The 144,179-nt window shown below is 41.5% G+C and overlaps 1 protein-coding gene across 1 annotated transcript; it reads left to right on the forward strand.

Annotated features, from left to right (window-relative positions):
- Nucleotides 1-11,217: 11,217 nt before the first annotated feature.
- On the forward strand, nt 11,218-109,042 carry LOC126145760 (aurora kinase C-like). Its single transcript, XM_049915579.1, has 7 exons — nt 11,218-11,374; nt 11,496-11,569; nt 16,602-16,793; nt 46,814-46,948; nt 48,163-48,321; nt 56,832-57,063; nt 108,787-109,042. Exons 1-7 carry the CDS (start codon nt 11,348-11,350, stop codon nt 108,871-108,873), a joined length of 906 nt encoding a protein of 301 aa, XP_049771536.1. The 5' UTR covers nt 11,218-11,347; the 3' UTR covers nt 108,874-109,042.
- Nucleotides 109,043-144,179: the final 35,137 nt, after the last annotated feature.

The following is a 144,179-nucleotide window of genomic DNA, read 5'->3' on the forward strand; positions in this document are numbered from 1 at the left end:
TTTCCTTTCTATCCACATGGCACTCAGACCAGAGTACAAAAATTAAGCGTGATATTCCCCAGAGGGTAGCGCACTTACTCTCAGAGGGTAGCGCACTTCCTCTTAACTTCAGGGGCTTATTCAACTCTTCTCTGTTGAGTACCCTAGGTAACTTGGGTGCTTCATTATTTTTTTTCCTAAACATACCCGTCTGGCTCTGGGCAAGAACATGACACATAATAGGATTCCTGAATCACTAACTCATAAAGTCGTGTATCACGACTGTAGGAGGACCTTATGTAATGGGAGCGTTACTGTAGTGCAACATATCTAAAAACCAGGGCTGTGGCGGGCCTTTACATACTAGAGTCATAAATATAAAATACAAGTGCATATTATAGTTGTCTTAAAAATTATTTTTTAGTGGAACTGGTATGCTATTTTTTCACATCAGATATCTTTTTATTCAATTCACACCTCCCCCACAACTCCCCCCGCCCCCCGTATCCCAGTGCAATTGTACTCCTTTGTGCCATCTATACTTCTTCACATAGTCAAAGACTTAAACTGGACGTGATGTAAGATCAAGAAGAAGCAAGATTCCTTCAAAACGTAGTAAGTATCTTTCGCACATAGAAAGTAAAAGTATGTTCTACTACAATTACAAAATAATAACTACAGATGTTTATCGAAAATTGGGGAAAAATGTAATACAAAATAAAAATATCAGCACTCGATATTGCCATTTCGATAGCGATATATCGACATATTGCTGAAAAAATGTAGCCCGTATACAACGATATGTTCTGGAAAAATATAGAAATATCGATATTTGACGGCTGCAGTGGCCGTGCAGATCTAGGCGTTTCAGTCCGGAACCACGGGACTGCTACGGTTGCAGGTTCGAGTCCTGCCTCGGGCATGGATGTGTGTGTGATGTCCTTAGGCTAGTTAGGTTTAAGTAGTTCTGAGTTCTAGGGTACTGATGACCTAAGATGTTAAGTGCCATAGTGCTCAGAGCCATTTGAATCATTTATCGATATTTTATCAACAGCACTAGCCTACAGCACAGAGTAACCTGACCAGTCATAAGAGGAACAGATGTCAGAAGCAGGAATAAACGTTACAGTCTCACAGTCCAGGATGCCGATTCCATCAGTGACTCATTGGCACTATAGTCATAGGACACTAAGTTTTTTGTTTCATTTTGTCAGGTGCACAGTTTTACATTTTTGAAAATTTAAATCAAGTTGCCAATCTTTGCACACTTTCAAATCTTATCGAGATCTGACTGAACAGTTATGCTTTCAGAGAGAACTTTGTCATAGATGATGGCCTTGTTTGCAACAAGTTTGAGGTTACTATTAATATTGTCCCCAAGGTCATCAGTATACAACATGAAAAAAAGGGTCCCAACACACTTTCCTGGGGTACACCCAAAGTTACTTCTACATCTGACGACGAATCTCCATCTAAGATAACATGCTACGTCCTCCCTACAAAAAAGTTCTCAACACAATCAGAAATTTCACTTGATACCCCATATTATCGTACCTTTGACAAAAAGTGTGTGTGTGTGTGTGTGTGTGTGTGTGTGTGTGTGTGTGTGTGTGTGTGTGATACTGAGTCAAATTCTTTTAGGAAATTTAGAAATACTTCATCTGCCTGACTGTCTTGATCCAAAACTTTCAGTATGTCATGGGAGAAAAGAGCGAGCTGAGTTTCACAAGATCGATGTTTTTAGCATCCATTCTGGTTGGCATTGAGGAGGACATTCTGCTCGAGATATCTCTTTATGTTTGAGCTCAGAATATTTTCTAAGATTTTGCAACAATCGATCTCAAAGATACTAGATGGTAGTTGTGTGGACCATTTCTCCTACCCTTCTTGTCGAAGAATGTGACCTGTGCTTTTCTCCACATTGTACTGAGAAGAGCCACAAATTCGGTATAGAATGTGATGGGGATTCCATCAGGCTCTGGAGCTTTGTTAATTTTTAACCATTTTAGCTGTTTCTCAACATCACTGTCATTAATACTTATTTCTCTCATCTTTTCAATGGTATGAAGATTACGTTGGAGGAGTTTGGAGTTTTCTTTGTAAAGGAACTTTTTGAAAACAGAGTAACTTTTCTACCCTCAACTCCATTTTCTGTCTCATTTTCTAAGAATTGGACACAAACTTTGGTGTCACTAACAGCCTTTATGTTTTACCTGAATTTCTCTGAGTTTTACATAAGATTGACAATATTCTGCTACAGCAGTCACTTAAGGCTTCACACATTACTTTCTAGACAGCTAATTGTGTTTTATTCAGTATTTGCCCATCTATAGCCCTATGCTTTGTTTTACACCTTATAGTGCTTCGAAATTTTCCGCGTAAATTCTAGAACCACTTGTCCTTCTACTGTCTTGAACACACGACATTTTAAATATAAGTGGGAGAGGGGAAGCGTATCTACTGCGCCATCTGTTTCTGTGTCAGGTTGGAAGTTTGTTATGAGAAGACTGTAAAGAGTGGTGGTCCACTGACGATGACAAGTGTTTGCCGCTAGCACCACAGATGCTGTGAGAAAGAACACGGAATAATTGTAGTCTATTCTTTGGTGTGTTAGTGAATGTGATTATTGTAAAAAGACAAACAAACAATTGATTATAGACTTTTAACTTACTTCCTGTCTTAGTCCTGTATGAGGCAAGACATATGTGATGTCCATAAATCATTTGGTTGTTAGTGCATACTATTATAAATATGTTTAATAGAGTCTAATGTTTGATGAATAAGTTGACTTGCAAAAAAAGATGTTGCCTGTGAAAGTTGAAAATATACAGAGTGTTACAAAAAGGTACGGCCAAACTTTCAGGAAACATTCCTCACACACAAAGAAAGAAAATATGTTATGTGGACATGTGTCCGGAAACACTTACTTTCCATGTTAGAGCTCATTTTATTACTTCTCTTCAAATCACATTAATCATGGAATGGAAACACACAGCAACAGAACGTACCAGCGTGACTTCAAACATTTTGTTACAGGAAATGTTCAAAATGTCCTCTGTTTAGCGAGGATACATGCATCCACCCTCCGTCGCATGGAATCCCTGATGCGCTGATGCAGCCCTGGAGAATGGCGTATTGTATCACAGCAGTCCACAATACGAGCACGAAGAGTCTCTACATTTGGTACCGGGGTTGCGTAGACAAGAGCTTTCAAATGCCCTCATAAATGAAAGTCAAGAGGGTTGAGGTCAGGAGAGCGTGGAGGCCATGGAATTGGTCCGCCTCTACCAATCCATCGGTCACCGAATCTGTTATTGAGAAGCGTACGAACACTTCTACTGAAATGTGCAGGAGCTCCATCGTGCATGAACCACATGTTGTGTCGTACTTGTAAAGTCACATGTTCTAGCAGCACAGGTAGAGTATCCCGTATGAAATCATGATAACGTGCTCCATTGAGCGTAGGTGGAAGAACATGGGGCCCAATCAAGACATCACCAACAATGCCTGCCCAAACGTTCACAGAAAATCTGTGTTGATGACGTGATTGCATAATTGCGTGCGGATTCTCGTCAGCCCACACATGTTGATTGTGAAAATTTACAATTTGATCACGTTGGAATGAAGCCTCATCCGTAAAGAGAACATTTTCCCTGAAATGAGGATTGACACATTGTTGGATGAACCATTCGCAGAAGTGTAACTGTGGAGGCCAATCAGCTGCTGATAGTGCCTACACACGCTGTACATGGTACGGAAACAACTGATTCTCCCGTAGCACTCTCCATACAGTGACGTGGTCAACGTTTCCTTGTACAGCAGCAACTTCTCTGACGCTGACATTAGGGTTATCGACAACTGCATGAAGAATTGCCTCGTCCATTGCAGGTGTCCTCTTCATTCTAGGTCTCCCCCAGTCGCGAGTCATAGGCTGGAATGTTCCGTGCTCCCTAAGACGCTGATCAATTGCTTCGAACGTCTTCCTGTTGGGACACCTTCGTTCTGGAAATCTGTCTCGATACAAACGTATCATGCCACGGCTATTGCCCCGTGCTAATCCATAGATCAAATGGGCATCTGCCAACTCAGCATTTGTAAACATTGCACTGCCTGCAAAACCACGTTCGTGATGAACACTAACCTGTTGATGCTACGTACTGATGCGCTTGATGCTAGTACTATAGAGCAATGAGTCGCATGTCAACACAAGCACCGAAGTCAACATTACCTTCCTTCGATTGGCCCAACTGGTGGTGAATCGAGGAAGTACAGTACATACTGACGAAACTAAAAAGAGCTCTAACATGTAAATTAAACGTTTCCGGACACATGTCCACATAACATCTTTTCTTTATTTGTGTGTGAGGAATGTTTTCTGAAAGTTTGGTCATACCTTTTTGTAACACCCTGTATAATGATTGAACTGAGAGTGTTCTACGAGAAACCAAATTATTTCAAGAATAGAGAAAGAATCTAATTAACTCCTATAACCAGCGAAAATCTTCAGAGAAGAAGCTTTTGGAAGATCGACATAGCCGTATATCCAGAGAAGAAGGTCGGCTAGTCACATCACGTAAGTAACTGATGAGAGTGAGGTGTGAATTGTGAATGCAATCCAGTTTCGCAACACTTCTAGTGTCGTCAAAACTATTAGAACCTATTATGCAGTAATCTCTGTTTCTTTAGAAGTTTCTTTGCGGTAACTGTATACCTTGGAGGGTCTCTCACATTATGAACTGTTCCACTGGGTATATATGAAATGCTTATTTCAATAGTGGTACAAATCCATTTTGTTCATTTTGAGATACAGAGTCCTAAAGTTAAATGAGCACTGAAAAATCTGCAGTTGAGATATCAGAAATATTCAAGTATATGGCTTGTTGCTAGAGATGAACCTATCTTTCTATTTGTTTGGATCATTAATTTCAGCAGCATTATAGACAGAAAAGTGGAGGTAATGGAGCTGTACCACTATAGAAATGTCCACCCCTGGTAGCTGAGTGGTCAGCACAACAGAATGTTATATCTAATGGCCCGAGTTAGATTCCCAGCTGGGTCGGAGATTTTCTCCACTCAGGGACTGGGTGTTGTGTTGTCCTTATCATCATCATTTCATCCCCATCGTCACGCAAGTCGCCAATGTGGCGTCAACTCGAAAGACTTGCAGTAGGCAAATGGTCTACCCGACGGGAGACCCTAGCCACACGGCATTTCCATTTTTACTATTGAAATGAAATAAATTGAACATTGTATATAAACCAGTTAATTCTTGTATTTCAAATAATTTTTATTACAGTTTAAATGTACACGTTTTTACTAAATTCACATGTATAAACTACACAGTCAGATATGTTTCAGGTCAATTGGTTTCTGTAAAACTAAGGATTACATTATTCTTCTTCTTAATGTTCCTGACGTCTGTCTTCCGTTTGTAGAGCAAAGAAATAACTATGTTTGATAGCTGGAATATAAGGAAGCAAATCAAGCATATCCTGCTTTTTCAGCACTTTTCTCATGTGTGTGAAACTGCAATAATACCATATACATGTGATCTCCCTGTACCACGTTTGGGAGCAAAGTTTGTAAGGCTTCTGCCACTCAAAACGCATCCATTTTATTTTCAGCCAATTACATTGAATATACTTCTCATTTTGCTTCCTTCTTACCACTACATTTTGTAACTGTTTCAGTGTTAAAAAGTCATAATAATTCATTTCTGTGCATACAAATTTATTTTTTCTGTCAGTTTTCCTTATTGTTTCAAAAATATTGTCAGGGGGAAAACAGAAACTCTTTCTTATTTGTTTTTCTATCTGGGCAAAATCTCTATCATTTGGTAGTTATGAGTGACCTGGGAGCAGGAATTTAAATCAATAATTTTGACATGAAATTGAGGCGACTGTGTCACTTTCATTAGTGTTAGGGCAATGTTTATGTTCCTGTTTTGCCCACCACACGTGTCACTGTACACAACTACCTGTTTTTGAGAAGTGACACACTTTTCAATATCTTTCAATAAATAGTTACCGATTTCCTGTCAACCCCTTGATCCAGATTTTTCATCCCAAAAATACATATGGATTTTTCTGTCAGTTAAATTGTGGCTCCCAGAAATATACACGTACATATTTCTTTTGTAGTACAATATCGATGTTGCCAGTTTAGTAAATGCAAGTGCTTTTTTCATGTGAAAGGTAAGCACGCACATCTGGGAATCTCCTTCTTTACTACATGCTGTGTCTGTAGCCATTGCTGTTCTTGCAGCTTCAGCCCTCCTAAGGTGAAGCTCCTTTTCAGTTTAAAGCTTTCTTTTTTCTTCTGCATTTGTAGCAGCGTCCATTTCAAAGCTCAATTTGTTACAAAAAGAGTAAGTGTCTTTACGTGGTGGTCAAAATGACAGGTTGAAGGCTTTGTTAAAGATTTTGCGATAGATTATATGCGTTTATCTTTGTACAAATCGTACATTTTGGCCACATGCAGCTCAATACTGGAAAACTTTTGATGTGTTTCTTTACATCATTGATCAGACCTTCTGGTACAGAGAATTTGTTTTGATGTTTGCCCCTTTCATCAAGGTGAGGTGTAACTTCTTCCTTGCTTTTTGTTAAGAGCCTGGAGAGTCGTCCATTAAAATGTCAAAAGTATCGAAGAAAAAGTTCTTGCATTCTATTTCACATTTTTCGTTCACATGTAATCGATATTCATAAATACAGCTTTTCTGAGAACCAGAGCCATCTCTTGGTCGTTGGCAGTTAACTGAATGATACGTTCATAAACCATTCAGATGACTATTTTGGCAATTAATATCACCCATATCCCAGAAACATGTTCCTCTCATTCTGTGAAATTTAATTGAAACATTTACGTGCACACCTGCTGTCCACATTGTAAAATTTTTTGGGAGGAATTATTTTACCAGTTTCTGTGACATATAACCCCCCCCCCCCCCCAGTTCTCCTTTATTTCTTTCGAATATGATTTTCATATATGTCCGTTTTCCTTGTTCCCTTCTTGCTTCAGGTACGCTTCCTTTTTGCGTCCATATTTGCGGCTGCACCATTCGCACAGGCATCAGTAACAGTGTCTCCTGTTTCGTCATTTTTTGCACTTTCATTGGAAGTTTCATCGTCATCGGTACTGGTATCTAGATATAGAAAGTAGCACAAGTTATGATTTATACAGCACTAGATGATTGAAAACATTAAGATGTACACCCTCATTTTCCATTGCTATTGTCAACATGACCTTCATTCTCGCATACTCCTTTTTTAGAACAAAATGTCTATAATGCTGAGAGAAAAGTAAGTAAATTCTTTTTACCTGCAATCGTTTAAAAATTTGGATCATCAATTGTGTCACAGTCACTTGATAATGCTCCTGAATCCATCATCTTCGCAAGAAATAGCAACATGCTGCAATGCACTACTGGAAAAAATTCCTGCTTGCTTTCTCTAATGCATCGGCATTGAGGTGCACTCCGTTGTGCAGCAGGACAGAGCTGGAGATGTCCCACTATGCAAATAAATTAAAAACGACTTGTGTGAGTACATACGTGAGGATAACTCAATTTTTTTGAAAATTGGACTTATACCACAATTGAAATAAACCCTTCATATGTATCCAGTCCATAGTCAACTATTCTTTTAAACTTGAGCCAGAGTTCCTCTACATGCTTCTGCCCTGTGCTGAAAGTTTGAAGTTGCTCATTGAGAAATGACACTATCGATTTTTTCTCTAGTTTACTGAACTTATTTATCTTTCTGCTTGTTTTAATTGTCCTTTGTACTTTGGTAATCATTGTTGCCACAAGTGTGTCTTGGTCACTGATACCATTTTCGATGTTGATGTTCTCAAAGAAGTCGGGTCTATTTGTTGCCATTAGATCCAATATATTTCCATCATGGGCGGATTTCCATACTACCTGCTCTACATAGTTTTTAAAAGAAAGGATTCAGTTATGTTTGATAGGACGTCTTATCAAGCCCACCTCTAAACGAAACTGCAATTTTTCCCATTTGACTTTTGGATGATTGAAGTCTCCACCAATCATTACGTATGACTGGGAAACTTGCATACAGGTGAAGTCTCTAAAATTTTCAGTTACATGAGGAGATGGGTCTGGTGGTTGGTAGAAGGATCCAGTTACCATTTTAAGCCCACCCCTGATACTGAGTCTTGCCCACACAATCTCACATGCAGCTTTAATTTCTATCTCGGTGGATGTGAATTTCAAATACACCATCTCCACTTCCCATTTGCCTATCCTTTCAATATACACTCAAAGTTTCCCCAAAAATCTCACTGCTATCAATTTCAGGTATGAACCAGCTTATTGTGCTTAGTATTATGAGAGTTTCAGTTTACTTCAATAGCAGTTCAAACTCTCGTATTTTGTTGCGAATGCTTCAGCAGTTACCATTACGATTTTAATTCTCTCACCTGTGGGAGGAATTTCTTTTGATCTGACACTAATACTTCTGGATTTCCTACAGCTGCTGTTATCTGGATTGGGTGGAGAGTAGGCTAATCTAAAAAATCCTTGTGTGCACCCTACTCATAGTCAGCTACCTTGTAGCAGCCTCCGATGTGTAGTGGACACCTGACCTATTAAGGGACCCTACAGTCCACATCCGTATGCCGCACATACAGGAGGTTGCAGCCCAGCTTATCACAAAAGTTCGAAGTCTCTGGTTCAGTACTTCAACTGAATTCAGAAGCAAAGGGGCCACGACCAATTCTGGAGACAATGCTGCAAATTATGAGCTTCATTGAAAATACATGCACAAGGCTGGTCTTCTCAACCATCTCTACCAGTCGCTTGAATGGCCCAAGAATTACATCAGAGGCTAGATGATAGAAATAAATTGGACCGACATGCACCACAACGTGTGTAGGTTGCACTCTGTTCCCTCGATATCTGCCTGAATAGTCTCTTCAACATGTTGAATGAGACTCCCAGAGATACATGCCGTGTGCACCTGGTGTTCTTTCCTGTCTGTTGCTGCCATTTCCCTAAGGGGATATCATAATTCGCTGTATGTTTGAACTGACAACTATTATGTGGACCCCTAACCTTTTGCATTTGCCTGTTATTGTCACTGGATAAAACTGGTTTTCCCAGAACAGGTGAAGTGAGTCCTACTGGCCCAGTTTCTGGTTCAGAGAATGACACCACCTCAAACATGTTCGTTAGGTGTATTGGTACAACGCTAAGTCGTCTGTGGACCCCATCTACCCTGTACAGAACACCTAGCTGTACCTCTGAAACGCCACTTGCATTGAAGTGGATGAGTAATAACAGATCCTGTTCTTTCTGCAGAGGAGACAGTATCCACAGGAGTGGGTAGTACTTGAAGTACCTTAGGTTCCAGTACCAAAGGTACTTGACTGTCAGGAGCTCTTCCAACACAGCTGTTCGCAGCAGCTGTCAATCATTTAACAGCACCCAGGACGATTTCCAGCTGCACACAAATGTCAGCCAACTCATTCCATGTTCTAGATCAGCATTCAGAGTGGCGCTGCATTTTTGCTGGTGCAATGTATTATAGGACGGTGAACTTTAAGTCTGCTTATTACTTTTTAATCTCTTGAACTAAGAAGTTGCTGATTCCCTATAAGAAATGAAAAAGTGTGCTCGTGACCATGATGCCAAGTTTCACTGAGTGTAGAGGAGTAGTTATGTAGCATAGCATGGCAGATAAGTGCCATATATTTCAGATTAACGCATCTACATTCCATTTAACAACATTCACAGAAAAGTAACCAATAATTCTGCAAGGTGTCAAAAGTTAGAGTGTTCACGGCCTCTTGTGCTCTTACACAGCAGCCATCACTAACTAAAAGAATACAGGCACCGGTAAGAACTGGTGATGGTAACTGCTGATATTAGTGCAGAGCTTTACCCTATTCCTCTTTTCAATGCAACTGATAGAAATCATTTTATTTAACTGAGGTGAGAATGGCATGTAGACAACTGAATCAAAATTCTCTCTCATCTTGTTGAACTGTAAAAGAAATTGTTAGTATACATTCACTCAATACTGTCCTGTGCCATAATCTTACGTGACATTCTAGCAAAAAGAGGTAGGGCATAATATTATATATATTTCATAAGAAGAGTGAATTAGCGGTGAACTGTAGAATCCACTACACCAATACCAGAAGTAAAACTATCTCGGTAGACTGTGAATCCCCAGAGTTCAAAATGGAGTTTTACATTCTGGCGCAAAAGTCTGTAACAGGTTGTTGGTAGACTTTAGGCAGTGAAATGAAAATCCCAATTCAGAAACAAACTATAGCTCATCGGCCTCACCTGTAATTCCTAATATGTACTGAGTTTGAAACACATTGCACTATGGATATTACCTGTAACTTGACAGAACTGATGTATTTTCCTTTGTTTCTCAACATTCTCCTCAGCTCTTTCATCTCTGTAATACATGCTCTCTGGCGACTTGTGACGTCATTGTTCAAAGCCGACGGGTTGTATCCCCTGCTGCACTAGTCCCTACAGATTTGATTTACTTTATTTGCCTCTGTGAAATCCTCCTTCCGGACATAGCTTTGCATGACTTGAGCATTATTTAACTCAATGCTTGTTTCGAAATTGCAGTTGAGAATTTTAGCTCATTGTACAGCTACTTCCTGCTGCCAGGAGTATTAAAGTAATCGCCGACCGCACTAGTGGAGAAACTGTTCATCGCATACAAATATTTTTTCGCATTGTACGAGGTTCTATGAGAGTCAAAATGTAATTATATGTTTCCAAATCCATCCGCAAATAACTTTACACAATTAAGGTTGTGTTCGCCCTGCAACTTGTGAAATAAATTTATGTGCGGAAACTTCATTCGCTTATGTTGCCATTGTCTACACAATTTCAATCCGTATTTCTGTTTCTCGGATTCTGTTTGCAAAGACAAGTTACGAACACAGAATATAACAGAATTCTCTCCAATACGAATTTCTGAATAAATAAAAGAAATTTGGGGTTACGAGAGCCTAGACACTTGGTACTGAAATTTCATTTCTATAGCGACAGATGGCGAGCGAGCGGTAGACTGAAACTTGTGTCGTGTGAACACAAAAATTGCAGCGATTTATTGCATGCAAAGACTTTTGTGCAGATATTTGCGCATACAGACAGTTGTGTGTGAAAGGGCGTAGAGCACAATAATTTTCGTGCATGTACGTGCCGTGAAGCGTTTTATGTTGGTGCACGGCCGTGGTTGGTGATACTGTAATTGCATGTCAGCATCTTTGGTGGGACGTTCAAATTTAAATGACCTTAGTTGGTTTCTGTATGTTTGCAATGTTTTGTTGATATCGGTGTCGTAGTATAGTGACAATCGTTTCAATTTTTTGGAAAATGAACGAGACGTACATCGCAAGTAATGTAAGTACAGGAAGATGCGTAACAAAGGCTCTGCACTCTTAGAAACTCCTGCCCCCTTATAATGAATAATAATCTTTTCGCTTGCCTTTTGAGTGAATGGTATCTGAAATGCATTTTGCAGTCGACGCAGCAAGCAGCTTTAGATGCATACGTACAGAAGCTGAAAGAGCAAATAGCACTACGTAATGGAAAACCGTAAGTAATTTTTCTCACTAATTGCTTTGGTGAAAAGGCTGTCAAAACTTATTATTGTGCTGGAGTCGTATGCACGCTAAATGATGTATTGTCATGGAGGGCACATAATGTGTATCTAAACTCTTAGCAGCTTATTTTTCCATGCTGTATTTGGTGTTATTGTAGTTTAGCTTGGCTTCTGGAGGTAGAGAGATACATTGCAGAAGCCTCCGATTCCACCAGTCTCTCTGACCCCACGACGTCATCGATATGGTGGAAACCGCTACTTTCAGCCTATACAAAATGACGACGACGTCACTACAAACGCGAAAAAGAAAATAAAAATGAGACAATAACGTCTCATGTCAAAACTAAAATTAAACTAACAGGAGCCCGGCGGATAATTGGGGTTTAGGGCGGGACGAGCTAAATATCCTACAACTAAAAAACACGGCACCATACGAAAACAAATAATATCTAAAAACCTTTAAATTACGTTCCTCTACACCAACAAAACTACAGGAACTGGACATCATCTGTGACCTATATAGCTCAACCATAGATATTGATACAAAAAAAACTAGCACCTACAACTCTGAAAAGTGAAACCAAAACACAAAAACCCAAATACACCATATTCACTACATCAGTTAAAACAAGACCGACCTACCGTGAAATACAACACACAAAACACCACAGTTACTCCAGAATAAAACCAAACCAAAACAAAAATTACTACCAACAAAAGCCTCCAGCAATACCACCTCGTGTACCGACAATGCATGCTGGTACATGCCACCAGAACTCTTGTCAACCTCATGTAGTTGCCACAAATGTGACTCCTAAAATATTCAGCAATAAGACTGAACATCTGCAGAAACTGTATGTCAGACATCATCACCCATCTCGGAACATAATGATAGACTTGTGAACTTCACTGTCATGTTCATATGTAACAAAACAATGAAAAGCGTAAACTTCTTTTGGCACAACTGTCACCAAGCTAATCAGACATAATAAAAAGGCAAGACATATAAACGAAAAAAAAAGAAAAGGAAAAGAACCACACACAATAACTCACTGAAATCACTTCCACAACCCATGTTACCACACCAAAGCCCTACCTAAACTCAGATCCGTGTTAGCACGACGACAACCATAACTCAGATGAACCCACACTACACATTAAACCCTGCATGTCCACATCCACAAACCCAACCAACTCAAAAACTCCATGTTGTAGTCATATCACAACACCATAGGTCAAAGCAGGCTTGGCCCACTGAGGTTTATCAAACGCTACAACAGTACTGCCATCTCTCTGTTTTCCCAAATATATTAATCTGAAATTGTAATTTAAAAAAAAGTTGTGTAGTCTATGAATCAATTGTTAGCAACTCGTTGCTCACAAAATTCAACTGTTAACGTCTCAGAAAAGTAGCTAGATAGGAATTTTCCCTGGCGTGAGGAATGGAATCTAAATCTGAAAAAAATGGTAACACAAATTCCAATAAAACTGCTCTTTAAAAATGTCACAAAGTAGGTGCATGGTATGTCCTATAACCAAGGATAGGAAAACTAAACTTTGTTTCTGTACATGTAGTAACATTTTTTGCTTAGGACACATTGTTCCAATTGAGATTTTTTTATTTTGCATTTGGTTTTTGTTTATGGGTACTTTATTTTGGGTGAGGGGGGGTGGTTGGGTTGGGGGGGATGGGGTGTGGCTGGGTTGGGTCTTTCTTTTGGTTGTGTGTGTGTGGCCGACCTAGGTTGTGGTGCCGGAACTTTGTTGTGGTAAGGTTTTATTTTTCTTGTTTTTCGTGTGTTGGGGTCGAGGGAAGTGTTCCATCACAATGTGTGATTGTGGCTGTTGGTGTTCAGGTATCGGGAGTTGTTGTTGAGCTATATAGGTCAAGGAAAGTGTTAGATTCCATTTCATGGCATCGGGAGCTGATGTTTAGCTATGCAGGTCAAGGGAAGTGGTAGATTCTAACTTGTGGGATCGGGAGCTGCTGTTGAGCTATATAGGTCAAGGGAAATGTTCGATTCCAGTTTACTGGATTGGGAGATGTTCTTTAGCTATACAGGTCGAGGGAACTGTTATATTCCAAATTGTGGGATCGGGAGCTGCTGTTGAGCTACGTAGGTCAAGGGAAGTGTCCGATTCCAGGTGATATTGTGTTTAGTGGAATTTTGGGAGTTTTGTGTTGCCGGTGTTTTTTTTCGTCTTGTGTGGTTTTGCATGGGGGTGTCTGTCTGAATTTGTTTATATTTATTTTGTCCCCACCCAAAAACTCCGTATTTCCTGCGCTTGTCTCGTTAGTGTCGTTAGGTTTTTTGTGGAATGTGTGTTTCTTAGTTTTTCAATGTATTTTCGTGTGTATCATGTTTGCGTAATGACGTCGTAGGCGCCATATTGAATTCGTGGTTTATGGTCATTTCCGCCATATTTGTGACGTCATGGGTCAAAGCAGACGGGTGGAATCGGACGCTTCTGTATTTCCGTGGAGGTTCATAAATATAGTTTCCACCAACATTTAGAACAGAACATTTTTTTGTATTTCCACAAAATTAAATTTAAGGTTACATAAACCCCACCAGATAATAATGCTTAATTTGTTGACTATTAATGCAGGGATAAAAGTTAAGGACATAGCACCTGAAATTACCATCTGCAGTTCTGTAATCTTTCCACAGTTCTATTGTCTATAAAGGTTATAGCTGTTTTGCTAAATTACTGCACTTGGGAAAAAGTATTTCCAATGTGTATTGATTTAAATTATTAAAATGAGATTGCTGGAACTAGTTGTAGATTTATAAATAATTTTCTAAGGTACATGAGAAGTTTCTGTGTGCAACAAATATTTTGTTCAATTTTTATTCCACCCAAATTTTGTTTTGTATTTTGAAGTAACTACAAAATGTTAGTAATATTTTGTCCTCTTGGACAGGGCTCTAATCAGCCTATTGTACTGGTGTGAATAAGTTTTATTACTCCAGTAAAGAAGGCACTTCAAACTCGAGACACAGACACAGAACAGTCTCTATTAACAATGATAACAAGGCAAAAAGAATGTAAGGAAACAAAAGATTGTGTGTCATCAGAAGTGGCAAAGATATAAAAACATCAGCTGTATGAATTAAATATTATTCACCTGCACACAGACTCTCAAGACAAGCAGGACAAAATGTAACACTCCCACTCTTGTTTGATAATTTCAAAGACAAGATCTACATTTAGTTTCAAACTTTTACTTGGTAACTGCTTTTGTAAACCGGTCTGTCAGATGATCTATGGACTAGACGTAGGATACAATAAAAGAATCATCATTTATACGTTCATATAGTGAAACTTTGTCTGCGTGTTTAGTCCTTTGGTGGTGGTTATTGTTTTATTGACAACTGCAATGGAATCTGCCCGACAACAAATAATTGAGTTGCTTGTTCCAATTTGACACCTAGTTCCACCAAGAATGTGCAAAGCCACATTATTTCAGCAGCTGCATCGGATGCAGCATACTCTGCTTCCGTTTTAGGTCTGGCAACACATTTCTGAACGTGATATTCTGTATTTTTCTGGGGCTCAAACATTGAATACTGTATATATGGGTGAAGATTTTTCAGTTGAGTTGTGAGTATGCTGATCACCATGTGCATGCAGACACACTAAGGTGTGCCGGTCAGTGACAGAGCTACTTCTGTGACTTTCTTTTCCTACTTCGTTACTTCTTTAGCAAGTGTGGAAATGGATTTATGTGTATAGAAATTGTAAAGAATGAACTTCAGTGGCAGTTGGAGTCACCACTGGGAGAGCTCAGACAATTCAACTGAGATACAATCAGATAGTTGTACTATGGTTATTATTAAAAACTAAAACTTCGAGGTAAATTCAGAAAATCTACATTAACAGACAAGTCTTCGCATTTTAATGCATGTCGTGTACATGTATTGATACTTTAAAATGTTGATTCTGTCCTTAATTTGAGACTGGCTGCAAACTAAAAGGAAAATTTCAGATCAGCTTTCTTCAAAACTGAACATTTGTCTGGTCTTCATGGCTTCTTACCCTGAAGACTGGAAAGATAAAGAGTGTTGGCACTTTGTGACTAATCTTTATGGGTACATTATTATTATTATTATTATTATTATTATTATTATTATTATTGTTGTTGTTGTTGTTGTTGTTGTTATTGATAACAATCTTTATGAACAGTTAATAATAGCCATTGACACTGTTTTATTTCTTTTCATTGTGACATGTCTTAATTTCTTGTGTTAGATTGACTGTTTCACAAATTTCTGGTCCATGTGAGTACTGCCAAGGACTGTTCCTTGAAGAGAGCAGGTGATCCACAATGAGACAATAGATACCTTTTGCTGCCTTGTCTGAGAAAGATGGTGTTTATACCCTTTACACAGTTCCCATACCTGTGGCAGCAACTCCCATCACCCTGCTGTAAAATGGTCTCACTGCAGCTTTAATTGATGTGATTGTTCTTACTGAGCAATTCTTTGCATTCAATATCTGTATGCGTAGTGGGATGATTTGCTTTGCAGTTTTGTTGACTTAAGTTTACGTGACCTGGTTGTTATGACATTGGACTTGGGTTCAAAGGAGCAGGACTGAAATTTTTGTGTGTTCATTCAGATTTAGCATTTCCCTAAAATGCATATGGTGAATGCTAGTATTGTTCAGAGTGACATATACCATAGTTGTTCTACCTCAAATGACTAAATCATCAACCTCAGCTTTCCTTAAATTCCTCAAGCACAGTGAGTCTAGCATGCTAATAGTCATTTAATCTATGTTCTGACACTTGTGAACTGGTGTTCTTAAGGTAGCTTTGAGATGACAAGCAGTACCTTTTCTAAAAGATAGCCTTAATTAATTACATTTAACGTATTTAGAGGTCACCAGATGAAAATTGTAATCTTAATGTAACTTTTATTATTATTGTTTCATTGCAATTTAACATTGCGACATTGATTATGACAGCAAACCAGGTAAACTTATTCCCAAGGATTTTATTTGTGGCATGTATTTCTGCAGGAAGGAATGGTGTCTTGATGACTTCGAAATAGGCTGTCCTCTAGGTGAAGGGAAGTTTGGACATGTGTACATGGCAAGAGAGAAGACAACAGGGACTATAATTGCGCTGAAAGTAATGATGAAATCAGAAATTACTGGTGCCAGAGTAGAAAGACAAGTTCTCCGTGAGATAGAGATACAGACACATCTGAGGTATTGTATTCATTTTTTTGTCCAAATGTACAATGCGATGAATGTAGACTTCAATAACATTTGATGTCATAGAGTGATTCACTCCAGTGAGTTCGTATATTTAATAATTATACATTACTACCTAACTGTCAAGATGTCAAAAATGGGATTGCTTAAAAGTGACTATAACAGTAGTCTTCAGACTTGTTCAGTTCTATAAATACGAACAGAGATATATTGATAAGTGAAACTGAAGCTTGTCACATAGGATAACACACTACAAAATATTTGAAAATTTTTCTTTCAAAGTTAAGTTTTTTTACTTGTATTCCTAATAAATTTTGTTTGGAATACGCTGGTATAAATACGGAAAACTTCAGATACAGCATGTTAGCTTTGGAAACATTGAAATCAAAATGGTGGTAAATATTTGGGTCTTTTTATCTCAAAATACGTTAAGGTTGGCTAACTAGGTCACTTGTACTGTGCTCTGATGGACTGATGGGAGCACATCAGAAAGCTGCAATCTTCATTTCATTGCTTCTGAAGCTGTTTGTTGTGGTCTTCAGTCCACAGACTGGTTTGATCCAGCTCTCTATGCTACCCTATCCTGTGCAAGCCTCATCACCTCCAAATAACTACTGAAACCTATATCCTTCTGAATATGCTTACTGTATTCATCTCTTGGTCTCCCTCTACGATTATTACCCTCCATGCTTCCTTCAAATACCAATTTGGTGATCCCTTGATGCCTCAGAACGTGTCCTACCAACCTATACCTTCTTCTAGTCAAGTTGTGCCACAAATTCTTCTTCTCCCCATTTCTACTCAGTACCTCCTCCTCACTAGTTATGTGGTCTACCCATCTAATCTTAAACATTCTTCCGTAGCACCACATTTCGAAAGCTTCTATTCTCTTCTTGTCTGCACTGTTTATAGTCCATGTTTCACTTCCATACATGGCTACAATCCATACAAATACTTCAAGAAAAGACTTCCTGACACTTAAATCTATACTTGATGTAAACAAAGTTCTGTTCTTCAGAAATGCTTTCGTAGCCATAGCCAGTTTACATTTTATACCCTCTCTACTTTGACCATCTTCAGTTATTTTGCTCCCCAAATAGCAAAATTCATTTACTACTATAAGTGTGTTATTCCCTAAGCTAATTCCCTCAGCATCACCTGATTTAATTTGGTTACATTCCATTATTCTCGTTTTACTTTTATTGGTGTCCTTTTTATATCCTCCTTTGGTGTCCATTCCGCTCAACTGCTCTTCCAGGTCCTTTGCTGTCTCTGACATAATTACAATGTCATCGGAAAACCTCAAAGTTTTTATTTCTTTTCCATGGATTTTAATTCCTACTCCAATTTTTTTTTTTTTTTTTTTTTTTCTTTACTGCTTGCTCAATATACAGATTGAATAACATCGGGGATAGGCTAGAACCCTGTGTCACTCCCTTCTCAATCAGTGCTTCCCTTTCATGCCCCTAGACTCTTACAACTGCCATCTGTTTCTGTACAAATTGTAAATAGTCTTTCGCTCGCTGTATTTTACACCTGTCACTTTTAGAATTTGAAAGAGAGTATTCCAGTCGACATTGTCAAAAACTTTTTCGGATAAGTCGTAGGATCAGTATTGCCTTCCATGTTCCAACATTTCTACTGAATCCAAAATGATACTCCCTAAGGTAGGTTTCTACCAGTTTTTCAATTCGTTGGTAAACAATTTGTTTTAGTATTTTGCAACCATGACTTATTAAACTGATACTTCGGTAATTTTCACACCTGTCAACACCTGCTTTCTTTGGGATTGGAAATACCGTGAAAACCTGCTTTTACACTTTTCATGGGACTGGTTTAAAATGTGGGAAATAACATTTTAAGCTGTAAAAGTTATGTATAGGATATCCCCTGGCATTTTCGCACTTTATGTACATGTACATAATAGGCATCAAAATACTCGTGTCAGGGACTTGTTCATTATCAAACAATGGTTTATTATCCAACAAAAACTGCTGATGTAATGTGAACTGACAGTTGGGAAGCAGAAATGTTGGATTCAATTTCAAACGCCATTATCGATGTTTTTGGAATTCCCACAGCTGTCATTCATAATTTAAATAATGAAACATTGCATCAGTTATATATTTTTTCATGCTTAGCACAGTGCATTTCGAGAATTTTTTCTTGATATCAAGTGAAAATATTTACATAAGTGCTCTATGTGGTGGTTGCGTATGTGGTGTTCTGCGTCTCTTGAACTGTAGTGATCTTTTTAATCCAGTACTGGATTATCCAGTACTGTGCTTCCTCAGTTATGTAGAAAACCACACGCTCACAAACTATCACTCACATTGTTTTTTTGTGTAACATCACAAAAAATACATTTGTAAATATTGCACTTAACAGTGAGAATAAATCCCTGAAACATGTTTTGCTCAGCATGGGAATGTACTTAATTTGCACTGTGTTTAAGCCGAAAACACTTCAGCAACAGTCACGTGGGTTAGCCAGCGGCCTGAGGCATCTTGTCGTAGTCCATGCGGCTCCCTGCGTCGGAGGTTCGAGTCCTCCCTCGGGCATGGGTGTGTGTGTGTTGCCCTTAGTGTAAGTTAGTTTAAGTTAGATTAAGTAGTGTGTAAGCTCAGGGACTGATGACAGAAGTTTGGCCCCATAAGATCTTACCACTAATTTTTACTTCAGCAATGCAAATTGAATGAAGGTGTCAACTAGTGCTACAAGTCACCAAAAGACGAAACACACTAAATATGGTTCAACAGAAGTGTGACGATGATTACAATAATCACATAACTGCGCATGCGCTGTAGAGACAATTTTGAAATTGTTGTGATTGGTCATGATACGTTTATTCATACAAACCTAGTTACTCCTATCAGCCACCATGCAGATGTGAGTACTACTTGTCACCCAACATAATGCCAGTATCATTTTATGTCAGTTTTTTTCTACGAATATTTTTCATAAAGCATAAATTGCAGGCTAATTATAAATATGTTGATGCAAAATCGTGTGTGAATTAAGATTGTGGATGTAGGGAATTTAACGGGAGCGATAAAAAAAGGTTGTAAATTGTGGGAAAACTTTAATTCCATGAAAGCAAAAGTAGGGTTATACTGTATTACATTCTTCTTGAAGCCTGAAGGTATTTTGCTTTTCTCAAACACCTCGCTCATCAGGTGGGGGAGTTTTGTCATGGCTGGCTCTCCCAAGCCTATCAGTAGTTCTAATGAAATATTGTCTACCCCAAAGGCCTTGTTTCAATTTAGGTCTTTCAGTGCTCTGTCAGATTCTTTACACAGTATCGTATTTCCCATTCATCTTCATGTACATCCTCTTCCATTTCCATATTATTGCCCTCAGTACATCACCCTCGTATAGACCCTCCTTCCATCTTTCTGCTTTCCCTTCTTTGCTTAGGTGGTTTTCTTTTCTCGAAGGTCTCCTTAATTTTCCTGTAGTCAGTATCTATCTTACCCCTAGTGATACATGCTTGTACATCCTTACATTTGTCCTCTGGACATCCCTGCTTAGCCATTTTGCGATTCCTGGCAATCTCATTGTTGAGACGTTTGTATTCTTTTCCAACTGTGTCATTTACTGCATTTTTATATTTTCTTCTTTCATCAGTTAAATTCAATATCTCTTCTGTTACCCAAGTATTTCTACTGCCCCTTGTCTTTTTTACCTACTTGATCTCCTGCTGCCTTCACTATTTCATCTCTCAAAGTTACCCATTATTCTTCTACTGTTTTGTTTCCCCCATCATTGACAACTGTTCCCTAATGCTTTCTCTGAAGCTCTCTACAACCTCTGGTTCTTTCAGTTTATCCATGTCCCATGTCCTTAACTTCCTAGCTTTTTGCAGTTTCTTCAGTTTTAATCTACAGTTCATAACCAATAAATTGTGGTCAGTCCACACCTGCCCCTGGAAATGTCTTACAATTTAAAATCTGGTTCCTAAGCCTCTGGCCTACCATTATATAATCCATCTGAAACCTTCCAGTGTCTTCAGGCCTCTTCCACATATACAGCCCCACGTATACAGCCTTCTTTCATGGTTCATAAACCAACTGTTAGCCATGATTAAGTTACACACCATGCAAAATTCTACCAGGCAACTTCCTCTTTCATTCCTTACTCAGAGTCCATATTCACCTCTTTCTCCTCTTCCTACCATCAAATTCCAGTCCCCCATGATGATGATTTTCATCTCCTTTACCTATTTGAGTAATTTAATAATAGCTTCCTAAGCTAGCATGCCATATTTGATTGGTTTTGTATTTGTATATTTTGAAAATAAGCAATTTCATTAATGCATCGCATAAAAGATCTCTCCAAAATGCACAATTTTTAGTACGATTTGTTGTGCAAAAGTGGCAGGAAGTACTACTCTGGTAGATAAAACTGTTCCCATAAACTGAAAGTTTGTGTGAATATTGCATCTTGAGCTATCATTTGTGCCCATGACAACTTTCTTCTACAATACATACTGCCTCAGTAATATATGCTTGGGCTCCAAAGGCAGGGAAAATGGCTGACTCTTGAGCTGCATATCTTACATTTTCCTGTGGTCCAGCAAAAAAAAAAATGTATATTTGAGGAAAATGCAGACTCGAGGAAAATGTTAAAAACCCCAAAATATGAGCAAAATGTATATAATTGGCTTATACGATTAAAATCATAATCCTCACCAATATGTTATATAAAATCTATGTAAGTGAAGGAAATTAAATGTACAATACAGAGTTTACACAATAATTTGTAGTAATGAATTTCATTGGTTCTTAAAAATCACAGATGTGTAACAGAAGTAAAAACACATCAAAAAATTGAAATTGGTTTTCGGCTACAAGGTAATAGAGCTATTTTCTGACATACTACAAGCACAAATTATACACCAAAACACGTGTTTTTGGGAGATCTTTCGTTTTTGCTCATCCAAAAAACAAAAATTGATGAACATGTTGAATCAAACTGAAAACTTTGAAGTACAGTGAAGGGTGTGTGAATCTAAAATGTGGGGTGGTTGTGTTCTTTCTGTAGTCAGTGGCAGCGCAGCATACTTTGGTGTCACAAGAGCAGTGACCTGCAATGTATTGCTTGTAAACTTTTCCTTGTTCATTGTGCTGAGTAGTTAAAGTGGAGCATTCTGCAATATTGCCAACATGCACTGTTTGCCTTCGAACTCATCGCTTGCTGTAGTGCAAACACAGCAGGTTTAGTGAAAAAACATATATACACACGAGTTTTTCTTCTCATGTGGTACTTACTCATACCAATGAATACAAAATAAAGTTGAGGCTGCGGTGATTTCACTGTTTCTCTGTCCAAGCCATCTATTACATTTGTAACAATCTGTCTGCCATCGCAATGCATTAAACACCATTTAGGCCTCCAACGAAGATGAACGGGCCATCGCACAACTGTTCACTGAACAGGTTTTGTTAACTCTGGTGCCACATATAGCAAATTGCGTAGCCTACATTGGTTAGCTGCAATTGATAAAGGCACGATACATTCTGGATTCTGTCAACGTGCTCCGATCAGAACTACCGTAAGCAAAAGCAATGCACAGTAGTGGAGGGCCTATGAGGTATAACAACATAAATTGTACCTAAGTGGAAGCTGAGGTCACTCCATTTGCTATACACCAATCACATTGTCAATGTTATGGAGCAAGCTGCCAAGTAAGCTTGCCATTTCACATTGTATGCTAGAAGTCACTGCATTATCGTGACGTCACCTATTGCTGTTGGCTGAAGGTGAAAAACAAATATCAGAGATGTTACAAACATCTGAGGTATTGTTATCTGGCAGTTTTCACCATATTTCACAGTTTTCAGTTTATTTCGCCATATAGACTGTAAAGTTTTGCTGTTTTTGAGTTGAACGTAAAATGAAAGAACCCTCAAAACTGCGTATTTTAAGATACAATTTGTAGCAGTAGTGTGTCGCGAAATGGCTCAGTTACCTTGTACATAACTAACAAAAGTGATGTTCTTTCCAGTTGTGTGCTCTACAGTATTACTAGTGGCAAAACCCCTTTTTTCGTTAATAGTTTTATTATATAATGTAAAGTTTCCAAATTTCTTGCTTGTTTGTTTATAGATTTGCAATATGGTTGTGTCGGTTGACGTTACAAGTGTTGGTAAAATTGCTGTGTAGGAGTAGGAGAATGAAATTCTCACACAGACTTCGATTTATAGCTTCTGTGCCTGTTGATACTTCATAATCTAGTACCTTAGAACTTTCAAATGTTTCATAGGCAAAAGTCTGTAAACGTATTACATGTGTTAGTGTGGCATGGTGGCTGGGCTGGTTGTTGAGTGGTATAACAAGTCGCCAGCCAATAAGAGCTCACTAGCTGATAATGGTTGTTTCCTTGATTCTAACCAAGCATATTCTTTGAGACTCAGTGTTTGGATTTAAAAGGTTGACTATAGATCATGTTGCTGAATACAGTACTTTGGAAATACATGCAAAAAGATGAGACTGAGTTATAAGTGGCACAAGAAAAAGTGGTGGATGGGCCCCTTCATCACATATTGGTTCGTTCTGGAACGCTTTGCGTTGACTGTCCTGCTGCTGCAACATAGCAGTAGTTGTATCATAACCATGTGGTGAAACTCAGTGTTGCAAGTTGGGTTGACAGCACCTATTATGTATTACATCAGCATTTCTTCTCTCACTCTCTTTTGTGCCTCTTACCACTTGTTCAGTCATATCAAATGCCAATAAGAAGAAAATGGGATGAAGTCAAGTGAGGTTGAGGAAGAAACATAAAATCAGGGAATTTTTAGCATTGATCTTACGGGTTTTTCACAGGGGCTAAGAATTTATGGCATAGAATTGTGAAAAACATAAAATCGAAGTTCCATGGTATAGCTGAGGTCTTGGGAGGTGGATGGAACACAGTGATGCATTGTACATTGCATTTACATTTCAGTAGAACATCTAAGAATGATTGAGTTCTGTCTTGTTCCACTGCCATAGTGGAGTGAGTTCAGACACAGCAGGAATCTATGTACTGTTTCCCAGCCAACTGGCCACACAACACATCTGCCATTAACTTAATGATAGAAGTGTGCCAGTTTTAGAACAGCCTTCTACAGAATCTTCTCAGTGCCCTTCACGTATAAATATGCTACTGCTGTTGTATGGGACAACTTGTGGTCACACCATCTGAATTTTTATGGTAGTTGCGCTAAACAGAAAATTTTTTGCGAGGAATATTTGAAGACAATGTGCTGTCAGTGATCACGCCACAAACAGGAAAGAAATTCAGCACAGCGGATGTTGCTACAGGGTGTTTCAAAAATGACCGGTATATTTGAAACGGCAATAAAAACTAAACGAGCAGCGATAGAACTACACTGTTTTTTGCAATATGCTTGGGACAACAGTAAATTTTCAGGCGGACAAACTTTTGAAATTACAGTAGTTACAATTTTCAACAACAGACGGCGCTGCAAGTGATGTGAAACATATAGAAGACAACGCAGTCTGTGGGTGCGCCATTCTGTACGTCGTCGTTCTGCTGTAAGCGTGTGCTGTTCACAACGTGCAAGTGTGCTGTAGACAACATGGTTTATTCCTTAGAACAGAGGATTTTTCTGGTGTTGGAATTCCACCGCCTAGAACACAGTGTTGTTGCAACAAGATGAAGTTTTCAACGGAGGTTTAATGTAACCAAAGGACCGAAAAGCGATACAATAAAGGATCTGTTTGAAAAATTTCAACGGACTGGGAACGTGACGGATGAACGTGCTGGAAAGGTAGGGCGATCGCATACGGCAACCACAGAGGGCAACGCGCAGCTAGTGCAGCAGGTGATCCAACAGCGGCCTCGGGTTTCCGTTCGCCGTGTTGCAGCTGCGGTCCAAATGACGCCAACGTCCACATATCATCTCATGCGCCAGAGTTTACACCTCTATCCATACAAAATTCAAACGCGGCAACCCCTCAGCGCCGCTACCATTGCTGCACGAGAGACATTCGCTAACAATATAGTGCACAGGATTGATGACGGCGATATGCATGTGGGCAGTATTTGGTTTACTGATGAAGCATATTTTTACCTGGATGGCTTCGTCAATAAACAGAACTGGCGCATATGGGGAACCGAAAAGCCCCATGTTGCAGTCCCATCGTCCCTGCATCCTCAAAAAGTACTGGTCTGGGCCGCCATTTCTTCCAAAGGAATCATTGACCCATTTTTCAGATCCGAAACGATTACTGCATCACGCTGTCTGGATATTCTTCGTGAATTTTCGGCGGTACAAACTGCCTTAGGCAACACTGCGAACACCTCGTGGTTTATGCAAGATGGTGCCCGGCCACATCGCACGGCCGACGTCTTTAATTTCCTGAATGAATATTTCGATGATCGTGTGATTGCTTTGGGCTATCCGAAACATACAGGAGGCGGCGTGGATTGGCCTCCCTATTCGCCAGACATGAACCCCTGTGACTTCTTTCTGTGGGGACACTTGAAAGACCAGGTGTACCGCCAGAATCCAGAAACAATTGAACAGCTGAAGCAGTATATCTCATCTGCATGTGAAGCCATTCCGCCAGACACGTTGTCAAGGGTTTCGGGTAATTTCATTCAGAGACTACGCCATATTATTGCTACGCATGGTGGATATGTGGAAAATATCGTACTATAGAGTTTCCCAGACCGCAGCGCCATCTGTTGTTGAAAATTGTAACTACTGTAATTTCGAAAGTTTGTCTGTCTGAAAATGTACTGTTGTCCCAAGCATATTGCAACAAACGGTGTATTTCTATCGCTGCTCGTTTAGTTTATATTGCCGTTTCAAATATACCGGTCATTTTTGAAACACCCTGTATTTGCACCCTCTCAGCATATGATTATGATAATTAGGTTTCCACATGATCACCTGGTATCATAGAGGGGCCTGGATATATTGTGTAATAATGAAATTGATTTCAGATAAAACAAGATGTATGAATACAGGTGACGGTGCCATGATGTTCTGATGCTATTTGCAGTTGGTTGCACTTGTATGCCTTCTGTATTTATTTTTTGGCAAAGCACATCTGTGTCATTCGTACTGTCTCTGGTCAGTTTCTGATCAACCGCAGAGCTTCAAAGGACATTGTTTTCCTCTTCGTGTGACTTGTTGGATCACCCTCAATTTTTCTATAAACTGTTGAGTAATTCATAGCTTGAATCCATAATGAGAGCAGTGTTGCTGCGCTGTCAGTCATCCTGTGAACTATCAGTCTCTCTCCTTGGAGCTGTTGGCTGGCTGTTATTTTTTCGTTAAAGATATTTGTCAAATGTGGCAGGCCCCTGGTAATGTTCCATGTTCCTTGGTAAGTTTCCTCTGCTGCATTTGCACATGAGTAGGAGATGAGGTGCATGACAATGCTGCTATTAAAAATTGGTAATGAAGTTGGAGTTAAGAGGAAGGTGTAATGCTTTCTCATGTACCGACATAAGGTCATGATCAATTGCTTTGATCATGAATCTGTCATGGATTCTCATCTGGTTACTGGTGTCTTTCTGTCACTGATACTATCTCTTTGCTGGTGGTCTGTTGTGTTTCATTGCCCAGGAGGCATTGTCGAACCACTTCAGTCCCCACCACATCCCTGCGGGCCCGGGAGTTTGAATAGGCCCGAGGTGTTCCTGCCTGCCATAAGAGGCAACTAAAAGGAGTCACACCTTTCAGCCTTTATGTGATGATCCCCTGTAGGGTCTGGCCTCCATTTTTCAAAATTTTCCCGAAGAGCAGGCCTATTGGGGAAGGGAACCTTAAATGGTGCATTGTGTCCATCGTGCATTGAGATCTGTAGCCCACTTTCTCGTCGTGGCATTGTAGTCCCACTCAGCGACCATTTCTTGAGTGAGGACACCTTCCTGGGTGCATTTTCCTCCACCCACTATGCAGTGTCGCTTTCTGCTCCAACGATGACTATGGAATTCTTTGCACCCCATATCCAGCACAGTAGCCAGTCCATTGTGGTGGGGCCCTCATGTACCCTGTTGGTTGTAGCCCTGTGACTACCCAGGGATCACTCTGCTGATGCCTGCGCCATTAACTCCCACGAATGCCAAGGAGTAGATGTCATTGGGACTCCCAGCAATGGCCATCCTGCCAGGTGGCCTATACTGTGGCTGGGTGGCACCCGTGGGGAGGGCCCCCGGTTGGAGTGGGTGGCATCAGGGCGGATAATGCATGATGGAGTGTACCACGTCATTACTTGCTGGTGATCAAACACCAGCAGTCTCTAAGCATTCCAAGTCTCAGTAGAATGCAAGGAAGTATGATCCTAAAATTGTTCTCCTCCATGGCCACACCATAACAGGAATGCCAGGCAAAGGCTGGCAGCAAACCTTGCTCGCCCCAGTACCTTGTATGTATGAGAGCTGATGGGGATTCCTTTGTCTTGATGAGGCATCAGTTTTTTGTAGAGCATGTAGAGGACAAGTTTGGAGAGGTGGACGACTTATTCAAAATGCGATCAGGGTCAGTCTTGATAAAAACGGCATCCTCTGTCCAGTCATGGGCATTACTTGCTTGTGACAAGCTGGGGGATGTTTCTGTTACCATAATGCCTCATAAGAGCTTAAATATGGTCCTGGATATTATATTCCACAGGGACCTTCTTTTGCAGTCTGACGTCAAGCTGCACGCCAACTTAGAGCGACAAGGAGTTCATTTTGTCCGGCATGTCCATTGGGATCTGAGGGATAATCAGGTTGCCACTGGTGCCTTCATCTTGGCCTTCGAGGGTGACACTTTACCTGAGAAGGCCAAGTTGATAGTCTGCTGCTGTGATGTTAAGCCATAAATCCCTTCCCCAATGCAGTGCTTTAAGTGCTGGAAGTTCGGGCATGTGTCTTTGCATTGTACTTCCAGCATCACATGTCGAGATTGTGGACGTCCATCCCATCCTAATACTCCATGTGCCCCGCCTCCCACTTGCGTCAACTGCCGATAGCACCAGTCTCCTTGCTCACCAGACTGCAGGATTTTACAGCAAGAAAGGAAATCGTGGAATACAAGACCCAGGACTGACTGACCTTCACTGAGGCCGAGAGGAAATTTGAGAGCCTACATCCTGTTGCTATGACCTCATCTTATGCCGCTGCTTCGAGAACAGTTGTAGCCCCATAAGTTCCACGAATTCCAGTTGGCTCTCAGAGCTGGAAGACTACACCTGCCCCCCTGATGGTGGAGGGCACTTCCCTCCCTGTTGCTCCAGCACCACCTACCTTGGGAGCACTGTCCTCCCCCCAATCATTGGGGACACCAGTCCCCACTTCTGAGCCAGAGAAGCGTAAGTTGTCTTTGGCTCCGCTCGCTAGGAAGGGGTCCCTCGAGTCACTCCCTTCCCAGGTTTCTGCTTGTAGAAACATGACACCCGCCAAAGGCCGAAGAGTCCAAAAGCAGCTGGTTGTAGGGCTTCACGATCATCCTCAGTCCTGGAGACTGAATCAGTGAAGCCCTCACAGCCAGAGAAACCCAAGGATCAGTGAGAGAAATCCAGAAAGAAGACCCCAAGACAAGGGAACTGCAGTGGCACCCGCACCACTGCTGCGTACAAGCTCTGCGTCTGAGGATGAGGTGAGTATTCTGGCGTCTGTTGAGGACCTAGATCTCGCCAGACCTTCAGACACAATGAATATAGCATGTTCAGGAAATAAGTCGGTGGCAGCAGATCACCCTGAGGCACAGACTGCCTAATGAGTGTTTCATGCCTTCCCAGTCTCACGATCACATCATCCTCCAGTGGAATTGCGGCAGTTGTTTCCACCACCTGGCTGAGCTACAGCAGCTGTTGAGCTTTGTACCTGCTTTCTGTATTGTCCTCCAGGAAACCTGGTTCCCGGCAATGCGTACCCCTGCCCTTCATGGCTACAGGGGATATTACAATAACTGCAGCGAAAATAATAGTGTCAGGTGGAGTTTGCGTTTATGTCCGGAACTCAGTTTGTAGTGAACCTGTGCCCCTTCAAACTCATTTTGAAGCTGTGGCTGTCAGGATACGGATGACGCAAGAAATAACTGTCTGCAATGTATATCTCCCTCCAGATGTTGCGGTACCCCTGAATGTATTGGCTGCACTGATTGATCAACTCCCTAAACCTTTCTATAACCCCTTGTGGGGCAGCACTATGCTTATTGGCCATAGCAGAGACGTCGAAAATGTACTGTCCCAACTCGACTTCTGCCTCTTAAATACTGGAGCCGACACACATTTCAGTGTGGCTTATGGTAGTTACTCGGCCATTGATTTATCAATTTGCAGCCCGGGACTTCTCCCATCTATCCACTGGAGAGCACATGACTACCTGTGTGGAACTGACCACTTCCCCATATTCCTGTCACTCCCCTGGATGGGCTTTAAACGAGGGTGACTGGGTAGCCTTCACCTCTGCTGTCACTGCTGAATTCGCCTGCTTACAAAATGATGGAGACAGGAGTGTTGGGAGAGGTACATCTCGACCATTGGGTGCCATACGTCACCGTCCCAAATCTGAAAGAGGATCGGATGTCTTTTTGGGTTCCAGACCCCAACAGGTGTCCCTGGTGTTAACATCAATGGCGTGTTCTGTACCGACGCAAAAGCGATTGCCGTGCACTTTGCTGAGCACTATGCTCGAGCCTCTGCGTTGGAGAACTACCCCCCAGCCTTTTGAACTCTCAAACGGCGGATGGAAAGCAAAGTCCTCTTGTTCACTACACGCCACAGTGAACCCAATAATGCCCCATTTTCAAAGTGGGGCATTATTTCAGTGCCCTTGCACATTGCCCCGACACAGCTCCTGGGCCAGATCGGATCCACAGTCAGATGATCAAACATCTGTCGTCTGACTACAAGTGATATCTCCTCGTCATCTTCAACCGGATCTGGTGCAGTGGCATCTTTCCATCAGAGTGGCAGGAGAGCACCATCATTCCGGTACTGAAACCCGGTAAAAATCCGTTTGATGTGGATAGCTATCAGCCCATCAGCCTCTCCAACGTTCTCTGTAAGCTGCTGGAACATATGGTGTGTCGGTGGTAGTGTTGGATCCTGGAGTCACATGGCCTCCTGGCTCCATGTCAGGGTGGCGTCTGCCAGGGTCGCTCTACCACTGATAATCTTGTGTCCCTAGAGTCTGCCATCCGAACAGCCTTTTCCAGATGCCAACACCTGGTTGCCGTCTTTTTTGACTTGTGTAAAGCATACGAAGCAACCTGGCGACGTCATATCCTTGGCACATTGTATGAGTTGGGTCTCTGGGGCCCGCTCCAGATTTTATCCAAAACTTCCTGTCGCTCCGTACTTTCCGTGTCCAAGTTGGTGCCTTCTAAAGTTCCCCCCTCCCCTGTATTCAGGAGAATGGCATTCCTTAGGGCTCTGTATTTAGTGGCCATTAACAGTCTAGCAGCAGCTGTAGGGCCGTCAGTCTCCCCTTCTCTGTATGCGAGAGACTTCTGCATTTTGTATTGCTCCTCCAGTACTAGAGTTGCTGAGTGATGCCTACAGGGAGCCATTCACGAGACGCAGTCATGGGTTCTAGCCCACGGCTTCCAGTTTTCAGCCACGAAGTCGTGTGTCGTGCACTTCTGTCAGCATCGTACCGTTCATCCAGAACCTGACCTCTATCTTAATAGTGATCCATTCACTGTAGGAGACATATTGATTCTTAGGACTGGTTTTCGATGCCTGATTGACTTGGATATCTCCCCTTCGTCAGCTTAAGTGGTATTGCTGGCAGCACCTCAATGCTCTCTGCTGCCTGAGCAACACCTACTGGGGTGCAGATCGCTGTACACTATTGCAGCTCTACAGAACCCTTGTTCAATCCCGCCTTGACAATGAGAGTCTGGTTTACAGTTTGGCAGCACCCTCAGCATTGTGTTTACTCGACCCACTGCACCACTGTGGCATTTGCCTAGCGATGGGAGCTTTTAAAATGAGTCCGGTGACTAGTGTCCTGGTGGAGGCCGGAGTTCCTCCTTTGCGGTTCCGACATGCGCAACTGCTCGCCAGTTATGTTGCACACATTCGTAGTTCTCCTGAGCCTCGGAATTACTGTCTCCTTTTCCCACCCGCGGCTGTTCATCTCCCACATTGACGGCCCAAATCAGGGCTCACAATTGTGGTTTGTGTGCAATCCCTTCTCTCTGAACTGGAGTTCTTCCCTTTAGCACCTCTACTTGAGGTCCATTCATGTACACCTCCATGATGTACACCTTGGCCGAAGCTTTGTCTGGACCTTTTGCATGGTTGTAAGGACTCAGTTAACCCCGCCGCTCTCCGCTGTCACTTCCTCTCAATTCTTGACATATTCCAGAGCTCTGAAGTTGTTTACACTGATGGCTTGATGGTTGATGGTAATGTTGGCTTTGCCTATGTCCACAGACACCATCTTGAACAGCATTCCTTGCCTGCTGGCTGCAGTGTATTCACTGCAGAGCTTGTAGCCATATCTTGTGCACTTCAGTACATCTGTTCCTATTCTGGTGTGTCGTTTCTCCTCTGTTCTGACTCCCTGAGCAGCCTACAAGCTATCAACCAGTGCTACCCTCACCATCATTTAGTAGAGAACATCCAGGAGTCAATCTCTGCCCTAACATGGTCCAGTCGTTCAGTGGTGTTTGTGTGGACCCCAGGACACGTCGGAATCCCAGGCAACGAACTAGCTGACAGGCTGGCCAAACAGGCTACGTGGAAACTTCTCTTGGAGACGGGAATCTCTGAAAGTGACCTGCGTTCTGTCTTACGCCGCAAGGTTTTTCGGCTTTGGGAGACGGAGTGGCATAACAGTACGCACAACAAACTGCGTGTCATTAAAGGGACTGTGAATGTGTGGAAGTCTTCCCTGTAGGCTTCTCACAGGGAATCAGTTGTCCTTTGTCAGCTCCGCATTGGTCATAAGTGTCTCACACATGGTTACCTCCTCCGTCGTGAGGACCCACGTCAGTGTCACTGTGGCTCCCAAATGACAGTCGTCTATCTCTTGCTGGACTGCCCACTTTTCACCGCTCTGCGGCGGACTTTTAGCTTTCCCAACTCCTTACCTTGGGAGTTGGGCGACAATGCGTCAACAGCAGCTTTAGTTTTACATTTTATTCATGAGGGTGGGTTTTATCATTTGATCTGAGTTTTAGCGCATATCCTTTGTCCCTCTGTGTCCTTCACCCTAGAGCTTTTAGGGTGGAGGTTTTAATGTGTTACAGAGTGGCTGGCTTCTTCTTTTTTATTCTCATGGTCAGTCAGTCATGGTAATCTGCTTTCTTGTCTTTAATCTCTTCTCCCTGTTTCTTGGGTCTCTCTGTGGTTTTCTTGTCCTGTTGTTCTTCTGGTTCTTCCTTTCTCCTATTATAGTGCCGTACGTCTTCTTTGTTTTCTCCTTTCCCTTCGGTAATTGTTCTGCTGGGAACAAGGGACCGATGCACTCACAGTTTGGTCCCTTTCACCCCCTTTTAAACCAACCAACCACTTCAGTCAGGAGAGATTGCTGCAGCCATCTCAAAGTGGAGGAGTAACTGTTCTTTCAATGTTACATTGAGTTGACAACATGTATACCATATTCATCCTTCACAATTCCTATTGTCAGACTAAAACTACTTGTTGGTTGATGTCTGTCACTTTCTGCAGTGTTGCCACTTTGGCTGCAGGCTGCAACTTGGATGTAGGTGACACACATACTGCACAGTCACTTAATAAGTGTTGTTGCTTAGGGCATAACCCGAGGCAATGTTTGAAGTGGCTGTATGGGGTGCCAATATGACTTGAATGTGAGCTACTCTGTCTGCAGCTAATTTTTAGTGGCCAATGACTGAACTGCAACAGATGATGCATTTTGTAGCCCAGGATTTTAGCTCTTGTCCTAACCTAACCACAACTTTGTATATGCAGTGTATCTGAGAAAGCAGTAGTTAGCAGCCTGTGGCCGAACTGGTAACCATGCTTGCTTTACCTTGACAGTTAAAGCTACCCTTTACGAGTAAACTCCTCACTTTCATTGGTTACCTAAAACTATCCTCACACTGGCTTCACGAGCTGCCACATTATCAACTGATGAGGAGTCCTCATTACAGGTTATAAATGACATGCAGATTTCAAATAGAAAAAAGAATGACAGGAAGAAAATATAAGCACAAATAAGTCAGTACAATGATAAAAATGATGTGGCAAAGTATTAGAAATAAGAAGTTACATTTAAACCAGTTTATTGAATAAAAATATTAATCATTTTGATAATGTAGGAAAAGACAGATTGCTACTTACCATAAAGAAGATGCATTAAGTTGCAGACAGGCACAATTAAGACATTTACATAAAGCTTTTGGCTGCAGCCTTCTTCAGCAAAGGAGAAACACACACACAAGCAAGCACAACTCACGCACACATGATCGCCGACTCCAGTATCTTAGGCTGAGATGATGAAGTTCGCAGTCAAGTGTGCATGAGGTGCTTGTTTCTCTTTTGCTGAAGAAGGCTGTGGTAAAGCTTCATGTAAATGTCTTAATTGTGCCTGTCTGCAACTTTATGCATCTTGTTTATTGTAAGTAGCAATCTGTCATTTCCTACATGGTTGATATTTCTGCCTGGCATTGCCATTGCTTAATCATTTTGAAAGTTTGAGAAATAAAAAATTTCAGAGCCTGTGACTGAGATTCAAACCAATGACCTTCTACACAGCTGTTACACTTACGACTTTCTGGAACCAGTCATGACAATGAATTGCTGTCTTCAAAAAGTTTGGCCTCACGTACAAAACTTATCTGATGTAGGCTGATCTCTGTGGTGGGTGGGTGGGTGTGTGGTATATGTGACACCAGATACTATCGTACGAAAAAATAATAGTGTTTGGTAGTACTCTGTATGAAAGGTGTGTATTTTGTTAGCATTGTTGTGATTTTTTTCTTTTTTTAGCATTTTTGTGTGTGTGTTATCATTTCTGATGAAATGCGGAAGAAGTGAAACCCAGGAATCGGGATCCAAAATTTCAAATATGTCACGAAACAAAGCTGGGCAGGGAATAAGAAGTGAACTGGTGAATTGTGACAGTTTGGAATTGGAGAAAAGTTTGGTTGTGACACAGAGTGCTCTGCAGGAAATTGGTTCAAACATGTGAGGTGTCTACCAGCATGTAGCTGTAATCAGACTGCTGGCTGGCCCACCTGTGATGCGATTTGTTGTCAGTGTCTTCAGGTGGTGAAGAATTTTAATGATTCAGTATGACAGAATAGTCGTGGCATTTGAGTAGAAATGTGAGTGATGACCTAATTGTTTTTTTCTGTTTTAAAGTTTAGATAACTTCTTTAGTTCCTGCTGTATTTCCTCCCCGTAGATGTACTTGATATGTTGAGATTTTTACAGCGAGTGTGTAATTAAATTCCTTTTGAGTGTTCAGTTAAGTATAGACCTTGATTTTGCATGTATTTTCGATAGTGATATGTGATACCTCCCTTGTGTAACAGCTGAGGGATGATTGGTTAATCCATTGGTGTGTCCCTTCATACTGTAATCGGTATTACTGTTAAGATAAACTAGACACGTTAAGATCAAGACATAACATGGTACAGATTAGAATAAAATTGCACTGTGAGATTATTCATATCGCATGAAAATTATGACCCTGCAGGTGATGAAGTTGAATCAGTGAACATCAGACTTGTATGAAGTAGACCACATTTAATGAAGACAGGAATGTATAGTGTAACAGATTGATTGGAAAGAAAGTTCAGCAAAATATAAATGAAATCGTAAGACAAAGCTGGTGTATGTTGATTTGTGCAGTTGATGTGGTAAATTCTGCCGACTTTTATAGCTTTGAACCAAAAAAATTGTTATGAGATTCATGTGTTTCTTAGCATTCAGGAAAACAGTAGTAATTGAAAACAGTGTTGCCTTAGTTTGATTCATTTTTTTGCATTTTGAAATAACATAAGTTTCTTGGTGTCTGAATGAGTCTTCATTATGAACAAAGACCCAAACTGAAAACTGTGACTTTTGTGGGAAATGCCTGTAACCCAACAAGAAGTCAAGTAGTAATAGATGGAAAGTCGTTGAGTAAAACAGAATCAATGTCCAGCATTCCCCAAGGAAGTGTTACAGACCCTGAATGCTAAGAAACACATGAATCTCATAACAATTTTTTTGTCCCTGATGTATATTAACGACATAGGAGACAATCTGAGTAGCCCTCTTAGATTATTTTTGATGATGCTGTCGTTTACCATCTCGTAAAGTCATCAGATAACCAAAACGAATTGCGAAATAAATTAGATAAGATATCTGTGTGGTGCGAAAAGTGGCAATTGACCCTAAATAAAGAAAAGTGTGAAGTTATTCACATGAGTACTAAAAGAAATCCTCTAAATTTCGATTATGCTTTAAGTCGCACAAATCTGAAGTCTGTAAATTCAACTAAATAATTGGGGATTACAATTACAAATAACCTAAATTGGAATGATCCCATATATAATGTGGTGGGTAGAGCAAACGAAAGAATGCATTTCATTGGCAGAACACTTAGAAGGGTCAACAGATCTACTAAAGAGACTGCTTACACTACACTTGTCCAGCCTATTCTGGAGTATTGCTGTGCGGTGTGGGATCCGTATCAGGTGGGACTGACGGATGATATTGAAAAAGCTCAAAGAAGGGCGACTCGCTTTGTATTATTGCGAAATAGGGGAGATGGTGTCGCAGACGTGATATGTGAATTGGAGTGGCGATCATTGAAACAAAGGCGTTTATCTTTGCGACGGGATTTTCTCATGAAATTTCAATCACCAGTTTTATCCTCTGATTGTGAAAACATTCTGTTAGCACCCACCTACATAGGGAGAAATGATCATCACGCTGAAATAAATCAGGGCTTGCACAGAAAAATTTAAGTGCTCGTTTTTCCCATGGGCCATTCGAGAGTGGAATGGTAAAGAGACAGTTTGAAGGTGGTTGATTGAACCCTCTGCCAGGCACTTAATTGTGAATAGCAGAGTAATCACGTAGATGTAGAAGTCTTGGTGTACTTGGCAGTAGTTAGTGTGTGGTATGGCCGCTTGAAACTGCCAATGCAAAGCCAATGTGTCCCATGCTAGTCAGGTAGATGAGAGCTATCACACAGAAATATCAAACTTTGATGTGATGTGACCAGGACTTCTGCCATAAAGGTAATGAGAGCATATATTTTACTTACTCATTCCTATCATGGCAACTGCAAGCCCAATATGTTTTTTCAAAGTGTATGACGTCCTGAACATTTTAGTAGCACATTTATGTTGGCGCTATGGCAAATAAAGAAGTTTTGTTAGGGCAAGGAAAACTCTAATAAACAAATATTAGACAATTAACTATTTAATGACAGGTGATACAGTAATGATCAGGTGTCACATTAAAAAGGTTTGTGGGACACATCTTTGCATGTACCTACTTCTGGTGCCATCATATTTCACAGATAAATTTTATACAGATTTAATGAAAATCCTATTTAAATAACACCACTCAACAATGAAAATGCTTGATAGGTTCCCGGGAATTATGCTGGACAATACTGTAAAAACCGCACAATATTTCAGCGAGACAGCTGCCCACCATCTTGTCTCGCTGAACTATTGTGCAGTTTTTACAGTATTATCTGGCGTAATTCCTGGGAACCTATCAAGCAGGTGCAGCGCCGGGAAGCCTCAAACAGCACAACAACGAAAATGTTTGGGGATCAAAAATGGCTTGTTCTTATGTATTTACCCTTGCCGAATTAAAAAATCGCCATAAAATGCTTTGGAGATAAAGTGATAAGTCATTTTTTGTTATCTACGAATTTAATTTGGAGGGTAAGTTTGATTATGAAGTTGTCACAACTGTTACGTGAAGAAAAGTACTGCAACTGTTTGTAGGGGATAAATATTATTACAGTTGGCTGTAACTGTGAGTTTTATTTTTTGTGTTGTGATTTCTAGTTTTAGAATTCTTTTGAGTGTAAAATTTGTTAAATCAAAATGCTACAAACATATGTAAAATCAGTGATTAGATTTTGTTTAATTTGTGGTGAAATAACATTTTGCCACAGAACAATAATCTGATGCCTCTTAAAAGGACTGCCAATTTGTTTTGTTTTGGTATGTTGGTAGGAGACCATAAGAAGTCGCGAGTTGTTGTAACTCTTGTTCAGTTAAGAGTTGTTGTGCGTATGGTTTGGCAGGAGCCTGCAAACCACACAGATAACTGCTGCCTCTGCTTAACACCACCTATAAAGGAGGATTGTCAGTCAAGAAAAGAGGGACGGTTCAATACATCCCCAATTTTCCATCTGCTATGTGACCTAATCCACATTCAGATAGCTTCCAGTTCTCACTACACTCCTTCATTAGGAGCTCGAAATACAAATTGAAGACACTGTGTACGAACAACTCGACATACCTTCAGTATCCTGAGACTTTGGTTTGGTAAAAATGATGATAAACTGCACAGAATATCTGAAGCTTACTTAGAATATAAATTGAAAATCAGCGAATGCCTTTATGGCTGATGTGATAAAACCATTTCAAATTGCATTATGAATAATAAGTCTTCTAACCTTTCTGATAAGCTATAAATTCCAAAAAGGTGTTTCGTTTTTTTTTTTTTAAATACAGTGTACTCACGATTATCTAATTGGGGACTTACAGATAAATGAATTCTGTGGGTAACCCACAATTAAAGTACTTTTTAATATGTGGAAGATGGTCAAAAACAAAAAAATTAATTACAATAATATTATGAAAAGGAAAGTTGCTACTCAGCATATAGCGGGGACGTTGCGTCGCAGATAGGCACAACAAAAAGACTGTCACAAGTAAGTTTTTGGCCAACAAGGCCTTCGTCAAAAATACACACACACACACACACACACACACACACACACACACACACACACACACACACACAAGCCAACAGCAGTGATCCACCGCCCCCCCCCCCCCCTCAATTCACCCCCTATTAATTTTTTCAGAATTTCTTAACCTCGAACCTTGCCTCAACATCATTCCCCAAATCACTCAAATGCAAACTAAACTTACATCCACAGAAAGAACCACAGTCCACCATCTTCTTGCTGTCCCAGGTACTCCAGTAACCCTTCAGCCCGTTGAAATGCTGATGAATGACTGATATGTTTCTGGAATTAGAGGAATGTTGTCATCATTGTCATTGTCATTCACCTCCTCGGATTTTCCTGGTACTCTCTGAACAATAGCACTGTCACTCAACTTCTCATGACCTGGCTCTGTGCAGTCCATGTCAAACCATTCAGAAACATTTTGTCAATAGTTTCATACTCTGGAGTACTTATCAAAACTGCAGCAGTGTTGCTAATGTGGGCAGTCTTCTTTGTCATCAGACTCACTGACTTAATCAGTTTTAGTATTAATGCTCTTCCATAATTGGCTATGGTGTTACATTTGTCATGTGTCTAGCACAGTCAGTTGTTTCCAAAATGTTTGGAGATTGCTGCCCTCCTCAATAAGTTTTTGCTGCAGATTGTCTGTACACATTGGCAGAATTAAGGCTGTCACATTGATAGGTAAATATATTTAGATATCATCCCATTATCCTATTGCAGAACTAGTTCATTCGGATGTGATAGTAGTTCCAACCACATTGTAAATCAGTGCCAGATTCTATGTATTAATACTGCATTTTTTTGGATTGTGTATTTTTTTGGTTTCTGCTATATTGTCAGCACGCCAGTTTCCACTTTTCAGACATTATTCATTACCAACACAAACCAAATGACTCCAGTATCCCCCATAATAATACAGTCCAGCAACTGGAATGTTTGAGCGGCACATTGTTTTCTACACTCACGTTGTACAGGGTTATTACAAATGATTGAAGCGATTTCACAGCTCTACAATAACTTTATTATTTGAGATATTTTCACAATGCTTTGCACACACATACAAAAACTCGAAAGTTTTTTTAGGCATTCACAAATGTTCGATATGTGCCCCTTTAGTGATTCGGCAGACATCAAGCCGATAATCAAGTTCCTCCCACACTCGGCGCAGCATGTCCCCATCAATGAGTTCGAAAGCATTGTTGATGCGAGCTCGCAGTTCTGGCACGTTTCTTGGTAGAGGAGGTTTAAACACTGAATCTTTCTCATAACCCCACAGAAAGAAATCGCATGGGGTTAAGGCAGGAGAGCGTGGAGGCCATGACATGATCTCCACCACGACCGATCCATCGGTTTTCCAACCTCCTGTTTAAGAAATGCCGAACATCATGATGGAAGTGCGGTGGAGCACCATCCTGTTGAAAGATGAAGTCGGCGCTGTCGGTCTCCAGTTGTGGCATGAGCCAATTTTCCGCGGGCTACGCGTGAAACTTGCCCGCACGCGTTCAACCGTTTCTTCGCTCACTGCAGGCCGACCCGTTGATTTCCCCTTACAGAGGCATCCAGAAGCTATAAACTGCGCATACCATTGCCGAATGGAGTTAGCAGTTGGTGGATCTTTGTTGAACTTCGTCCTGAAGTGTCATTGCACTGTTATGACTGACTGATGTGAGTGCATTTCAAGCACGACATACGCTTTCTCGGCTCTTGTCGCCATTTTGTCTCACTGCGCTCTCGAGCGCTCTGGTGGCAGAAACCTGAAGTGCGGCTTCAGCCAAACAAAACTTTGAGTTTTTCTACGTATCTGTAGTGTGTCGTGATCATATGTCAATGAATGGAGCTACAGTGAATTTATGAAATTGCTTCATTCATTTGTAATAGCCCTGTAACGTGCCATTTTGTAGTCTGTTGCGGCGCAGATGGCTCTTCGATCTCTTACACAAGTTATTGTCATTGCCAAAGTACATACAGTACCACTCATATTTAAATTGTTTCACAGTCTGTTAGTTTTGAACATTTGCTTGCTGCAGATGTGTTTGTAATTGTGGTTTGTTAAAATCCTTTCTTTTTTTGCCGTTCTTAAGAATATAAACTGAACATAACTATGTTGTATTACACGTGTTCAGAAAGTGTGTATGGTGACCATGGGCTGTGCTTTTTGGCAACACTAGTGGTAGAGGGGATCCCCTGAGAAGAGCGAGCATCGCAGGAATATGTAATAGATAAACTCATGTTGTAGTGTCCAGTTGTATGAATGATATTGGTAAGAAGTCCCACCAAGTTGGCCACATGCTTTGATCCACTTCCTACTCATGGAAGGAATAACACCCACCAAACTTCTTTTCATGAGTCAAAACTGTTTACGGTGAATGTGTTATGAACAGAGTGCTTTGAAGTGTTGAAGGGAGATGAGCGGAGGCAGAACAAATGTTCATGACAAAGGAGCAGAATTGGTGCAGAAAAATTGAAGAAACTGGTAAGACAATCAGACAAATAGCAGTAGAGAATGGATATGACACAAAGACTATAGATAAACTGAACCACAAAATTAAAAAGGACTCCCATCACACAAAAACAAAAGCCTCCTCATCAACTTAAAAACACACAGAACACGCACACATGAACAAGAAACAACCACAATGACAAACAAGTTGTTCACTCTCACCTAAAACAATAAAGCAGTCCACAGAATAGGCAACATACTCAAAAAAACAAGGGGTAAAAATAGCCTACAGACACCTCAACCCAGGGAAAACTAAGGACAACCAACACAAGTACAGACAAACACAACACTTCTGATATTTACCTACTAACATGTCAGGACTGCAAATGAGTTTATATTGGGCAGACAAGCAGAAACTTTAATACCAGGTACACAGAAGAGCATTAAAAAGCAATAGCTGTCGTTCCACATTTGCTGAACACCTTATGGGCAAGAAACGTAACCCAACAAATGTCAATACTGATTTGAAAATTCTCAAATGCAGCAACAGCCTCCCACAAAAACCAGTCCACAAATGGCCATTGTCTGTTGACATGGAAGGATGTTCAGACTTGCAATCGTCACAGGTCGACATTCTGCCCTGTTGAAAATGGTTTAAACCACTCGCAACACTGCGTGCGACTCATACCATCCTCCCCATATGCTTGGCTAAGCATTTGAAATGCCTCTGTGAAAGTTTTGCTAAGTTTGTGGTGTGCACGCGCACACACACACATTGTTCTTCAAGCTCCTTCATTGTACTACCCTGACGGGCAGGCTAAACACGTGGTTACTTCAGCGGCTGTGGTTTGTTTGCTAATTGTCCGAGTGACACGAGGCAAATGGCACTTTGTATAAACCTGCTGCTAGGTGCCCACAGTAGCCACAGTGTGCTCTCTCTGCTGGTTGGCGTGCTCTGAGATGAAGAGATTGGCACAGAAGAGGAATTTGTGGCAGGCGACATCATACCAGTTAGAAGACTGATAGCTCAGAGTGCCTGTTTAACATACACACTATTAGTGACGAACCAGATTCACAGCAACAGGTATCTTACTACTTAATAAATGACCTGATTGTCTTGAACTACCCAATACAGGGTCGAAAACATAATATACTGCACTATTATTTTATTTTTGTAATTAAACAAAATAGGGTGTATCTATTTTGTTAATTGCAGATGCAACTTGAAGCCATCAACAGTAGAGTTTTTGTATAACAGTTCAGCCAAATTTTAAAGAACAGTATAATTAATTATTACAATAGTCGTTTTGTGTGGCTCAGTGGCTGGGTGCAAGTCTTTCAGTTGGATAACAATTTGGCGACTTGCGTGTCCCAAATTTATCAGTTACCCAACATGGGAAAGGGGACCATCAGTTTAAAGTGGAATCCAAACCCAGTTGTTCCTGATGACTCTTCACATTGTTGAGAGGGAAAGGCTATAATAAAGTCAGACCACAAATGTCTAAGGTCCTCCTGGAATCTGATCCATGATTGCTTGTTTCGAAGGCACATGCCTTACCCCTGAATCACTAGGCCCAACCATACATTGCTACTAACCTATACTACAGTGCTGCATGCTCTTACTGACAGAGCAATCCAGGCATGACCCATGACCCATCCACAGAGCTTAAATTCTGGCCATCGAAAATTACCTACTAATTCTAAAAATATATTTTAACCCACAAGGCACATGGAAAAATTATATGTGAACTAGCTGGATAACATGCTAGTATAGGGTGAACAGAATGAAAGGGAGTGCAGCAAAAATCAGATTTGGAAGTCATTGTGTTGGCTTGAATACAAAAGCTTTCAGCGCCTGTTAGCTTCCAGAATTATCTTCTGGGCAGTGCAGCTTAAATAACCAAAGTATTTTTCTGGCATACCTGAGCATGAGTAGTACGTAAGTAGGCAACTGCACGTTGTGCGCAGGTCTGTTCAGAGACCTTGAAAATCTCACTTCAGAGTACATTTACTCTTAGACATGTCTTAATAAACAGGTATCTCAAGAAGCAAAGGCGGCATCTGACATAACTTAATATAGTGGGAGAAGGTTTCCTCTGTTCATGGTGTACATCAATAATGTGGCGGATAATGGTTGTAGCTTCCTTTCATAAAGTTGTTTGCAGAAAAGTGACATTGCTATAAAATGAAAATGCACTTGCTCATGATCAGTGCTTAATGTAAAGACTGGCAGCTGACTCACATAGGTACAAATACATGAAGAAACCTCATATTTGATTTATACATTGCTAAAGAACTAATTTAACAAGTTTGAAAGTCACATGCCTTCATCAGAAATCTCTACACAGAAGAATCTTAATTTTATGGTATGCATTTAGAAATGTTCATCTTCATAAAGTTCTCACAGCTGTAACTAATCTATTAAAGGTAAAACACTCATTTTGGTGTCTGAATCTGTTTTCCTGGTGAAGTGGCTGCGTACATCAATTTGACACTGGATTGCTCCCAATGTTAATGCACTGCGTGACAGATTTCGATTGTCTAATTTTAAGAAGGGAACATGGTTGCCAGAGAAGTGACCATGAAAGTTGTAGTAACTTCAATGTATTTTTATATTTCTCCCTTTACCTTTTCTATCTTAGGCACTACTGCAAGTACATTGTGTGCATACACATTTGTGATCGTATTACTTGCAGTGAAAAATCTTGTGTGCAGTTATTTACAATGAAGATATGTACATTCAGTACACATCAATTTAGTGTTTGTGCATTGTGAGCTGACATTCTAACTTTAAACTTAAGTATGGCTGCAATCCCACATCCAGCCACAGATAAATTCAAATCTTGGGGTACATGATAGGCAGGCAGTCATTGGGATTGGGAACAGTATTCAAGTATTTATGATTATCTGTCCACAGACTAAAAGTGCAGTGACTGCAAAAATGTAGCTGTAGGGGTAACAGATGCCAGAACTAGGTTTATCAGAATAATTTTAAGAAAGTGCAACTCACTTATTAGACCAAGTCTTCAGTGATGTGTAATGGTCTGGCACCCTTATCAAGTTGGAATAATGGGGGTGGGGTGGGGGGTGGAGGGGGAATTCAGAGTGCTGCACAACTTGTCATGGGTTTCAGTGTGCAGTGGAAGACATTACTTGTGAAATGTGAACAACATGCAGAATTTATTAATGCAATTTACACTATGCCTCACTGATTGCTGAAGAATTACAGTACACAATGAGATTCATTCTTAAATTGTCCATTCATGCTAGAGTTGTCCGTCACAAATGACTGACAATTATACCAAAACACTGCCTTACACTGGGAAAGTGAATGCACTGTGTCACAAGATAAGTCTGGTAAATATATAGCAGGCATGTTACACACACACACACACACACACACACACACACACACACACACACACACACACACAGATATATATCCTCTTCTTGATGTAGTCTTGAATATGTGATTTCTTTTCAGCAATTTAATGAGCATGCTTTTTCCAGTAGAAATCAATTTTCCACATTATGATATACTGCTCTAACAAACAATGTATAATGCCTGCAACATGAATGATTTAGGGTAACTAACAAGACCTGCTGTTGCCTGCTTCATATGTGCTGCAGGATCTGTTATTAACAATAAAAAATTGTCAAACTTAAATTTGCATTGCTTCATTAACTAATCTCACAACCTACATATGGTTTACAGCTGTCACTTCTTGGGTTGTTAGCAGAAAATATTTCTTTGAAATCACTTTCTCATCTTTTTAATACCCCAGCAGTAGCACTTCCAACTTTCCTGCCAGCAGAGTGTGAAGTTTTGCCCGATGGCAACCCAGTGTGTCTATTTTCACTCAGTACAATGAATTTGCTGTAGAGTTTGTTGGTAACGCTTTGGATGACATTTTTTCTCAATGTTGACTGTTCAGGAGTGTTACGATTTGCATATTTGGAGAGAGAATTCCGTAACACAGGATTATTTATCTTGGGGAAGATAGATGTTGGCTGAAACAAATAACCTACAGAAGTCTTCACAATAAATTGAAAATTTTTGAGCAGAACAACCTGGAACTGCATTACTAATGACAGGTTGTTTATCAGAGTGAAACTGAAGCGATGTGTTTCTTATCCTCCAGGTGTTGCGAAACTGGAGATCACTGTTCAACCTTTTTCGTTTCCCATATGGTTGGTACAATAGGTTGTGGCCATCTGAACAAAAATTATCATTAAATTAGAAAAATGGTTATGAAAATGGTAGATTGCTTGCATTGTGCCTATCTGGGACTCAATGCCTACTCTGTATGGTGAGTAGCAATCTATCCTTTCGATAATACTGGTCTTTCAATTGTTTGATTTTATCCCTAAATTCTGCAACACACCGCTGCAGATGATAACTTGTTGTTGCTTTCATTTTAGGCGTAGTATTATTGTTGACTTGCACTACATAGCACCAGAAATAAACAACATGCAAGTTGGGAGGAGGGTGAGACAAATGGCGCAATATGGCTATGGACAAGGAAATCCCCACCTTCTGTGTCGAGTGCAACTGATAAGATGATAAACAAACGGCAGCAAGCTGATATGCAAAACTAGAATAACATATGGGGGGGGATCAAATATAAATGGGATTTTTGCTCCTGAACATAAACATTTGGTAGGACTGGCCCCGCACTTCTGCTATGCTTAGGCGGGACCATTAGAAGTGAGGAGAGCATGTTGTTAGATATTTCCTGCTGTTTCGTCAATAACGCTCACAATGTCTGAGCAATAGGTGTACCCCTCCATTTGCACAATGCACAATTTCAAATTTCTTGCTCAAAGAAGAGTTACAGTAGCAGAAATTTGCCAAAGATTGACTGCACAGTTAGGTAATAAAACATTATCAAGGACGCATGCGTTTGCCTGGCATAAAAAGTTCAAAGAAGGACAAGAATGTGTGGAAAATCTGCAACACGATCACCATCCGTGGACCAGCATTGCAGACAAAAACATTTGTGTGGTTAAAGACATAATTGACGACGATTGACGGGCGATAGTATCAGAAATTGCACGGAAAGTTGGAATCAGTTATGGGAGCTGTCAAGCAATCATCACAAATGACCTACAGCTCCATAAAGTGTGTTCCAGATGGGTCCCTAAACTTTTGACCGAAAATCTGAAGTTGAGACGTTTGGATGTCTGTCAGAGGCTTACGGCAAGGTTTGTAGAAGAAGGTGATGTATTTTGGAGTCGGATCGTCACCTGCGATGAATCATGGATTAATCGCTACACTCCAGAATCCAAAAAAGCCGGTAAGGAGTGGTGGAGGAAAGGGAGGCAGCATCAGTGAAAGCAAAGACTCGTCTGTCAGTTGGCAAGGTTCTTCCAACTGGTTTTTTTTTATCAGTGAGGCATTTTGCTGATTGATCTTTTGCATGAGTGACACACAATCAATGCTGCTTACTACTGCGAACTGTTGAACAAGGCGAGAGTTGCATATCATCGCAAAAGACGAGACTGATTGATTTGACAGGTCATCCTGCTCCATGACAATGCGCGACCCCATAGTGCAGCTCTGTCTCCAAGCTACAGGAAATACACTGGACTACACTTGATCATCCTCTTTACAGCCTGGACTTATTGTCATGCGATTTTCGTTTATTCAGACCGCTTAAAGGACCTCTAGAAGGGCGACGATTTGAAGATGAGTGTGTGGAAGACTTCGTGCGCAACTGGTTGACGACACGACCCAGTTCTTTTTGTGACAAAGGCATCAAAAAGCTGCCCATATGCTGGGATAAATGCATTTCCAAAGCAGGAGATTATGTGGAAAAATAAATCATAATTGCCTTGAGTTTTTAAATAAATGAATTTAAATAAAAAATAAAATCCCGTTTATATTTGATCCACCCTTGTACTTTGCATTCAGGGCAGTGGATGTTTGTATTAAGTTTAAATAGCTTGCAGGTTCTTCCTTGCTTAAGTAACAAAAGAAAAATGAAATAAACTGAAAGAGTTAGCACCGTGATAAAAAAGCTGTGGAGAGGTACAGCCTTGCTTTCGGCGATACAAAAGGGGAAATTGATTATTGTTATCTCCAACACACTGGTGCAGGTTCGGAATCGGTCTGCCATCATACATAACACACAGAATTGAGTATCCCTGAAAGATCAGAAGAATAAAAAAATTTAAAGTAAGTCTTTTTATTAGTAACGATTATTTAGTTTGAAAAATAAAGTTAGCTGCACAGCAAGGAACAAAGTTCAGTCCGTTACAGATGTAGTTAACTGTCATTCTTTGATAGGAATGTTATGTAACTAATGTTGGCAGTAACAGTTACCAAGTATCTGTGTAATATAACATCAGGAATCATACACATTTTTTCCAAATTAGGACTCCAGCTGTTCGTTTTGCTGCTTCACTTTGATAATGTTTCACAGCACTGAACATTCTTCATATGGGAATCCTTGAGACTTTGAAGACGTTGGGTTTCGTGACGCTCAAACATTCAGTGCCTCAACTATATGGCATTCTTTATTTGCTAGTCATTAGTTTTTAATGTTTCCAAATTTAAGAATAAACTTGATAATTAATACTCCACAAATTGTTTTGTCTTAATGAAATTATTTATCTAGTAGATTAGTTACTGTGATTGTTATCTTGTACTGCAGGCAACCAAAATGAGCTTCACATAACGCCCATTTTAATGTTCTATTTTTCCCTCTGCAGGCATCCGCATGTCCTACAACTCTACACATACTTTTATGATGAGAAGAAGATATATTTAATTTTAGAGTTTGCTGCTAAAGGAGAATTGTACAAAGTGCTTAATGCAAGCCCAAATGGTCGCTTTGCCGAGCCTGTGTAAGTTTGTTTCTGCAGAACAAGTTTTATTTCAGTCTTTGAGTAATGTAACACCTCTCTCTCTCTCTCTGTCTCTCTCTCTCTCTCTCTCTCTCTCTGTTCCCCCCCCCCCCCCCCCCCCACCTCACCCCATCTCTTTTATTCCTGTCATTATTTGTTTTTCTTATTATATCATCAAAATTGTTTACCAGAGGGAGGAGGCTGGATAGTTACAAAACACAAAACTAAACATGCTAGCTTGGGGACGTAATAGACATCTGCTCTAGCATTTCAGATTATAGAAATTTTCTTAAAGGGGGTAGGACGTTAAACTGGCCGACTTGGAGCAGGAGAGGCATCACAGGACATTTTAAATTTCCACTGTCTATACTTTTACAAATAAATTCATAAAACTTTGTCAGCATGACCAGGAAGGGTTCAGGATTCACGCTCGTAGCAGTGGAAGTTCAAAAATACAACAAAATATTTTTTTTTTTTTACATGTGAAATGTCATCACTTTTTCACTTGGCTGCATTCATTGCTATAGGTACACTTTTCTTCATAAGTAAGGGAGATTCTTCGATGAATTTTGCACAGCATACAAACCCTATTTACAGGTGTATGAAACTCTAGAATTTTCCAAATCTATTAAAAACTGTGCTAAAAATTGAGATAATTAACCAGAAAATTTGAGTTTTTTCTAAACATGAATTTTAAAATGTAACAGCTCATTCATTTTTTTCATTAATTAAATAAATTCTAAAGTTTCATACACCTGTAAGTATGGTTTGTATGCTGTGCAAAATTCATCGAAGAATCTCTCTTACTTGTGAAGAAAAGTGTACCTATAGCAACAAATGCAGCCAATAGTAAGTGGAAAAAATGATGAAATTTCACACGTAAAAAAATTTATTTTGTTATGTTTTTGAAGTTCCATTGCTATGAGTATGAATCCGGAATCCTTCCTGGTCATGTTGACAAAGTTTTATGAGTTTATTTGTAAAATTATAGACAGTGGAAATTAAAGTGTCATGTGGTGCCTCTCCTGCTCAAAGTTGGCCCATTTGACGTCCTACCTCCCTTAAGTGCTGATTTCCACCTTGTTCAGTTTTTTCTTTTTTATTGAGTTGATTTTGGGTGTCTGTCTCTAGTACATTATGATTACATTTTATTTTGATTTGTGGTGTCATTTATTGGTCCTGTGATATGCCTTAAGTTTTTCCTCAATTTTCAGAGCAGCAAGATACATGTATCAGGTTGCAAATGCTTTGCAATATTGCCATGAAAATAAAGTGATTCATCGTGACATAAAGCCTGAAAATTTGCTTCTTACTTCTGATGATAAAATAAAAATGGCTGATTTTGGTTGGTCTGTACACGCACCAAGCAATCGGTGAGTAGTATCTCCCTTTATGAAGTCTTTAAGGGGCCCAGGAATAAGTGTATTTCCTATGGTTGGTCATGCTAATGTTTGTGCCCATTGCTCATAAACTATGTTTAAATGAAATGAGATTTGAAATGTACATAAGTTGTCATACACTGAAGAGCCAAAGAAACTGGTACACCTGCCTAATATCTTGTACACCCCTGTGAGCATGCAGAAGTGCTGCAGCACGACGTGGCATGGATTCGACTAATGTCTGAAATAGTACTGTGGAGGTAATTGACACCGTGAATCCTGCAGGACTGTTCATAAATCAGTAAGAGTGTGAGGGGGGATCTCTTCTGAACAGAACATTGCAAGACAGTGTTTATGTATGGGGAGTTTGGTGGCCAATGGAAGTGTTCAGACTCAGAAATGTTTTGATGGAGCCATTCTAGACATATGGGGTGTCACATTGTCCTGCTGGAATTGCCCAAGTCGATTGGAATACACAGTGGACATGAACGGATGCAGGTGTTCAGACAGGATGCTTACGTACGTGTCACCTGTCAGTTGTGTCTAGACATATCAGGAGTCCCATATCACTTTAACTGCACACGCCCCTCACCATTGCAGAGCCTCCGCCATCTTGAACAGTCCCCTGCGGACATGCAGGGTCCATGCATTCATGAAGTTGTCTCCATACCTGTACATGTCCATCTGCTCGATACAATACGAAACGAAACTCGTGCGACCAAGCAACATGTTTCCAGTCATCAACAGTTCAATGTCGGTGTTGACTGGCACAGACGAGGCGTAAAGCTTTGTGTCTAGCAGTCATCAAGGGTACACGAGTGGGCCTTCTGCTCTGAAAGCCTAAATCAATGCTGTTTCGTTGAATGGTTCGTACGCTGACACTTGTTGATGGCCCAACATTGAAATTTGCAGCAATTTGTGGAAGGGCTGTACTTCTGTCACGTTGAACGATTATCTTCAGTTGTCGTTAGTTCCGTTCTTGCAGGATCTTTTTCTGGCTGCAGTGATGTTGGAGGTCTGCGGCTTTTCGCGGATGATGCTGTAGTATACAGAGAAGTTGCAGCATTAGAAAATTGTAGCGAAATGCAGGAAGATCTGCAGCGGATAGGCACTTGGTGCAGGGAGTGACAACTGACCCTTAACATAGACAAATGTAATGTATTGCAAATACATAGAAAGAAGGATCCTTTATTGTATGATTACATGATAGCGGAACAAACACTGGTAGCAGTTACTTCTGTAAAATATCTGGGAGTATGCGTGCGGAACGATTTGAAGTGGAATGATCATATAAAATTAATTGTTGGTAAGGAGGGTGCCAGGTTGAGATTCATTGGGAGAGTCCTTAGAAAATGTAGTCCACAAAGGAGGTGGCTTACAAAACACTCGTTCGACCTATACTTGAGTATTGCTCATCAGTGTGGGATCCATACCAGATCAGGTTGACGGAGGAGATAGAGAAGATCCAAAGAAGAGCGGCGCGTTTCATCACAGGGTTATTTGGTAAGTGTGATAGCGTTACGGAGATGTTTAGCAAACTCAAGTGGCAGACTCTGCAAGAGAGGTGCTCTGCATCGCGGTGTAGCTTGCTCGCCAGGTTTCGAGATGGTGCGTTTCTGGATGAGGTATCGAATATATTGCTACCCCCTACTTATACCTTCAGAGGAGATCACGAATGTAAAATTAGAGAGATTCGAGCGCGCACGGAGGCTTTCAGACAGTCGTTCTTCCCGCAAACCATACGCGACTGGAACAGAAAAGGGAGGTAATGACAGTGGCACGTAAAGTGCCCTCCGCCACACACCGTTGGGTGGCTTGCGGAGTATAAATATAGATGTAGATGTACCAGATTCCTGATATTCACGGTAGACTTGTGAACTGGTCTGATGGGAAAATCCCCACTTCATCACTACCTCGGAGATGATGTGTCCCATCACTTGTGCGCCAACTATAACACCACATTCAAACTCACTTCAATCTTGATAACCTGCCATTGTAGCAGCAGTAACCAATCTAACAACTGCGCCAGACACTTGTTGTCTTTTATAGGAGTTGCCGACCGCAGCGCCGTATTCTGCCTGTTAATGTCTATGTATTAGAATACTCTTGCCTATACCACTTTCTTTGGCACTTCTTTGAAGTAGGACAGTAGCATTGTTATCACAGTAGAAATTCACAGAAAAGTAGTTGACCTAAAAAACTGACATTTATAAAAAAATTTAAATATTTGTCACACCATTTATTTGATTGCTGTAATTATTGTATACTTTAATGAAAGTGATATCATGAATTTCTCTACCAACTGTCTTTGACATAGATGTATTAGCGTCAGAGAAAATTGTTCTGCAGCTAGTAATTTCATGCTTTTAGGAAAATGGATTTAAAGTATTTGAAATGATCTGTTCAAACAACATTTAGAGTTAAAACTTGCCAGACCCCTAGTTGCCTTCTTTGTGGGTTTTTGTGTCCCCCGGCTTATTTTTAGAGGCCCTCTTTTGAATTCTGTTTTCTTGTTGTTTGTAGGGTTTTTCTCAACCTACTGCACTCTCAGCTGGTCAGGTGACAGAAGCACATTCTTGAAGTGCAGCCCAGGTTGTAAGCCCATTCTAATGGAAACTTTCAGCGTGCTGACAGAACCGTCATTGAAACACAACACTTGAATCTATGACACCAGTTGTTAGGGGTTTGAGGCTCACAAATACTGTTTTATGCAAGTGTTCCCACACTGTTATTGAAACCTTCATTAGAATTTGAAATTCACCCTTGCATACGCTTATTGAGCAAGTTCCACTAGCTAAGTTTTTGTAGACAATTTTTCTAACACCTGCTACTGACATTGGTGGGTGTTTGGTTATGGCTACAGAAATCACCAGTTATACTATAGCCTACGTCATGTAGGATGGCACTATCACGCATAGAGATGGAGCAGCAGAGAAGTGTGGAGGGAATATGATCTGCATACGTATGACAACAGAGAGCGGGCAAACAAAGTCCATGTTGCCGAACGGTATTGCTGCAGATAGTAATAAAGTTCATTTGCTTACGTTACATCTTATTATACATTCAAATCTGTGAGGGGATAATAAATTTTAAAACAGATTTTGATCAGCTGTCATGACAGAAATGTTGCTTCGCATGTGTTGCAGCCACAGCTTTAATCTGCATGATGTCTGAAGGTGAGAGCACCTGACACACTTGTGTGAATATGCCAAGAAATATTTTGTTCCAAAATGACATTGTCGGATGACAAGATCATTGAAACTGCTTGCAATAATTGTCATTTAATTTATTACGGTTTGGACTGGATTATAAGTAAAAGCGTGAGACACAATAAAATTATGCATTGAACACATAGTGTGTTGTGGGGCCATAACTCTGTTGTAGAAATAATTCAAAAGCCAAGATTGCTTAAACACTGTTTACTAGATGACTGGTTTCAACACACTAAAGGTGCCATCATCGGATCTGTGCAGATATAACATGACAGGTTTGAGGGAGGGCTTACATGAGTTAAACTATATACTTTACTGTTAGTGCAGTGCCACATACCTGAGTGTAGCTTATCACTTACAAATCATTTGCATATATTGACACATGACGCAGGCCAGCTGATATAAAATCCCTGTCACAGAACTAAAATTAAAACACAACTGCTCTCATGGTCATTCTATTCCATCAGATATATAATACCAAAGTCAGAAGATAAAACTATTTGACACATGACTGCAGCTCGACTAAGTCAATGCTAAAGTTAAGTCTACATCCACAAAAATCTTATTTACCAAAGTCTTTATTTGCAAGTTCTGCTATATGGTAGGTACGGTAGGCAATAATGTCTCTGTCTACAAAACTTTAAAGTCCTCCAACACTAGGTACTCCTGTACCTCCACGTACAATCGCTACAGTAAGCCAGCCATTACCATGGGTAAAAGAATCGTTAATGTCAATGCTAAAGTTAAGTCTATATCCACAAAAAATGCATGGTCCGTCGACAAGTGCGGTGGCAGCAGTATTCTTCACAGCATTCTTCTTCTTGTCTGCAGCAGATGTCGAGAATTCAATGTTCTCGATGGTTTTATAGACTGTTTGCTACCACACGGCAGAACTTGCAAATAAAGACTTTGGTAAATCAGCTTATATGTCTACTTCACCATTGTCATTCTATACACGTAGTAAGAGAAAAATATCTGTTAATGAGTCTGTATTCATTTGAGTTAAAGGTAAAGGAGTATGTGAATATGTAAAGTTTGTTGGTGACTGTACTTTGTATTTTCATAAATAAAGTGATCTGTAGCGTAGCTGAGAACCGGACAAGGGTACATCATGAACCGGGGGCTCAAGGAGGCAACAGCATGTTACGTCATCACTCTGAACACTTGACCTTTGACCCCTGCCAGATAAGGCCGGCTGATGCAATCGTGGCGGTGCGCCAGCGGGCGGGAGCACCTAGTACGGCTAGTGCTCCCGTCCGGGATAACGGCCCGCTGGCAGTGTGAAATATTCTAAGTCCGAGAAATTTTCGAAGTCCCCGCTCCCTATATAAGCGAGCGATCGCTGCTGCTGTATTCTTCACAGCATTCTTCTTCTTGTCTGCAGCAGATGTCGAGAATTCAATGTTCTCGATGGTTTTATAGACTGTTTGCTTAGCGCGACGGCGATATCTTCTGTAAAAGAATCATTACTGTCATTGCTAAAGTTAAGTCTACATCCACAAAAAACGCATGGTCTGTCGACAAGTGCGGTGGATGTAGACTTAACTTTAGCATTGACATTAACGATTCTTTTACCCATTGTAATGGCTGGCTTACTGTAGCGATTGTACGTGGAAGTACAGGAGTACCTAGTGTTGGAGGACTTCAAAGTTTTGTAGACAGAGACATTATTGCCTACCGTACCTACCATATAGCAGAACTTGCAAATATCGCCGCTGCTGCTGCTGCTGCACAGGCAACTGCATTGAACGCTGCCAAGATGCCTTACAGAAGATATTACCAAAGTCACCACTGACCATTTGACCTTTGACCCCGCCCCGATAAGGCTGGCCGACGTCATCTTGGCAGCGCGCCAGCGGCGGACTTAGCATCACACTGATCAGTGAAAATTAGTCTCAAGCACAAATGGAATCATTATATTTGCTTGACAACTGCTTCTACTCCATGGAATTTTTAAAAATGTGTATTATTTAAGACATGTATATGGGTGTATTTGACTGTAGTTAAGTGTAATCACTGTGCACAAAAAAAGAGATTACAGGTTGAAAAGACTAATGTAAAAGACGAGTGGAAAAGTGATCAGTATGCTGTCAACGGACATGGCTTTAAACTAACTCATTTGACATTACAGTAAGAGAGCGCATTTATAATGTACTGAACAAGCAAAAAATTAACAATCTTCTGGATTACTCAAGGGAATGCTGACTAATTATATTGAAAGCCACAGACATCTCGAAAGGTAACTGTCCCTGTCATTGTAAGGCATTTTCCAATTTGTGGCTTGAGAACATAGAAATTTTTGACGAATTTATGCAGTTGCATTCTTGCGAATTTTAGAGTGTACAACACATTGAGAAAATGTTGTCTTCTCCTTGGACAGTGCGTTGAACATTGTAGTGTGCACACTTCATTGGATACAAATTGCAATCAATGCCAATGGTCTTGACATGTTGGTAATGTTGGTTTCCCACCTGATCACTGAAGTTAAGCAATGTTGCCCTGGTTAGTACTTGGGATGGGCGACCGTTTGGGAAACACCGGGTGCTGTTGGTTTTCAAGATATGGAAGTCGGTGAAGTGACATCCAATTGAAAGGCTTGTACCAGGCCACTGTACCATACAACATTTATTTAATTCCAATGTATAAAGGCTTGGAAGTTCTCATATACTATGTATGCAATTTAAATTTTGATAAATACACTTTTTAAACCTTATGTCTTTAAAAATAAGAAATATTATTACTTTACTTTGGAACAAAGTCTCCATCATAATACCATCACTGCTATCTGAGTCTGTGTCTGAACCGTCTGATTGTAAATTTATGATGATAGGTTCCAGTCTTATATCCATCTCCACCTCCCTACCGAAGTCTTCTTCCTGAAGTCTTTCAGCATGCTGAAAGCCTGTTCCCATGTTGAAGTGGTGGTGATGTCTGTTACTTCATGCACAAGTGATTCAGTGTCTGTTATCTTGAACATTTTGTTTTTTCTCTCATATAATCTTAGAACTTTGCCCAAATTAATTCCATAGGATTGTACTGACAGTGATATGTTGGTAAACACGAAACTATGTGACCACATTCATGTGGAAGAAAGTGAAGGTTTTGCATTCTGTCATGTGATAGTCAAATTTATCGGCTGCAGGAGCTCAGCATGTCTTGTTTATACTGTGCGAAATATTTTTATTGTTAAGCCAGGGCAAAATATCTTCTTTGCTGGTTTTTGAGTTTGGTGTTTTCTCCGTAACAGCTCAATGATAACTGGCATGGCAATTATAATGACCAACTTTGAAGCAGGTATGGCAAGAATTGTTCAGTGAAACACTTCATGAAACTGGCAGTGTTCATTTTCAAATGGTAGTCAGGTCTGTTTTTCTTACAGCTAAACACAAGTTTGCACTCAGAAATAAAACCAGAAGAAGAGCCAGAATGCAGAATAATTATCTGGGAACCTATTCCTATGGAAACTTAAAAAGCGCCAGTACCATCACTCATTTTTCAGCAGGTCTTCCTCGAATGATTCTGATTCACCCATGTTTCGTCAAGGTAATGTACTGTTGAACTACCTCCTTTCCTTACATTGTGCATCTTTATGAAAGATGTGATTCGTGCTGCACCTAGGTCACTTCTTTCAACCGAAAACTCTCTTCTTAACATATTTGAAACCAATGTCTTTTAAAATTCTTTACATTGATGAAGTGCTACCTTTGAAGCCAGTCTTCTCATGCATAACTGTACAAGTTTTTTGTGATATTGGTTATTTACCATTCAGGCGTAGTACTTAAATGGATGGTTTTGACAACCATGTTTTAGTGTTACAGATTTCTAGAGATTCCGATGCTTCCTAGACGATGCAAAACCAACTTCTCCTAACATTTCTACAGCTCTGACACTTTTGTTTACAATTGCCCTTACAGTTACTTTGCCGACACCACATGCTTCTTCAGTCAGTTCTCGTGTCTTCAAATGTCAGCAGTAGGAGTCTTGCTTTAAAATTCACATTTGAAAAAGTTATAAATGCAATAAATAATCCCCCTCACCTACTTGTGATGCACTTCGTTTATTGCTGTCATCAGACATATTTTTTAGTCACACCAAAACACTTGCAGGAGAGATTTTCACCATCTAGCTGTAACTCACAGCTAGCAACTTGGAAAGAGAATGAACCTTATTGGCTGCTAGCAGTTAATGGGGAGGGATAGGCAGAACACCTGACAATTTGGCTGCCTTCCTACATGATGCAGAGTTAAGCTCTCCGATACTTACACCATGATTTGGAGTACTTTCGGCAGAGAAGATGACAGGGGTCCTCATCTGCAGCAATCTTATAAAAGAACAGTGCCCACACAGCTTTTCTCATTTTATCTAAATTACTAGTATTTTTCTGTATTATTCTGGCTGTACTTATGATCTATACACACAAAATATAACAATAAGCACAATGAGATTACTACTTGAAATGAATTCTCCTTCAGATCACTAATACAAGTAAAATAGATGTCTGAATAAGCATTCGATTGTTGCTACACACATTTAGCACATGGGTGATCAACTTGAAAAGAAGTGGTTAAGATGGAGAGAGGCTGCTGCAGGCAGGATAAACTTGGCTGCATTAACCGACAGACAGAAATGGGGTCTGTCGTTTTCAAAATGCTCTCTCTTTCCTGTCAGTATACACCCAATGTACTAAAGCTGTACATATTCTCGTCCAGGAAGGATTGGGGTATAAGTTCACACAATTAAAAAAAAAAAGTTACTTTGATGGATTTTCACTTCCTGGTTTCCTTAAACTCTCCTTTTTCATTATTGATCTGCAAACTTTATCTGTCTAGAATACATAAACTGGGTACATTTGTAGCTCATGGTTTCTGATTGCCCAGAGTTCAAAAATTTTTGATAAACATTTAGATTTGTAATTTTAGAGCACTTATGGACAATACAAAGGATTGCTTTGAATGTAATGAGATTCATGTAGCATAGGTTAGCAGTTTGAAGACTCGATGATCCTCAGCCTTCATATATAACTTGCACACATGTTATACTGAGAAGTTATCTTTTAATAAATGTACATAAACAACTTTGGTGTATTATTGGTCGTACGTATCAGTGTACTTGTTTCATTGATATCAGAATATCACCATTTTTGATTGGGAGGGTAGGTTACTAGCCTCAGTTGCTGTTAAAAGTGTGCTTTGTCATACTTGTTACTAATTTGTGTAATCTTTGTATTTCCTTTAGGTGCTGTAGGACAAGGATTGAGAATCACTTTCTGATGTTAATACTTTTTTGTTCCAGGCGGAAGACAATGTGCGGCACCTTGGACTATCTTCCTCCAGAGATGGTAGAAGGGAAGCCTTATGATCATAATGTAGATAACTGGTGCATAGGTGTCCTCTGTTATGAATTTCTTGTTGGGAAACCGCCTTTTGAAACAGATTCTTCGAAAAAAACTTATAGTCTGATACGTGAAGTCAAATATAAAATACCAGACTATGTATCTGATTTGGCAAAGGATCTGATAAGTAAGGTATGTAATATACATTGAAGCCAATTTTATATTATTGTACTCATCTGTTGATAGGAGATAAGTAGCATTCTACAAAATCATAGGTAATACAGTTTTTACCAGGCTGTAAAGAACTTTTCCCCAGATTTGTCCTTTGAAAAATGCGGGGTCAACTTTTACCATATGTAACAGCTTAATATAAGGGCTGTCAGCTGAGATTTGTTAGTTGAAATCTTGCAGAGATTTTATTTGATTATTTTTATAATGGTGGTATGGGAAACAGTGGCTCCAATCTGGCCAAGCACTAATATGAATGTGGAGTGGGAGTTGGCAGCAGATTTAGTTAGACTGGCAACCATGGCAATGCATCCTGCTTGCTTTGATTTTTTTATGAGCTATTTAAGTTAACTCCACCTGAACAGGCCATGAAGGCCCGATGGTACAGATTTGCCGCTGTGTCATTCTCAGCCCAAAGGCATCACTGGATGTGGATATGGAGTTGCATATGGTTAGCACACAGCTCTCAAAGCTGTATGTCAGCTAACAAGACCGGAGCCACTACTGTTCAGTGAAGTAGCTCCTCAGTTTGCTTTTATGAGCAACTACCATGCTTAAACTGCAGTTTGTCTGAATTTTAGTAGTCAGATCTGAAATGACTTTGCAAATGGACAAATTAACAATAGTATACATTTCTTCAGTAAATAAATGTTTCAGAGATTACTTGAAACGTGGCACAGCAAGTTAATCACAAGCTTTAACAATGGCACTAAAACTACTACTGCTCTGCCACACTGATAATCCTAAAGCTTGGCAATTTAATGACGCTTATTATTAGCATGAAGTGGTCAGATGTCTGCTGAATCACTCCAGATGACAACCTACCAACTGGGTTGATAGAGCACTTGCCCGCGAAAGGCAAAGGTCCTGAGTGCGAGTCTCGGACCGGCACACAGTTTTAATCTGCCAGGAAGTTTCAATAAGTGCTATGAGTTTAGCAGAGGTATAAGGTATAACATTTTTAGGCTTGTCTTAAGATACTTCACACCAATAACAGAGTTTACAACTTCATTTAATATTAAAAAAGAGGGAGGTGTGTCTTATGATGTAGTAAATATGGCATTTGCACTCGTGGGGACAGAAAGGCAATTGGTCAGACTAAAGTACAGGGTATATAGTCTCACTTGTGCTTTACAGTTTGGCTACCAGCCACAGATGGCAAGCACCCAATTCTTGCCTTTTCAAACTAGTAATAAAGACATAAAGTGTTGGACATTTATGGAATAGCAGTGTCCAGCATTTTGTGATAACCAGTCAGATATGGTGCGGTGGACAATAGTATCAACATAGAGAGAGAAACTTCTTGTGAAACTGCATAATCTCAAAAATGGCATTTCCTTACTTCGAATGAACAAAGATTTTTTGCAGTGGATAGTGTACAGTATTTAATCATAGTTAACACTTGGTTTAAGAATCATAAAAGAAGGTTATGTAACTGGAAGAGACATGGAGATACTGAAAGGTTTCAGATTGATTATACAGGGTGTTACAAAAAGGTACGGCCAAACTTTCAGGAAACATTCTTCACACACAAGTAAAGAAAAGATGTTATGCGGACATGTGTCCGGAAACGCTTAATTTCCATGTTAGAGCTCATTTTAGTTTCATCAGTATGTACTGTACTTCCTCGATTCACCGCCAGTTGTCCCAATTAAAGGAAGGTAATGTTGACTTCGGTGCTTGCGTTGACATGCGACTCATTGCTCTACAGTACTAGCATCAGTACGTAGCATCAACAGGTTAGTGTTCATCACAAACGTGATTTTGCAGGCAGTGCAATGTTTACAAGTGCAGAGTTGGCAGATGCCCATTTGATGTATGGATTAGCACGGGGCGATAGCCTTGGCGTGGTATGTTTGTATCGAGACAGATTTCCAGAACGAAGGTGTCCCAACAGGAAGACGTTCGAAGCAATTGATCAGCATCTTAGGGAGCACGGAACATTCCAGCCTAGGACTCACAACTGGGGAAGACCTAGAATGACGAGGACACCTGCAATGGACGAGGCAATTCTTTGTACAGTTGACGATAACCCTAATGTCAGCATCAGAGAAGTTGCTGCTGTACAAGGTAACGTTGACCACATCACCATATGGAGAGTGCTACGGGAGAACCAGTTGTTTCCGTACCATGTACAGCGTGTGCAGGCACTATCAGCAGCTGATTGGCCTCCACGGGAACACTTCTGCGAATGGTTCATCCAGCAATGTGTCAATCCTCATTTCAGTGCAAATGTTCTCTTTACGGATGAGGCTTCATTCCAACGTGATCAAATTGTAAATTTTCACAATCAACATGTGTGGGCTGACGAGAATCTGCACAAAATTGTGCAATCACGTCATCAACACAGATTTTCTATGAACGTTTGGGCAGGCATTGTTGGTGATGTCTTGATTGGGCCCCATGTTCTTCCACCTACGCTCAATGGAGCACGTTATCATGATTTCATACGGGATACTCTACCTGTGCTGCTAGAACATGTGCCTTTACAAGTACGACGCAACATTTGGTTCATGCACAATGGAGATCCTGCACATTTCAGTAGAAGTGTTCGTACGCTTCTCAATAACAGATTCGGTGACCGATGGATTGGTAGAGGCGGACCAATTCCATGGCCTCCACGCTCTCCTGACCTCAGCCCTCTTGACTTTCAGTTGCGGGGGCATTTGAAAGCTCTTTTCTACGCAACCCCAGTACCAAATGTAGAGACTCTTCGTGCTCGTATTGTGGACGGCTGTGATACAATACGCCATTCTCCAGGGCTGCATCAGCGCATCAGGGATTCCATGCGACGGAGGGGGGATGCATGTATCCTCGCTAATGGAGGACATTTTGAACATTTCCTGTAACAAAGTGTTTGAAGTCACGCTGGTACGTTCTGTTGCTGTGTGTTTCCATTCCATGATTAATGTGATTTGAAGAGAAGTAATAAAATGAGCTCTAACATGGAAAGTAAGCGTTTCCAGACACATGTCCACATAACATATTTTCTTTCTTTGTGTGTTTGGCCGTACCTTTTTGTAACACGCTGTATAATGGTTAGACAGAGATTTAGGAACCAGATTTTAAATTGTCAACATTTCCAGCGGCATATGTGAACCCTGACTATAATTTACTGGTTATGAACTGTAGATTAAAACTGAAGAAATTGGAAAAAGGTAGGAAATTAAGGAGAGAACCAGAGATTGTTGAGAGTTTCAGAGGAGCATTAGACAATGGTTGACAACAACAAGGGAAATGAATACACTAGAAGATGAATGGGTAGCTATGAGAGATGAAATAATGAAGGAAGCAGATGATCAAATAGGTAAAAAGACAAGGCCAGTAGAAATTCTGGAATAAAAGAATAGATATTGAATTTGATTGATGAAACGAGGACATTTAAAAAGGCAGCAAGTGAAACAGGTGAAAGGGAATACAAGTGTTTAAAAAATGAGATCAACAGGAAGTGCAAAATTGCTAAGCAGTAATGGCTGATGACAAATGTAAAGATTTAGAAGCGTATTTCACTAGGGGAAAGACAGATATTCCCCACAGGAAAATTAGAGGCCTTTGGGGAAAAGAGCAGCAGCTGTACCAATATCAAGAGTTCAGATGGTTAAGCAGTAAAGGGAAAGCCGAAAGATGGGAGGGTATATAGAGTGTACAAGGGAGATGAAATTAAAAGCAGTATTATAGAAAGGGAAGTGGATGTAGATTTAGATGAAGATGAGATGGGGGATATGATACTGCAAGAAGAATTTGACAAAGCTCTGAAAGATCTCTGTCCAACCAAGGCCCCAGGGGTTGATGGTATTCTGTCAGAACTACTGATGGCCTTGGGAGAGCCAGCCATGACAACTCTCTTCCATCTGGCATGCAAGATGTGAGAGAGAGGCAAAATACCATCAGACTTAAAAGTAGTAATAACAATTCCAAAGAAAGAAGGTGTCTTGCAAAGTACTAACATGAATTATTTATGGAAGAATGGAAAAACTGGTAGAAGCAGACCTTGGGGAAGACCAATTTGGAACCTGGAGAAATGTAGGGACACGAGAGGCAATACTGACCCTATGACTTATCTTTGAAGGTAGGTTAAGGAAAGGGAAACCTACATTTATAGCATTTGTAGATTTAGAGAGAGCTTTTGACAATGTTGACAAGAATATTCTCTTTGAAATTCTGAAGGTAGCAGAGGCAAAATACAGGGAGTGAAACGCTGTTTACAACTTGTAGAGAAACCAGATGCCAGTTATAACATAGAGTGTCATGAATGGAAGCAGTAGTTGAAAAGGGAGTGAGACAAGGTTGTAGCCTACCCTCAATGTTATTCAAAATGTACGTTGAACAAGCAGTGAAGGAAACCAAGGAAAAATTTGGAATAGGAGTTGAAGTACAGAGAGAAGAAATAAAAGCTTTGAGGTTTGCCATTGACATTATAATGTTGTCAGAGACAACAAAGGACTTGGAAGAGCAGTTGAACAGAATGGACAGTGTTTTGAAAGGAGGACGTAAGTTGAACACAAACAAAAGCAAAACAAGGATAATAGAAGGTAGTAGAATTAAATCAGGTGATGCTAAAGAAATTGTATTGGGAAATGAGACACTTACAGTAGTAGATGAGTTTCGCTGTTTGGAAAGCAAAATAACTGATAATGGCCGAAGTAGAGGGGATATAAAATGTAGACTGGCAATGGCAAGAAAAGCGTTTCTGAAGAAGAGAAATTTGTTAACATTGACATAGATTTAAGTGTTCGGAAGTCCTTTTCTGGAGATATTTCTGTAGTGATAAATGGAAGTGAAATGTGGACGATAAACAGTTTAGATAAAAAGAGAATAGAAACTTTCGAAATGTTGTGCTACAGAAGAATGCTGAAGATTAAATGGGTAGATCACAGAACTAATGAGGAAGTACTGAACAGAATTGTGGAGACAAGAAATTTTTTGGCACAACTTGACTAAAAGAAGGGATTGGTTTATAGCACACATTCTGAGACATTAAGGGATCACCAGTTTAGTATTGGAGGGAAGTGTGGGGGGTAAAAATTGTAGAGGGAGACCAAGAAATGAACACAGTAAGCAGATTCAGAAAGATATAGGTTGCAGTAGTTATTTGGAAATGAAGAGGCTTGCGCAGGATAAAGTAGTATGGAGAGTGGCATGAAACCAGTCTTTGGACTGAAGACCACAACAGCAACAGCATACAGTCAGTCTTCAGATGGGTAACAGTTTCAGCTGTGTAACAGTGTTGTGGCCAGTTGATTTGTGACATATAAGATGCGTTCCCCCCTAGGGGGTCCACAACTCTTTTGTGGATATGTGCGTGGTGAGCACGGGGCCCTGCTGAGCTAGTGCAGTTCTCCTTCCTTTCCAGGCTGTCCTATCCCCCTTCCCCATCCCTCCTCGTCCCCAATCCTTCCCCCCTACCCCCCCCCCCCCCCTCGTTACCTCCCCTTCACACTCCCTCTTCTTGGGAGTAATGTATCGAGCCTTTGTCCGGAGACAGACGTTTGAAAACTCCAGGATACTGTTTCCTTTGTTTTTCTCCATCCTCACACTTTCTTCCTCTATTGGTCTTTCCCTACATTCACTCTTCTCCTTGCTTTCATGCCCTTACTTCTATCTCTGCCTCATTCTCCTTGCCCTATTCTCCTTGTCTTCTTTTCCGTGTCTTATTCTCCATTTCGGCGTTCAAGATTTTTTTCTTATATCCCTCTATCCCTCTCTCTCTCTTTCCTCTCTTCTTTTCTCCCCGTGTGTGTCTAAAGGCCGACCCACACATTGGCACGCATAGCCGTTGCCGGGGTAACGCGTAATTCCCCGCCCTGGGTAGACAAGTAAGGCATGCACGTACCCCCTGGTAAAGGCCAGGCCCAGGGAGGGGTGATGAGTTGTTACCTTCTGAATGTGCCGATTGGTCCCTCCGTCCATTTCTCGGGAGGTGTGACCTGAGGTGTGAACAATCACCTAAGGTTCCCACAAGGAACGAGCGCGCCATTGGAGAAGCTGGCAATCATGGGGGATTCATCCGCAATGGATTTCTCTTCTTCTTCCCTGTCTTCTGCCCAAAAAAGAAAGCTAGATGAAACTCCTGTTCCGAAAATTCTACCACCAGCACCGAAGTTTCTTGTTGTCACAAGATCTGACAGTCATGATTTCTCAACAGTCAACCCTTTAGTCATTCATAAGGGTGTAGGTGTGATTGCAGGACCAGTGAAATCTTGTACACGGTTGCGCAACGGTACCTTGCTGTTGGAGACAGAGAGCGCCTTCCAGGCCCAAAAATCACTTCGAGCCCCTCTCTTACACACATTTCCTGTACGGGTGGAGGCCCACCGCACCTTGAATTCGTTGCATCGCGTGGTGTGGTGTGGTGTGGTGTATACCAGGTCACTCGGTGGACTAACTGATGAAGAGATTCGGTCTTTCCTCTCTGATCAGGGAGTGACGGCCGTCCATCGGTTCATGAAGAGTCAACAAGGATCTCATACCGACCCGAACCATATTCTTGACTTCCGACAATGTGCAACTGCCTTCATGAATTAAAGCAGGTTATGAGATCATTTCTGTTCGGCCATATGTACTCAGCCTTACAAGGTACAATGTCAGCGGTTTAACCATACATGGCAGTCTTGTTAAAGTGCGGCTAAATGTGTTACCTGTGGCAGGGACGCCCATGAGGGTGACTGTCCACCTCCGTCCCTTCGTGCATCAACAGCATGGGCGACCATGCTGCCTCCTCTTGCAACTGCCCTGTCTACAAAGATGAGAAAAGTATACAGGAAATTCGAGTGTAAGAGAAGGTGTCGACCTTGGCTGCTCGCAAGTTGTTCAATAGCAGAAAGCCCACAGTGCTTCCGGCAGGTAACTACAGTACCGTCTCACGTCTCCTCGGCCTACCAGGGAGGTAGCTACACAGACATGCGATCTAACATTTAGCGATTCGGTCATCAGATCGGCCAGTGCTCAGATCGCCAGATCAACGTCTCCTCTTCCTCCCACCAACCCTAAGGCTCAAACATCATCATCATCTGCTACTGCTAAGACAAAGACCTCTAAATCAGATGCTAGGACTTTCAAAAAAGAACCGACACATGGAGGTTTCTTGCGTACACAAACTTCACAGCCATCAACTGTTCTTTCGACAAAACGTACTCCTTCAAAGAAGGCTCCTAGAAAAAAGTGTTCTCAATCTCCGCCGAGGCGCGTTTCTTCTCCTGTGCCACCCAGCGGTTGCTGTCCCCAGCCATCCTCAGTTTCGCCAGGGTGCACCGCTGGTAGCCGATCATCTGGCCTTTCACCGGTGGAGGAAGCTGCCCCTCCTGACCAGCTCAGGAAGGTGGCAGATGCAACTGTTGAGTTGATGGACCATGACTCACCACCTATCGATCGCAGCAGCAGTGCTCCCTTGAAGCTAGGCCCTCAGCGGCCATCGAGGTGACCCTTTCTTGTTCCTTCCTTTTCCCTTTGTTTTCATAATGGCACTTCTTCAATGGAATATTCGCAGCATTCGGTCCAACCGAGAGTAACTAAAATTGCTCCTTCGAATGCACTGCCCGCTTGTTGTAGGTCTCCAAGAAACATAGTTACGCCCATGCGCTCGTATTGACCTGGCACACTATACCTCTGTTGTTTTGACCTACCCCCTGTGGCAGGTATTCTGGCTCATGGAGGGGTCATGTTGCTAGTTCGGGATGATGTCTACTACGATCAAATCACATTGCACACAGATCTGAAGGCACTTGCTGTCCGAATTACTCTCCCCACTTTCACATTTTCCATTTGTACTGTTCACACTCCATCATCGTCTGCCTTTACTAGGGCAGACATGATACAACTGATTACTGAGCTTCCTATGCCATTTTTGTTGGTTGGAGACTTCAATGCCCACTATCCCCCTTGGGGCTCTCCAGCCTCCTGCTTGAGAGGCTCCCTCTTGGCAGACGTTTTCAACCACCTCAATCTAGTCTGCTTAAATACCGGTGCACCTAACTTCCTTCCAGACACAACACATACCTATTCCCACTTGGACCTCTCAGTATCCACTATCCAACTTGGACGCTAGTTCGAGTGGTATGCTCTGTCTGACACAAACTCGAGCGACCATTTCCCCTGCGTAATCCATCTCCTGCATCACACCCCTTCTCCACGTTCCACTTGTTGGAACGTCTCCAAAGTCGACTGGGGGCTTTTCACCTCCCTGGTGACCTTCCATGATCAAAACTTCTCCAGCTGCGATAGTCAGGTCGCATACCTCACGGACGTTACTCTCACTGCTGCTGAATATTCCATCCCTCGTACTTCCTCTTCTCCACGTCGAGTCCAGTCCCCTGGTGAACTACAGCATGCAGCGACGCTATTTGTGCTTGGCGATGTGCTTTACGCACCTTCCAACGCCACCCTACGATGGCGAACTGTATCAGTTACAAACGACTCCGTGCACAATGTTGTCGTGTTATCAAAGTAAGCAAACAGGCTTGCTGGGTGGCTTTCACCAGCTCATTCAACAGTTTTACTCCTGCTTCGGTTGTCTGGGGTGGCCTGCGCCGGCTGTGGGGCACCAAGGTCGACTCACCGATTTCTGGCCTGCTTGTAGCGAATGACGTCCTTGTGGATACTGAGGATGTCTCAGATGCCTTTGGCTGCTTTTTCACTTAGGTCTCGAGCTCTGTCCATTACCACGCTGCCTTCCTCCCCCAAAAACAAGCAGAGGAGGCACAGCCACCTTCTTTCCAGTCTTTGAATCGTGAAAGTTACAATGCCACCTTCACCGTGCGGAAACTCGAAAGTGCAATCGCCCGGTCCCGATGGTATCCATGTTCAGATGCTGAAGAACCTATCTCCTGCAGGTAAGGGCTTTCTTCTTCGCGCCTATAATCGCATCTGGACTGAAGGTCATGTTCCCACACACTGGCTTGAAGCAATTGTTGTTTCCATACCCAAACCAGGAAAGGACAAACACCTTCCTTCCAGTTATCACCCCCATCTCCCTTACCAGCTGCGTCTGCAAGGTAATGGAGAGCATGGTAAATTCTCGATTGGTTTGGCTCCTTGAATCTCGACGCCTCCTTACCAATGTCCAATGTGGCTTTCGTAGGCGCCAATCTGCTGTTGACCACCTAGTTACCTTGTCGACCTTCATTATGAACAACTTTTTGCGTAAGCGCCAGACAGTGGCTGTGTTCTTCGACTTGGAGAAGGCTTAAGACACCTGTTGGAGGGCGGGCATTCTCCGCACCATGCACACTTGGGACCTTCGTGGTCACCTCGCTCTTTTTATTAATGCATTTTTACTCGATCGAATGTTCAGGGTACGTGTGGGTTCTGTTTTGTCAGATGCCTTTTGCCAGGAGAATGAGGTGCCCCAGGGCTCCATTTTGAGTGTGGCCCTTTTTGCCATAGCTATCAATCCAATAATGGATTGCCTTCCAGCTGACGTTTCAGGCTCCCTTTTTGTGGCCGACTTTACGATCTACTGCAGTGCTCAGAGAACATGCCTCCTGGAGCGCTGTCTTCAGTGTTGTCTAGATCGTCTATATTCCTGGAGTGTCGCTAATGGTTTCCGTTTTTCTGGTGAGAAAACGGTCTGTATGAACTTCTGGCATTACAGTTTCTTCCACCATCCTTACATCTCGGTTCCGTTGCTCTCCCATTCGTGGAGACAACAAAATTTTTAGGCCTTATGTTTGACAGGAAACTTTGCTGGTCTCCACATGTCTTACTTGGCTGCTCGTTGTACCTGTTCCCTAAATGTCCTCCCGTGTTCTCAGTGGTACGTCATGGGGAGCGGATCAAATGGTCCTGCTTTGCTTATATCGGTCCATTGTCCGATCCAAGCTGGATTATGGGAGCTTTGTCTACTCTTCTGCCTGGCCGTCCATTACGCCGTCTAAACTCTATCCACCATCGGGGGTTACGTCTGGCGACTGAAGCATTCTACACCAGCCCTGTTGAGAGTCCGTATGCCGAAGCTGCCTAATTCCCGTTAAACTACCGGCGCGAAATGCGCGATATGTTGCTTTGTCGGTACACCTGCCGATTGATGTCAATTCCCAACCACCTGTCATATTTCTCCTTCTTTGACGACTCCCTCGACCGCCAATATGGGCTGTATGTCTCTGTCCTGTTACCTCCTGGAGTTTGCTTTCGTCGCCTGCTTCAGCAACTTGATTTTACCCTCCCTACGACTTCTCGAGTGGGTGAGAGCCTGACACCACCTTGGCTCCAGGCTCGGGTTCGTGTTCACCTTGAACTCAGCTCGCTCCCAAAGGATAGGACCGTGGATTCGATATACCGTTCGAGGTTTGTCGAGCTTCATTTGAGGCTCGCTAATAACGTCTTTATTTACACAGATGGCTCCAAGACTATTGCTGGTGTCGGATGTGCCTTTGTCGTTGGGTATGATACATTCCAATACCGGCTCCTTGACCAGTGTTCAAGCTTTACGGCTGAGCTTTTTGCTGTCTTATCTGGCTGTTCAGTATTTCCGCCATCATCGTCATTCTCCCTATGCCATCTGCTCTGATACTTTGAGCGCCATTCAGTCTCTGTGACCTATATTCGGACAACCCTCTCGTGCAACAAATTCAATGGTCCCTTTACTCGCTAGCTGATACCAGCGCTTGTGTCCTTTTTTTGTGGATTCCTGGCCACGTTGGTGTGCCTGGGAATGAAGCTGCTGATGTTGCGGTCAAGGCTGCTGTTCTCCTGCCTCAGATGGCTTCCTTTTGTGTCCCACCAAATGATGTTGGTGGGGTTCTTTGTCGGCGCGTTTCATCATTGTGGCATGAGTCTTGGTCGTCTCTCCATGAAAATAAGCTTAGGGCCATCAAACTGATCCAGATGGCTTGGACGACCTCCTCGCGCCCTTCCTGGCAAGAGGAGGTCATTTTGGCCAGGTTGGGGATTAGGCATTGCCGATTTAGCCACTGCTACCTGTTGTCTGGTGACCCCACCCCGCAGTGCCCCTGTGGCCATCCATTGATGGTACACCATGTTTTATTGTCCTGTCCCCGTTTTATTCACTCTCATGTTGTCCTGTGTCTGCCGTGTACCTTAAAGGAACTTTTAGCTGATGACATTCGAGCAGTGTCCTTAGTTTTATTACATTGACGGACTTGTCCAAAGAGATCTAACTCTTTTATTTTGTTTATCTGCGTCTTTGTAAGTACCTTCTGGTGTTGCCCTCTTGCTTTTTTCTACGCTATTAGTGCACTAACGTTTGACTGGGCGCTAATGACCTTAGTAGTTGGGCGGCCCAAAAAAAAAAAGTGTTTATTGAGTACAGAACAAATGGAAGCTGAGGAGTTGGAGCTTTTGATAAGACAGTAAACACGAAAAAGAATCATATTGACTGATACAAAGTTACAAAATGCTTTAAATCAGTTTTAAAAAGGTAGTTCAAATATATAGATGGTGCAGAAATGGGGCATGCAACTCCTTTCAGGTGTTTTTCTGCCCTGTGTGTTTGTGAGGGAGAAAATTGCCAGTATAAGTTAATTACATGGCCCTACAAGAAACAAATTTTTTGATACCTAGGATATTGTACCTGATTTTAGTTGTATTTGATGTAGTGAATATAAATAAGTTTTTCCCTCTCCTGCTCTACTTATGTAGATCAGTGTTGTTTAATATCTAGTTTCACAAAAAAGGGCATGTCACCCACAGGTCACTTTTGTCATCTGTAGTCACTCTTTCTTTTATATTTTCTTCTTAGAAGTTACTTTTGATCACATTTTTTACCTTCTGAGGTGATTTTTAAAGCTTTGGGGGGGGGGGGGGGGGAGAGAGAGAGAGAGAGAGAGAGAGAGAGAGCGCTCTGCAACAACTGACTGCATTGGTGCAACCGACTGCATTGGTGCATCATTGCCGAGGACAATGGGCAGCAGTGGGCAGATGTTCTGTGAGAAGTGACTGTTTCTTCAAGGAGGAATAAACAGGGACAAAGTTGTCTGAGTGGACAAAAAACAGTGATCATGGAGTGATTTGTACTATGCGTGATGCTGTCACAAATGTGGAACAGAAAGGCTTTCAGGCTCTGAACCTACATGCTGTGACATCAAGACATAAATGGTTATTTTGTATAAAATGGCACCACATCTTACATCTGTGTAGCTCAGCATCTTCTGTAAGTAGTTGCACTTTATCACCATCTCTTCCACCTCTAGAGTTATGTGTCGATGCCAGTGACAGTATTGCTGAAACAATACAGATATTAAACAGTGTTTGTTCCAATTGCTCGGCTGCTTCTTGTCAAGGCATTAGTGATATTGCTGAGTTTGTTTCTTGGAGCTGTTCCAAGAAGTTTGTTTGAGTAGAACTAGATTCCAGTACATTCTAACTGAAGCCATAGAAGCTTATTTTAAAAAGCAACTGCTGAATGGCATGGATAATGTGTGTTATTCACTCTGTTTTGATGAAACAACAAACAGTGCTGCTGCAGAAGAGTTAGAAACTGTGGTTTTCTATTTATCAGCTGCTCAAAATAGAATTGTGAGCCATCATTTTTATTGGTATAGTAGTGTCTAAGGATATTATTATTGAAGAAAAAAGAAATTTACTGATGTAGGCTTCTTGATATTCATCTCCTACGTAATCATTTCTTAAAAGGATATGATGCTTATGATCAGTGTATACATAACTTTTTCAGTGGTTGGGTGTCAAAAATGGAAGATTTCTCAGACATACAGTGTTCATTAGGAATGCCTATGCTTCATTTCATAAGGCATAGCCATCCAGATGGTTAACCTTGGAATGAAGTGATAATGCATTAGCAGTGGAATACTTCTTACATTTTAGTCTGACAATAACTTCAAACAGTGGATACAGACAGATTGTTCATTTTCTGAAGAAACGCACAATGAAAGCTGAATTGACATTTGCCCCAACACACAGATTTTTATGCAGTTAACCGGAACATTCCAGAAAAAGGAACCTTCGATACATTTGCTTCACAGTGAAATAAGTACACTTGTTCAGTTGTTGATAAGAAGAATTTGTAAATTGTTAGTATTGAAGACTTAAGCACAATCAGAAGATGCTTTACAGGAAACAGATTTACTGCCTATACAAGATGTGTTTTTGTGGTGATGCTACAGCAGCTCTCCAGCAGTTACCTGAAAAGGACCACCTCCAGTTTTTGACGCATGTTAACAAGTACTTTATTGAAGCCCATAAATACATTCTTCTTAAAGACAACCTGACAGGCTCTTCATGTGACAGGTGTCTTCATCCATGTAACACAGCGTCAGCAGAAAGTGTCAGCAATAATGTAAGCATCATTGAAACATCAACACTAATGTAGTGTAATACATCACTTTGATCAATGGATGCATTGCAGAAGTATTTTTCAGACCGATAAATGATGTTCAAAACAGTAAAAAGTTTATTTTTGATATATGTTAGATAATCTACTGTTGATACAGACGCAGGTTCGAATTCTGCCTCGGGCATGGCTGTGTGTGATGTCCTTAGGTTAGTTAGGTTTAAGTAGTTCTAAGTTCTAGGGGACTGATGACCTCAGATGTTGAGTCCCATAGTGCTCAGAGCCAATCTACTGTTTGGATGTATATTCTATTTATGCACATGTATTGAGAAATGGATGGACACAGTTTATCTGCAAGTCAGGATGACGATAAACGTACTGTGTAAGCTTAGAAAACTACATAAAAAACAATAACAACAACAACACTTAATGTTGAACCTTTCAAAATTCACCTGGAACTAGGAAATCACATTAAAATCTCAGAAATATTTAATGATATTATGAATACAGTCAAACAAAACACAGAAAAACAAATAAAATCAAAATGGGATAAACAACAACAAAAACTAAACACTCTTTTTAAAACAGAACAAAGCTTTTGCACATAAAAATAGAAAGCAAGCAAACCACACATTCCACAAATGTCTGGTAAACCTTTCTGATATACAACTAACCAACCAAGAAATAAGTCGTCTAGAAAAAGGCCCAAAATACAATGTGAGCACACACATCACACACAAGACAGTGGATAATCTTATTGTGGAAAGTGAGTACATCATAAAACAACAAGAACGGACAATAGCCCAAACTTGAATGCAGGTCTGACAAGAGAATTAGTCGCAGAAGAAATAAGATGCATTATAAAGGGGAAAAAAAAAAAAAAATATTGACAGGAACAAAAACTGAAGAAGAAATAACCTCCAGAAAAATAAAGGACAAACATAAAAACAATGAGGCACTCATTACGAGATCAGACAAGGGCAGCACCATAATAATAATAAAACAGGAATAATACAAAGAAAAAACCTTAAAATTTCTGGAAGATTCAGAAATCAACTTAAAATGTGTTCAAAAATGTTCAAAAAGCAACAGGCATGCATTTCAAAATAATATGAATAATTGATAGACCAATGTGCGCTGGATGCTAGGCGTTTTGTGAAACAAGTTTTTTTCCCCTCAAAAATATGAATTTGGCACCCACTTTTCCCTGTGGCATCTAGCTGCTTGCTGTGACTGCTTGCACAGCCAACAGCCACATTCCTGTAGCCAGAAGTGGGAGAACCTACTCCTCAATCGTGACTCAACTGTGTATGCCCTTGAGCCCGCTCGTAACTGCTAAAACGAATCTAATGTAAACAGTTGTGACTTCACACTCATTGGAGGCAATTTGTTGTTATGAAGCATTGCATAGTCTTCCTAAAGCCTTTGACACATTTTACTGTTGGCAGACGCGTGGACAAGCACTGTATGTCGTTGTTGTATATGGCGCATTTCCATTACAGTTTGTTACTTTCATTTTTCTTTCTCTCGTTTATTATTATTACTATTTATTTTATGGCCTTCATTGGACCACTCTCGTCAAAAATACAAAGTTGTAAACAAGTTGTTGCACAGGGATACAGTTTGGCTCAACAATAACTTAACATGATATTTAGGTAATATAATTATTAGTCTATTATATGAAAGGTGTTTTGCTCTTCTGTCTGCCCAATATTTCTTCATTCTTTCAGATATTTTCTTTCTTCCTTCATCTGAGACCACTCTTCCTGTACTCCTTTCATTGATTTTCATTTGTAGTCTGGTTTGCGGGTCTTGCAGTACTCTGATTTTCTGTCTTGTTTTTTAGGTCATCTACTGTAATTTGGAGTTTTTATCTCTTTCTTAATTTCTGTGATCCATTTAATGCCGCTCTTAGTATTCCACAATTTTTGTATTCTTTTTTTACTAATTCTCATCAGATGTCCAGTGAATGAGATGCGTTTCTTCCTGATCGTGCTCATGACTGGTTCTATTTTCTTATATACTGTTTCATCTGATGCTATTCCCAAATGTCCATTTATTTTATACTGTTTGTTTATACGTGTCCTAATTATTCTTCTTCCTATTTTTAGCATTCTGTCAATTTCTCCTGTATTAGTTGTTTTGAAGATCGTTTCAGCTGCATACGTTATTTCTGGTTGTGTAACTGTTTTATAGTTATATAATTTTGCATCTATAGATAGGCTTTTTTTTGTTGTATGTAGTTTTGGTAATGTAATTTGCATAGTTCAGTATTTTTATTCTATTCTACCAAGATGGCTTCTCATTTAGATTGTATGTTATTGAAACTTCCTGGCAGATTAAAACTGTGTGCTGGACTGAGACTGGAACTCGGGACCTTTGCCTTTCGCAGGCAAGTGCTCTACCATCTGAGCTACCCAAGCACAACTCACGCTCCGTCCTCACAGCTTCACTTCTGCCAGTACCTCGCCTCCTACCTTCCAGAGTGAAAATCTCATTCTGTATGTTATTATTTCGCCTAAATATTTAAAATTATCAACAATTTTGATTTCCTGTTCTCCTATTGTAATTTTTATTTGCAAGTGGTGGATCAGTTAGCATAATCTCCAATTTTTCAAATGATATTCTAAGGCCTACTTTCTGTGCAAAATCGAATAGGGGTAATGCAGGAGTAGGTTTAATAATGAATAAAAAAATAGGAGTGCGGGTAAGCTACTACAAACAGCATAGTGAACGCATTATTGTGGCCAAGATAGACACGAAGCACACGCCTACTACAGTAGTACAAGTTTATATGCCAACTAGCTCTGCAGATTATGAAGAAATTGATGAAATGTATGATGAGCTAAAAGAAAATATTCAGGTAGTGAAGGGAGACAAAAATTTAATAGTCATGGGTGACTGGAATTCGACAGTAGGAAAAGGAAGAGAAGGAAACATAGTAGGTGAATATGGATTGGGGCTAAGAAATGAAAGAGGAAGCCGCCTGGTAGAATTTTGCACAGAGCGTAACTTAATCGTAGCTAACACTTGGTTCAAGAATCATGGAAGAACCCTGGAGATACTAAAAGGTTTCAGATAGATTATATAATGGTAAGAGAGAGATTTAGGAACCAGGTTTTAAATTGTAAGACATTTCCAGGGGCAGATGTGGACTCTGAGCACGATCTATTGGTTATGAACTGTAGATTAAAACTGAAGAAACTGCAAAAAGGTGGGAATTTAAGGAGATGGGACCTGGATAAACTGAAAGAACCAGAGGTTGTACAGAGTTTCAGGGAGAGCAATAAGGGAACAATTGACAGGAATGGGGGAAAGAAATACAGTAGAAGAAGAATGGGTAGCGTTGAGGAATGAAATAGTGAAGGCAGCAGAGATCAAGTAGGTAAAAAGACAAGGGCTAGTAGAAATCCTTGGGTAACAGAAGAGATACTGAATTTAATTGATGAAAGGAGAAAATATAAAAATGCAGTTAATGAAGCAGGCAAAAAGGAATACAAACGTCTCAAAAATGAGATCGACAGGAAGAGCAAAGTGGCTAAGCAGGGATGGCTAGAGGACAAATGTAAGGATGTAGAGGCTTATCTCACGAGGGGTAAGATAGATACTGCCTACAGGAAAATTAAAGAGACCTTTGGAGAAAATAGAACCACTTGTATGAATATAAAGAGCTCAGATGGAAACCCAGTTCTAAGCAAAGGAGGGAAAGCAGAAAGGTGGAAGGAGTATATAGAGGGTCTATACAGGGGCGATGTCCTTGAGGACCATATTATGGAAATGGAAGAGGAGGTAGATGAAGATGAAATGGGAGATATGATACTGCGTGAAGAGTTTGACTGAGCACTGAAAGACCTAAGTCGAAACAAGGCCCCGGCAGTAGACAACATTCCATTAGAACTACTGACGGCCTTGGGAGAGCCAGTCCTGACAAAACTCTACCATCTGGTGAGCAAGATGTATGAGACAGGCGAAATTCCCTCAGACTTCAAGAAGAATATAGTAATTCCAATCCCAAAGAAAGCAGGTGTTGACAGATGTGAAAATTACCGAACTATCAGTTTAATAAGTCACAGCTGCAAAATACTAATGTGAATCCTTTACAGACAAATGGAAAAGCAGGTAGAAGCTGACCTCAGGGAAGATCACTTTGGATTCCGCAGAAATGTTGGAACACGTGAGGCAATACTGACCCTACGACTTATCTTAAAAGAAAGATTAAGGAAAGGCAAACCTACATTTCTAACATTTGTAGACTTAGAGAAGGCTTTTGACAATGTTGACTGGAATACTCTCTTTCAAATTCTGAAGGTGGCAGGGGTAAAATACAGGGAGCGAAAGGCTATTTACAATTTGTACAGAAACCAGATGGCAGTTACAAGAGTCGAGGGACATGAAAGGGAAGCAGTGGTTGGGAAGGGAGTGAGACAGGGTTGTAACCTCTCCCCAATGCTATTCAATCTGTATATTGAGCAAGCAGTAAAGGAAACAAAAGAAAAGTTCGGAGTAGGTATTAAAATCCATGGAGAAGAAATAAAATCTTTGAGGTTTGCCGATGACATTGTAATTCTGTCAGAGACAGCAAAGGACTTGGAAGAGCAGCTGAATGGAATGGACAGTGTCTTGAAAGGAGGGTATAAGATGAACGTCAACAAAAGCAAAACAAGGATAATGGAATGTAGTCGAATTAAGTCGGGTGATGCTGAGGGAATTAGATTAGGAAATGAGACACTTAAAGTAGTAAAGGAGTTTTGCTATTTGGGGAGCAAAATAACTGATGATGGTCGAAGTAGAGAGGATATAAAATGTAGACTGGCAATGGCAAGGAAAGCGTTTCTGAAGAAGAGAAATTTGTTAACATCGAATATTGATTTAAGTGTGAGGAAGTTGTTTCTGAAAGTATTTGTATGGAGTGTAGCCATGTATGGAAGTGAAACATGGACGATAAATAGTTTAGACAAGAAGAGAACAGAAGCTTTCGGAATGTGGTGCTACAGAAGAATGCTGAAGATTAGATGGGTAGATCACATAACTAATGAGGAGGTACTCAATAGAATTGGGGAGAAGAGGAGTTTGTGGCACAACTTGACAAGAAGAAGGGACTGGTTGGTAGGACATGTTCTGGGGCATCAAGGGATAACAAATTTAGCATTGGAGGGCAGCGTGGAGGGTAAAATTCGTAGAGGGAGACCAAGAGATGAATACACTAAGCATATTCAGAAGGATGTAGGCTGTGGTAGGTACTGGGAGATGAAGCAGCTTGCACAGGATAGAGTAGCATAGAGAGCTGCATCGAACCAGTCTCAGGATTGAAGGCAACAACAACAACAACACTTTCTGTTCTATTTCTTGTAGTGATTTCACTTGTTGCCTGGCTTCTTGAACAGTGCTGGCTAGGAGAGCAAGATCATCAGCGAATCCCAAGCAGTTTAAGCTAATATCATCTTACGCAGTTCCAATTCTTATCATCTTTGGATTGTCCTTGTACCAGTCTCTCATTATGTATTCCAGTGCACAGTTGAACAGTAATGGTGATACCCAGTCACCTTGTCTTAAGCCTTTTTTTATGAGGAATGGTTCTGAAATTTCTCCTCTAAACTTCATTTTTGATTTGGTGTTGGTTAGAGTGAGTTGTATTATTTTAATTAGTTTTGGATGGAGTCCTAGATTTCTTAAAATTTTTAATACTGAAGGTCTGTGGAGACAGTCATATGCCTTCTTAAAATCTACAAATGTTATTGCCAGAGGTTTGTTCCATTTCTTGTAGTATGCCATAATCAATTTTAAACTAATTATCTGCTCTGCACAGCTTCCCCATGGTCTGAAACCTCCCTGATATTCTCCTAACTCCTGTTCTAATTGCTCCTTGACTCTTTCATATAGGATCTTGGATAGAATTTTGTATGTGCAATCTAGGAGGGAGAATCATCTGTAGTTGTCTGGGTTGCTCTTATCTCCCTTTTTGTGTAGTGGGTGGATGATAGCTGTGGTCCAATGTTCGGGGAATCGTTCTGTTACCCAAATTTTTGTTAGAGCCATGTGTAAGGAGGTCTTGACTGTGTCACTTGCATATTTCCACATTTCAACAAAAACCTGTTCTTCTCCACATGCCTTATAATTTTTTTGTTCTTTAAGAATTTTTTCTACTTCTTGGTTTTATGATAATTACCTTCTATAGAGTTTATAATATCTTTATGGAATCCTCTCTTGATTCTTCTAATATTTTGTGTGAATTTTTTTTCTTTCAATTTTTTAGGTTGATGGCATTTTCTTCAGTTTTATGTGTTTGAAACTTTAACCATGCTTTGTGTCTATCTAAATGGAATTTGTCCCATTCTGATGTCTACCATGCGTGTTTCCTTCGTGGGTTCAAGGGAGCTAGATTCTCTTCTTCTTTTTTAAGATTAGGCACTAGTTGTTCTAGATCATCTGTTAATTTGATGGTTTGTATTATTTGTTGGTATTTATTTTTTTAATTAGCTGATGTGGGTCAAACTTCCTTTTTATTTTATTAGTTTTTCTGGTCCTCTTCTTTAATGGAGTGAATTTGATTTTAATTTTAACTATATAATGGTCTAAGCCTGTGTCTACTCCTCTCAGTACTTCAACATTGTGGATCTCCTTACGAAAAGTTTTGTCCATACAGACATGGTCTAGCTGCAACTCCCCCTTCCTCCAGTCTGGATGTTTCCATTTTTTAACTTTACTTGGCTTCCTCTTAAAGTATGTTGATTTAGATATAAGGTTGTGTTCTCTGCAGAGTTCTACAAGTCTTTGACCGTTTTTGTTCATAAATTTATGTGGACTCCATTTTCCAATTATATCTTTATCTTTTTATTTACTCTGTTCACAGTTTGTTCTAGAAGGTTCCAAAATTTAGCTACCTTTTCCTTTGTTTTTGTTAGACAATTTTTTTCATTTGTTGGGCATGAGCATGTATTATTGTATAGGTTTCATTCATTGTTTTAAAGCTGAGAGTCACAATTATTGGTGATACTGCTTGGAAATCCTTTACTGAATCTATTATTTTTATGTTTACTAAACACCCTGTTCCAAACTGGGGACATTGTTTCATTGCCCTCGGTCCTGGTTTCCCATTATAAATTCTGTATCCTTGTGATTCGAATGGGTCCTCTGTGGTGTTTCTCATTTCTTGGATCCCTGTTATTAAAATTTTTTGTTTATTTGGTTCGTCTGTGAGTTCCTTGAGTTTTCCAGTCTTAAGTAGTGAGTTTATGTTGTGTGTTGCTATATAATTTATCTGCTCATGTTTAATCTTCTTTTTGTGTTTTAGTGTGCATTTTGATGGTTGCAAACGCTCAGATTCGTTGCTGCCTTCTAATTGACTACCCACCAAATCCGATGTAGCCTTTTCCTGCCTTTTTGAGCAGGATGGTGGAATTTTTTTCCTGAAAGACCTTTCCATTTTTGACTTTCGAGGGTTGTAAACCTTAGTTCGAGCAAGCTTCGATTTACAGCTACGGTTGTTAACCGCAGAGGGTGTGTTTGGTCCGCGAGAGCTATTTTATTTCACTCAAGTTCACCGGCAAATCGATGAGGACTTCCCTATCCGCCACTTGGGACACCCACGTAGGAGTATCACCTCTCCTCCTACTATGACAGCATACTAAGTTCATGGTTTTCTCTCGTTTAGGTTTTATTGTTGAAGTATTATTCTGCAGTAGGGGGATACAGTAATATTGTTTGTTAGAGTATCGGTTCTTACCAATCAAAATTACAAAAATTTAACAGAAAACTAAAACAATGAAAAAATTCTGGAATTCTAAAAAAATTCTGGAGTTCTAAAAAAATTCCAGGTTTTTCCCAGTTTTTTCCGGATGAAAAAATTCCCGTGTTTTTCCCAGATCTCCCGGTTGTCCCGGGTTGTATATACACTGTAGCACAGTAAAGAACCAGTAGAACATCACATGCAGCAACACAGAACAAAGAGGAAGTAATTAAAATTTATGAAGGTAAAGAGTAGTAACAGAAATTTTAAGTCTTAAAGAGAATTGGTGAATTTTGAGTATGCAGGTTTGTGCAAATAGATACTGGTTGTCAGTATTAGTGAGAATAAACAGCGGAAATTACATTGCAGTGGGAAATCGATGGATCAAGAATTTTGAAGAAGTTTGGATAATCAATAAACAATTATTAAATACTTTGACTACAGTTACTATGGAGAAGATATAAACTAGTCCATGAGTTGGAAAAGTTTAACTAACAACCAGTTTACATCAGCAGCCACTGATTGCAGCTGCGGCACATCATTCTACAGCAGTTGCAGTATCTTCGGTGCAGTCACTTTTGGTGATGCAGCACAATCTACATGACTACCCAGCCTCACGTTGGCATGTAGTTGTGCTGATATTCTGGAGAGCTGTATATAACCTGAACTGGTTGGTTTCCAAAAGCTTTTTGTTTGTGTTTTGTTGTAAACTGCAAGTGGTTTTGCAACCAGAGTTCATGATGTGACTATAGCAGTGTAGATAACTTTGTTACAGTATTAAGCTGAGACTAATTAAACTGTTTTATTATGGACATAATATGCTTGTGGTGATGAGAAAAATGACTGCAAGTAACCCAGCATGGTTCAAAGCCTATAGTGAAGACCTGGCTAATGATACAAAAAATGATATCCAAAATACTAAAACAGAATCAAAAAATGATAAACAAAACACTAGAACAGCATATCTGTGAGTCAAATAGGGTAAAATAAGAACGACAGAATAGTATATTGCAATTACAGATGAAACTTTCTACCTTACCAGACTTGCTAAATTCGGGAATATTGAAACAGCGCAATTTAGTTTGAATGGAAGTAATTGATTACTTTAAGATTGTGAACAAGGAATTTGACACAATAACGATAAAGTCTCAAGCACACAATTAAGGCTGAGAGTGTTGGAACAAAGCAAAGATTGAAATGTAGCTGCTAATTCTAGCTCTACTCTTGCTACAAATGATTTGTTTGTAGAACATCCACAATTAAAGGGTGTGATTAATTACTTTGAGATCTGCTGCTGTAGTACTAATAAAACAGGGCGACTCATTTATTATATTTGATAATGTGTAACGTTCCATCACACCAGTCCATCCAAGGGTTCCAAATCACTGGATCTTAGGCAGAACTAGACAAAAAAAGGGGCATAATAATCAACCTGAAAAAAAAGGGTTTCTGGGCAGGTAGGGTGAAGGAGAAAGAAGCCAAAAACGAAGACTGTACGCATACTGTTGGCCATTGGGCAGCTACACGGTACAAACTGCAACCATACGGAATTGTTGAGAGCCAGTGACTCCTCCTCCTGTCAGAAGGGTTGAAGGGAAAAAGGTTGGTGAGGTTTAGGAAAAGGGGTAGAATTTAGAAAAGTTACCCAGAACCCTGGATCAGGGGAGACTTACCGGACAGAATGAGAAGGAAAGTCTGTCCTGACCTGCTGTTCTGGGTCACTTTTCCGAACTCTAGCCCTTTTCCTAAATCTCACCAGTCCTTTACCTTTACCCCTCTTCCTTCCCATTCAACCCTTCTGCCAGAAGAAGGTGCCACTGGGTCCGAAAACTTGCATACGCAATACCTTTTACATGTGTGTTTTCCTGTTGCCGCTTGATGAATAGACTTTGTATCTATTCAGTTACATTATGTTTTCAAAAATTGATTATTTTCATCAATGATATGGAAAGACGATTAAGAGGCAAAACAACTAAGTGAATGGAAGAACAAAATGCTTGAACCTCACCAACATGAAAATTTTTTTGGTGCATTAGGTAACAAGGCAATGTTACACAGGCCAAATGAATGAATAGAGGATAAGACAATAAAAACTGTGATAAAAAGTGTTGGCATGAACTATACCAAGTAAATAATCATATATGTAGGATACAGTATGATGTACAGTGAAATATACCCAACAGCTGACAGTGTGAGTACAGTGTTTGTTTTTGGTTTCTTTCTACTTTATTCTGCCTGCCCAGACATTACACTTTTAGGCCTGTTTGAGCATTAGGCCCTCTCCTTTCTTCTAGTTTCGCCTAAGACAATTTGGAGCCCTTGCACTAACTGACCCAACCACATGGTATGTGTTACCAAGTAAAGTATGAATCTCCTTGTTACATTAGTCTGCTCTTCAGATTTTCCCAGATATGTTGTATTATACGAGTATTTCTTCCCTCCTCTCCTTCATGTCTCACAGTTTTATACAGCTGAAAAAGGGATTTTAACTTCCCAAAAGTGGTTGTGGTTTGCATAAATCATTATTACAACTGAAGTGGATCTAATTAAATTAATCCACTCTTGCTAGTAGTAGACTTGGTCAATAATAAATAATGAGAAAAGATTGAATTTTCTGTAGATATACATGATTCTAATATAGAGACAGAAAATTAAGGACGACTTAAAAGGCTAAAGAAGGGATCTTTGATGACGCACGTAAGTGTTGATACCATGGTACCAATAGATAGGTTGATGAAGGAACAGGAGGAGGCTATTGGTTTCTGAAGTAACAGACTCCTATGAACATCTTGTTTATGCGCTGGTCAACAGCATGTACGAGTTTTACAACATGCATTACACTATGCTGTCAGCGATAATGATATTTATTCTGCTTCTGAAAACCATAATGCCCAATATAAATGGAAAATTGTAGCAAGATTACAATCCAATGGCTCACTCACAAAAGGACAACAATCATCAATTTGATGTTGTCCTTTTGTAAGTGAGCCATTACTGTTGCAAAATTTTAAAAAAAATCACCTTTTTGAAAGTGTGTGGCAAGTACAGCAATAGGAGTTCATTGTAGCTTATAACATGCATCTGACGAATCAAAATGTTTCATATATGGTGGTATAGTCTCAAAATATTGTGATGGGGACCTTTCATGTCTGTCTACTTTTGTTAAGGATTCGATCGCAGATAAATACTTAAGCCAAGCTTGATTATAAAGACGATTGCTGCTAGTTTCATTCACAGTAATTTACGCTGTGCTCTTAGATTCGTTGGACCACACTCTCAGAAATTGCTATGTATTCCGAAAAAAGTGGTGGATTATTTGTGACAGGTAGTATAAATGTCACTGTCAGTTGTTTCTCGCATAGTAATTTTATCTTTCATTTCTTAAACATACGGAAAGTCATGAAATCAGATTCTAGTTACTGAGAAAGCTTACGTGTAAATTACAATGAATATTTGAGAAAAATGCTTAACTTTTATGATTATCGAAGTCGCAGAATGTGTTGCAAACATGAAGAGGAAAAAAAAAAAATTATCGCATCCAGCGGTATACGAACCACATCCTCTGCCACGGCAGTTCGTCACCTAACCAACATCGCTACAACAACTCGCATTCTGTAGATGCTTTATTTTATGTAATTACATTAAAGGGAGATGCAGGCTGAATTCGTTGCTGAACGATGCGAGTGTAAGCCGTAAATGCATGAAAGTTTGTAAGGTTTCCTTTATCAGACTTCACAAAATTCCTTTGCATTGTTCCTTAAAAGTTTTAAACGCGTTTCAGTAGTTAATAAGTAAACCATTTGCGGAAAAGAGTCACTAGTAATTTGAACTAAACTCGTGTAATACAAGTAATCAGAACTGATGTTTTGATACTTAGAGATTTTTAAACTCTTAATTGCATAAAAATAACAGGTATTTTGAAAGAATGATGACTGAAAACATTTTTTTTTTTGTTGTCGTCGTCGTCGTTGTTGTTGTCATTGTCATTCACAGTAACAATCTAACCTTACCATATTTCTAACCAAGGAAAATAGTCTACTATGAACTTACTTTCCAACCGGATGCATCCTGTCGTGATTGTTTACTAACACAATCACTAAATCCAAATCTAAAACTGCTCAGTATGTTTAAAATAATAAATTATAGGTGTAAATAAACCACAGCTAACAGAGCGTCAGGGCCATACTGAAATCCAAAACATCTCGGTACAGTTGTCGAAAAATCGTTGGGATTACCATTCAGTAATAGATTTCAGAAGCTTACTGAATAGGAAATTAGGATAAAGAGCCAAAAATAACATCACTACCGAGACGAACCTACTGCACCGATCGCTATGAACGACATACAGTAGGACCCCTGGAGGGTGTGGGAAGATTGGAGGTGTGAGGGGAAATGGCATGGGAGATATATTTGTGGACTATGTCTGGGGGATTGTGCTTGTCTGAAGGCCAAGGCGATATCTGAGCAAGGGAGTTCTTGTCACTGCAGGTGCGTCATTCCATGATGACCAGGCTGTAAGGGTTTGTGGATATAATGCATCAGTTATGTAATTTAAACATATCTATAATCACTTTTTTCTAAATGAGCCAGGTAATTGTGTTATCTTGTCCTCACCTTATTTGTTTTTACTACATTGTTTCTGTAGAAATATTGGAACATGGGAGGCAGTACTGATCCTACGACTTGTCTTAAAAGATACATTAAGGAAAGGCAAACCTACGTTTCTAGCATTTGTAGACTTAGAGGAAGCTTTTGGCACTGGAATACTCTCTTTCAAATTCTGAAGGTGGCAGGGGTAAAATACAGGGAGCGAAAGGTTATTTACAATTTGTACAGAAACCAGATGGCAGTTATGAGAGTTGAGGGGGGGCCATGAAAGGGAAGCAGTGGTTGGGAAGGGAGTGAGGCAGGTTGTAGCCTATCTCCGACGTTACTCACTCTGTATTTTGAGCAAGCAGTAAAGGAAACAAAAGAAAAATTTCAAGTAGGAACTAAAATCCATGGAGAAGAATTAAAACTTTGAGGTTCGCCGATGACATTGTAATTCTGTCAGAGACAGCAAAGGACCTGGAAGGGCAGTTGAACGGAATGGACAGTGTCTTGAAAGGATGATATAAGATGTACATCAACAAAACCAAATGAGGGTAATGGAATGTAGTTGAATTAAGTTGGGTGATGCTGAGGGAATTAGATTAGGGAATGAGACACTTAAAGTAGTAGATGAGTTTTGCTATTTGGGTATCAAAATAACTGATGATGGTCAAAGTAGATGATACAAAATGTATACTGGCAGTGGCAAGGAAAGCGTTTCTGAAGAAGAGAAATTTGTAACATCAAGTATAGATTTGTCAGGAAGTCTTTCCTGAAAGTATTTGTATGGAGTGTAGCCTTGTATGGAAGTGAAACATGAACGATAAATAGTTTAGACAAGAAGAGAATAGAAGCTTTCGAAACATGGTGCTACAGAAGAATGTTGGAGATTAGATGGATAGATCACATAACTAATGAGGAGGTACTCAATAGAATTTGGGAGAAGAGGAATTTGTGGCACAACTTGACTAGAAGAAGGGATAGCTTGGTAGGACACGTTCTGAGGCATCAAGGGATCACCAATTTAATATTGGAGGGATGAATACAGTAAGCAGATTCAGAGGGATGTAGGTTGCAGTAGTTATGCGGAGATGATGAGGCTTTCACAGGATAGGAGTAGCATGGAGAGCTGCATCAAACCAGTCTCTGGACTACAACAACATTGTTCAATGAACGACAGAGACGGTTCTTCACCCAGTTTGGGCATTGGGTTAAATGTTTGCCCAGTTGCAGTTGTAAATTCCAGGGGAGACAGCTTCTTCAATACATTTTTAACAGGTATCCTGGCTTGATCCTTTTCCACTTTTACAAAAGAGGTCCTTGGTCCTGGTGAGTGATAAAACATAACATGCACATATTGGTTTTGACAATCAATATTATCGACTTTGACAAACAATCACTGTTCACCGTAAATACAAGCCACCATGTCCTTATTTTGAAGTGTTAGTGGTACAAGTTTTCCACATTGATGACTTTCATTATCAGAGGATGTTGATGTGAACTTACACTTGAGCAAGTTGTGTGACTTAGGTATAAAACAATGAAAAGACCAGGTGCCTTTTATCTTCTGACAAGTGTTGAATATTTGCCCCAAAACATTGGTGTAGAGTTCTTGTATTTCCTCACATTTTACAAAAACACAGGTAATCCCTTTACCTGTTCTTGTGGTGTCAAGATCTGGTTCTCATAGGTCCGCTGCAGACTAGCTTTTGTGGTAGCTCGCTTTGTTGTACCCCCGACACTAGCCTGCGCAGTCTTGACATTTTCCCATGATCATACAATTTTAACTGTCAATATTGTAAACCAGAACTTCCAAAAGGTCGTTATGGTGAACTCTAAGACTGATCCTATCTATCATCAACTATACATTCTGGTGATAAAAACAAAAGCAAACATTATAGGTGCCAGATGCCGCTGCAATCATATACTGTTTCGGTCTCAACTTGAAAATTTCGACCTTCCAATTTTAATGTTAGGATTTTCTTTTTTGAATTGAGTGAATAGTTCATTTAATTTAAACAAGATTAACCTCTTTTGTCTCTGAACCTATGTACCTTTTTCTTTCATAGAAACCCAGTCTTTTTTGCCAGGCATCAAAAGGCTGTTACTGTCATCTGCATAAAACCTAATAACCTTTTTGATTGTGTTTTCAGGTATGACATTTAGATGCATTTTTCATTTGTAATGCATGTAAAATTCCCTGATCTTTTACTAAGTGCCTTGTTAATTTAACCAAATATTCTGACACATTAAATTCATCAATAGCTTTTGCTCGAGTCCAACAGTTTTGTAGTAAACTGATAATCTTAAATTTATCCTCCTTGTTTGAAATTAGGTTTTAGCTTTTCTATCAAATCACTGTATTCAGTCAGAGAATTTTTAGAACTTGTGTCTGGTTTAGTGAGACTTTTCTTTTGTTTCAAACTTCCAAATTCTTTTTGATAGTGGTTGCCGCTTTGTCAGTTTTGCATTCATTCCAAAAGTTTTTTTTTTCCTTCACTTAGTTTTCTAATTTTACTAGCAGACAATACACATAGGATTTCACAAACTGAATCCACTTTTTTATAGTTTCTGATGAGTCACAAAATTCTTTATCGAAACTATCACCATCCCTTTCTTTGTTAGTGACAAATAGATTAAAATAACATGTTGAACACAGTGAGTTTCATGGTATGGTACTGATGAAATGACTTTTATTTTAGATCAAATATCATTTTTCTCAGGTTGTTTGGCTTCTTATGTTTATTAAAAAGGTTCAAGCAAGACTGCCCAAAAATGTGATGCAATTTCTTTAAGTATTTAAATTCATGATAATTTAAAGTTGAGTTATCCTCTTGAGCCAACTCATAAGTACAATAACACTTTCTTTTCTTCACTGTGATCTTCAGTTAAAGTAATGTGCTCAGGAAATGCTCCATACACACTTTTATGGCAAGCTTCATTAATAAGTACACCAACAGAAGACTGAGACTCCATTGTTAAACTGCACATGTCAAGTGCTCATTGTCAACTGAGTGTGAGTGAACAGATATTGGTGGAAGAGGAAAGGCTTGCCCATTAGCCTGTACAGACTTATAGATGCTGAAACTTCCTGGCAGATTAAAACTGTGTGCCGGACCGAGACTCAAATTCGGGACCTATGCCTTTCACAGGCAAGTGCTCTACCAACTGAGCTACCCAAGCACGACTCGCACCCCGTCCTCACAGCTTTAATTCCACCAGTACCTCTACCTTCCAAACTTCACAGATGCTCTCCCGCAAAAGGCATAGGTCCCAAATTCGAGTCTCTGTCTGGCACACAGTTTTAATCTGCCAGGAAGTTTCATATTAGTGCACATTCCGCTGTAGAGTGAAAATTTCATTCATTTTATAACTGCTTTTTGCTGGCTTGCTGAAACTTTCTGCAGAATATTGTTTCAACAATAATCATTCATTACTTTAATTTCTTGTGTTTTTTATGTTCAAATTAAATAATTGATACATTTTATTCCATTATTCTAGATATTAAGAAACGTATTTTTGACTCATATTTGTAATTCTCTCTTTTTTCCGTAACTTCCCACTGAATCTCGAAGTTCAAATTTATACTGAAGTTCGATATCGTAAAGGGCTATTCAGGGTGTAAAATTAGATTTTTGTCTGGTTCCTTAACAAAGATACTGCACACCAAAGAGTGGAAAAACATTCAAAAACTCTGGTTTTTAAAATAGTGCATTTTTTAGTGGAAGCTTCTCATCATTGATACTCCATAAAAATTAACTGTACTGTGTTGTGTAATTGCACAAAAATATTAAGGCTGAGAAATTACTCCTTTCTTGGAAAAATATTGTTTAAAAAAATTAATTTGCAACTAATAACTATGAGCTATTAAAAATATCTGAATGAATGCATTCAGCTAGTGACAATGGCTATAATTCGTAGTGCAGTGTGTACTGAACTAAGTGCTTATTTGAATGGTTTAAGGGCAACCCATTACTGAATAATTAAAAAAAAAATGCAGATTCTTGTAAATCTAAGAAACCCCTGTGACCTGAAACAAAATTGGCCACTGTTTCTAAATGGTAAACAATGGAAAAATTATCAAAATGTATTCCAGCCCACTAAACATTAGGGAATTCACCCAGCAAATATCAGTTTTTCAGAGATGGCCAAACAACCAATTATTTTTTTCATGGACCACTTGGTATGGAATGGTCCTATTGGTATTTCTCTTGTTGTCTGTCAGACTTTATGCAGGGCAACCCTTTCCAAGCAAGCCAGACACTTCAGAAGCAGTCCTTTTTTGAGATCTTGGAGTGTCTCGTGCACCGGTTGCAGCTTAAATGTGTCCTCTTGTCCATGGCACCTACTGGCAAAGTATTACAGTACTTTCTCATTGTCATACAAATATGAACAACCCTCAGGTCTGCAAAATTCTGGTAACGCTCTAGTCTCCATGATCCTCTGTTACCATTTACGCTGCCCTTCTCTCTATACGTCAAAAATCCCGTGTTAGTCCTCTTTGGTAGGTGTCCCACACACTTGAGCAATATTCTAGAAAATGTCATATGAGTGATTTGTAAGCAGTCTCCTGTGCAGACTGACTGTAGTTCCCCAGTGTTCTACCAATAAACCAAATTCTACCACCTGCTTTACCCGTGACTGAACCTATGTGATCATTCCATTTCATATCCCTACAAAGTATTACACCAGGTATTTGTATAAATTGGCAGATTCCAACAGTTACTCATTGATATTGTAGTCATAGGATACTACATTTTTTCGTTTAGTAATTTGCAAAATTTTGTGTCTCTGAACATTTAGAGCAAGTTGCCATCTCTGCACCACTTTGAAATCTTATCAAGATCTGATTGAATATTTATGCTGCTGCTTTTAAAGGGTACTTAATTGTAGATAACTATATCACTTCCAGAAAGTTTGAAGTTACTGTTGTTACTATTGTCCAAGAGGTCATTAAGAAATAACATGAAAAGAAAGGGTCCCAACACACTTCCCTGGGGCACAGATGAAGTTACATCTGATGATGACTCTACAACCAAGATATCACGCTGTGTCCTCTATATCAAAAAGTCCTCAATCCAGTCACAAATTTCACTTGATGCCCCATATGATTGTACTTTTGACAATAAACATAGGCGTAGTACTGAGCCAAATGCTTTTCGAAAATCAAGAAATACTGCATCTACCTGACAGCCTTGATCAAAAGCTTTCCATATGTCATGTTAGAAAACTGAGAGTTAGGTTTTACATGCTCAGTATTTTTGGAATCTATGCTGGGTGGCATGGAGGAGGTCATTCTGTTCGAGATAGCTCATTATGTTTGAGCTCAGAATATGTTCCAAGATTCTACAACAAATCGACATCAGGGACATTGGACGGTAGTTTTGTGAATCGCTTCTACTACCATTCTTTTAGACTGGTGAGCTATCCTTTCTTCCAACTACTGGGCACGGTTTTTTGTTCGAGGGATCTACAATAGATTATAGTTAGACGAGGGGCTAACTCAGCCACAGATTCAGTGTGAGGATGAAATTGGGGCAACTCTCCTGGGTTTTCCTTTGTAAAGGAAAATTTGAAAACGGAGTTGTGCATTTCAACTTTTGCTTTGCTACCCACAATTTCATTTCCTGTCTCATTCGCTAAGGACTGGATACTAATTTTAGTGTCACTAACAGCCTATACTTATGACCAAAATTTCTTTGGGTTCCGTAAAAGATCACTCAACAATATTCTGCTACAGTAGTTATTGAAGGCCCTATTGACAGCCAGATGTGTTTTATTCAACATCTCTCTGTCTATAACCCTACACTTCCTTTTACACGTATTGTGCAGTAATCACTGTTTCTTTAGAAGTTTCTTTACAGTGACGACAGAGGTTCCCTCCCATTATGATCTGTTCTACTGGGTACATATCTACCCAGTCCATGGTCAACTATTCTTTTAAACTTGAGCTGGAGTTTCTCTACATGCTCCTGCCCTGTGCAGAAAGTTACAGGTTCCTCATTGAGACATGACACTACTAATTTTTTTTATCTAGTTTACTGAACACATATGTTTCTGTTTGTTTTAGTTGTCCTTTGTACTTTGGTAATCATTGTTGCCACAGCTGTGTCATAATTACTGATACCAGTTTCGGTGTGGACTTCCTCAGAGATCAGGTCTGTTTGTTGTCATTAGATCCAATATACTGCCATCACGAATGGGGTTCGAGCTATCTGTTCTAGGTAGTGTTCAGAGAAGGAATTCGGTAATGTTGCACATGATGTCTTATCATACCCACTACTAACAACACATTATTTTCCCAGTTAATTTTTGGACGATTAAAGTCACCACTGATGATTGCAGTATGACTGGTGAACTTACGTACAAGTGAAATGAGGTTTTCTCTAAAGTTTTTGGTTACATCAGGAGATGTGTTTGTGGGATAGAAGGATCCAGTGATCATTTTGTGCCCACCCCTGATACTGAGACTTGCCCAGTCTCATATGCAGCTTCAGTTTCTAGCTTGGAGGATTTGAGTTCTTTATCTACTGCAACAAATACACCACCTCCACTTCCCATTTGCCTGTGGGTGAGATGTCAAGCGTCAGCTCTCCCAACACCTGAAGACGCTCAGAAGCTTAAATTGTCTCCGTCTGCAACAAAACCTAGCTGTCACAGAACTTTGTATATTTCGGTATAAGTCAAGCAATGCATCATTGCTCAAGATTTGAACATGATCAGTCTCAATCAGTCATATCCAAACCTACTGTGGAAGGTATATTTGGATGTGTGTTAAGTGGATCCACCCAGTGCAGCCTACTTGTACTAGTAGTTCCTGAATTGAGAGATTTTTGCTGTGTACCAGTAAGACAATGATGAGGAAAGTGCAGTAACTTTCAGACCATTCAGTAATTCATCACGAAGTGACAACATAGTTACATGACCTTACAATGCACTGTCAATGATCGCAGTAAGTTGCCACATTTACTGGTCCAATCCTGTTCCCAGGAATGTTAAAAAGATTGCTGACAACATCACTCTCGCAAACTACACTCTTCCCTGCCATTGTTCATAGGAATTTGTTCTATATGCAAGCTCACTTAACAAATGCAAATAATTACTCATTTAATAAACAGAAAATAACACCACTAAGTAAACACAATCTCAGTGAAGTTATTTTGTCTATTCACACAAGAAAACTGGACAGCAAATGCTGGGAAGGTGTAGTCCATTTCTAAGCTGAAAAATGAGCAGCTCCCTTCACAGGAAGCAGGTGTTCTCGGCAGATCATTACAGCTGCTGCACAGGATGGCTAAGAATCAATTTCCCCTCTAGCAGTGTAGAATAATGTACAGAGATTTACCTACATTCTGTGCATGTGCATATGCATATGCATTTCTTATATTAGTATTTTTAGTAACTCTTACCCATATTCCATTTAGTGTTAACACAATTTTTGAAAAATAAACATCACTGGGAGTATTTCTGCACTGTGTCACCAGTGATTCATAAGGTGCACTGCGGAGACTTGATACAATGTGAGGCACCACGTAGTTGTATTTGTGACATAACGGGGTGATAGTGAGAAATCGTCTGTTTGCTCTTCAGCAGACCTATGAAGGAGGAGATAGCATGACCACAATCCGGCACTGTACCATCCCTCGCACTTCTGTGTTCTGCACCCACCCCCCCTCTACTGTACTTAAATGTGGCACACACATTTAACATATCTTCTTGCCAACTTCATTTAAAAGCAAGCAGTAATTTTATAACACTAAAACACTATTTTCAATAATGTGTAAGTTTCCCCTCAGAGAGCTCGTCACTTTTGACGGGTTTGTGCTTGGCTACCACGGGGCCCCAGCCCTTGCAGCATTTTTTCTGTTCTGTGCGGCATGTGTCTCCTCTTGCTATTCTTTTTCCCCTCCTTTGGGGAACATGTCTGGGGTGTTATTGGGAATGTTCCGCATTGCCTGTCTCGGACACAAGAACAGTCTCAGCTTTATTTTTCACTACCTTTTCCTTTCTTTGTTCCCTTCTTCTCTCGTTCCTCTGCTTCTGGTGTCTGAGGTTCCTCTTTTTCTTCTTCCTCCCTGTGTGCACCTAAGGGCTGGCTCACACATCTGACGCATAAGAGGTGACTGGGTAACTCGTAATTCCCAGCTCCGGGTCGACAGGTAGTGTTTGCATGTACCCACTGGTACAGGCCAGGCCCAGGGAGGGATGATTGCCTGAGCTGCAACCTTCCCAAATTGCCGACTGGTCCCCGTGTCAGGTGTTTGGGAGGTGTGAACCCACCTAAGGTGGGTGCTCCCCCTTATGAAGGCCCCCCCCCCCCCCCCCCAGTTGGAAGGAGCATGCCATCGGAGATGCTGGCAATCATGAGGATTTTCTCGCAATCAGTCAATCAATTTCACAATCAATGTCTATGAAACATAAACGTAATGAAGCTAATGATTCAAAGATGGCAAACTGCATTAATTATAAACAGATGCATGCAAAGTGTCGTTGCGTTCTTTGGGATAGCAAAAGAGCTTGCTGGATTTCATTCACTAGGTCTTTTAACAGTTCCACCACTTCTGTTGTGTGGGACAACCTCAGATGGCTCTCTGGGACCTAGATCAATTCCCCAATTTCCAGCCTGACAGTAGCAGATGATGTTATCATGGACCCTATTGCTATCTCCAACACCTTGGGCCACCATTTTGCAGAAGTTTTGAGCCCTTCCTACTATCACCCTGCCTTCAGAAACGAGCAGAGGAGGCTTGGGCAATACCCTTCTCTTCCACGAATCATGAGTGCTACAATGCCGCAGTTACTATGAGGGAGCTAGATCATAGAGTGCTGCAATGCTCAATGTTTGACCGGTCACGGCTCGCCTGTTGACGGGGGGACCAAGCCGCTCGTGTCCGGCCCCACACGACTCGGCTCGGTCACGTACTCGCCCCATGTCTGTTGTCCGGATTCCGGACACGCGAATAACCGAGCATGACGGATCACCGCTAACGTCTCACCTCGCCTCGCCCCAGCTCGCTGCACTGTACTCTACAAATCCAATGCCCCTCTCTCTCTCTCTCTCTCTCTCTCTCTCTCTCTCTATACAAAAGTAGTGTTTTCAAGAACGAGTATGTAACACAGCTAAATTCATAGAGCACTTTATTTTATAGTATTTACTGCCATCTTCTTAATGTCCAGAAATTTTGTTATAAGTAAAACGTTGTTCAGAAGAGACCAATCTGTGTTAATGTAATGTGTTGTAAGCGTCAAATAGTTCACCTGATTATGCGAATCAGTCAACATATCAACTGTCGTAGCACGTGTTTTATTAATAACTTCCGCACTAACAGAAGGCATTATGCTGTTTCGTATTGCATCAGCTCGTTCTTTGACATGTCTGCTTATAGTAGAGGGATGTGGCATGACATCTGCTACGTTAACTTCTCCATAATGCGCACCTAGATGTATTAATTCTTGGACTAGTTCTCTGAAACCTTCACCAGAAATAGCATTAAAAGGTCTCATATCTTTAGCACACATTGCAACACACTTTGCTGTAATACTATTTTTTTATTACTGCCTGTATCCCTGAAGGAGCTGTATCTTTGTGATGTTTCTTGCTACTGTGTTTCTTTAAATGAGTGGTTCCCGACTGGCAACACAATAATGTGGAGTAGTTTATGCATGATACGTACTCAGTAGATGCACTGTTTTCGTCTACAGCCAACAAAAATGTACTCAGTACTTGGCTTTTTAGGCCTTCCCGTTTCTTCAATGTGTAAACGTTGGTTTCAATCTTAAGTCTTACTGCACTGGCTTCCTCGTGCTGCGTGATTACAGAGAGAGACACACCGCAAATGAGAAGCCCATACTGGCTGCAGTCTCACATGGATAATGTTTGAAGTTACATGCTACATATTCGGTCACGACTTCTATGCTCGGTAACTAGAACTAGTGCGGGCAGCCTATCCAGTTAGGGTGTGCTCGCCCCATCTCGTATTTTGTGCTCGCTTACTTGGTCATGCAGGACTCTACTAGATCATGCTCTCAGTTCAACCCGATCCTCTGCTCCAGGGTCAGGTACCATCTACATTCAGATGTTGCAGCACATTTCTCTTGGGGGCAAGCACTTTCTGCTTACCACGTACAACCGCATTTGGGCAGAGGGCACATTTCCCGGACGCTGGTGTGAAGCTATCGTCATACCCATACCTAAGCCTGGTAAGGACAAAAACTTTCCTTCTAGCTACCGCCCCATCTCTGTTACCAGCTGCGTTTGTAAGGTGATGGAACATATGATTCATGCTCGGCTGCAATGGTGGCTCGAGTCTCGCCACTGACGAAATCACAGTGTGGATTTTGAGCACGGCATTCTGCAGTTGACCATCTCATTACTTTATCCACCCATGTTGTGAATGGTTTTCTGTGGAAATCAGAGACTGTGGCCGTGTTTTTCGATTTGGAGAAGGCCTTTGACACCTGTGGGAGAACTGGTATTCTCCCTACTCTTTACACGTGGGGCTTCCGTGGCCACTTACCCGGTTTCCTTCAGGCATTTTTAAAAGACCGAGTTTTCAAGGTGCGTGTGAGTTGTGCTTTGTTGGACACCTTAATCCAGGAAAACGGTGTGCCTCAGGGTTTCATTGTGAGTGTCATCCTCTTTGCTATCGCCATTAACCCTATAATGGTCTGTCTACCGCCAGGCATCTTCGGCTCCCTTTTTGTTGACGATTTTGCCATCTATTGCAGTTCTCTATGGACCTGTCTGAGTGAGTGGTGTCTTCAGCGATGTCTTGATCATCTTTACTCCTGGAGCATCGACAGTGGCTTTCGCTTTTCTCCTGACAAAACTGTCTGTATGAATTTTTGGCGACACGGTTGGTTTCTCCCACCATCTTTACATCTTGGGCGTATTGCGTTTCCATTCGTTGAAACTATGAAATTCCTGGGGCTCATGCTTGATAGGAAACTCTCTTGGTCCTACCATGTGTGTTACCTGGCAGCCACTGTATGTGGTTCCTCAATGTCCTACGTTTCGTCAATGGTACTTCCTGGGATGCCCCTCAGTGGTACTTCCTAGGGTGCCAGTTCAACCACCCTCCTACGTTTGTACCGGTCTATTGTCTGTTCGAAACTCAACTATATGTGCTTTGTTTATGCGTCTGCAGGTCCATTCCTCTGTCATTTCAACACTATCCACCATTGTGGCATCCGTTTGGGCATGGGCATCTTTTACACTACCCCAGTTGAGAGTCTGTATGCTGAAGCTGCTGAACTACCACTATCCTACCAATGTGACTTCCTCCTCAGCAGGTATGCATGCCGTTTGTCTGCCATGTGGGCCGCCCATCCTATGCCTCCTTCCTCGATGATTCCTTTGTTGCCAGTATGGGGCGCATCCCTCTTGTCTGTTACCTCCTGGGGTCTGTTTTCAGCACTTGCTACGGTGGCTTAACTTCACACCTGCAACTTTCCCGGTGCATGTAAACCCTTCACCACCTTGGCTTCGTGAAGCAACCCATGTTAACTTTGGCCTTTATTCACTTCCTAAGCACCCTACTTGAGCCTCTGTCTATTGCCTTCAGTTTCACGAACTTCGCACATGGAACTTCGCAGTAGTATCTTTGTATACACTTGGACTGACCATGGGGTCAGGTGTGCCTTCATCATTGGCACCCATGTCTTTCGATATAGGCTTCCGGCACACTGCTCCCCCCCTGCGGGTTCGGGGGTTAGAATAGGCCCGCGGTATTCCTGCCTGTCGTAAGAGGCGACTAAAAGGAGTCTCACATGTTTTGGCCTTATGTGATGGTCCCCTCTCGGGTTTGACCTCCATCTTTCTAAATTATTCCGAAGAGCGAGCCAATTGGGGAAGGGCGCCTTACATGGTGCACTGTATCCGTCGTGCAATTAGACCTTTAGCCGGCTTTCACGTCGTTGCAATGGTGTCCCGCTCGTTTTCGATCTTTAGGGCGGGGATACGTCCCTGGGTGCGATTACCACGCTGCCCTCTGCAGTGTTTCTTTTAACTGCGACGACGACCTTGGACAGTTTTGCACCTAAGATCCAGCACGGTAGCCAGTCCGTTGTGGTGGGGCCGCCATGTACCCTCTTGGTTGTAGCCCCCTGACAACACAGGGATCGCTCTACTGATGCCTGCGCCGTTAACTCCCCACGTATGCCAAGGAGTAGATGCCTATCCTCCTGGGGTATCAGGACTCCCGGCAACGGCCGTCCTGCCAGGTGGCCTTTGCTGTGGCTGGGTGGCGCCCGTGGGGAGGGCCCTTGGTCAGAGTAGGTGGCATCAGGGCGGATGACCCGCAATGAAGCGTGGTACATCATCTCTCGCTGGCGGCCAGCCGCCAGCAGTCTCTAAGCGTTCTCGGGCTCAATTTAATGCTCAGAAGTACGATCCGAAAACGTTCCCCTCCCTGGCCACGCCGTGGGAAGAGCGTAAGTCCCAGGATGGAGGTAACAGTTATTCGCCCCGATTCTTAGTTTGCACGAGAGCTGATGGGGAGTCTTTTCTCTCCACAAAGCCTCAGTTCTTCGTCGAGCATTTAGAGGACAAGTTTGGGGAGGTGGAGGGCTTGTCTAAAATGCGCTCCGGCTCAGTACTGATACAAACGGCATCCTCCGCCCAGTCACGCAGGTTACTTGCTTGTGACAAGTTGGGGGATGTTAACGTTACTATTACTCCACATAAGAGTTTAAATATGGTCCAGGGTGTTATTTTCCATAGGGACCTCCTTTTGCAGTCTGATGACGAGCAGCGCGCCAACTTAGAACGTAGAGGTGTTTATTTCGTCCGGCGCGTTCATCGGGGTCCGAGGGACAATCAGGTTGCTACCGGTGCCTTCATCTTGGCCTTCGAGGGTGATACGTTACCGGAAAAGGTCAAGGTGATGGTCTACCGATGTGACGTCAAGCCCTATATCCCTCCCCCGATGCGGTGCTTCAAGTGCTGGAAGTTCGGCCATATGTCTTCCCGCTGCACTTCCAGCCTCACATGTCGAGATTGCGGATGCCCATCTCATCCCGATACTCCATGTGCCCCGCCTCCCATCTGCGTCAACTGCGGGGAGCACCATTCACCTTGCTCGCCAGACTGCAGAATATTCCAGAAAGAGCGCAAAATCATGGAATATAAGACCCTGGACCGGCTGACTTATACTGAGGCCAAACGGAAATACGACCGATTACATCCAGTGCGAATGACAACTTCCTACGCCGCTGCTACAACACCTGTGCTAGCCCCATCAGTTTCGCGCCTTCCGGCCGGATCGACGAGTGGTACAACTCCTCCTGCCCCCTTGCCAGTGGGGGGCTCTACCCACCGGGTTGCTCCTGTGCCACCTACCTCAGGAGCAACACCATCCCCCCCATCGGGGACGTCGGTCCCCGCTTCTAAGCCGGAGAAGTGTCCAACTTCTTCGGCTTCTCACGCTCGCAAGGGGTCCCTTGGGTCCCTCCCTTCCCAGGTTTCCACCGGCGGGAAGGCTGACGATCGACAGTGGCGTAAGTGCCCACAATCTGCAGGTCGAAGGGCTTCCCGATCCTCCTCAGTCCCGGAGACTGAATCGGTGAAGCCCTCCCAGCCAGTTAAACCCAAGGAGCAGCGTGAGAAATCAAAGAAGAGCAGCTCTAAGCCCAAGGAACGCGCGATGGTAGCCACCCCATCGCAACCTTCTAGCTCTGCGTCTGCAGACGAGGTGGAGATTCTGGCGTCCGCTGAGGACCTCGATCTCACCGGTCCCTCAGACGCCGTGAATAGCAATAGCAATAGCACTATCACGGGTGCTCAATCGGAGGCAGCAGGTGACCCAGCGGCGTAATCTGCCGTCCCAGTCCCGGCACGCCTTTCTCAGCCATGGACAAAACCATCCTCCAGTGGAACTGCAGCGGTTTCTTCCACCATCTAGCTGAGCTCCGCCAACTTATCAGCCTTCACCCTTTCCTCTGCATTGCTCTGCAGGAAACTTGGTTTCCAGCAATGCGCACCCCCGCCCTCCGTGGCTATCGGGGTTATTATAAGAACCGAGCAGCTTATGAAAGGGTGTCTGGTGGCGTCTGCATCTATGTCCTTAACTCTCTTCACAGCGAGTCTGTCCCTCTACAAACAGCTTTAGAGGCTGTCGCTGTTAGGGTGTGGACGCCGCAGGCTCTCACCGTCTGCAGTCTTTACCTTCCACCGGAGGGTGATGTCGCGCAGCATGTCCTGGCTGCGCTGCTAGCCCAATTGCCGCCACCTTTCTTATTACTGGGCGACTTAAACGCCCATAACCCTCTGTGGGGTGGGTCAGTGGCAACAGGTCGAGGCGCCACCGTTGAGCATTTATTGTCGCAGCTCGATCTCTCGATTTTGAATGATGGTGCCTCCACACACTTCAGTGTGGCGCATGGCACCTACTCCGCCATTGACCTTTCAATCTGTAGCCCTAGCCTCTTACCATCTGTCCACTGGAGTGTGCATGACGACCTGTGTGGTAGTGACCACTTTCCGATTTTTCTGTCACTACCACAGCGTCACTCTCCTGGGCGCCCTAGCCGATGGGCTATGAATAAGGCTGACTGGGACTTGTTCTCCTCCACTGCCGCTATTGAGTCTCTCTCAACTGATGCCATTGATGCGGTGGTTACATCGGTCACCGCCGGCATCGTCACTGCCGCCGAGTCTGCCATTCCCCGTTCTTCTGGGTCCCCTCGGCGGAGGGCTGTGCCTTGGTGGTCGCCTGAGATCGCTGAAGCGATTAAAGATCGCCGGCGGGCGCTCCAGCGTCACAAGCGACATCCCTCCATGGACCACCTTATCGCCTTCAAACGGCTGCGTGCGCGGGCCCGCCACCTTATCTGCCAAGGCAAGAAGGAGTGCTGGGAGCGGTATGTGTCCACCATTGGACTCCATGTCACTCCATCGCAGGTCTGGGCCAAGATTCGACGGGTCTTCGGCTATCGGACCCCTGCCAGCGTCCCTGCGCTTTCACTGAATGGAGCAGTTTGTACTGACTCCGACGTCATAGCAAACCGCTTAGCAGAGCATTTTGCTATGAGTTCCGCTTCTGCGAATTACCCCCAGGCCTTCCGCTCCATTAAAGAGCGGATGGAACGTCGGAGCCTTTCTTTTCGCACCAACGCTTCTGAACCCTACAACGCTCCATTCAGTGAGTGGGAATTTCAGAGTGCCCTTGCCGCTTGCCCTGATACCGCTCCCGGGCCAGATCGCATCCACTGTCAGATGCTGAAACACCTTTCAGTGGACTGCAAGCGACGCCTCCTCGACCTTTACAACCGTCTCTGGGTCGAGGGTGAGTTTCCGTCGCAATGGCGGGAAAGTATTGTCATCCCCATTTTGAAACCTGGAAAGAACCCTCTGGAGGTGGACAGCTACCGTCCCATTAGTCTCACCAACGTTCTTTGCAAGTTGCTTGAACGGATGGTGAGCCGGCGCTTAAATTGGGTGCTGGAGTCTCGGGGCCTTCTGGCTCCGTCTCAGGGTGGGTTCCGTAAAGGCCGCTCCGCCACCGACAATCTGGTGAGCCTTGAGTCGGCCATCCGTACAGCCTTTGCCCGCCGTCAGCACCTGGTCGCTGTCTTTTTCGACATGCGGAAGGCGTACGATACGACATGGCGTCATCACATCCTTTCTACGCTTCATGGATGGGGTCTTCGGGGCCCTCTGCCGATCTTTATCAGAAATTTTCTGTCGTATCGTACCTTCCGCGTGCAAGTCGCGGCCTCGTATAGTTCCTCCCTCGTCCAGGAGAACGGGGTACCCCAGGGCTCTGTCCTCAGTGTCTGCCTGTTTTTAATTGCAATAAACGGTCTCGCTGCGGCAGTAGGAAATTCTGTCTCCGCTTCCCTGTATGCTGACGACTTCTGTCTTTACTATAGTTCTATTAGCATTGCAGCAGCTGAACGTCAGCTACAGGGCGCAATCCGCAAGGCGCAGTCTTGGGCTGTAGCGCGTGGTTTTCAGTTTTCGGCTGCCAAGACCCGCGTTATGCATTTCTGCCGGCGCCGAACGGTCCATCCTGAGCCGCGGCTTTATCTTGCCGACGAACTTCTTGCTGTGGTGGAGACCCACAGGTTTTTGGGTGTCCTTTTTGATGCCCGGTTGACTTGGCTGCCTCATATCCGGCAGCTTAAACAAGCGTGTTGGCGGCATCTCAACGCCCTGCGTTGTTTGAGCCACACCCGCTGGGGCGCCGACCGATCTACCCTGTTGCGGCTTTACCAGGCGTTAATCCAGTCTCGCCTGGACTATGGGTGCCTAGCTTATGGCTCAGCATCCCCATCTGCGTTGCGGGTGCTGGACCCAATTCTCCACAGCGGGATACGCCTTGCCACTGGTGCTTTCCGCACCAGCCCTGTGGACAGCGTCCTAGTGGAGGCAGGTGTACCTCCACTGCGGTTCCGACGCCAACGTTTGCTGGCCGCTTATGCTGCCCATGTTTTTAGCTTGCCCGGGCATCCAAATTATCGTGTCCTGTTCCCGCAGTCGGTCGTCCATCTGCCAGACCGTCGGCCCCGGTCGGGTTGTCCGATCGCCGTACGCATCAAGGAGCTTCTCTGCGGGCTTGGGTTTTTCCCAGTTCCACCTCCTTTCCGGGCGCCTCTGCGTACACCCCCGTGGTGTGTTCCTCGCCCTTGCCTTCGGCTCGACTTGGCACAGGGCTCGAAGGACTCGGTCCCTCCAGAGGCCTTCTGCCGCCGCTTTTATTCCATCCTGGCCACGTATCAGGGCTCTGGAATTGTTTACACCGACGGTTCGATGGTTGCTGGTCGTGTCGGGTATGCGCTAACTCTAGGGGACCATTCCGAACAACGGTCCTTGGCGGCTGGCTGCAGCGTTTACACTGCTGAGCTAGTCGCCATCTTTCGTGCCCTAGAGTATATCCGCTCCTGCTCAGGTGAGTCCTTCGTTATCTGTAGCGATTCCCTGAGCGGTTTACGAGCTCTCGACCAGTGTTTTCCTCGTTCTCGTCTGGTGATGGCTATCCATGAGTCCCTGCATACTCTTGCGCGTTGCGGCCGCTCTGTGGTCTTTGTGTGGACCCCCGGTCACGTCGGTATCCCGGGCAATGAACATGTTGACCGCCTGGCGAAAGAGGCCACGAGTAAACAGTCTCTGGACGTTGGCCTCCCAGAGACTGATTTGCGGGCAGTCCTCTGCCGAAAAGTTTTTGCGCTTTGGGACGCTGAATGGCGCAATCGGATCATGCCCAATAAACTCCGTGCCATCAAGGAGACGACGACTGTGTGGCGGTCATCCCTGCGAGCCAACCGCAGGGACTCTGTCGTCCTTTGTCGGCTCCGCATTGGCCACTCCCACCTGACACACAGTTATTTACTGTGCCGGGAGGACCCTCCTGTATGTCGCTGCGGGGCGGCTTTGACAGTGGCCCACATTTTGTTGGCCTGCCCCCTTTTAGCTGTGGTCAGGCAGACATTTGCGCTGCCTGATACGCTCCCTGCCCTCTTATGTGATGACCCTGGTATGGCTGACTTAGTTTTCCGTTTTATTCAGGCAGGGGGTTTTTATTATTTACTCTGAGTGTTTGTTCTGTTCTTTTGTGTTGATTCTGGCCATTGGCCTACGATTTTACGCTGAGTTTTTAATGTGTTCTCGGTGGTTGGCTTTTCCTTTTTATCTCTATGGTCGGCCAACCACTGTCACACTCTGTGTGATTTTAATTTGTTTCGTCTGATCTCTGTAGGAGTATTTCTTGTCCTGTGTCGTCTGACGTCTTTTTACTTTTTTTTTTTTTGAAAAAGGGACCGATGACCGTCGCAGTCTGGTCCCTTTAATCCCCCCCAAACCAACCAACCAAGCACACTGCTCATTATCTACAGCCGAGCTCTTCGCCCTGTATCAGGCCATGGAGTACATCTGGCGACACAGCCTTTTCAATTGTGTCCTCTGCTCAGACTCACTCAGTGCCCTTCAGTCTATGTGCACTTTACACCGCCCATCCATCTGTGCAGTGGATCCAGAAAAACTGTCACTTGCTCACTCTTGATGGAGCCAGTGTGAAACCTGTGGGTTCCTGGTCATGTTCGTCTGCCAGGAAACGAGGCTGCTGATGCTGCTGCAAATGTGGCAGTCCTTGTACCTCAGCCTCTAAGTTCCTGTATTCCCTCCGATGATCTCCTAGTTGCTGTCTGTCAGGAAGTTGTGTCCCTTTAGCATCGCCAATGGTCCTCCCTTCACTGGAATAAGCTCTGGCTTATGAGGAGGTCATTTTAACTAGGCTTTGTATTGGGCACTGTCTTTTTAGCCATTGTCATTTGATAATTGGCACTACCCCACCACTGTGTACACATTGTGCTCAAGTTTTAACTGTCTGCCACTTCCTGACGGACTGCCCATTTTTTAACTTTTTACGTTCCCGCTTGGGTTTTGCTGTCCGAGTTGTCAGCCGTTTCAGCAAATGAAGTGCGGGCTGTCAACCATGTTTTACTTTGTATCTGTCAAAGCAGTATGGCGAACGTCATTTAATTTTTAGTTTTGGATTTACGTTTCTGTACAGTGTCTTTTTTTAGCCCTTTCTCCATGTCCGTGTTTTTAGCTGTCTTCTCTTATGTCAGTTGGGACTGACGTATAGTCATTTTTTAACTCCTCTCTGTGTTCGTGTTCTATAGTTTTGACTTGGACGTGTGTGAACCCAGTTGTTTTTTCACCATAAAGCAAAACAAAACCAAAACCGATAATGTGTGGTTTTACCATAACCTGCTACATGGAAACTGTTAGTCCTAGAGAAAAGAAGAACAGAACCTTTTTCACAGAAAATTTAATGTAGATCAATGATGTACTGGGAATATTTTCACTAGAAGCCACAGTTTTAGCTATTAAAAAAAGAAAAATAAGAAAGTTACCTTTAAATGCTGACCTCTTTCCCCATCTTCACATTCACACTCCACCGGTAGGGATTTGTATGTTGTTGGTGACACATCCTCCTTCCAATGTAAAATAAATAAAAAAAAAAAAAAAAAAAAAAAAAAAAAAAAATGGGACAACACAATTGTTTTCTCCTACTTTTCCTTCGGTGACTTGACTATAGATGCCGTATTGATTGTAGTCTTGTAGCCTGCATTGTTATACCATCCAATCTTTTTTTTTTTTCCCCTAAGATAAAAAATTAGACATTATCAGATATTGTTTTACTTGTGTGGTGATTCAAATAAGCACAGACCAGTGTAAAGACTAAGGCATTAGGCTATTACTGGAGACAGCTGTACACTGTTAATGATTCAGAGGATTTAGTTCAGGATTAGACACTAGTACAAGCAGTTAATTGTATCCTATCAATTAATTATAGTGTGCAGCCTGGACAGTGCCTCTTAACCTCTCGCATAACAGCAATCAATGTTAAAGTATCCTTGTCTGAAAATAGTTATCAGAATGTAACCCCAACGAAAGAATAATGAATGGTTTAAAGTTTCCAGCGTAACACGAAACACTTAAACAATTCTAGCTCATTGTAACTCAACAGAAGCATCACCAGAAGCATAATAATGATACCAAAGTCACAGGAAATTGGGTTAATTGAATAATAAGCCACTTTTTTGCCTAGAGTCCAGTTAAAATTGATGTTAGGTATCTGTCACTTGCCACTAAAGTGTTGGTACACTGGCTACTTTTCAGTTATAGGTGACAGATGGCAGGTCACTTTACAAGTGCTGTTAAGGGGCCTGTACACTTCCAGTATTTATTGACAACACTAGTTTATCATGACTTTGATGTATTTAAGTGAACCTCACACATCAATAATATTGTGTGTTGGCAATCTGATTTTGCAAGGATAATATGTCGAAACCCAAAAGAAAGCGTGTGCTGCAGCTATTTTAGACGTAGCTGGTAAGCAGAAAACAGCGAAATAGAGGACATATGTCCAAGACTGACTGAAATAAGAAGTGACTTATCGTGTGTTAATTTACTGACCAAAAGCATAACTGCAGAAATAAGATGTCATAAACTATTTTTAAATGAAGCCTGCAGCTTACGGAAAATTATTAATGTTGATGTGATATTAAACAGAGTAGCCAAATTCACTATTCAGAGACACAATCACAGTCAATGAGTTTCGGTAAATAAGTCTATTACTACGTAGTCACATTAAAACTGTTTTGTGTTAAGAATACTTAAAACATTGAATCTGAGAGAAGTTATGCTCAAAGACTAACTGAAAACATAAACATTTCACACTAACACTGTGTGGCTGGTTCATGAAGCTCTGCAACATCTGAATTGCACATATTGTCCAACCATCAATGCTGAGCTTCACACCATCAGTACCTAATATTGTCAGTACGTCAACTGGTATTGTCAGTACGTCATTATGTGCCCTCAGGCAGGCAGTCTGTCGAAGAATTGACAATATTATTAAAAGTGTGTGGAGCTCCTGTACTTATGTGTAATGTGAAGCAGTGTTAGATGCAGTCGCTGTGAGGTATGATGGCAAAAAGATAGACTCTGCTGATAACTGGTAACCTAACTAAAATACCATGATGTGCAATTTAGCCAAGGAAACACAAGTCAAAAGCTTGCAGCAGAACTATTCATCATGCTCACTTTGTTCACAGCGACCAAAGCTAACCTCTAAGAACAAACTGCAGACAGAAATAATTGCTAAAATCAAACTGTAATTTCTCACTATCATTTATTATATGAAACTCCTCACAGTGGCTTGAGGAGTTGATGCATTACATGTTATAGGCAACACAGGTACAGCATGTAGAAATAAAATATACTGTTTCAAAGTAAGGATACTCTTCTTTTTTTTCTTTACATCGACTGCTAGCTGCAGGCTGCTGCATTGTCTGAAAGAGGGTAGATACCACTCATTTCGGAGTCATTTGGACTTTCCGAAATGAATGAACAACTGGAAGCAATAATAAGTTTCATAATACTACTTATGAGAAAATTTTCATTATTCGATTCTTCATCAATTGACATTTTCCAGGCCCTGAATAGTGAGTTTGTTACTGTTACTCAAAGTAAACTTTTTATTTTCGCGAGCAACATATCATTTCACTTGCGCCCAAATAAAATTGCATTAAAGTGACAGTGATAAGGTGGTAGTCTTCTGACTGTATTTGTAAGCTATCTCGTTGATAATGTACATTGGGAATTGTGGCTTATGAAGTGTAAATGGCTCAAACAAGTCAGCATTTTTCAGTGTGTTATCCACACTAATTCTTTGTTGTCACAGTCACTGAATGGTATCATCCTTTCGAGAAGACGGGCTTGGAATCTTATCCTTAAAAACTGTCGAGAATAATTTGTTAGATTTTGTAAACTTTGTAACAACGTAGTTTGAAAATAATTTAAAAATGTTTCACAAATCATTTCTTCATGACACTCAGGTGTTACCTTCAATCTGAATGTCAGTCGACAGCCAGGATCAAAGCCATGGTAGGTACCAGCATGCAAAACAATAATTCTACCAACTTTTCTGTGGGGAGTGCCATACCTTCTCTTCTGTAGTCACTCCAACCTTTTGTAACAGTATGAACTGAATTCACCCATGTTTCGTCGGCCCAAACAGTGTGCTCAAAATTAATTTCTTTTATTTCAAGTAAAACTCTGCATTGCCAAGCGAATGTGTATTCTCATTCCGTCAACATTATACAGCCTGAAATACTTTTGTATTTAAAGCAGAAACTCTCCAGAACCAGCCGCAACAATAATTTGCTGCCTTCAAAATTTTGGTATTGCACAATGTCTTACAAAACATACCTAATGTAGACCGATCTCTGTTGTGGTAATAGTGTAGGTGGTGCTGAATTGCTTCTTGTGTGAAAGGATCCAAGTTTGTTAGGCATTCCTGAATACTTCTGTTCTTGCCCGGCATATGAAGACAGGAGGGTCTTGTTTCTCTTCTTTCCTCATTAAATTTCTCTGTACCAATATGAAGTATGGTCCATTTGCTAACTTTATCGTGGCTACAGTTCGTGCGATTTCTTTGAAACCAGTAAGAGAGGACCCTCACTTTCCACCTCCTTCTCAAAGAATTCCTGCACTTTGCACAAGAGTTGTGCGTATCCTTTAAATGCAATTCCTAGCTCTGCTTTTTTTTTCTTCCTGATCTTTTTGCAACCCAAATCCAGGGTCTGACTCTTTACTTTTGCATTTCTTCTTACATAACAACCACACCAAAAAGACTTGCACAGTGACGGTAACAAAATGTGTATGTTTCATTCACAGCACTAATCAAACAATGGAAGTGAATTGGCCGTTTATTGAGGCAATTTGGCAATGGCAAATAGTTCAGAAATGACGTTGAGCACTCTGATTGGGTGAAGGCAGCTCCAGTGCATGAATTGTCAACTAGAAAGTGATTTTAGTGAGACAGTAGTCCACATGTTCCAGCCCTGAATGCAAACAGTATCTTACAGCAGAAAATGTAACATTTTGTGAAATAATTGTACTTTGTGACATGTATTAACCAGTTCAATCTTGAACATGGAACAAACAAATATTCATTTGAAAACAGACTAGTAGACATCAACATAATAAAGTTAGTTTCCAAAGGTACACTGCACAATTTCTATCTTGGTGTCAAGTAAATGACAGTGAAGTTTCCTTTGGCACACGGAAAAAGTTGTGCCATACTTATTATGAAAGATTAGAACACAGTTTCCTTTTAACTAAGATCATTTATTATAAATTCTCAAAGTAAGTCTGAGAGAACTAGATTGACAAATGGATCAGATTTGCAGTTTGTCATTGTTGGAACTATTGCACTACTGGCAAGCTTCAAGCTTAAGGCAGTGATATTCACATACTAGGCTGACCTCTGCTTCTGTTGCTAAAATTGTTGAAAACAGCTGTGGTTTGTGAGTACCACTGGATAAAAACATTCTCTTGGCTCTTGAAGAGTTGGGCGCATTCTGTACAGGATAAAAGAACATCTGGAAGCTGGAAAGCCCGAGTTAGTGGCTCCTTTCAGTCAGTCTACAATCCATATTTCAGCAGTGCAGTGGGCTGCTCTAAGTGATGGCAATATGCAAGCCTTCTTTGAAGGGTGTTTGTATAACCCTGCACAAGGCCCATAGTGCTATGAATGGCCTTGAAACTTTATTCTTCTATCCCCAATTAACCTACTGTTCAGTAGTTTTTTGGTAAAAATGTCATGTGCCACTGACAAAAGCACCTACAGGTCTTACGAATTAAGGCTATTATATTGTGGTTTCAAATAAGTAGAATCATTTCATGTATACATTCTGTGAATAATTCCACAAAAGACACCTTGACAAAATCTGTTTTTAGTATCTAATTCCTTCATGCCCAGACTTTTTTGTTGACACATGGGGTGCCTTTTTCTCGGTCTGGAAATGTTTCGGGAATATATTCATTTTCACAATAGGTTAGAGATGAGGTGTAAATTTTTTAAAATAAATGTGAGAGCTGGTTAGTGTCATCTTTGTCACTTATCCTGATTGATCGTTTGTGGTACCTACCCATTATAAGTGCTTGTTTTATTTGAATCCAGTTGCCAGAGTTGTTGGTTTTAGGATCTTCTCATTACACTTGTTGAAATCTTCACATAAATACTAACAGATTGATTTGTTTGGTTCTTTATCACTTCTGTTGTTGTGTGTCTTTTTAATTATTTTCTCTTCTTCACCAACTGTCAAGTCTTCTGAAGCTTTGTCTGTGAGGTTGGTACTGTTGTCGTCGTCTCTAGTGACATCCAGTGTACGGTTACTAACATTACTTCTGTTGTATGTGGTTTCTTCAGTGTCTAGTTACTTAAACATATTTTTTTTTGTTCTAGTCTTTGTTCATGTTTAATTTATTTGTATAAGTTAGAATTGATTTTTGATAGATTTAGATATTCTTGTTGTAATTTAGCGCATAGCCTGTGGTCACTAAATTCTGAACAGGTTTGTGAATTCGTGAAATTGTTTTGTGTAGTAAAATTTAATAAGTCTCAATTTTAATTGTTCAGTGCTTGCTGGAGTTTTTTCCTTGTTTTATGTCTCGATAATAGAAAAATGTGTTGTTGCATAATTCTCCTAAAGTATATGCTGTCTAATTTCAAATGTCCAAAATAATAATTATTGACTTCTTCCTAGCATATCAGCCAAGTAAAGTGCTTGTTTTTCCTTTTTTCTGCATTGCTTAGCACTTTTGTTTTGGTTAATGTTTACTGAGATATTATTTTGTTCAGGATTTGTGTCTCCAATTAATATCTTGTTGATGTTATAAAAGTCCATCTGTCCTGTTGGAAGCTCCTTGCCCTTTGATAATTTTAGTTCCATTTTTTCCTCTTAACAATAAACCAACTCCTCAGAACACACCATATTGTGCAGTGAAATAAAGCTCAGTTGTTCTGTGCCTGTGGACACTAAAATTATACCTTATTGCATTTTATTTAGTTCATCTTCTAGTACCAGCATCCTACAAGGAACATTGAAAATTTTGCCATTTATTGTCACTGTATAGAGCTTATTGTGTTGTTGTTCTCTTATATGTCACAGAATTTTACTTCAACAAGCAGTTGATCATACTCCATGTTTAACACACATTGCCACAGTTTCTTCATTCTAATCCTAACTGTCTGGTGCCTAACTAGCTACCTACATAAATCTAAGCCCTCTTGGATTTCAATCCACTCAATTTATAAGGTCTGATAGTAGGCCATCAGACATCCATATGATGCTAATATAGGAACCTCAAATATCAAGGACATTGTGATTCAATTCACAATTAAAGCCCTGAAGCCGCAGCATCTATTTTTAATAGAGTTTACTTCTTCTTTTTTGTTTAAAAAGATTGCTTCTGTTGAAAAGCAGCGGCATCTTCCCACTTCTGGTTCGTTCTCTGCTGTTTATTGACATTATTTTTCTTTTCTCATGCAGTTTAGTAACTACAAAATATGTAGAATATTGATTTCAACCTTTTGTGGGCATTCATTCTTCTATGACCCATACCTGACAATGCTACAGATAATACTTAGCGTAGAAGTAGGACTGAAAATAACTTCATTCTCACATTAGGGGAAGATTTTCACCGTGGTTGAAGTACAGTGACAACTTTTGTTTCCCTGTTGGTATAATGAAGAATGAGGACACTGTAAACTAGCAGTCAGATGTCAGCCTAAACATACTAGAATTAAGATCTCCAGAGGGGTGATATGCAATGCAGGAAAATAAGCCCAGTGTACCTCTCACAGAGCAGCCAGCATACACTTACTTTCAGTGTTTCTGCAAAAGCATAATGAGGTGCATGGTTATAGGGTTTGCTGATCCCCTCTGATGTCATGAGGGCCGTAATGGAACACCTCGGAAGTCCAGGATTAGTCTAAAAAAAAATGGCTCTGAGCACTATGGGACTTAACATCTATGGTCATCAGTCTCCTAGAACTTAGAACTACTTAAACCTAACCAACCTAAGGACAGCACACAACACCCAGCCATCACGAGGCAGAGAAAATCCCTGACCCCGCCGGGAACCGAACCCGGGAACCCGGGCATGGGAAGCGAGAACGCTACCGCACGACTACGAGATGCGGGCAATTAGTCTCTTTTCTTGTTTCAAAATACAAGTAAATGAGCAACACACAACACAAAGTATTTGCTAACGGCTATTGCACAGTTGCTTGCTGATGTTTGCAGTGTTGTAAACAAGGTAGTTCATGTCTGACCTCTACTGGTATTTGATGCAATCACAGTTCGAAACACCTTCTGTGTAAAACAGCCATGTTAAAATGTCCACATTGTGCCAGCTTTTGAGCTTCAGCTGGCATGCAAGTGTAAGCGTTTATTCGATCTAAGATACTAGGTCTCACAGTTTGAGTCCTATGGTGCATTGTGCAGTATTTGTACAGTCAGTTTAGCTACCCACAATTGGAGTGGCACTAGGGCATTGAATGCGTTGATATGTCCTTGTGTTGGTGCCCTTGTTATTCTTCAAACACATTCTTACGCTCTTTATCTTTCCAAACTGGACATCACCAGACGCTCTGCTCAAATTCTTGATCAGTATTGTGTATTGACTATAAATTTTATCATTTTGTAAGTTTTTAAATTAGTTGCACTGTATATTCTGCCGTATGTTTGTCTGCCAAGCAGACTTTGAATAAGTCTTTCACTTTCTAGAGAAGCCAAGTTAAAGTATCAGTTTTTTTTTTTTTATTTACAGCTCCTGCAGCATGATCCAAAGCAGCGTCTGCCATTGAAGCTTGTGATGAGTCATCCTTGGATACGAAATTATGTTAAAGACACATAATGTAAATGTCGTGTCCTTGTGCTTGTTTCTTTTACTGTGCTTATGAGAGCTGATGCAACTCATTGTGTAGAGTATTGTATTGTGTGTAGGTTTTAATTTTTATGAATTTGTATTTGTAGCATATTTGTTTTTTAGTAACTTATTGACACTTATAAAAATGATTCTTGTCCCATGAGTTTTCTATGTGGAGATTTTTTTCTATTTGATACTTCTTTTTGGGCCAGTCTTCTGGTTTCAAGTACCAGATTTGCATTTTTTAAAGTGAAAGTGATGGTAAGAGGAAGATCATTAAACCTCTGTGACTATCCAGTGGCTCAGGAAACTAAAAGTGATTACAATGGAGCTGCAGTCACTTAAATTGACACAATGGGTTACAGTTGAAGGGGTTGCGGAAAAAAGTGCTAACCCACAAGAACTGATTTTGAGTTGTTAGAAAAGAATATAAGACAAAACAGTGTTTAAAACAATTTTGTCAGCTTGCAGAACTAATTGTTATCAGCATGTGGTGCATTGAGTTATTGAATGTACAACAGATAAGGCGGTCAGACTAGTCTTTGCTAAATCGAATAGCATGTTCTTCCATTGACATCTTTGATTCAACTCATGTGAGAAATGGTCTACTAAATTCACAGTTACAATAGTTGGGATTATATGGTCAAATTCAATAGGCCAGCATGTCAAAACCAGTAGGCTTAAGTGAAAACAGGCAAAATGATTTTTAATGCTTTTATAGATTTTGTCACAGTTTCCAGTTAACGCAAATAATGATTATAATGGGGCAAGGGGCACTACTTTTGTAGTTTCTGGCTAGGTTGAGAATTTGGGTCTGACGGGAGGTGTGTTACGGTAGTCTGTGCAGTTGTGATGACCACTGTGCCTGGATGCCTTAATGGTCTTCCTAGTAAGCAGGAGACCCAGGTTTGAATCCTGGTCCACCACAAATTTTCATCCTTCCCACTGATTTAAATCAGTGTCCACCCACAGCCGATGTCTGTAATTCTTGTGTGTGTGTTACCTTGTCTGCTACTAGACCTTCTGACTACATTAGTAGTTATAATAATGGTTCCTCAGTGAGTATTTGGTTTTGTGCCAATACGTTTTACTGGTGAAATTTCTGCAGATAAATGAGTTAACTTATTTAAAATAATGTGAAATTTTGGGATCAACTGAGCCAAGGCAGTATTCTAGTAAAACAATACGTACGATACAGTCTTTTAGTTTCTTTCAGTGTTCTCTGAGTGATTAGATTGGTGGCCGGCCATTGTGGCCGAGCGGTTCTAGGCACCTCAGTCCAGAACTGCGTAACTGCTACGGTTGCAGGTTCGAATCCTGCCTCGGGCATGGATGTGTGTGATGCCCTTAGGTTAGTTAGGTTCAAGCAGTTATAAGTTCTAGGGGACTGATGACCTCAGATTTTAAGTCCTATAGTACTCAGAGCCATTTGAACCATTTTGATTAGGTTGGTGATGAAACTTATGAATACAGTGGAACCACACTTTATGAGCACCTCCCGTAACATGGAATTTGCATAATGAGCAAAACGAATTGTAAAAAAGTGACTCACTTAACGAGCGACATTTTGCATAATGAGTGATGACGATTTAGTGTGAACATCACCAGCCGCATATGCACGGCGGGGGAACCATTCAACAATATGAGCACCTTTCATTGTCAGCAGCGGCATATGAACAACTCAGGTTTGTCATAAGTTCTAGAAATCAAAGAATTCCAAAAGTGTCAGGGAAACTTAAAAAAAAAACCTGGAAAAGTCTCATTTTTGCCCCGGAGAAGAAATGGTTTGTTTACTGAGATTTCATGCATTGTCGCTGGCTGGATGCAGCTGAGTACGAGTGTGGCTTCCCTACTCCCTTATTCTTACTGCTTCTCCACTTTCTATCACTCCCCTCAGATTGCAGTCAGTGCTGCCACTACTCCCTGATGCTAGTCTAGCAGCTGCCGACAAGAGGCAAGGTGGTGTGAGGGGTAGTTTGTTTGGATCTGATTCTCAGAGACTGTTGAAGCAGTGGCGAGAGATGGCGGTCATGTGTGCACGAGATGTATCTGAGTGCTTGTGTGAATGTGTATCTGATCTCATCAAACTGCCCACAGGCTGGGCCTGTTTGTGTGTGGCATAATGTGGTGAATTTTCTTGGTTTATCCATGGACCCAGGACTGTGGCGTTCCTCGGCAGGCCAGAGGCCACGGCTGATGCATTTCAGGAACTGCGACTGTCTCACTGCAAGTACGTTGTGTAGTGCGGCACTTTATAGAGATTTTATTTATTCTAGTACATTTTTGACACTTTGAAAGTAATTTATGTACTAGAAAGTATGGATGATAAGAAGAAATAAGTTGTGGCAGTCACTAGCAGTTTGTGTGCTATGTAGTCGTGTATTTCTTGAAAGAAAAATCACACAATACCTGTAAAATAATAAACATAACACAGTGGGTAATAACTGGCAATAACAAACATAGTAGAACCAACATTTTATTGGCGGTCACCTATAGTATTGGTTTACACAACTCTTCCCTGTCGTATACACTTCTTTCAAGAAGCCTACTTTTTGCTAAGGTTATTTCTGAAATCAGTGAAAGTATTTTAAATCTGTCTTGTGACTCGAAGGAAATGCGTATTTTTGTCACCAGATGTATTTTGTTTTATTGAAATAAAATAACATAAATGGGCTTGATGAAACACATACACCATTTGGCTTGCTTTCTCCATCTAAAAACAATCCATTACAACACATGTTAATGTTAGTACTTAAGATTTCTGCTCACCTGTTAAGAAATACAGAAGTCCGTACATTTTTTGTCAACTTATGTCTTTACTTACCCTTGAGATACGAAACTTTGTCGGGGAAAAATGATAAAACTTATCTGGAAATCAGAGAAATATTAGGAAATTTCATTTGGGGTAAACCGTGGCAACCCCAATACTACAGCCAGGGTTTAGTACTCTTTTTGCAACTACCTTAGTGTAGCTTGTGATAACACATTTTTTCTAAGCTTGTGTTAATGGAGTGGTATTTTGTGTGCAAATTTTAATAACCTTTGTAGAATTGTCTCCGAAGATAAAGCCACAAGAAGACAACCATAAGAGAAAGAAAATGACCTTAGAAATGAAAAATAAAATCATTGAAAAATGAGAATGTGGTGTGTGCCTTGCTGATTTAGCATGCACATACAATAGGTCTACATCAGCTATTTGCGCTGCCTGCAAGAGCAAGTACAAGATTAAGCAGATAGATGTGTCAAAGGGAGTGACAAGAGTATCTTAACAATGGTTTCATATTCTGGACAATGTCAAAAGGTTGCTTCTTATATGAATAAATGAAAAGCAATTGCAAGGTGACACTATTAACAAAAACATCACTTGTGATAAGCGAGAATGATTTTCGCCGATCTCGTTAAGAAGACACCAGGATCATCAGCAGCCAAAGAAGTGTTAAGGGAAGCTGTGGGTGATTCGAGAAGTTTCAGAGAAAAACCGGCATCCACAGCTTTGAGAGGTACAGCGAGGAAGCCAGCTATGATACAAAGATAGCAGAAAGCTTCATAAGCAGCTTCAAGATGCTCCTAGATTCTGTAGGTTATATGCCACAACAAGTTTTTAACTGTGACAAGATTGGTCTGTTGTGGAAAAAGATGCTGAAGCATACCTTTGTAACAGCAGAGGAGAATGCATTGCCCAGCCACGAGTCAGTGAAAGACTGTTTCACACTGCTGTTTTGTGCCAATGCAAGCGGTGACTTGAAAATTAAACCCTGCTTTTTACCATTCAGAAACTCCCCGAGCCTTCAAGAAGTGTAAAGTCCAAAACAGCAGGTTAAATGTGTTGTGGAAGTCCAGCAACATGACTTCGGTGACACTTGATCTTTTTTTTGTGATAGGATCAATGAAGTATCAGGTCCTTTCATAAAAAAATATTCGCTTGAGATGAATCTGCCACTCCATGTCTTTCTTTTATGGACAACACTCTTGCCCATTCTTCAGGCCTACAAGACCACTGCCTTGAAGAATTTCAGTTCATAAATATCCAATTTCTGCCTCCCAACACCACTCCATTACTCCAACCTATGAACCAGTAGATTATTTCTAACTTTAAGAAGCTGTACACTAAAGCACTCTTCAAGTATTGCTTTGAGTTGATTGAAGCTACCAATCTCTCTTTCGTATAGTTTTGGAAGTATCACGTCAACACCGTTGCCTGTGTAAAGATGATAAAAAAGGCATGGGAAGGGGTTACCAAGAGAACTCTCGTTTCTGCTTAGAAGAAGCTTTGGCTGGAGTGCATTGTTGAATGTGACTCGAGCATTTGAATCAGTACCCATGGAACCTATAATCTTCAGCCTAGAACATGGGACTAGAAGTGGATTACAATGACATTGATGAGCTTGTGTAAGATCACAGCCAAGAAATGGCCATCGAAGAGCTTATGAAGTTGCAGTGTGTTTCAAAGCAGGAAGTTGTGGAGAGGAGTTCTTCAGAGGAGGAGGAGGTGATAACAGCAAAGTAGCAATCTTCTGGTGCAGTAGGAGAAATGCTGAAAGCCTAGGAATCAGTTGCATCATACATTGAAAAATCATCACTCCAATAAAGCGGTGGCTGTGTGCTACCAATTTATTTGACGATAATGCCGAGTCGTGTTTTCACCAAGTGTTGAAGTGAAGTGTCGGCAGAAACAACTAACTATAGATAGCTTCCTACTATTTAAAAAAAAATTGTTTATTGTGAATAACAAAGTTCATAATACTCTGTGTATAATTTTCTTCGAATAAATGGCATGAATAAGATGAAACTTTTAGTACTTTTTCTGTATAGAACACATTATCATATTTTACTTTAATTTATATAGGATAATTTGTTTTGCTTAACAAATGTTTCGCTCTAAGAGTAAGATTCTAGAACAATTATGCTCACTATGCGAAATTCCACTGTAGTGATATGTCTGCATGTTTCCATATCAGAAATTCCTCAAAATTATTACTTACAAACTGTGTTCCATTATCTGTGAGCAAATGGCTGGGCTTACCCCATCCACAAAATACTCTCTTAAACAATTTATTATTGTGTTCATGTTAGTCAATTTTATAGGATATACTTTAACATATTTTGACCAACATTCCACTGCCGTAAATACATATTAAACTTGGCCTTTATCCTTAGGCAAAGTTACGAATAATTGCTGCTATTAATCATATATAGTTGATGTTTCTGAGATGTACTGAGCCTCGCCTTTGTCTTTGATAATGACGTAGGGTGAAGCAATGAATCAAAATTTGTACCAGCACCAGGGTTCAAACCCAGATCTCCTGCTTAGTAGGAATGCTCTAATGAACTGAGGCAGAAATTGGATTTTATATTGGGGAGGGAGACATACTTGAGTATTCCGTGCAGCTCTGGTGGCCACAGTGCCAGTGTGGTGCACCAGTTAGCACATCTGCCTGATAAGCAGGAGAACCAGGTTTGAATCCCAATGCTGGTACAAATTTTGATTCATTGCTTCAGTCAAAATCATTATTGTAAATCTGCTGCTGTTAGATTATTTAAAGCCTTAAGTATAACCCCTCTTATCAGTCTACTCTTCATAAAAATAATGCCTGGTGATCCGTATACAGGGTGCAGAGGAGGCAGCTAAGGCAGCCCCCCCCCCCCCCCCCCAAATATATCTAGAATGAAGAAATATATTGAGGTGCAGTTTTTGCCCAGTTATAGCAGAATTCGCATACAATTTTTATCATTTGTAGTCACACTGACTTTGCTTTTTGCCAATGGAACTATCTCGTTTTCCTGTGGCATTTGAAAGAAGCTTTTAAGAGAACTTCAATAACATTACACAAATAGAACTTGAAATTACAATGAAATCCAGACCATTAACGGCTTACAGGTGTTGATAAATATCAATGGGGACAATTCAAAATGTGTGTCCTGACTGGGACTCGAACCCGGGATCTGCTGCTTACATGGCAGATGCTCTATCCGACTGAGCCATCAAGAACCCAGAAGATAGTGCTACTGCAGGGACTTATCTCGCACATTCTCAGTGAGACCCACATTTCCAGCTTACTGTCCACACACTACATTTGTAGTGCCCCTGCCTACTATACTCATTACTTGCGGCAGCCAATCTACTGATTCCCGTAAGGGTTTGAGCAATGTGAGTGCATCCGCACTGAAGATCATTGGCCAATAAGCCTTATCTATATGAAGATGGTATCTGTTCTTTTGGACATATCCGGCCAATGACCTTCTTGAGTGCAGATGCACTCACATTCCTCAAACTCTTATGGGAATCGGTAGATTGAGTGCCGCGAGTAATGAGTATAGTATGCAGAGGCACTACAAATTTAGTGTGTGGACAGTAAGTTGAATATATGGGTCTCACGGGGAGTGCACCAGAGATAATCCCCTGCAGCCGCACTATCCTCTGTATCCTTGATGGCTTAGTCGGAAAAACGTCTGCCATGTAAGCAGGAGATCCCAGGTTCGAGTCCCGGTTGGGGCACACATTTTCAACCGTCCCTGTTGATGTTTATCAATGCCTATAAGCAACTAACAGTCTGGATTTCATTGTAAATTCAGTCTTTGAGAGCTGCAAGATCACTAGTCGTATCTGTTCTTTCATACATATGATTTCCAAAATTTGTTATGGTTCGCCGAATGTTATCCTTGAAAAGTGCAAACTGATGAGGCTAATCTATGCAAAATTTTGTTTAAAGAAGAATCATACACAATCCCTGGGCAAGTCAATCTTTTCTTCTTCATATATTCATATCATACATATAGGACCTCGTCAAATACACTCCTGGAAATTGAAATAAGAACACCGTGAATTCATTGTCCCAGGAAGGGGAAACTTTATTGACACATTCCTGGGGTCAGATACATCACATGATCACACTGACAGAACCACAGGCACATAGACACAGGCAACAGAGCATGCACAATGTCGGCACTAGTACAGTGTATATCCACCTTTCGCAGCAATGCAGGCTGCTATTCTCCCATGGAGACGATCGTAGAGATGCTGGATGTAGTCCTGTGGAACGGCTTGCCATGCCATTTCCACCTGGCGCCTCAGTTGGACCAGCGTTCGTGCTGGACGTGCAGACCGCGTGAGACGACGCTTCATCCAGTCCCAAACATGCTCAATGGGGGACAGATCTGGAGATCTTGCTGGCCAGGGTAGTTGACTTACACCTTCTAGAGCACGTTGGGTGGCACGGGATACATGCGGACGTGCATTGTCCTGTTGGAACAGCAAGTTCCCTTGCCGGTCTAGGAATGGTAGAACGATGGGTTTGATGACGGTTTGGATGTACCGTGCACTATTCAGTGTCCCCTCGACGATCACCAGTGGTGTACGGCCAGTGTAGGAGATCGCTCCCCACACCATGATGCCGGGTGTTGGCCCTGTGTGCCTCGGTCGTATGCAGTCCTGATTGTGGCGCTCACCTGCACGGCGCCAAACACGCATACGACCATCATTGGCACCAAGGCAGAAGCGACTCTCATCGCTGAAGACGACACGTCTCCATTCGTCTCCATTCGTCCGGTCCCAGGTCGACGGGCATGTGCACCTTCCGCCGACCACTGGCGACAACATCGATGTACTGTGGAGACCTCACGCCCCACGTGTTGAGCAATTCGGCGGTACGTCCACCCGGCCTCCCGCATGCCCACTATACGCCCTCGCTCAAAGTCCGTCAACTGCACATACGGTTCACGTTCACGCTGTCGCGGCATGCTACCAGTGTTAAAGACTGCGATAGAGCTCCGTATACCACGGCAAACTGGCTGACACTGACGGCGGTGGTGCACAAATGCTGCGCAGCTAGCGCCATTCGACGGCCAACACCGCGGTTCCTGGTGTGTCCGCTGTGCCGTGCATGTGATCATTGCTTGTACAGCCCTCTCGCAGTGTCCGGAGCAAGTATGGTGGGTCTGACACACCGGTGTCAATGTGTTCTTTTTTCCATTTCCAGGAGTGTAGTACCAAGGTAATAGTGCCACATACCACTGTCCCTCTGTTAGGAGAAGAGGTTCCACAAACATGTCCACTACCATAACAAATGTAAGCAAACACATAACTCAGGTACAGTTGATGTGTTTATCATCATAACTGCCATACAAAGTACTCAAAATGTTCATCCTGAGCATTGCCCCAGGCTATAGAGTGATTCTGGATAACAATACTGCATGTTGAATTTTATCTGGCATAAACGGCAGCATAGGCCTTTGTTATAAGGCATTTCATGCGTTAAGGAGTTGCCATTGTTTTCTGATAGACCTTTTCTTTAATTTTCGCCACAGATAAAAAGTATAGGATTGTCCAGTTTGGTGAGTGTTCAGGCCATTTTGCATTTCTTGAACAACCGTTCCAATCCTCCCTAAACGGTCTCTTAGGAGAGCCTGTTACTACGTGTGTGGAACAGGAGGAACATATCTTAGTAACTCAAAATACTTGATTTTATTTATATTCCTATCAGTGAAACGGGGACCAATGATGCAGGTCTTGAAAAACACCCATCAAACCTTGACAGACCAAGAGCGTTGTTTTCATCCACTATTTTGAGTCGTCGTGGATTTTCAACTGACTCTTAGTACATATTGTAAAAAATTGACTTGCCCATGGTTTTTAAATGAACTTTCCTTAAACAAAATTTTATATAGATATGCCTCATCAGTTTGCGTTTTTCAAGGATAACATTCAGAGATCCATAACTAATTTTGGAAATCATTGCCATGAAGCTCTACGTGCAGTGAAATGTGAAGAGGGTGATGCAATGGATTGTAATATTCACAAAACACTTGTTTCGTTATCTCACATGTACTTTGCATTGTCTGTTATTCCTGCTAAAATGCTAGTTTCATTTATTTCATAAGTTGCCCTTCTTTTCCCTTGACATAGTTTATCCTCCACATTTAAAGTTTCTAGAACTTTTTTTGTAATGTTTGGAAAGACAGATCGTGAGAGCTTGGCACAATCTGGATACTATGTAGCATATGACAACACCACTGCTGTAATATGGCATGTTTCACAATATTTTCGCAATTTCAAATCTGAATAATGCATGCTAAAAACAAGATACAACGATGGTGGCACTGTATATTAGTAGTGCAGAGTATCAGCTTTCATCCCACATACGGGACAGTAATCATATTGTACTGGTCAAAACAACATTGTGATGGAGTGCTGTTTTCGCTACGGAAAATGTGTTGTGTGCGTGCAACATGCCTTTCGAAAGCATTTCAAGATTCAGCTGCAATATCCAATTCCTGTCATGGACCAATACTGAATTAGGTGAGAAACTTTTGTGCAACTGGTAGTGCATCGAATTGAAATTCAACTGGCCCTTCAAAAACCATCTGAACTCCTGAGAATGTTGACTTGTGCATAGCAATTTTCAGGCAAGCCCTCATTGTGTGAAAGAAATACAGTGGGAAAGCAATACAGTAGAAGAAGAATGGGTAGCTCTGAGGGATGAAGTAGTGAAGGCAGCAGAGGATCAAGTAGGTAAAAAGACGAGGGCTAGTAGAAATCCTTGGGTAACAGAAGAAATATTGAATTTAATTGATGAAAGGAGAAAATATAAAAATGCAGTAAATGAAGCAGGCAAAAAGGAATACAAACGTCTCAAAAATGAGATCGACAGGAAGTGCAAAATGGCTAAGCAGGCATGGCTAGAGGACAAATCTAAGGATGTGGAGGCTTATCTCACTACGGGTAAGATAGATACAGCCTACAGGAAAGTTAAAGAGACCTTTGGAGAAAAGAGAACCACTTGTATGAATATCAAGAGCTCAGATGGAAACCCAGTTGTAAGCAAAGAAGGGAAAGCAAAAATGTGGAAGGAGTATATAGAGGGTCTATACAAGGGCGATGTACTTCAGGACAATATTATGGAAATGGAAGAGGATGTAGTTGAAGGTGAAATGGGAGATATGATACTGCGTGAAGAGTTTGACAGAGCACTGAAAGACCTAAGTCGAAACAAGGCCCCGGGAGTAGACAACATTCCATTAGCACTACTGTTGGCCTTGGGAGAGCCAGTCCTGACAAAACTCTACCATCTGGTGAGCAAGATGTACGAGACAGATGAAATACCCTCAGACTTCAAGAAGAATATAATAATTCCAACTTGGCAACAGCTCTCTTCCAAGAGTACTGATGAGGCACTTGTTTACAGGCAACAGTTCAATTAATATCACGTGAACAACTCATTGCGCTAGTGCTGACCTCTGGTGGTGATTCTGAGAAGTTTTAAACCATCCTCGTAGAAGACCAAGAAGAAAAGCAATGATAGGTATACGGTAAGCTACTTCAATGAACCTAAGGCAGTGTGGGACATTACCAATGTACACAATAAGAAATTCACCTCTGCCTTAAGCCTGTGTAGTTCAGATGACTGTAACAATTATTTTATTGACGTTGTAGGAAACACTACAAGTGCAGTTCAAGGCCTGAATATAGACCTGTCAGCTGCTGTAAGAAATGACAAGAGGTGCATCACTGTGAACTGAAGGAAAGCACAAAAATTGAAATAATAAAGATAATAGGATTTTATAGAAACCCCCCCCCCCCCCCCTCTCTCTCTCTCTCTCTCTCTCTCTCTCTCTCTCTCTCTCTCTCTCTCTCTCTCTCTCTCACACACACACACACACACACACACACACACACACACACACACACACACACACACACAGTGTGTGCTCATTTTAACTGAAGCCATTGAAATATCTCTTAGATCAAAAAAAGTTATAATTCAGATTTGTTTGTATCATCCAATGATACCACATTTGATCCCCCCCCCCCCCCTCCATCCCATTCTTGGGTGGGCAGGAGACAGTCATCAATGGGAATCACAGTTTCTTATTGCAGATTATGATTCTGCGGCAAAATCTAAATACTTTTTTCTGAAGCATTTTCTTCCTTTGCTACAGATGGCACTGTAGTCGGAGGGATAGCAGTGGGTGTACAATCATATTTTGCGACATGTTACTCAATGCCCCTTGAACATCGTATGGCACATGGGACCCCAGCTCCATACTGTGAGGGTAAGATGGGCAAGTATTTCATAACTTTTAATTGCAAATTCCATTCACAACATTGTATTCCTCCAACATACTGAACAGAGGACTACTCAATGCACCACTGTGGCCATGGATCGAGGTGGTGAACGCTATTCCGCTTTTCTAATTAGAGTAACTGTTCAAACGTAGTACCACCAACTGTAACACACTTTGTGATTTGCTTCTCAAATCGTACACAGGACAGAAGCATATCGTCGGGAATGTCAGGACAGGCGTTTCTGATGCTTTCGACCATGTCTTTACAGCCTGTTGGCACTTGCTACTACACCTTATCGTTTAAATATCTGGCGATGTCAAATCCAGTGACCTTGCAGGCCAGTTAATAGGGCCAACTCTCCAATCCACCAACCAGTGTTAAACACAGTCTAATGCAGAATGCAGTGGTGGACTGAAGTGGTATGTTGGATGCCCTCTCTGAGACAAATTAGAAATATAACTTTTTTTTTTATCCAATGTGTAATTTTCAAGGTATTTCAATGTCTTCAGTTAGAATGAACACCCTGCGTGTTTTTCTGAAACTACTGTGTACAGAGCTACCTTATAAGAAGGATGACCCAGGCAAGGTAACAAGCTTTGTGCTAGTGACAGATCAAATCTCAAATTACTTCGAAATTAATGAAGAATTTACAGATGCACAGCATGGTTTCTGGAAAGGGAAAACTACAACAGCATTAACGCTAGATGTGAGTACTGGGATAAAGCAAAGTTTTGAGGAAAAATAATCTTTAGTACTGACAATTTGTGAACTTTGTAAGGCATTTGACTTCAATCCTAACAAGAGCCTTCCAAGCACACACTGTCAGTATGGAGTTGGAGGCACTATTCTGGCAACCCTCAAATCTTATTTAGAAAATGGAAGGCAGGTTATATAAGTCCAAGGAGTACAATCATGTGAACAGAAGTTGGAATACCACGTGTCACAGGGATCAGTAGTAGGCCCCCCCTCCTGTTACCAGTTTATGTAAGTGATTTAAGTTCTCATGGACAGTTCTTGTAATTTGCAAATGACATGACTTAGTACTCGAAAGGGATCAATGCTAGCAAGGCTCAACAAAAATCATTGAAGAAAAGATGCAAAGATTAGTATGTAGTCACAGTGACAAAGGAGATCTTGACTGGGCAGGGACTGTGAAACTTGGAAAGAACACTGTTGGACACCAGGTTCAATTCCTGGGTGCGCATATACATTTTTAAAATTATTACTTGGCCCTGACGGCAGAGAATCAGATCCAGTTCATAAAGTGTTTTACAAACGTACATGGAGCATGTGAAGAGTGCCATTGATGCTGAAGGCAGGATGCTGATCACAATACATTGCCACACCAAACTGAGTGTCATCAAGGAATGCAAGTGGTCGTACCCAATACGTCATCCTGCGACCATGTAATACAGTGTCATTACATGTAGCATTCTAGCTCAGCAGTTCTACAACACTAATAGAAAGTGTAAAGTCCAGGGGAACTGACAATAATTGAGACACCACAATTGGAACAAGTCCACTTTCATCTCTGGATAATGAGTGTAAAGAAATTGCCGGCCATTATGACATTATTTGAAACTTAAATACTGCTATTTCAGAACCATCACTCTCCATGTCTAATTGTCCCGACTAAATCTCTGATTGCAATGGTGTGTGTGTGTGTGTGTGTGTGTGTGTGTGTGTGTGTGTGTGTGTGTTAGTGTTACTTTGCACAATATGGTGGTGTACAAGTTACGTAAGTGCTGGATATATTTAGGAGTATGCGAAAAATACAATCCTGCAACATCGCAACAAAATCGCGCGGAATTTTCGATGGCAACAACACACCAAAAATACTTCGCCACAGTGGAATAATAAAAATTGAAAACGGACGATAATGTAAAGTGTATCTTGAAAATCATGTGAACAGCCGTCTGATGATGAACTTGCCAGTTCGAAACCGGTGACAGCGCTAGTTACCTAAATAAATAGCAGTATTAATAGTGGCTGGTTGCTGGTTTCTTCTTTATAAGAATTAACCTACATTAATTGTGCACAGCCACGGTCTCACCATGTCAGTTTTAGACAAAATAGCATTAATCTTACAATATTCATGCAGGTATGCAGGAGCATATGAAGGGTGAAGGGAAGGAAGGGATCACTAGTAATTCTGAGCCACTACCAAAAACAAATCTGGGATCAGTGTATCTTGTTACTGAAATTTATTTTAAAGAACTTTCATGCAAGATGAGATAGATGTATTATTAAAATATTATATTACATTATTGAAATGGCCACAAATACTTGATTATAATTGCATTAATCTCAAACTTTCAAAAATGTAGAAATAAATAAGAAATTTAAAAAAATAAGAAAAGGACAGATCCACTGCACATGCAACAGGCTATATAAGAAAGCTGCAGGTCTCTTATTGAATCTGGTTTTTGATAAGAAAGCTACGGGTCTCTTATTGAATCTGGTTTTCGTTCAATATAGTTGCAAAACAAACGTAAATACAAATATACAATTTTTCATTAATGTCACTTGTGATGTTGAACTTTTTTGGCTATGTCGTCTATACCTGCTTTGTTTGGGGTGCATGCAATCCTCATTGCGTCTTCTAAATGACTGGACAACCGATTACGATATTTATTTTTCAGGTACTTCTTTTTTGAAAATGAAGCTTCACTAAGGTAAGTTGAAGGAAGTAGTTCAAATGAACTGTGAACAGTCTCGTAAATTTTTATAATTGTTACGCTCACATTTCCACAATTCAGCGTACTGTTGTGTTCACGATGTTCTATGAACATAGCTTTAAGCTGTGTGTCATGCTGAAGTTCGATTATTTCATTTAGCAAATTAAATTTTAGGAAATCCAAATTGGCAGAATAATTTGTGATCATCATGTCAAACATGCCAAGGGTTCTCTACGAGGATGAAACAGCTTCGAATATTTCTAACATCTGCAAATCTGTTTTTTATTTCTTTCAAATAGGCTTCCAAATATTCCTTCATGTTTTGGTAAACGGTTTCGGCGATAGTTAATCCTGATCTGAACATAGAAACAGTTGGAAAATTAGACAGATCTTTTACTTCGAGTTCATTTATATATAATTGCAGTTTGGCTTCAAATGCAAATATTTTGTTAGTCATTTGCCCAATTATCTTGTTTGGTCCTTGTAATTCCAAGTTAAGTGTGTTGAATTTTTGTGTAATATCGAAGTATCTACCATTCATCATCATCAAGTTCAGGATAATTTTTGCCACTTTATTGTAAGAATAAAATAATTTCAGATTTCAAATTGACAAATCGTTCCAGCACTTTTCCTTTTCTTAGCCATCTGACAGCAGTATGTAGGAGAACATCACTGTAACTAGCTTTCAGTTCCTGCAGAAGTTCTTTAAATTTTCAGTGATAAAGTTCACGGGCACGAATGAAATTTATAACGCTTATAATCGTTTGCATAACATTCTTCAATTTGGTATTTGAAATTTGACATGCCAAACTTTCTTGATGCAGTAAGCAGTGAATGGAGAGTAAATTTGGCAAATTCCATTTCTTCTTAATCAGTGCTATCAAACCATTGTTGACGCCCGTCATTGACGGACAACCATCTGAACATACTGATATTAATTTGCTCATAGATAAGTCATTTTGTTTACAAATTTTTCAATTGCATCCACAAAGTCACGTCCTTTTGTGTGACCTTTCATGGTGTAATTGCTAAAAAATCTTCCTCTATTATCCCATCATTTGTGCAGTAACGCACAAATAATGAAAACTGAGCCATCGAAGCTAAATCTGTACTGGAGTCGCATGCAAGACTGAAGTATTTGCATAGTTTGACTTGATTAATTACTGCCTCAAACACATATTTTGAAATATATTCTATACGACGTAGACAGGTAGATTCTGAAAGTGTGAGCTTATTTATTTCAGCTGATATTTATTTACTGTTGGAGAAATTTTGAAACAAAGTTCCAGAAACAATCATACATTGCTTCACTAATTCAGCATCAGTGAAAGCTTTCATATTTTTTGCCAGAATATTACATACTTGGTATGATGCTCTTGTGACACCCTAACTTTGCTCAACTGCTGCTCATAACGTTTTGTTGACGACAAATGGCAGATTTTATATGAGCAAGTTTTTCCTTTCTTTCATTTGAATTCAAAGGAAAAGCTACAGTAAATGAATTGTGCTTACTTGTGTAGTGGCGAAATAAATTCTCTCTCTTCAGTCCCACAATCATATCCCGGCATATTAAACAAGTAGCAGTACCTTCTTTGTGTCCACTTAAAAAGCAAAACTCTTCCTCCCATTTATCTTGAAAACTTTTTTTCTCTTCACATATTTTCCTCTTAGTTACTGTTCTTTAGGGTACATCAGACATGATTAATTCCACTAATAATTAAATCAAGCCCGCCGCCGACAAACGAGCGGCCGTGGGCACGCGTCGCGTTTATGCACGGCTCACATTGTTGGCTAGCAGGCCGCTCACGCCTTCAGCGCTACGGAACACCGGCAAGTGGCACGTTAAATGAAAGTGGTGGATGGTTTTCAGTTACCTAATTACTTCGCCGACTTTAATCACAATTCTACGCAGTTTCCGTAAACAAAACACCGCTACTCAGACAAGTAGATAACTAATGCTACTAATGCTACCCGCGCGAAGCCGAGGAGGGTCGCGGGCCGCACGAAAGCATGATCTGAGCCGCATGACGACCAGTCTACACTCCTAATCTAGCTACCTGCAAATAAAAGCTAGGTCATGACCTTTGTAACAACAGTGTGTTGCATCCATATTTCTTATTATACTCGAGTGTGCAGTTCAGTGCTCCTTCTGCTGTGCCGTAGAAGACAATCCTTACTGTAAAACCATGAGTAACAAATATGTTTCCAGACTACGCTGTTTAACTCTCACTTTCGGGCATATGACAGCCACCCTAACCAGCTCCTGAGCTCAGCCTCCTGCACCTGCGGCACCACCACCTCACCTACTCAGCTCCATGCCCAATAAAAACCCTGACCTGAGGGGTGACTGCTGCAATACAGTTCACATGTAACAGACTGTCACAAGCTATGTAATTCCTGAGAAAACTGAAACGTGATAACTGATCAGTACCTGCAAATTTTTTTCACCCTTTCACAGTCATATCAGCTATGGCTGTGGCCTATGGGGTCACTGCAAGGAAGTATTATCACTCAAAAAACAAAAAAAGGGAAAGGAGCCTTATAGCCTATAGTGCACTAGTATGGCCACGGCCAGCACTTTGTCATGCCACCAGCCTCCTGTCAGCGCGCCGCTGCGACCAAAGTTACACGCAGCTGAATGGGGCAGTGCGCACGTTGCACTGCCAGTGTGCGGCCAGCATCAATGCCGTTCCAGCTTTGGAGATATTTTACATTTTGTTATTTGTTTGCTGCTGCTGCTACATGTCTGGCAGAAGGATCTGTCTGTCATAATGGACTTTGATACCGAGAAATTTATTATAGACATTAGGGAGAGGCCTGGTTTATGGGACTTGCCATCTGAAGAACATGCTAACAAAAATGAGTAAAACAGAATGTGGGAGGAAGTGACTGTGATGTTCGGGGGCAGAGAATGTGCAAACACCACAGGGAAATAAACAGGCTGTGTAAGTTTTTTTACTTTTATTTACCTTTATTAACACAACATGGACATATAATTCAGACTTCGGGTGAATGTAATCCAATTGCCATGGCCTTCATGTACAAAGTAATCGGCAAAAACGTTTTTGTAGTGTGAACTGGAAGAACGCCTATGTACTCATTGAGGAATATCCTCATGAACTGAAAGATATCCTTACAGTGTATCTAAATATTGAACACCATCACTCTTTCATACACAGTTGTGTAGGACACAACATATCTTAACAATGGCGAAATCCCTCCCCCCTATGAACCATGGACCTTGCCGTTGGGGGGGAGGATTGCGTGCCTCAGCGATACAGATAGCCGTACCGTAGGTGCAACCACAACGGAGGGGTATCTGTTGAGAGGCCAGACAAACGTGTGGTTCCTAAAGAGAGGCAGCAGCCTTTTCAGTAGTTGCAGGGGCAACAGTCTGGAAGATTTGACTGATCTGGCCTTGTAACACTAACCAAAACGGCCTTGCTGTGCTGGTACTGCCAACGGCTGAAAGCAAGGGGAAACTACAGCCGTAATTTTTCCCGAGGGCATGTAGCTTTACTGTATGGTTAAATGATGATGGCGTCCTCTTGGGTAAAATATTCCGGAGGTAAAATAGTCCCCCATTCGGATCTCCGGGCGGGGACTACTCAGGAGGACGTTGTTATCAGGAGAAAGAAAACGGGCATTCTACGGATCGGAGCGTGGAATGTCAGATCCCTTAATCGGGCAGGATGGTTAGAAAATTTAAAAAGGGAAACGGATAGGTTAAGGTTAGATATAGTGGGAATTAGTGAAGTTCGGAGGCAGGAGGAACAAGACTTTCGGTCAGGTGAATACAGGGCTATAAACACAAAATCAAATAGGGATAATGCAGGAGTAGGTTTAATAATGAATAGGAAAACAGGAATGCGGGTAAGCTACTACAAACAGCATAGTGAACGCATTATTGTGGCCAAGATAGACACGAAGCCCACACCTACCACAGTAGTACAAGTTTATATGACAACTAGCTCCGCTGATGACGAAGAGATTGATGAAATGTATGATGAGACAAAAGAAATTATTCAGATAGTGAAGGGAGACGAGAATTTAATTGTCATGGGTGATTGGAACTCGTTAGTAGGAAAAGGAAGATAAGGAAACGTAGTAGGTGACAATGGAATGGGGGTAAGAAATGAAAGAGGAAGCCGCCTGGTATAATGTTGCACAGAGCATAACTTAATCATAGCTAACACTTGGTTCAAGAACCATAAAAGAAGGTTGTATACATGGAAGAATCCTCGAGGTACTAGAAGGTATCAGATTATATAATGGTAAGACAGAGATTCAGAAACCAGTTTTTAAATTGTAAGACATTTCCAGGGGCTGATGTCGACTCTGGCCACAATCAACTGGTTATGAACTGTAGATTAAAATGAAGAAACTGCAAAAAGGTGGGAATTTGAGGAGATGTGACCTGGATAAACTGAAAGGTCCAGAGGCTGTAGAGAGTTTCAGGGAGAGCATTAGGGAACGATTGACAAGAACGGAGGAAAGAAATACAGTAGAAGAAGAATGGGTAGCTTTGAGACATGAAATAGTGAAGGCAGCAGAGGATCAAGTAGGTAAAAAGACGAGGGCTGATAGAAATCCTTGGGTAACAGAAGAGAGATTGAATTTAATTGATGAAAGGAGAAAATATAAAAATGCAGTAACAAGCAAAAAGAAATACAAACGTCTCAAAAATGAGATCGACAGGAAGTGCAAAATGGCTAAGCAGGGATGGCTAGAGGACAAATGTAAGGATGTAGAGGCTTACCTCACGAGGAGTAAGATAGATACTGCCTACAGGAAAATTAAAGAGACCTTTGGAGAAAAGAGAACCACTTGTATGAATATCAAGAGCTCAGATGGAAACCCAGTTCTAAGCAAAGAGGGAAAAGCAGAAAGGTGGAAGGAGTCTATACAAGGGCGATGTTCTTAAGGACAATATTATAGAAATTGAAGGGAATGTAGATGAAGATGAAATAGGAGATATGATACTGCTTGAAGTGGTTGACAGAGCACTGAAAGACCTAAGTCGAATCAAGGCCACGGGAGTAGACAACATTCCATTAGAACTACTGTTGGCCTTGGGAGAGCCAGTCCTGACAAAACTCTACCATCTGGTGAGCAAGAGGTACGAGACAAGCGAAATACCCTCAGACGTCAAGAAGAATATAATAATTCCAATCCCAAAGAAAGCAGGTGTTGACAGATGTGAAAATTACCGAACTATCAGTTCAATAAGTCACAGCTGCAAAATACTAACGCGAATTCTTTACAGACAAATGCAAAAACCGGTAGAAGTCGACCTCGGGGAAGATCAGTTTGGATTCCGTAGAAATATTGGAACACGTGAGGCAATACTGACCCTACGACTTATCTTAGAAAATAGATTAAGGAAAGTGAAACCTAAGTTTAAAGCATTTGTAGACTTAGAGAAAGCTTTTGACAATGTTGACTGGAATACTCTCTTTCAAATTCTGAAGGTGGCAGGGGTAAAATAAAGGGAGCGAAAGGCTCTTTACAATTCGTACAGAAACCAGGCGGCAGTTATAAGAGTCGAGGGACACGAAAGGGAAGCAGTGGTTGGAAAGTGAGTGAGACAGGCTTGTAGCCTCTCCCCGATGTTATTCAATCTGTATATTGAGCAATCTGTAAAGGAAACAAAAGAAAAATTTGGAGTAGGAGTTAAAATCCATGGAGAAGAAATAAAGACTTTGAGGTTCGCCGATGACATTGTAATTCTGTCAGAGACAGCAAAGGACCTGGAAGAGCAGCTGAACGGAATGGACAGTGTCTTGAACGGAGGATATAAGATGAACATCAACAGAAGCAAAACGAGGATAATGGCATGTTGTCGAATTAAATCGTGTGGTGCTGAGGGATTTAGATTGGGAAATGAGAGGTTTAAAGTAGTAAATGAGTTTTGCTATTTGGGGAGCAAAATAACTGATGGTGGTCGAAGTAGAGAGGATATAAAATGTAGACTGTCAAAGGCAAGGAAAGCGTTTCTGAAGAAGAGAAATTTGTTAACATCGAGTATAGATTTAAGTGTCAGGAAGTCGTTTCTGAAAGTATTTGTTTGGAGTGTAGCCATGTACGGAAGTGAAACGTGGACGATAAATAGTTTAGACAAGAAGAGAATAGAAGCACACCCCAAGGCCGGAGCAATTCGGCTTTAGGAATCATCACTCGACAACACAGCTACTCCTCCACGTAGTCGAACATATAACACACGGATACAACATGAACAAAGCCACAGGGGCCGTGTATCTGGACATCGAAAAGGCTTTCGACCGTCTCTGGCACAACGGACTCATACGCAAACTAAGCGAAGCTGGTTTCCCGGACGGACTCGTACGTCTCATCCACTCATATCTCACGAACAGATGTTTCAACACTTAACGTGCAGGACAAACAATCCACACAACATGGTATCCGAGCTGGAGTACCCCAAGGAAGCATCCTAGGGCCCATCTTGTTTAACCTGTACATTAACGACTTCCCAGCAAAACAAAACACGACGTTAGCCATCTACGCGGATGACACCGCCATCCTTGCGCAAGATTGGATACCGTCGAACATCAATTCACGAATACAGACAGCACTCAGAACAGCTGAGACTTGGTTGGAGCGATGGCGTATTAAAGTAAACGTCGACAAGTGCTAAGCTGTTCTGTTCACGCGTAGACCGAAACTACTGCGCAAACATCAACACTGTAGACCGATAACACTACATACACGCCCAATACGTTTCCGAGAGAAAGTCAGATACCTAGGTGTCTGGCTGGACCGGAAACTTACAAGGGGGGGACTACATCGAGTACGTTACCAAAAGAGCGCACGCGAGGCTCAAACAGCTCTACCCAATACTCAACAGGGAAAGCACACTGAATAGGAGGGTGTCGAGGTCCATATACATGACACTGATTATACCTCTGATGGCGTACGGAGCTCCCGTCTGGGGATATGCAGCTCCTATACGACTGCGCCGCTTGCAGATCATACAGAACAAAGTGCTACGAATCATTAGCAACGCTCCACTCTACATACGCACCGTGGATCTTCACCATGAATACCGCCTTGATACCCTCAAGGAAGTATTCAAAAAAACACGCCACACGACTATACAGGAACTCGAGACACTCGAACAATCCTTTCATCCTCACTCTGGGAAACTACGATCACAACCATAGGTGGAAGCACAAGCGGCCAAAGACACTACTAGCTAGGGCATAGCCACCTATGGTAAACTAACATACACAAACAAGCGACAAACGTCGTCAAGCCCCTGCATATCAGCAACACTGACTGGTAATTACCAGCCGCTATTAGAGCCGACCAACAGGCCTCAGCAGGGACACTAACGAGCTCGCCCACTGACGCACAAACAAACCGCCAACATTACCTTACACTTTCCATCAGATATATGACCTATCGGACACAAGAACGATAATAAACCTAACTGTTGCAGGTTGCTGACGCTGAACGAGAGCTCTACACCGGCACCCAGCGCCAGCCTCCGAGCAACACAGCCGCACAACGTCAAAGGTATCGACAGGCATGATACCCACCACTAACAAAGCCTACCCTTGCACGACCTAGCGCAGGCAGCAAGACATCCGCTACTGCGGTAACCCGACCTAACTATCGCAGAGGTTTTTTTTTTTTTTTCCCCTTGGCTCTTGCCTTGGCACTTTTTTTTCCCCTGCCCTTCAAACCGCTACCCTTCGTTCGACTTCGACCCAATCTGTCTCCAGATGAGCGCGTATTAATGGTTAACCTTAACCAGACGTACGCAAACATCGCAGTACCCACATCCTGCGACACCTCACTTTAGTGATTACTAACCCTTAAGCAGAGATGGCAGTAGATCTATTGAGTCGGCCATCATGCCGGTGTGGACGTGGAGGGGCTCCAATTCTATTTTTTTTTTTTTAAGAGAGAATAGAAGCTTTGGAAATGTGGTGCTACAGAAGAATGCTTAAGATTAGATGGGTAGATCGCATAACTAACGAGGACGTATTGAGTAGAATTGGAGAGAAGAGAATTTTGTGGCACAACTTGACTAGAAGAAGGGATCGGTTGGTAGGGCATATTCTGAGGCATCAAGGGATCACCAATTTAGTATTGGAGGGCAGCGTGGAGGGTAAAAGTCGTAGAGGGAGACCAAGAGATGAATACACTAAACAGATTCAGAAGGATGTAGGTTGCAGTAGGTACTGGGAGATGAAGAAGCTTGCACAGGATAGAGTAGCATGAAGAGCTGCATCAAACCAGTATCGGGACTGAAGACCACAACAACAACAATGGCGAAATCGACGTCTACATTCAGGGGTCTGTGAAAGATTTTCCACTTATTTGCCTTTATCCCGAGCATGCACTCTACAAAACGTCTTGCTTGAGAATGATGATAGTTGAATAGTTTTTTTTGTATCAAGTTGCTGACCTTTGTATGGACACAGTTCTGTGTGACTGCGAAAATGCGTCACCAGCAACATATACGTAAGGCACTGGCGTTTTGTTTATGTCTGAAGTGTGTTTGTCTTTCGGAATGTGCAAGTTGTTAGACAGTATTCGCTTATAGAACGCTGATTGTTGTAATATCATTGAGTCAGCACATTTCACCATACGATCCCACATCTACAGCAACAAATTTGTGGTTTGCATAAAAAAAACAGCCATTAGTACAGTAGAGAAATATTCCTTATAGTTGAAGAACATTGATGCAATGTTTGCTGGTTCAGTCAACGGCGCCGTGACAGTTTGGGGAATTGGCCTTAGTTTCAAAATCTTTTGCTATTTGCAGCCAGTCATTTTTGGTCGCTTCTGACAAACATTCATCTTTTAAGATAATCCAGATAGATTAACATACTCTTTTTACAATTTCTCTGATTGTTGTTGCTCCAAGTCGGAAAATATGATGTAAATCAACGAACTAATTTCCAGTTGCCAGATGTCTGAAAGGGAGAAATTACTAAATTATTTGACACTTTTGCGAGATAGGTTAGTTTTAAGGCAACCTTTTTCTGAACAAAATGTGTTGAAATTTTTTCTAACAAGGGAACCTCCCCATCGCACCCCCATCAGATTTAGTTTTAAGTTGGCACAGTGGATAGGCCTTGAAAAACTGAACACAGATCTATCGAGAAAACAGGAAGAAGTTGTGTGAAACTATGAAAAAAATGAAATATACAAACTGAGTAGTCCATGCGCAAGATAGGCAACATCAAGGATACTGTGAGCTCAGGAGCGCTGTGGTCCCGTGGTTAGCGTGAGCAGCTGCGGAACGAGAGGTACTCGGTTCAAGTCTTCCCTCGAGTGAAAATTTTTACTTTCTTTATTTTCGCAAAGTTATGATGTGTCCGTTCGTTCATTGACGACGTCTCTGTTTACTGTAATAAGTTTAGTGTCTGTGTTTTGCGACCGCACCGCAAAACCGTGCGATTAGCAGACGAAAGGACGTGCCTCTCCAATGGGAACCGAGAACATTTGATCGCAAGGTCATAGGTCAACCGATTCCTCCACAGGAAAACACGTCTGATATATTCTATACGACACTGGTGACGGCATGTGCGTCACATGACAGGAATATGTTGTCGACCCACCTAACTTGCACACTTGGCGAATGGGTAAAAACATTCTTCTACTTTGCCCGATTTATGTTTTCTTGTGGATGTGGTAATCACTCCCAAAAAAGTGATGAAAACATAAGACTTTGTCACATAAACTGCAACAAATGAATGCAACAGTTTTACAGTCGCACAGTTTTCCCTGTACTCTGTCAAAACATATGTTTTTAACGTTTTCAAATTTTTCCGTGTGTAGACCGTCAAATCCTGCATATGTCCAAGCAAATCTGAACATGTCGTGGAATTCTGGGGAGCGAAGTTGTTATGTGTGAGTGCCTGAACTTTGATAATTGTCTGAAAATAAAAAATTAAACTTTTTCACTCGTGGGACGACTGGAACCAAGGACCTCTCGTTCCGCAGCTACTCACACTAACCACGGGACCACAGCGCTCCTGAGCTCAAAGTATCCTTGATGTTGCTTATCTTACGCATGGACTACTCAGTTTGTATATTTTGCTTATTTTTTCATAGTTCCACACAACTTCTTCCTGTTTTCTCGATTGACCTGTGTTCAGTTTTTCAAGGCCTATCCACTGTGCCAACTTATAAATAAATCTGAGGGGGTGCGATGGGGAGGTTCCCTTGTAAGATGATCTAATAAACAGGACTGTTCTTTAAATTAACGTTTATCCCACCTATTACATACGGTACGCGGAAACCGATCTAACATATCACTACTTGTACCTCCCCTTTACAAAGAAGAGGCATTATTGGTAGCTAAGGTAATATTTTATTTTTACAGGTATATCGTTACAGAGGAAATAGCGTAACATTAAAGATTCATACACCCAGAAAAACGGGGATTAACTAGTAAAAGTGGTTCTGCAGCAGTGAGAAAGACGCCATATCTATATTTTAATTTCCTAATCATTTCTAAATATTGCCACTCCACTGTCGCATACACACAGCAGCGTGTCACCTGAGAATCAGGCCACAGCAGAAAGTGAAGTTCCAAGTGGACCATACCAGGCTAGGGAGCTCGGTAAGAAAAGGAGATCAGAAAGAGAATTTGGAAGATAACTAATCGATATTCTGCAAAAATCTGCAGAAGCCAGGCAGCAACTGTACACACAAATGATGACAGATGAGGAGAGGATTTTTTCCTTGTCTTTGGTCAGTGACTTCAAAAAAATACTTGAAGTTGCCTGTAAAACGACGAAGAAGCTCAACCGCATCCTAACTGTCAAACACATTTTCCTGTGAACATTATCCAGCGTACAGTTTTCACCGTCCACAATCGTCAGCTGGATGTTCCTCACAACACCAGCCTCTATCTACATCGTTATCTTGTGATGGAACAGGATATTATCATGAGACCTATCCCACACAACCTCCTCCTCCTCCTCCTCCTCCTCCTCCTCCTTCTTCTTCTTCACAGAATAATAAGTCAGCACAGTCTCCACCAAAAACCATCGATGACGCAGTATTGATAATCGTTTTATATCGCCACCACTTACCTGTTTCGGTGAATCAAGTTAATTTTACTTACTACATAATGTAACATTAACAATTTCATTATTATTAAAATTTTTCTTTAATAAAACTTACCGTAATGTGATTAGCAATTTATCTTCATTTCCTATGCATTATTGCATTGCTGTGTCTGTACCTCTTATGCTGTCTCCAATTTTCTTTAACATTTCATCAAAAGTTTTTATAGACATTATAGTGAAATTGAAAAATTTATCTTTGTGTTCACGAAGTTCACAAAAAAACTGACAAACATTCTGTTTGTAGAGCGGGATTGCAACATAGGATGTATTCAGTATCTTTTCTTCTTTCGTTTCGCCTACATCTACATACACACACCGCAGTCCACCATCCGGTGCGTTGCGGAGGGTACCTCGTACCACAACTAGCATCATCTCTCCTTGTTCCACTCCCAAACAGAACGAGGGAAAAATGACTGCCTATTGCCTCTGTACGAGCCCTAATCTCTCTTATCTTATCTTTGTGGTATTTCCGCGAAATGTAAGTTGGCGGCAGTAAAATTGTACTGCAGTCAGCCTCAAATGCTGGTTCTCTAAATTTCCTCAGTAGCGATTCACGAAAAAAACGCCTCCTTTCCTCTAGAGACTCCCACCCGAGTTCCTGAAGCATTTCCGTAACACTCGCGTGATGATCAAACCTACCAGTAACAATTGTAGCAGCCCGCCTCTGAATTGCATCTATGTCCTACCTCAATCCGACCTGATAGGTATCCCAAACGCTCGAGCAGTACTCAAGCTCGAGCAGTACTCTGACAGTGCCAGAGGTACACAGCTATCTCCGTAATCTCCATTGTGCAACTGAGCTGTGGCAACCGACTGCCAGCCGTGCCAACAGTATCTGTGGCCACGGCCAGTCGTTAGTCGTGGCTGTGGCCGCACTAGTGCGCTATTGACCTAAGCAAGAGGGATATTTGATATGAGTTGCCAGCTTTGACCAATGACATAATGTTAATGCAATTTTGTCATATGATGACATGATGGAGACTGTGGCTGTTGTTTGAAGACAAATGTTGATGGTGTTAATGGTTGCCATGACATCATCTTTTGGTGCTTAGTTTTGTTTGGTTGTTAGGCCAATCCAATCTGACCATCATGACACTTCACATCACATTAGGGTGTATTAACACAGTCCTTCACAAGTCACGTCACGTGAATTCCCGTAGCCCAGTGCTGAACGATGAAAATAAGGTTACAAGTTACTATCTATGATTGGATATAGTTTGGGAATTGAGGAGCTAACAAAAGTAAAGTTTATTAAAGGCCAAAGCAAACTTTATGACATATATTCTTGGTCGGTTTTGTGTAGTTAAGTGCTGAATAGTGAAACAACATTTCAAAACACTGGCATTTATTTGCTACCAAAAATATATAGCCTACATACAAACACTTCAAACTACATTTATAAGGAAATAATTAGACCCTGTTTGCCTTGTTTATTAGTTGCCTTTTCTTGAGTAATAATAACGTTATAAACAACTGTATTCTTCTCCTTCATTAGAGCTGAAATTTTTGCTTAAAATGTTAGTTGCCGAAAATTGCTTCCTCTCTTTATGTTCTTATTTATATACAGTTTTCAGCTCTATTCTGTTATTGCAAAACCTAAATAACTTTACGCTTTCAGATATCTAACCTTGCTTGTGGAAGCACAGTCAGTGGAAAAAAATCTCCAAGTGGTGTCAGATTTATTGGCAGGTTAGCCCATTTGAAAATATCTCCATTGATATGACTTATAGTCGCCAGCAACATGCGGTCGTGCATTATCCTGCTGAAATGTAGGGTTTCTCAGGGATCGAATGAAGGGTAGAGCCACGGGTCGTAACACATCTGAAATGTAACGTCCACTGTTCAAAGTGCCGTCAATGCGAACAAGAGGTGACCGAGACGTGTAAGCAATGGCACCCCATACCATCACGCCGGGTGATACGCCAGTATGGCGATGACGAATACACGCTTCCAATGTGCGTTCACCGCGATGTCGCCAAACACGGATGCGACCATCATGATGCTGTAACCGAACCTGAATTCATCCGAAAAATGACGTTTTGCCATTCGTGCACCCAGGTTCGTCGTTGAGTACACCATCGCAGGCACTCCAGTCTGTGATGCAGCGTCAAGGGTAACCGCAGCCATGGTCTCCGAGCTGATAGTCCATGCTGCTGTAAACGTCGTCGAACTGTTCGTGCAGATTGTTGTTGAAAGGGTCCTGTAGCCACCTTTCATTGCCAACTCTCGTAGTGGTCAAGTCGGCAAAGAGGTTTCCGCTACTTGGGAGAAATCCACCTGCGTTAGGTTGGTGGCGGAAATGGCATCCTGGGGTTTTCCGGTCCACGCGGAGCGTGGAAGAGGCTGGAGAAGCGGGAGGCAGTCTGCCGTCGGTACGGGAAGCGGACACAGCTGTGCTCCAGTCGAAGAAGGGTGAGTTGGACTGACCGCGTGGCGCGTTTTCACATAGAGAGGGGAGCTTTTAGCTTTCCGTCTCGAATTTCGTCTTATAAAGATTTACTTGCTGGGTTGCAGCAGGGAATGCAAGGCTTTTGTAGACTTTCAGTTTGATTCCCAATGCAGTCTTGACTTTGATCCGTGAGAGGAACGCAGCACAAGGGAGTTGCATATGTTGAAGTGCCCTCGGTTCAGTGTGAATGTTTATGTGCCTACATCTGTGTATGTATGCTTCTAATCTTTTCCGGATCTTGGTAATTTTTGTGTATTTGTGAATTTTCTTTGTCTCATGTGACACATAGTTAGCATGCAACAGCAGTCTATAGACGCACTACATCAATGTTTTAAGGAATAAATAATTTTGCCTTCAATCTTATCTTGTGTACCGATGTTACGTCGCCGTTACCTTCGCCATTTACCTTATAGTTTTCCTTGTTGGCCCACCTATAGCGTTTCCATGTGCACAGGTGTAGTGATTAGTGTCCCTTTTTTTATCTGAAACAAATGCCCTGGAATAGATCGTGTTTTCACGAATCTTGCTGCAGGCTGCACTTACGCATGGTGTTCACGACCTCTTTACTTTACTCAATATTTGATTCACGGGAAGAATGCCTGGATCATATTACGTAATAACTACATCCCATTCATTATCAATGACTGTACAATGAATGTTCTTTTGTGAGTTTTTCTTATTAATAAATTAAGTAATTTTCCGACTCAGTGCTACCTCTTCTTGTCGTGTGGCTAGAGTCGGTGGCGACCCTATCTTTTATATTGATTTCAGTGTCAAGTAGCATTTTCTTATTCAAAGTGTGCGTGGCTCTTTTAGCTATCAGGATACATTCGAAGGGCGCTTCATGCTTCTTGCACCTACCGTCCTTTTATTCACGCTACTTATATTCACGCCACTTACACATGGCTTACCCTGCCAGGATTTCGGTAAACCAGGGAATCTTCTGATGCGCAGTGAGGATTAGTTATTTTCGGTTGGATGTGCTAATTGGTATGTTGTCTTTCTGTGATACAGAATTTACGTGAATTTATGATATAGGTGTGCATTTTCTTACATGTTTTATCTTGTATATGTATTACTGTATAGATATTGTGATTTAGTATTCAATTGTGTTACAAGTGTGGGTTGACTCTTGTCCTGTGGCGTGTATCGGTGTCATATAGTAAATCTTGGGTGCTTTGTGGGGACTGTGAGTCCATTAGGAGACTTTGGCATTATTCTTGTTGTATTTTGGAGCACGGAGTAATCCTTATGATGGAGACGCGTAGCTGTTCAGGGAGCCGCGATCGGAATAACCTGCCAGACAATAACCCTGAACAAGGACGAGGTCAAAACGTCGAGTCCGACCAGGAACGAAACGCGGAAAACGCAAGTACAAGTGTTGTCCATCCTGAGCCCGCCGTAGTGATTTCGAATCATTCGATAGATGCAAATTCATTACAGGCTATGCTACGACAATTACTAGACAGTAATAGGAGACATATCGAGGAGGTGAATAAAAAACAAGCAGAAGAAAATAGGAGGTATATCGAGGAAGCGAATAAAAGATTGACTAGTGAAATAGTACAGGGTGTTGGGGAGAAACTGGCGATCATTGACCAACGCATCTCCGCCTTAGAAGAGGGGCACCAAGTCATTAGCAAGCGGGTGATGGAGCAAGAAGAAAGGTTCGCTGGGAATATACGTGTACTAGCAGAACAATGCCAGAGTGAACAAGCGGCTCTTGAGTCCCGAGTAGGACGACATTCCGCCAGGGATCTCCGCGCGTTAGCAGAACAATGCCAGAGTGACCACGCGGCTCTTGTGTCCCGAATAGAGGACTCTGCGGCTAAGTGCCCGGTCCACCTTAGCGCGCAGGTAGAAACCCTCAGCCAGGCGATAATAGCTCTCGAGCGAGAGCAAGGGCTTACGCAAACAAAGCAAGACACGACCCACCGAGAGATGCGAGAAGAAATAGCCAGGATCTCAGACGCAGTGGCGCGTAAGTCTGACAATAATAGGGAAACGATTACCTCGTCATCAGCGGATGCAGACGAAATTCGGTCGATAACGAAATGTCGGCGTGGACAGTGTGAAATAAACATACAACAAGGAGGGGTTACCGAGGGAATATGTGAGCGCATTGCCCGTTTAGAACTTCACCTAAAAGGGTTAAAGGACCATGAAGTTGAAAGAAATGAACGAAAGGGCCATTATTCCGACGATGATTCCGGGAACGATGGCGAATTTGATCATCGGCATGATCACGGATCTCGTACCAGGTGGGAACGGCGCGGATCCCCTCAGGAACGTTCGTCAAGGGAAACTCACGAATTTGACTTTAAACATTTTCTGACCGTGAGGAAGTTTGAAGTCTTCCGTAACTCGGCTACGGGGATTCACCCGCGGGCCTGGTTACAGCAGTTCGAGTTCTCCCTCCCTCCTACGTGGCCCAGTGCGCACAAAATAGAGTATATGTGCGGCTACCTCGAAGGTGAGCCAGCGGCGCGGATGAGGTCAATTGCACGCAATTGCTACACTGTTGGGGAGTTTCGTCAACACTTCCTGTCGATATATTGGTCAGTGGCAGCGCAAAGTCGTGTAAAACACGGACTCATTATGCTACCAGAGTTAAACAGGTCAAAATTCTCCAGCCCTGTGCAGATGTTCGAGCACATGCTGCAGGCGAATGAACATCTTGACGATCCTTATGGACCTGCAGAAATTATTCGTATTTGCCTGGGAAAGTTTCCAATGCAGTTGCGGCACGTTATCCTTGCAGGACGATGTAAGGATGACGTAGAGGGGTTTCGCAATTTCCTTTTAGAGCTTGAGTGCGATGCGAATGGCACCACGCAGAATTACGGTCAGAGCGCCTACGAGCAGCGGCCGCGCGAGCGAAGCCGCAGCCGTAGAGACAGGTGGCACTCCAGACGTAACGGGTCGCCTCAGAGTTACAGGGCGCGCGAGCGTTGGCAGCGTCGCGATTCCTCACGGAACGCGGGCAGAACGAACGATGCCAATCGTCATCATTCGCCGAGAGTAAATAAAAGACACCCCCGGGAGTTTAGAAGATATGGTAATGAGCAGAGTTATTGGAGTAATTATAGCGGACCTAGGAACGGTAGTCGTGACCGACCCCAGAATAACTATCGAACAAGAAACAACAGGGGTGCCGTAAACAGTACGGGTGGTCCGCCAGTGGGTGTTGAAATTCGTCCCGCAAACCCGCGGCACAATCCGACAAATGCCTCTAAGCAAAGGGATCAATGACTGTTGGCTGGCTCGGTTGGCGTCAAACTTAATGAGGACCCGTGCTATTGATGATATTGATGTGCATTTGAATAAAGGAAGACGATATTAGGGAAGATTTGTTGAGAGAGGGCCACAGTATTGGTGTGCCCGCGGTAAACCCAGTCGCCTCTGTTTCGTAAAATTACAATGTATATTTTCCAATGTTTTGATTCATTCTGGTGTGATTGAAATTAAAGTTTATATTTTCTATGAATTGTAAAGGGTCCCTCAATATGTGTGTAGTTATTTCTTCTTGTCAGCAGAAAGGAGTAGTGTTGTGCAGTTTCAAAACATCTGAATGTGAATGATTATGAGGCTCATATGAAGCGTTTCCTATTACAGTAAGATGGCTTTCGTTCTTTGATGACTAAAAAGGTATCGGGTGTGTTGGCGTGGCGAGTCAATGGTCGTAACGTAATTCTTGATGATAAAGTACAGTTTTAGTGTTCTTATTCCCCTTAGGTGAGCATGATTCAGTGAGATTTTTTCAAATGTACTGCAACGTTAATGAAGCAACTTGGTGACTTGTAGGTGAAGGACTTGTGTATGAAGGGAGATTAATAGTGTTTGATTTTCAGAGTTGCCATCTTATAAGATATTTGGAAAGTGTAACTTACCGTCACATACTACTAGGTACGGTTGAGGACACCAGGGTGTGAAACCCCAGAAGATGTATATGGAAACAGCTTATAAACTCAAGCAGCTTGATATTAAATAGAGAATCAATGCGACTACCTCCAAGCTAAAATAACATGACGGTAGGTGAGGACCCCTGGGGACATGTGGTGAGTAAGTGTGTAATCATTATGAGTATCTTATGATAGCAGTAAGTTGGGTACTCATGGCCCTGGACAATGGATTTCTTTTGACAGTATTTTTTTATGTACTTATAGGACGAAGTGTTTATGTGTTTGCTAATAGGATAGGATGATTTTGATTTTCATTTTTATGCCCACTGACCTTTTGCATTAGTCTAATGAATAGGTGTTGAAACAGTTACCATTCCAGATGTGACTTGAATGAACCTTCTGTGTCTCATTAATCATAACTTTTATTATGCAATGTCCATAGAAAAGAAGTCTCGGAAATTTTTCACAGATCAGCAAACATGTTCTGCAAACCTTGGAGGAGCAGTCAATGAACAACGATATGGGTATTGGTGTTGAAAGGAATATTTTGTTTATATGTGGGAATTGTAGTCGGGCTATATGGTGATGGTGACTAGTACGAGATGTGTAGATTGTGTGTGAGAGCGTAGTTAGGAGCAGGTAGAGTTTTGTGTCTGTAGCTAGCAGCGGCGCCAAATCCTATCCAAATCCTGACCAAACCTTGTACAAGATCTACCCTGAATGATTGACAGCAGATGTAATGCTGGAACTATATTTTATAAAAAGGATTTTTTGTTTGTTTGAATATTGGTTATTTAATTTTCTTCATTGTTTTTTTATTAGTAATGTTAAGAAGGCCCTTTTTGTCAAGTTAATTTTGGGCACTATTCCATGTATTGATCAGGAGTGAGAAACTCCGAAGATTTTGTGGTAATCTGTACACATGATATTTTGTAACGATCCCTGTGAGCGCAGTTCTTAAGTGGGTGCAAGGCCGCCTAGGGAGCCTCCGCATCAGAAAGCACAGGGCTTGGTCCACCGGCAGGCGTTGCCGAACCCTGGTATCAACGGCGAAGCAGTGATGCGGCGAGCGGTCACAGCTGTTTCCCCGTCAGAGGGGAGGGGACGCTGGTCTTCCCCCAGGCGCAGGCTCACACCGGAGTCCGCAGGCGTGTCACCACGGCAGCGCCAGCTGATGGCCGGCGTTCCACCCCATGCGCTAGTCATCTGACAAGCGAAAGGGAAAGTATGACGCACACCAGGCGAGGCCGCCGACCCCTGAGCGCCGCTAGTCCAGACGGCAGCTGCGGTGAGGTAACGCCCACTGCCCGGAGGGACGCGGGTCCCACCACTGACGCATCAGCTGAGACGGTGCAAAGAGGTGATAAGCGGGTCTCAAGCCCGACACCCGCACGAGTTTACGTCGACCTCGATGCGACGCAGAAGAGCGCGTGTCTCCCCATTGACACGACAGGAGACGGGGGCGTGTGTCGGTAAAACACATTCCTCCACAACACACGGACGACGACCGCCAAGCCGCCTTCTCGATGATGAGGCAGGGCCCACAAGTGGCGAAGTCCTGCAAATCCGCAACGCCGAACCATCCCACAGTATGGACGCAGAGGGTGGAAACGGGCACGAGGCAACGTCGCGGGGTGCTGTCTAGGATGAACAACCTGGGTTACAACGGACGTTACAATCAACGCCGCTGCGAACTCCCCAGTTCAGTGTTGTGGTCCCCTAGTAGCTTATCCTCCAAGTCGCCTTTAGAAGAGACGCCCATCCCAGCACCTAAAGAGAATACCCAGTGAAACAACCATGTGGCGAAACTGAAAAATGACAGCGTGTCAACGAGTTGATTTCTGGATGTGTTTTTGTACTCATGTCTTATTTTCCATAGGTGATTATTTACCAGCTGTCATACCACTGGGTTCATTAATGATTTTGTATCACTGTATTTGTTGTGAATATTGTATTTTGCACTTTCACTTGCATGTTTTTATATATGTCAGCACCAGATGATACTGCTTTGGTTCGTGATAATGATTTTGCATCATTGTATTTGTTTATATATTTATATATGTTATGTACCTGTTCACCTATGTCTCTATGTTAACTTTTGATAGTTGGTTAAAGCAATTTTAAAATAATATCTCATGGTTGTGGTCGTAATAGGTCAGATGACATGATGTTAGCGTAGTATATCACGCTTAATTTAATTTGTTCTGTTTGCTTTGCGGACCGCATGAGGTCACAATTATTGACTAAGGTCAGATAAAGCTCACTTGGATATAAGAGATTAATCAACTCCTTTGTGCTGCTGTTTACTGTTGCAATTGTTACTCGTTAGGGTATGTTTGTTTCGAAGACTGTTGGCGAATCTCCTAGCATGGCGAGAAAATTCGCGGCACAGTCTTCTCCGGGACGTTTGGGGTGATGAAAGGGTCCTGTAGCCACCTTTCATTGCCAACTCTCGTAGTGGTCAAGTCGGCAAAGAGGTTTCCGCTACTTGGGAGAAATCCACCTGCGTTAGGTTGGTGGCGGAAATGGCATCCTGGGGTTTTCCGGTCCACGCGGAGCGTGGAAGAGGCTGGAGAAGCGGGAGGCAGTCTGCCGTCGGTACGGGAAGCGGACACAGCTGTGCTCCAGTCGAAGAAGGGTGAGTTGGACTGACCGCGTGGCGCGTTTTCACATAGAGAGGGGAGCTTTTAGCTTTCCGTCTCGAATTTCGTCTTATAAAGATTTACTTGCTGGGTTGCAGCAGGGAATGCAAGGCTTTTGTAGACTTTCAGTTTGATTCCCAATGCAGTCTTGACTTTGATCCGTGAGAGGAACGCAGCACAAGGGAGTTGCATATGTTGAAGTGCCCTCGGTTCAGTGTGAATGTTTATGTGCCTACATCTGTGTATGTATGCTTCTAATCTTTTCCGGATCTTGGTAATTTTTGTGTATTTGTGAATTTTCTTTGTCTCATGTGACACATAGTTAGCATGCAACAGCAGTCTATAGACGCACTACATCAATGTTTTAAGGAATAAATAATTTTGCCTTCAATCTTATCTTGTGTACCGATGTTACGTCGCCGTTACCTTCGCCATTTACCTTATAGTTTTCCTTGTTGGCCCACCTATAGCGTTTCCATGTGCACAGGTGTAGTGATTAGTGTCCCTTTTTTTATCTGAAACAAATGCCCTGGAATAGATCGTGTTTTCACGAATCTTGCTGCAGGCTGCACTTACGCATGGTGTTCACGACCTCTTTACTTTACTCAATATTTGATTCACGGGAAGAATGCCTGGATCATATTACGTAATAACTACATCCCATTCATTATCAATGACTGTACAATGAATGTTCTTTTGTGAGTTTTTCTTATTAATAAATTAAGTAATTTTCCGACTCAGTGCTACCTCTTCTTGTCGTGTGGCTAGAGTCGGTGGCGACCCTATCTTTTATATTGATTTCAGTGTCAAGTAGCATTTTCTTATTCAAAGTGTGCGTGGCTCTTTTAGCTATCAGGATACATTCGAAGGGCGCTTCATGCTTCTTGCACCTACCGTCCTTTTATTCACGCTACTTATATTCACGCCACTTACATTGTTGTCTTGCAAACGTCCCCATCTGTTGACGCAGGGATCGAGACGTGGCTGCACGATCCGTTACAGCCATGCGGATAAGATGCCTGTCATCTCGACTGCTAGTAATACGAGGCCGTTGGGATCCAGCACGGCGTGGCGTTCTGTATTACCCTCCTGAACCCTCCGATTCCATATTCTGCTAAAAGTAATTGGATCTCGACCAACGCGAGCAGCAATGTCGCGATACGATAAACCGCAATCGCGATAGGCTACAATCCGACCTTTATCAAAGTCGGAAACGTGATGGTACGCATTTCTCCTCCTTACACGAGGCATCACAACAACGTTTCACCAGGCAACGCCGGTCAGCTGCTGTTTGTGTATGAGAAATCGGTTGGAAACTTTCCTCATGTCAGCACGTTGTAGGTATCGCCACCGGCGCCACCCTTGTGTGAATACTTTGAAAAGCTAATCATTTGCATATCACAGCATCTTCTTCCTGTCAGTTAAATTTCGCGTCTGTAGCACGTTATCT

This window comes from Schistocerca cancellata, chromosome 2 (assembly GCF_023864275.1).
Source record: "Schistocerca cancellata isolate TAMUIC-IGC-003103 chromosome 2, iqSchCanc2.1, whole genome shotgun sequence".
Classification (NCBI taxonomy): domain Eukaryota; kingdom Metazoa; phylum Arthropoda; class Insecta; order Orthoptera; family Acrididae; genus Schistocerca; species Schistocerca cancellata.

Excerpts from the sequence above, each read along its gene's own strand:
- LOC126145760 (XM_049915579.1), top strand. The coding sequence starts at position 11,348 with ATGAACGAGACGTACATCGCAAGTAAT. Across the intron at positions 11,570-16,601 it reads GCACTACGTAATGGAAAACC|GAAGGAATGGTGTCTTGATG; the intron begins GTAAGTAATTTT and ends GTATTTCTGCAG. Across the intron at positions 46,949-48,162 it reads GGTCGCTTTGCCGAGCCTGT|AGCAGCAAGATACATGTATC; the intron begins GTAAGTTTGTTT and ends CTCAATTTTCAG.